The following is a 144,179-nucleotide window of genomic DNA, read 5'->3' as shown; positions in this document are numbered from 1 at the left end:
TTCTTTGCCTCAACATTCACAGGAGGACATGAAGGGCATATTGAGAATATGTTTTCCTGGGGGGAAAGTGAAAATGTGATAAGATTTTATGATTATACCAAAGTAGAAAGGCAATTAAACATAGTAAAAGGCGATAGACATCAGCTATCAATGATTTATGTCTCAGGATTATTCTGTAAAAAAAATCAGCAATTAGAAGTATGAAGAACTTTTGATGATTTTTTAAAAATAGTAACATACTATTAAGGATAAACTCATAGTAGGAAGAATATAATCTCAGAACCCACTTGCTTTGCTTATATTAATTGCTATTTATTTTCATTTTACTAGTTGATTAAAACAAATGCTACCTGACATAAGTAGGATTTGACTCATTTTTATTTTTGGAGAAGGTCTTTCTAATACACATATAAATAACCATAAATATGTACATTACACTTTTTAGATGCTTAACTTACATGTTTTCTGTAGCGTTTCATTAAAATTTGGTGGGAAGTGATGATGTCTTATTGAATGATAGGCCAGTGACTTTGAGTAGTCTGACCTTGGGGAGACCCCTGAAATTGCAGAACAGAATTTACAGGCCATGGGCTATAAGTTCCTGTTGTGGAAATATATTCATGTTATCTTTTACTCTGTTACATTTTGTTACATTTTAGGCTACTGTATCTTTTAGGGAAAATAGCTTGTTCTCATTTTCCCTTGTTTTACGCACGGCCATCTTGGGTTTTAGAAAAGGACAAGCCTACTATAGTTCCTCTAGTTACAATACCACTATGAAATATAGTTTAATTGTAGATTTCAGTGATTTTATATTTTGTGTTAGCTCTTAATTATTTTAAGTTATTTCATAGTTTCATATATGAAACTATGGAAACTAGTTTGGAATATAGATATATTTGGAATATATATATTCCAAACTATATATCGTAAATCTATATTGTACCCATTCTTGTCTTTTAATCTTACAGTTTTATATGATATCAGTGTCATGATTTTATAGTTTGCACTAGTAACAAATCTTAGTAATGCCTTAGAATATATAGACTAGATTACCATCATAATGGGGTGGCTGTAATGTTATCAATCAATCAATCAATCAATCAATCAATCAATCGAAGTTTATTGATTAGCCCTTAGGCCTTATCCAAATACAAAATTTAAACAGTGAATATTAATAAAACTGTGTAAAATTAATATAAAAAGACTAATTTAGTAAGGAGTAGATAAAAATACAGTGGATAAATATACATATAGGTGAAAATACAAATCATAGTTCCATGTCACCTCTGCAATTTACCCTGATCAACCCCACATATGCATATCTCAAGCGTATTGAATTACTTAAGTACAGAGCTGTGTTATATGTTGTTTTTGGATCTTGGCCGCACAGAAAAAATGTTGTTCTAATATGTGGTTCCCAATGGGTCATTCGTTTAATGTATGGGCCAAGGTGCAGATCTCTCACCTGCTTGTACAAATTACAATCAAATAATATATGTGCTATGTCCTCTGTTTCAGGTGCTCCACATACAGTATACAAATGGGTGGTGGCTGTAATGTTATCATTGAATGTTATTTTATGCTGATCCATGACTCAGATAAAGATGCCTTGATATTTTTCTTCCTTCTTGTTCCATTACCTTGAATATCCCTCTCTGCTTTTCCACTGTTGTTCTAATATGTCCTCAATTTTACTAGATCTTTCCCCTACCACTTAAGAGACACTGAAGTCTCTCAAATGGAACTCCACAAAGATTGACTTTTGCCTGACCACAGCTATGCATCATTTGAATTTCTTCCTGTTTACATCCCTCAAGGCTTTTGTTAAATGTCTATGACTCAGTGAGTATGGTGGATTGTTGTGTCTAGAACTGCCCTTGATTGATGCTGCTGACTCAATCTCCTGATCACTGAAACCCATCAGTAGGTTTCCTCTTCCATTATTTTTCATTGTTTCCTCTCGTTTGTATCATTCTATTGATTTTAAGGCTTACCTGTGTTTAAGAAATGTTTTTAGAACTTGTCTCAAAATGCTATAAAGGGCTGTGTAACACCTCCCAATTCTGGAATTTAAAACAAAAGTGTCATTGCCTCTTGCCCTGTCCTCATGTACTATTAATTTTATTAACATCATTGACATACAGGGAAATAAACTTAATTCTGTTGCCCAACATAGATATAACCTATTCAGTTGCATAAGACTGAATAGCATAGCATAGCATAGCATAGCATAGCATAGCATAGCATAGCATAGCATAGCATAGCATAGCATAGCATAGCATAACATGCCATACCATACCATACCATACCATACCGACATAAACAAGGCTTACCTTTTTTTTCCCCAGTTACCTGGAAGACTGTACCACTATACTGACTAAAAACCATCAGCATATCCACTAAGCTACTGGTAAGCGTCTTCAGCAAAGGATTGTTACCTTGTCGTGGTGCTGGAGCTTGAGCACCTCAATGATGCCATGAGCTAAACCGTGAAGGGCCACCCAAGACGGGAAGGTCGTGACAGAGAGGTCAGACTAAATGCGATCCCTGGGGAAGGTAATGGCAACCCACCCCAGTATTCTTGCCGTGAAAACTAAATGGATCAGTACAACCAGAGATATGTCGGTATACCATTGGAAGATGAGACCCCCAGGTCGGAAGATGGTCAAAATGCTACTGGGGAGGAACAGAGGATGAGTTCAACCAGCCCCAGACGTGATGATGCTCAAAGCCGAAAGGATGGCTAGCAGCCGACGGTGCTGGTGGTGAACAGCGAATCCGATGTTCTAAGGATCAACATACCATTGGAACCTGGAATACAAGATCTATGAGCCAGGGCAAATTGGATGTGGTTATTGGTGAGATGTCAAGATTAAAGATAGACATTTTGGGCATCAGTGAACTGAAATGGACTGGAATGGGCCACTTCACATCAAATGACCACCAGATCTACTACTGTGGACAAGAGGACCACAGAAGAAATGGAGTAGCCTTCATAATTAATCGTAAAGTGGCTAAAGAAATACTTGGATACAATCCAAAAAATGACAGAATGATCGCAATTCGAATTCAGGGCAAGCCATCTATCATCACAGTGATCCAAATATACGCCCCAACCACAGATGCTGAAGAAGCTGAAGTAGAGCAGTTCTATGAGGATCTGCAGCACCTACTGGACAACACACCTAAAAGAGACGTTATTTTCATCACAGGAGACTGGAATGCTAAGGTGGGCAGTCAAATGACACCTGGAATTACAGGTAAGCATGGCCTGGGAGAACAAAACGAAGCAGGACATAGGCTGATAGAATTTTGCCAAGACAATTCACTCTGCATAACAAACACTCTCTTCCAACAACCTAAGAGACGGCTTTATACATGGACTTCCCCAGATGGACAACACTGAAATCAGATTGACTACATCCTTTGCAGCCAAAGGTGGCAGATACCTGTACAGTAGGTAAAAACAAGACCTGGAGCTGACTGTAGTTCAGATCATGAACTTCTTTTTGCACAATTTAGGATCAGACTCAAGAGATTAGGGAAGACCCACAGATCAGCTAGATATGAGCTCACTAATATTCCTAAGGAATATGCAGTGGAGGTGAACCATAGATTTAAGGGACTGGACTTAGTAGATAGGGTCCCGGAAGAACTCTGGACAGAAGTCCGCAACATTGTTCAAGAGGCAGCAACAAAATACATCCCAAAGAAAGAGAAAACCAAGAAGGCAAAATGGCTGTCTGCTGAGACACTAGAAGTAGCCCAAGAAAGAAGGAAAGCAAAAGGCAACAGTGATAGGGGGAGATATGCCCAATTCAATGCAAAATTCCAGAGGTTAGCCAGAAGAGATAAGGAATTATTTTTAAACAAGCAATGCGTGCAAGTGGAAGAAGACAATAGAATAGGAAGGACAAGAGACCTCTTCCAGAAAATTAGAAACATCGGAGGTAAATTCCAGGCCAAAATGGGTATGATCAAAAACAAAGATGGCAAGGACCTAACAGAAGAAGAAGAGATCAAGAAAAGGTGGCAAGAATATATGGAAGACCTGTATAGGAAGGATAACAATATCGGGGATAGCTTTGACGGTGTGGTCAGTGAGCTAGAGCCAGACATCCTGAAGAGTGAGGTTGAATGGGCCTTAAGCATTGCTAATAACAAGGCAACAGGAGACGACGGCATCCCAGCTGAACTGTTCAAAATCTTGCGAGATGATGCTGTCAAGGTAATGCATGCTATATGCCAGCAAATTTGGAAAACACAAGAATGGCCATCAGATTGGAAAAAAATCAACCTATATCCCTATACCAAAAAAGGGAAACACTAAAGAATGTTCAAACTATCGAACAGTGGCACTCATTTCACATGCCAGTAAGGTAATGCTCAAGATCCTGCAAGGTAGACTTCAGCAATTCATGGAGCGAGAATTGCCAGATGTACAAGCTGGGTTTAGAAAAGGCAGAGGAACTCGGGACCAAATTGCCAATATCCGCTGGATAATGGAAAAAGCCAGGGAGTTTCAGAAAAACATCTATTTCTGTTTTATTGACTATTCTAAAGCCTTTGACTCTGTGGACCATAACAAACTGTGGCAAGTTCTTAGTGGTATGGGGATACCAAGTCATCTTGTCTGCCTCCTGAAGAATCTGTATAACGACCAAGTAGCAACAGTAAAAACAGACCATGGAACAACGGACTGGTTTAAGATTGGGAAAGGAGTATGGCAGGGCTGTATCCGCTCGCCCTACCTATTCAACTTGTACACAGAACACATCATGTGACATGCTGGGCTTGAGGAATCCAAGGCTGGAGTTAAAATCGCTGGAAGAAACATTAAAAATCTCAGATATGTAGATGATACCACTTTGATGGCTGAAAGCGAAGAGGAACTGAGGAGCCTTATGATGAAGGTGAAAGAAGAAAGTGCAAAAGCTGGCTTGCAGCTAAACCTCAAAAAAACCAAGATTATGGCAACCAGCTTGATTGACAACTGCCAAATAGAGGGAGAAAATGTAGAAGCAGTGAAAGACTTTGTATTCCTAGGTGCAAAGATTACTGCAGATGCTGACTGCAGTCAGGAAATCAGAAGAGGCTTAATCCTTGGGAGAAGAGCAATGACCAATCTCGATAAAATAGTTAAGAGCAGAGACATCACACTGACAACAAAGGTCCGCATCGTTAAAGCAATGGTGTTCCCCGTAGTAACATATGGCTGCGAGAGCTGGACCATAAGGAAGGCTGAGAGAAGGAAGATCGATGCTTTTGAACTGTGGTGTTGGAGGAAAATTCTGAGAGTGCCTTGGACTGCAAGAAGATCAAACCAGTCCATCCTCCAGGAAATAAAGCCAGACTGCTCCCTTGAGGGAATGATATTAAAGGCAAAACTGAAATACTCTGGCCACATAATGAGAAGACAGGACACCCTGGAGAAGATGCTGATGCTTGGGAGAGTGGAGGGCAAAAGGAAGAGGGGCCGACCAAGGGCAAGATGGATGGATGATATTCTAGAATTGTCAGACTCGTCCCTGGGGGAGCTGGGGGTGTTGATGACCGACAGGAAGCTCTGGCGTGGGCTGGTCCATGAAGTCACGAAGAGTCAGAAGTGACTGAATGAATAAACAACAACTGGTAAGGGTGGTTCTTTTTCAAAACTCCCCCAAGATTCTAGGGAGTCATAAAATCAGGCAGGGAGGAATCCCATCCCAGAGATGCATATCCTGTTTGATACTCCATGGGACATTGTCCCAGTATATATTTCTGACTGACTACAAAGGCGTGAATCTCACTATTACTGTTTTTTACCAGATTATATGACTAAACTTTAGCTGCATTGTCCTGGGTGGGTCAGAAGTAAGCACTCACAAGTAAGCTTTTTTGTTTTTCTTTGTGTTTCTGAAACATACTTGTCATGTCATGTTAATATCTTTATGATTGATACATTATAGATAAGTCATGTATGCATATGTATCAGGGATATATTTTAATATGTGATATATATGACTATTGTATGAATAGATTGATGTGATGCATCTGCTGTATTTATTAATTAGCAGTAACTTCCTTCTATATGAATGCATGGACAGAGGGAACAGAACCCATTGTAAGGATTGCCTATTCTAAAACACCATCAGACTCATAAACAGGTTCATAAAGATATCTGATTTATTAAAGAATAGTATGCAGGATCACAAAGAAAGCTGAGAATGGAAAAAGTGTGCCAAATGCAAACTAAAAAACCCTCGGTACAAATGAGATCCCTCCCCCCGGAGAATCTTCCCAGGCTCACAATCCCAGGTGCTCCTAACGGCTTCTGATGGTCTGCGGGAAAAGTCCTTGAACAGAGAACATAACCCAAACGCATTCCATTGTAATGAATTCAGATACAGAGCTTGGCACAAGGTTTCACAGCAGCTCCCTCCCAAACAGAAACGCGCATCAGCGCCATGGCATGTGAAACGTTACGATGTACACTGCACATTGAAACAGTGAACATGACATCCATCTGCTGTACCAACTTTGGACTTCTTCATGGAATCAATCACATAGTTGGAAGGGATCTCAATCACCTCTAATCCAATTCCATGTCTTTGCAGGAAAACAGAACCTCTGGTACATAGCTAGAAATCTCTGCTTAAAATCTTCCAGCAAAGAATATTTCATTAATTTCTAATTGATTTGTTTATATGATGATGCAATCCTTCCTAAAGTTTAGTTGTAATCCTGTATTTTAAACCTGTTCAGGTCATGTCTGACTTTTGCAGAAAGAGAAAACAAATTTGATTCATCATTTATGTGACTTCACCTAGCTGGCCCTGGCTGATCTCAAGAAACTGAGTAGCATCAGACCTGATTAGTACTTATAAGAGAGATCAACAGAAAAATCATACTGCTGTAGGCCATACTGAGAAGTCAAAAAGATATCCTGAAAGAAGGCAGCAGCAAATCACATACATATTGTTGCCAAGAAAGCTACATGGACATGAGGAGTTGAGCTCAACTTATGGAACACTTTTTTTTAATTGTTATTTATCAAATTTGTCACCACCCATCTTCTCTCACTAGAGGGACTCTGGACTGTTTACAACAAAATACTCAATAAAACAATAAATATATAAAACCCCTTATCAATTATATATCATTAATAATATAAATAGAAAGTTTCCTTGAATATGGCTCTTAATCATTTTTCATTAATCATTTTTCCTCCAGGCTAGATTTGTCCAACTCCTTTAACCTTAGGGCCTGGTTTTGAGACTATTCATTAGAACAGTGTTTCTCAGCCTTAGCTAATTTAAGATATATGGACTTCAACTCCCAGAATTCAACTCCCAGATTTTTGGGAGTTGAAGTCCACAAATCTTAAGTTGCTAATATTGAGAAACACTGCATTAGAATCTCCAACTGAAAGCTACCAACATATAAATCTCTCTTTATGCAATGAATAACTGGAGGTTAGAAGAAGGAAATATTCACAGATCTGAGGATCTGTTGAGTGGAAGCAAACTGGCATCCAATGCAGCTGCCACAGCAAAGGTGTTATGTGTGCCATCCTTGGGGCACCCAAGACTGCTCACGCGGCCACATTCTGAACTGTAGCTTCTGGATACTCTTCAAGGGTAGCCCCATGTAGAGCACATTGCAATAGTCTATACAGGAGATGACTAGGGCATGAGTGACTGACCAGAGGGCTTCCTGATCCAGGAAGGGGCGTAACTGGCATACAACATGAAGTTGAGCAAAGGCCCTCCCAGCCATGACTGCCACCAGCTCTTCAAGCAGGAGTCGTGAGTCCAGGAGGACCCCCAGATTCCATACTGGGTCTGTCTGAGGCAGTGTAACCCCATCCAGAATCAGAGATGGTAAATTCCCATATACAGAGGACCCCCCAACCGACATCTTCTCCATCTTACCACAGTTCAGTTGAAGCCTGTTGTTCCCCATCCCTACAGCCTCCAGGCACAGAGAGAGGGTGGTCATAGCATCACTTAAATCACCCAGGATGGAGATGTATAATTGAGTATCATCAGCATATTGATGATACCTCATCCCATGGTGACAGATGATCTCACCCATGGTTTCATATAGATGTTAAAAAGGAGAAGGGAGAGTACCGAACATTGTGGCACCCCACAAAGGAGGGGCCATGGGCCAGATCTCTCACTCCCTATCAACACTGATTGGAACTGGTCTCAGAGGAAGGAGGTGAACCAGCACAAAACTGTGCCACTCACCCCCAACTCCCTAAGCTGTCCTAAAAGGATACCATGGTCTATGGTATCGAAAGCTGCTGAGAGGTCAAGAAGAGCAAGGGTGGATGCGCTGCCCCATCCTGCTCCTGACAGAGATCATCCAAAAGTGCAACCAATGTTGTTTCCATCCCTTATCTGGGCCTGAAACCCAACTGAAAAAGATCCAGATAATCGGTTTCATCCAGGATCCTCTGGAGCTGCAATGCCACCACTTTCTCAACCACCTTCCCTAAAAAGGGGAGGTGGGAGACTGGATGAAAATTGTCCAGCGCGGTGGGAACCAGTGATGGTTTGTTGAGGAGTGGGTGCACCAGCACCTCTTTAAAGGCAGCCAGAAACACTCCCTCCCTCAAGGATGAACTCACCATTGCTTATTGTACAACAAAAGAGTTTTATTCAATATTGACCAGTGAAGTTAAGGAAAAGAGTTGTATTATTGTTCCCTGATAAATTAATTTTATAGATTATGGATTTTGTTTATGGAAATGATTGATTCTGCAATCTCATGGGTATTTTTGTTTTTTTGGGAGGGGGATTTTTGCAACTCAAAGAGGCCTAAGGATACATTATCCATTTAAGCTCCTGTTCTCCTTTTACTACATCCTCAAAGTAAATTGTTTCTTTATTATGTTTTATCCTTTGAAACCAACATCCAGTAAATGGGAATGTGTTGGAAAATGGAAAATACTTAGTTTAATTTACTGCCTGGAATGAAAAGTATTGATCCATCTGATCATTTCAAATATTAAACATATTTTGAATTGGTTTTGCTCTTGTTTGGGATGTGGGCAATTTCTCTTTCAAAAAAGGCCCTACCCATTACTTCTGTCAGAAATTATGCAATCCAGAAATGGCTTAATCACTCTTCATGACAGCTTGTGTGAACTAAGACTTCCTGGGACTAGCAACAAGGATGAAGCCAACTTCTTAATTCCAATAATATGTATAGCCTGATAATCTGATGATAATGAAAACCTTCCTTGGTTATATCTGCATGGATATATTCAAAGAATTAATTCAGTCTTTCTATTGAATTCATATACCAATACATATGATATTCCCAGTGGTTTGCTACCCCAGGATATGTTAATCTTCACCTCAGTACATAATCACATTTTTTTTCATTTTAGATTTTCAATTACATTCAACTGTATCACTGAAAGATCATGACACTTACCAGCACCATACAGAAACATACATCTGGCAGTCAAAGGAGTATGTGTAGCCCTAACATACATATAATGTAACTCTCTAACAAGAGTCAGGATGGTGGTGGTGGTAGTGGTGGAGGCGGTGGTACAGATTTCCTAGTGATAATCCCCTACACTTCTTCTTCACTATTCTTTCAACAAAAATGGAGTGCATTTTTATTTTGAAATATGTAATTTTGATGTGCTTTACATTAGTTAACTTTAACTTCTGCCTTTAAATCTCACTGAATATATATAGAACCAGGCCTCACAACTAGTTATCTACAGAAATTCAAGAACAAGACCTCACATCTAGTTACCCATAGGGTTACCTGCATGACAATAGTCATCCCAACTCCCTCACTCTGGGCTTATGCTAGATACCAGGTCTAAAACCCATATGGGCTTATTGCCAAGAGAGTATGCCCTCTCTGCACCCATTCAGCTCTTGGCTGGTTATTTCCTTATTTATACATTTTTATAGCCACCCACCTCATAATACAGTGACTCTAGGCAGTGAACAGGGATCAAAACCAAAACAAACTACACTACAATAAATATAAACATATGCATAGAGTCTAAAATGTCTAGGATGGCACATGTTACACCTCTTTTCCATGAGCTGCATTGACTGCCAGTTTTCTTCCAAATGCAATTCGAGATGCTGGTTTTGATCTTTAAAGCCCTACAAAGCATGAGACCAGGTTATTTGAGGGACCGCCTCTTCCTGATCACATCTACCTGTCCCAGCAGGTCCAGCAGGAGGGGTATGTTGCGGGTCCCATCTAAAAAGCTTCATCTGATGGGACTCAGATGACGTGCTTTTTCTGCTGTGGCTCCTGCCCTCTGGAACACCATCCCTCCTGAGGTGAGGTTAGCCCCATCCATGCTAGTCTTTCAGAAGGCTCTGAAAACATGGTTCTTCAGCAACCTTGGGGAAAGAATTTTGAGTCCAGTGCAGAAATGTAATTTGAGAGAGCATCTCAGTCTAGAGACCCTAGTTCTCATGAAGAAAAAGGGAGGGAGGGGGGATCGCATTCAGACTTGCAAGATTCTGTTACTATGACCTTATAATAAAAGTAGTATGAGCTTGCATGTCTTTGGTTTCCAAGTTTGGTCTACCTTGGAGAGCTGACATCAATAAACCAACAGATAAATGAAAAACACCCTGTATCTAAGTAATTAAACTAACTGGTGACTTTCTACAAATGCTCTATATCTATCTATTTGTCTGTCTGTCTGTCTGTCTGTCTGTCTGTCTGTCTGTCTGTCTATCTATCTATCTATCTATCTATCTATCTATCTATCTATCTATCTATCTATCTATCTATCTATCTATCTATTTTAAATGGCAGCCATCACTTTCGGGTAGTAGAGATTGGAAACCTGAGACCATTCTCACTTCCGTCCCCCTGGCCTGAAACCAGAAGTCAGATTATCTGTCTCAGTGATGGCTCCTAGATTAGGGAATAGTCTCTTATTAGCATTCCAGAAACAGGTTAAAATGGATCTCTTCCGAAGGGCTTTTAACTAGTTGGATAATGTCACTGGTATTTTAAATTTATATGAACTTGATAATGATTGTTTTATTTATTTATCTATTTATTTATTTATCTATTTATCTATCTATCTATTTATTTATTTATTTTTCAAATTTCTATTACTGCCCATCTCCCCCCAGAAAGGGGGGGCTAAGAAATAAACCAACAAAAGAAACTCCTTGAGCCTCAGGGAGACATCAGATATGACTGGCTGAGATTTAGATAGAGAGACAAGAACTATGCAAGCCTATTGGTCTTTCTCAAAAGGAACAATTTTAGTAATTTGGCAAGACTCAAATTTGCTTTCATTTTGTGGCCAATACCTTGTTCTGTGGTGTTCTAAATCCTGGCTTCTTTTTTTCTTTTTTTTATAAAAGTACCGACATGGACTGGGAAATAGAAAATCAGCACAAGAAAAGATCAAACCTGACAGGGTATCCCACAATGACCAGGTTGCCAAAGGATTGTAAAATTGTGCTCATGAGCATAATACCATCCAGCCATCCTGCTAAGGTGCATCTCCATTAGTTCGTGGTGAGTGATGGAGAGCACTTTGCTGCACGTTGTAATGACTTGCCTTCCCAAGTCTCCTGTTTCCTTTGGCCAGGAGCTGTGCATCAAATTGTGGGGGGGAAAAATCAGCAGAGACATGCTTAAAATGAATAGAAATCAAATAGGAGACCTCTGTGTTTCAGTCTGCAGCAGCATATTACAGCTTCAAAGAGAAGAAACAAAAGGCTAAAATACAAATGTCATGCCTGTATCAATTGCATTTTCTTAATCTCTCATGTTTGGCAAGATGCAAAGGCATCTTTAGTGAGGGTATGTCAGGTTTGTTTTGTATGTTCTGAGTATTCATTGTAATAAATTATGGCACCAACCTTACTTTTTCTTTCTTTTTTTTCTGTGTTTGTGTGAAGAAAGTAAAAGAGAAGAAAATCCAGCCTTTTTCTATAGCCTTCTCATCTCATGAAAGTGATTCAGGAGATGATACTTGACATCCAAGGAAACACTGCAGCTCAGTTATCTTATGTGATAACAGGCCCCAGTCTTTAAACATTTAAAGGCTACATTCCAAGAGCTGTCACCGGGTTTTTATGTTAGTACAATTCCATTGGGTTTAGTAGTGTTAGCAACAATCCAATCCAAATGTTGAGTAGAATCTTAGATTCTGCCTCATGCCTGTGCAATCAGGTTTCATTGTGACAAGCTTGCCATACAAGTGGGCATCTCCATAGAAGAGCAAGGAACCCAGACCTGGCCTTAAGTGATCTGGAGGCAGAATGCGGAACTAAATGCATCTTTGATTGACTTTGCAGAAACTTTTCTTATTCTCCTTCTGCACTTCTAATGCTACATCCATAGGCATCTGCCAGAAGGGTGGATGAATACATACACACAAACAAACAATTTATATGGCCACCAGTCTCCCAAAAGTGACTCTGGATGGCATTCAAGAGTTACAATCAACAACAGTAATTTAACAACAACCATAATGCCCAAGGCCACAAACACAATCCAATTCATAAAAAACAACATTAACCAATATTAGCCAGCGCAGCTTGCCATCTGGCACAGATACCCACAGGAACAACCAGCTCTTCAATGCCTTATGAAAGGTTAACAGAGTCAGAGGCATCCTGATCTCTGGAGGGCTGCTGTTCTATGAGGCAAGCACTGCCACAGATAAGGCACAACTCAGGGGCCCCACAAGTTGACATTGTTTAATGGAAGGGGCCTGGAGCATTTGCTCCCTGCTACATCTGGTAGGGTGAGCAGAGACCATGGGAGACAGGTGGTCCTGCAAATAGCGTGGTCGTTTGCCTTGTAAGGTATTATAGCACCTTGAATTGCAACCAAAAGCCCACTGGGAGCCAGTGCAGGTCATGTTCCTTAATGAGAAACACCAAAAACTGCCTGTGCCACAGCATTCTGGACCAACTGTAGCTTCAAAATGCTCTTCAAGGCAGCCCCATGTAGAATACATTACAGTCATCCAAATAGAAGGTGACTAAGGCATGAGTCACCATGGGCAAGACCTCCTGATCCAGGAATGAGCAGAGTTGTTGCACAAGATGAACCTGTTCAAAGGTCCTCCTAGTCTTCAAGTAGGAGTCATGAGTCTAGGAGGACCCCCAAGTTTTGTGCCAACTCTGATTGGGGAAATGCCCTTCCCAGACAGAGTCAAAGATGGAAAATCTCTGGACCAGGGACCTTAAAATCTACAGCCACTCAGTCTTGCTAGGGTTGGGCCAAAGCCTGTTCTCTCCCATCCAAACCTCTACTGTCTCCAGGCTCTGGGAAAGAACCTTGATGACATTATCTGGTCAGCTTATGGCGGAGATGTATAAATAGTGCTGATGGATGACCTCACCCACAGGCCTCATTTAGATGTTAAATAAAAGTGGGAGAGAGTAGAATTCTAAGGCACCCCACAAAGCAGGAGCCTCAGGCTTGATCTGCAGTAACTGACTGAAAGTGGCCCTGGAGAAAGGAGGAAAACTAGAAGGCATGAGTCATCTTCTATTTGGATGACTACTCAGTCTTGCTAGGGTTGGGCCAAAGCCTGTCTCCCACTCCCAATCCCCTAAACTGGTCCAGAAGGATACCATAATCAATGGCACTGAAGGGATTAAGGAGGACCAGGATGGATGCAGTACCCCCAACCTGAGCCCACCAAAGGTGGAAACAGTGCCATCTCAGTACTATAGCCAGGCCTGAATCCTGACTGGAAGGGGTCCAGATAATCCTCTTCCAGGGCCTTCTGGAACTGCAGGCTGATCACTTTCTCAACAACCTTCCCTAAAAAGTCTCACAATCAGAAGAAGTTCTGATGTGTCATAACCAAAGGGACCTGTAGGCATCTTGTGCAGTAGAATAGGCATTCTAAATCATGATGATCTCAGCAAAGCAGATCAAGATAATGCTTTCAATTCAAACTGCTAAGAGTCACTGGGAGTCAAGCAGCATATAAATTTAATAAACAACAACAACAACAACATTGGCATAATGTCATTAAACCTGAATTAAAACCCATCAGAACAACCTAAAGGCAAATCATTCCCCCCCCCCCCACAATTTAACAGCATTTAACAGCAACCCCAAGTTTCCTTCTTGGTGATGTATGAGATTATCTTTTTTTAATTTATTCATTTATTTAGCAAATTTATATAGCTGCCCATTCTCACAAACATGTCTTGGTGGCAGACAACAAAAAACAGATAGTTAAAAACAAATATAAGCAACTATTAAAAACAATTAAACATAAATCAAAACCAAGACTCCGGAAGAAGGGACAACATCCTAAACACAATACAACCATTTTGCAGGCTCCCTGTTCCCATGGGATCCCCAGGGTTTCTGGAAAAACCATGTTTAAAGACTTTCTGGAAGGCTGGTAGGGAGAGGGCTAACCACACATTGGGGAGAATAATGTTCCAGAGGGTGGGAGCCATCCTGGAACTCCTTTGCGGTTGGGACCACAACATACCCCTCCTGCCGGACCTGATGGGACAGGTGGATATAACTGGGGAGAGGCAGTCCCTCAGACAACCTGGCCCCAGGGCTTTAAAGGTCAAACCAGCACCTTGAATTGAACCCAGAAGCAAACTGGCAGCCAATGCAGCCCACAGAGCAGAGGTATAATGTGTACCATCTCAGGGGCACACATAACTGCCTGTGCTGCCACATTTTGCACCAGCTGAAGCTTCCAGATGCTCTACATGGGACAGCCCCATGTAGAGCATATTACAGTAGCCTGTTCTAGAGGAGACCAGGGCATGAGTAACTGTGAGTAGAGCCTCATGATCCAGGAAAGGGCACAATTGGTGCACAGCTTAGTAAGCTGTTACATACATACAACTCTGAAAGATTCTGTTGATTCAAGCAACAGGTTTCTTGGATTTTTTATAAAAGCCCTTTGTTTTCTCATCTTGCACTTCCACTGAAAATTCATTTTCTTTTCTGCCTGTTGCAACAGATATAACTGACCCATAGTCTATACATCTGATCATTGTGATCTCATGCTTGTTTTGCAAAAATAATTGTGATATGCTCCATCTCCCCAGCCACCCAAATTTTCCTGGCCAAACTGCCCATAATACAAACTTTACGTCTCTATCATGTAACATTTGGCAGCCAAGATAAGTGTGCTCATTAAATTGAATGTCACAAAATGTGAAAGTTCAAAGGTTATCCACTCTCCTGGCTTGATTCTTTACAATGAGTTTTCCCTTTATGTTTAGAAGGCTTCGGTCAGATGGAAATCCCAACAAATAACTTCATCTTCCATTTCCCAATTCAGCCTAGTTTTTTAAACATGGTTATTTAGAGAATAAATAGTGAATGGCTGATTTCTGAAAGCTTGCCAGATAGTTTATACCAAATTATTGTCAAGTGAAGTAGAAAAGCAAGAGGGCACCATTCTTTTCGGACTGAGCAGAATGTTTATGTGTCAAAAAAAGGCAATATGACAGCCACAACTGTGTGATTGAAGCCCTGACCCAACACATGTAAAAAAGGAACAGGACTTTGTGTGCCTCTGACCACTATATTGACTTCTTTGACACTTTTGTGGATACCCCTGGGCTGAGATAGGCCTCCCACTGGTCTTTGAGTGACATGCCGGGGGATACATTCCAAGTTGGGAAATTTTGATTTAAATTAAATTAATTATACACAGGATATGTCTCATTCATTTAACAATTTTCTTTGTTGCCCATTAAAATTTGCAGTATGGTGGCAACATTTGGGAGGATTCTCCAAATGTATGTGGCAACCAGAAGGGCCTCAGTTTACACACCCCTATAGAAAAAGATAGGAATCCTTGCTTTAAAAAAAAAAAAGTCACTATACTCCCTGTCTTTAAAGAAATGGGTTTAAGGAGCCTTATCAATGAAAACATCAAAGAATAGATAACATGTTGTTCTTTCTTCTCTATTTATATTTATTTTTCTCCCTAGGTCTCTTTGAGATTTTACATTTCTTGGACAGAAACAGCTCTGGATGATGGTAAGTACTCTAATTGCTCTAATTGAGGAAAAAAGATATAAAATAGCATGTTTAAGCAAGCTGACTTAATTTGCATTTCCCAGACCAACATGCTAATTAGCATGCAGTTATTCTTTCGATGACACATACTTCCAATTTTGGCAATATATTTCTTGCTTCCAAGTATGGCATAAAAATTTTCATATATTAGGGGAAGTTGTGTGCAAAATTGCATACCATATCAAAAACTGCATACAAACATGTGTACATATATTCTGTTCAACAAGAAGCAGAGAGATTTAGCTTCAAACTTACCTTCAGCCACAGAAGCTCACTAAGTCACTTTTGGCCAGTCCATTAATTTTTGGCTTAACCTACAGTATATCACTGAGTTGTGATCGTGAATACCAAATGGAGGTGAGTAGTTAGGTACACTGCCATTTGTTTGTTTGTTTGTTTGTCATATTTCTTTACTGCCCATCTCGTATTACAAGGACTCTTTTGCTCCTTGATGAATGGTGAGATATACATCTAATGAAGAAATAAATGAAAATATCAAGTTGTGTCCAAAACTGAGTATGTTAGTGAAAATTGCATATAAAAATCAGTGTGAAATTTTCATGGGTTCATTTTATGCAAAGAAATTTAAAGGCTGATGCAAAAATCAGGCTGAACAGCCTTGCAACTGAACACATGTAAAACTGACATAGATTTGAAATACAGACCCATCTGTCTCTCCTCTACCTTTACTTACAGTATCAACAGCAATGAACACCAAGCAAGTCATTTAAAGAGCAACAAACCTAGAGACTCCAATTTGAATTAAACATTTCCCTTCCCCATTACATAACTCATTAACCATTACTCACAAGCTGGGAAAACAATGGAAGACAGGAGAAAAGGCTTTTAAAAATGTCACTCATGGAAGCTCATTTTGTTGCATGTGAGACTATTTTTAAAGCCCTGAAAAGCACAGAGACATAAAACCTGCATACTGTCTGCATCTGGATGCAGAGAGATTTATTGTTGTTGGAGATACTGGGGAGGGGGGAGAGTGGTAGAATGGGCTGAGTGATGTTTGATGTACTTACCAGTCCCTCTCTACAATATGTTCTGGTTACCAAATAGTACAGTGTGGCTATTGATGGCTACAAGGAAAAGAAGATAAAAAAAGCAGGAAGACTGATTGGGATTCCACCAATGATATTACACAAGTTGCAAAGGACAAAGACAACCCAGAAGCAGGGACATAGATAATTCTCGTCTTTGAAAATATGGGGGGTGGGGGGGGAGAGAGAGAGACATATGCTCAGTAAATCATGCAAATAAGGTCTCAGCTACAGAGCATTTAACAGGAAAATAGAAGCCCATAGCCAGAGGCTCTTACATATTTGTTTTAAACTGGTCACTTCTTTAATAAACTCAGACCCATTTGCAGACAGAAGAAGATCACCTTGTTCTGATGCCTTAGCACCAGAGCCTTCTTGAGTTGACCATTTGATGTTTGCTGACATCTTTTAAATAAATACTTTAGGGCTCCCACAATTCTAGAGCCTTCCACAAAACACCTTTTTATTAGAAGATAAACTGCTGAGGTTGTCCCCTGCTATCTCCATTGACTTCACAGGAGGCTCGGCACCTGGGTTATGTTTTCTGCTTTGTCCTTCTGACCAGGCAGCCACATTCTTAAACAAAACACTGAGTTGCATCCATCCCACCATTTTTAGTGCCTTATAATGCCCATGGTGTCCTTGTGGAGATCAGATGCATTCTTTATTTCTAATAAAGTTGTGATAGAGACTGGCACTTTGCTTTTTAGCCGGCCATTTTCCCAATTTGGAGCTCCAAAGGAGTGTCCAGAGAAGGTTATTGTGGATATCATGCTAGGATCCCAGGAATATTGAATCACCTAATTATTTTGGCAGCCTAAGATGGTAGAATGCAGAAGCAGATGTATGACTGCATCTGCTCTTAGTGAATCCTAGAATTTAGTAACATGTTGATTAGTTTTTAATCTATTCCTGCAACAGAAGAAATCACTACAGTCCAGATATATTGCTATATTTATTCTTAGCAAAAATGTCTATGGTTGCTACCATACCTGGATAGTAAACATTAGAGCAGAGCTGCAAAGACTATCTCATTATCTTGGGCCTGTTTGGATGCTGAAAAAGGGAAGCACTGGGGGTGATTTTCTTGTGGTGTGATTGAAAATGAGTTTATTTTTAGACAGGTTTTTTTTTAAAGATACAAGAAGATTGCTGCTTCCACCATTTTCCTTCCTTAATAAAAAGTTTTCCCACTGTTTCAAATAGAGTTGAATTCATCAGCCCAAGTTGCATATTCTAATTTTTCACAGAATGTCCCTATAGAGCAACATAGGATCATTTCAGGGGCAATATGGGAGAACAACAATGGCTCTCCAGATTTAGCTTTGTTCCCATTAGGCCCTTCTATGAGAAACGTAGATCCCGCCAGACCGGCTAGAAATGGGGAAGAATTTTGTTCATCTAGAAAAGTGAAAGGAGATTTTAAAACCCTCCCTTACGTTGGCCAGCCCTCTGTTTCTGCAAACAGATTTTACTGTTGAAAATAATTGCTCCTTTCTACACTTCTTTTTTTTGCCTTATCCCTCAAATGTGCTAGAAAGACCTCTAATTTTTCATCAAACAATTCATTAAAAAGTGTGTTCCTAGTTTGTAAGGAGGTTGCCCATTTTTGAACTAGAATGACTGGAGATGAAGCAAACAAACTATCACTCTGATCAAACTTTGCATGGTTAGAACAGTCTCATTTCAACTGGAAAGGAGGACTCTGCATTGAAAAGGTCAATCTCTTGTCCTTGCCACACTGAGCTTCCACCTACCACTTTTCCTGAGCGCTTTCACTCATTTTATTTCCAGTTAGGGGTGGGGTGGGGTGAAGAATGGAAACAAACTCAGTTTGCAATCTGTATTATTTTTCCATCCAAACAGTCAAGCACACCCTTTTTGTCTCCCGTCTTTTTTCATAGAGCCCATTAAGAAGAGGAAGCCCAGCCTTTTCCCGTCATGCCGTTTGTGTTCTGTTGTGTATAAAATTACAGGTGCTGCTGGAGAAAGGGGTGTCGTCGTAGGAATGGGTCAAACCCCTGCCCTGGAGGGACTGTGAAGGGAGGGTGAAATAAATGACTCCCATGGTGCATCTGGATCACCACTACTTCAGGAGTGATAGGGAGAGAGGAAAAGCAAAGAGATCATCAAGGTTTTGCTTGTCTCTCATTAACTCTTGAAGTGTTAAGCAAATGGTACAATTAGCTGTATGTTGTGCCTGTCGCTGGCTTTGCTTTTTGTTCAGTCCAAGGAAACTATACAAGTGCCTCATTTCATTAGCACATTTAACCCAGAAGGTAAATGGTGCCAATTCTTACCCCAAAGCACAATAATTACAATTGATTCACTCTTTCTTTGGGGAAATAATATCTGCCTCAAATAATAAAATCACTTTTTTCTTTTGTCTGTATTTGTTTGCTTAATTGCATAATAATATTGTATTTAGCTGTATTTTTCAACATGCAGAAGTTTACCATAACAAATTTTTCAATGCTGACTCGAGGGCTGGCCCAGTTACCAGGAAGGTTGCCCTGGTAGGTGGATTTTGTTGTTGTTGTTTATTCGTTCAGTCGCTTCCGACTCTTCGTGACTTCATGGACCAGCCCACGCCAGAGCTTCCTGTTGGTCGTCAACACCCCCAGCTCCCCCAGGGACGAGTCCGACAACTCTAGAATATCATCCACCTTGCCCTTGGTCGGCCCCTCTTCCTTTTGCCCTCCACTCTCCCTAGCATCAGCATCTTCTCCAGGGTGTCCTGTCTTCTCATTATGTGGCCAAAGTATTTCAGTTTTGCCTTTAATATCATTCCCTCAAGTGAGCAGTCTGGCTTTATTTCCTGGAGGATGGACTGGTTTGATCTTGCAGTCCAAGGCACTCTCAGAATTTTCCTCCAACACCACAGTTCAAAAGCATCGATCTTCCTTCGCTCAGCCTTCCTTATGGTTCAGCTCTTGGACCCATATGTTACTACAGGGAACACCATTGCTTTAACTATGCAGACCTTTGTTGTCAGTGTGATGTCTCTGCTCTTCACTATTTTATCGAGATTTGTCATTGCTCTTCTCCCAGGGATTAAGCGTCTTCTGATTTCCTGACTGCAGTCAGCATCTGCAGTAATCTTCGCACCTAGGAATACAAAGTCTTTCACTGCTTCTACATTTCCTCCCTCTATTTGCCAGTTATCAATCAAGCTGGTTGCCATAATCTTGGTTTTTTTGAGGTTTAGCTGCAAGCCAGCTTTTGCACTTTCTTCTTTCACCTTCATCATAAGGCTCCTCAGTTCCTCTTCACTTTCAGCCATCAAAGTGGTATCATCTGCATATCTGAGATTGTTAATGTTTCTTCCAGCGATTTTAACTCCAGCCTTGGATTCCTCAAGCCTAGAATGTCGCAGGTGGAATTTTAGTTACCATTAAAAGGCAAGCAATTGTGAATAATTTCACTTATCATAGTCTTATCTCTCATTATAGTTGTCACCTTAGCATTCCTGCATTAGACACTGAAGTGCCTTTGGCCGTCTCTGAATTTAGTATCCTCAGAAAAACTCTCTTTTATTGGTCCACTCAGTAGAGGATAAATAAATGAGACTGGGACAAAAGCCACATTCTTTCCTCCCATGCTGTCCCCCAAGGACTCAAAAACAGACTTTGAAAATAACTGGTAATTTATTAATTATATGAGGAAACTCAAGACTGCCTTCTTAGGTTCTGGCTGAGCACCTGCATTCAAGAAACTTCTTTTATATACAGAATTTTGTACATAAAATGTATATATAATTATATTCTGGCTATCTAGGCCTATGTACAACTGTTATATACAGTACCTATATAATGAATAAAGACTATCTTAATCAAAGAAGAAAACAAGCACAAGAATTTGAAAGAAAGATTACTGTATCAGTAGCTTAATTGATACCATCAGTGTGGACAGGATTCAAATCTTTCTGAAAGTTGTTTACCTAATGCTAGTTGAGTGGAGACTAACTATAAAATCTGTACGTATAAAAGAAAGGCAACTCATCCATTTTTACACTATTGACCAATAATAAAAAACAGAAGGGACATATCATTTCTTACACTCATTTTGGAACTCACCTCCCTATGTTCAGTATAAAAATCAATTATTAATTTCAAGGATTTTAGGTCATCATTCTAGACAATGTTCTCTCCAGGTAGAACACAGTGATATAACCAGTGAAACTAAAACTTCCCATACCATTTAGGAGCATTAGAAGCTGCCTTTGCTGACATCACAATAAATGTGCTGCTTCAAAACAGCATGTTTAAATTGGCCAGAAGTTCCATCCAGAACATCATATTGATGTTCTGATGTATCTTATCTATTCAATTTTCATAATGTTTCCAATATCAAAAGGCATTTCTTGAAGCTGTGTACAACAATAAGTTTAAAAACAACTATTAAAAGACAAAATGTAGAAGATAACTAGTCCAACCATTCAATAACTGAAAACGTTTAACATTTTACGTCCCTTCTCTAAATGTTGAATGACATTAGAACTTTGTTTTTTCAGGCCTTCCATCTTTACAGTTCCGCTGATTGGCAGCAGTGCTTGGGTTTCAGTTCCAGAAACTGAGCCTGAGACTTTCATGGTGCAAAGTGTGTATTAACCTCTGATTTATAGCCTTTCTTCTTACCTTCCTCTGAGATGAACTCTGAAAAACTGTTTTGCTTCTGGCACAGATCAGTTGGAACTAAGGAAATGCCAGCAATGGAAAATTGCAACTGGTTAGGAAAAAAAAGCAAAACCCACAAACATAGAAATGAATAAGGGAGGAAGTAATGGCTGAGCCAGCACTCAGTTTGTCTGTGTTCAAATTTTCATTACAAGTGTCTTGTATATGATGTTGTTTATTCATTCAGTCACTTCCGACTCTTCGTGACTTCATGGACCAGCCCATGCCAGAGCTTCCTGTTGGTCATCACCACCCACAGCTCCCCCAAGGACAAGTCTTTCACCTCTAGAATATAATCTATCCATCTTGCCCTTGGTCGGCCCCTCTTCCTTTTGCCCTCCACTCTCCCTAGCATCAGCACCTTCTCCAGGGTGTCCTGTCTTCTCATTATGTGGCCAAAGTATTTCAGTTTTGCCTTTAATATCATTCCCTCAAGTGAGCAGTCTGGCTTTATTTCCTGGAGGATGGACTAGTTTGATCTTCTTGCAGTCCAAGGCACTCTCAGAATTTTCCTCCAACACCACAGTTCAAAAGCATTAATCTTCCTTCTCTCAGCCTTCCTTATGGTCCAGCTCTCGCAGCCATATGTTACTACGGGGGACACCATTGCTTTAACTATGCGGACCTTTGTTGTCCATGTGATGTCTCCACTCTTAACTATTTTATCGAGATTTGTCATTGCTCTCCTCCCAAGAACTAAATGTCTTCTGATTTCCTGTCTGCAGTCAGCATCTGCAGTAATCTTTGCTCCTAGAAATACAAAGTCTTTCACTGCCTCTATTTGCAGTTATGAATCAAGCTGGTTGCCATAATCTTGGTTTTTTGAGGTTTAACTGCAACTGCTTTTGCACTTTCTTCTTTCATCTTCACCATAAGGCTCCTCAGTTCCTCTTCGCTTTCAGCCATCAAAGTGGTATCATCTGCATATCTGAGATTGTTAATGATTCTTCCAGCAATCTTAACCCCAGCCTTGGATTCATCCAGCCCAGCACATTGCAATATGTGTTCTGCATACAAGTTGAATAGGCAGTGTGAGAGTATACAGCCCTGCCGTACTCCTTTCCCAATCTTAAACCAGTCCGTTGTTCCATGGTCTGTTCTTACTGTTGCTACTTGGTCGTTATACAGATTCCTCAGGAGGCAGACAAGATGATTTGGTATCCCCATACCACCAAGAACTTGCCAGAATTTGTTCTGGTCCACACAGTCAAAGGCTTTAGAATAGTCAATAAAACAGAAATAGATGTTTTTCTGAAACTCCCTGGCTTTTTTCATTATCCAGCGGATATTGGCAATTTGGTCCCGAGTTCCTCTGCCTTTTCTAAACCCAGCTTGTACATCTGGCAATTCGCGCTCCATGAATTGCTGAAGTCTACCTTGCAGGATCTTATTTCACCTTACTGGCTTGTGAAATAAATGCCACTGTTCGATAGTTTGAGTATTCTTTAGTGTTTCCCCTTTTTGGTATGGGGATATAAGTTGATTTTTTCCAATCTGATGGCCATTCTTGTGTTTTCCAAATTTGCTGGCATATGGCATGCATTATTGTATGTGATGTTCCCAGCAAAATGCCATTTGGTAGACCTCAATACCACTGTGTCCCTCTGACTGCTGGTGCCAGACATCCTGAGTGCCATGATATGCAATGAGCAACTTTGAAGCACTTACTATTAGAATTATCTACAATACTCTAGTAAGTTGAATTCTGTGCTGTTATAGACAAATAATTATTGTAGCTTCTTGGTTTGCTTGTCTGCTGGTGGGAGAGCTCTCTCTCTCCATGATATTTGGGATGCTGCTATTACTGCCATGAAAGCAAAAGGCTCCTTCATTCAGATAACACTCCCATGTTCAAATTTCAGCAACATCATTAGCAGATCTATTGACCCAGCCCCAAAACTGTTTCTCTATTCCCATATGTAGACAGCTCAGGAAAGAGATGTGGTAAGAGATGTTTCAGTAGATAAAATGCATGTGTGCACACATTGAGGAAGTCAATCTTTAGGAGTAGCTTGGGCACAAAAATGTATGTTGCTCTATATCATTGTAGAAATCTTGGAAATCTACTAACATGGCATGGGATCTGATGCCATGCAGAACGTGAGCCAATTCCATTTCTAATTCTCCATAAGGATTTTAATGCAAACTTACCTACAATATAATTGCCAAATGGTAAACACAGAGATTCACACTGTGATGTGGCTTGCGACTAAACAAACAACAACAAAAAACTGTACGTGCACATGAGAAATATGCTTCATATTGAGGATAGTGGCTTGGAAAAATATGTAGGAAAAAGGCATTTTAAAAAATTGCATCTATTTTTTAAAAATGTGAACATTTTTTTGTACTGATTGTTTTAAAAAGAAAATGCAAACAGATGCAAAAAAATAGAATTGAAATGAGCAAAACTGAACTTGACATATTTCCTGTTCCTCATTTTAAGGCTTTTTCCCCAGAGACCATGAGCTATGAATCTGAGGAATCTTACTGAGTTGCAGGGTGACACCAAAAAAGTGTTGCAAACCAATGGCAGGCCTGTTTTTCCCCACCAGGCAATTTCAAGGAAGATGTGTAGTACGTTCGGTCTGCTCCAGTCTTGTCCTCCATGTTACCCTGCAAAGACCAAGGACCTAAATCATTTGTGCTGGCCGAGAGAGCCTGCTCCATTCTAGAGTCAATATCATCTAGAAGTGCCCACAGAAGGGAAAATAAAACGAAACACAGGCATTAGGAATATTTTAAATGCTGTTTCTCCCTCCCATTATGTGAATTTGCCACTTGGCTACATTAATGGTGGGTACCCAGTTGGTAGGATTACATGATAGAACAATCTCTACTGAATGTGAGCTATCACTCCAGAGGGGAAACATGACTTCCCTACATTATGTTAGTCTATGACTGTAATAAAGATTTGATTTGATTTGATTTGACTTCCCAACAGAAGACAGGGCTAATATCCGGCAAATGCTGTTTTTGCAAAGGCTTTGCATAGAACTTGAGACAGAAACGAGCAATAAGAGCAGCATCCTCACAATGGATGGTGACTAAAAGATAAATAGCTAGCAGGACTTCAAAGCGGTCTGGACTCCCCATTACCTCCCTAACCATCTGACAGTGCCTCAGGCAAGTCAAAATCTGGCAGGCCGAGTGCCTGTCTCACAGGCTAGATGGCACCCAAACAACACATTCTAATCTGTTGGAGCTGGATGGTTTGTTCGCTGCTTTAGAAATTACGTTTCTGAAAGAAACACTGGAGAGAATGGGAGGGTGAGAGGGTGATGGGAGAGAGAGAGAGAGAGAGAGAGAGAGAAGCTTGTAAAACAAAATGGAGTCGTGAATTTCATTGTTATTTTAGCTTTTGAAAGTCTTTGATCCTTTCCTTTAACTCTTGCAGGGAGACACCAAAGTGAGAAGAATCTGTTTTGATCTGGCACGCATTGCAGCAAGGAGTACGTGATTGTGTGTTAGTGGCAGCTTTCACATGCTTTGAGGAAGTGTGAAATAACACTTACCTCATCTTTAGCAATGAGTCTTGTTCCAGCCGTATCATTAAACCTGCTGCTTCTCGCTTTGCCAACAAAGGTGGCTGTGCAGACTTTGCTATGGATGACTGGAGGTTTTCTTCTTCTCTTTTTTCATTAACCTTTTGTTTCTTGTGTGGTGGTTTTAATTTTTGTTTTACAATGTGGCCATTTTTAGCAATATATATTTTCTCTTAGCTGCTTTGGAAAGGCAAGCTGCAAATACAACATCCATTGGACAGACTTCCCCAATCTGGTCCCCAGAGATATTGATTGATTGATTGATCAAACGCCAATCTTAAGCTGCCCATCTTACTGTGCCAGACTACATCTCCTAGAATTCCCAGCCAGCAGTACCAATGACCATTCTGCTTGGAATACTAAGGGAAGGCTGCAATATGAATGGGGATGAATGGGAGTTCAAAACATACAAGCTCCATGTTCTCTGGTGAATTTTTTTTGCAAACATGAGCCTCAGTTACAGCCAACAGAAGCCTTGACTGTCCCCAGTATTCACCTTGGTTTTAAGACTCATTGCTCAGAAGGCTACAGGAAAGTTCTACTCACATCCCCAATAGATGTACAGGTAGGAAGGATGATAGAAGTCTTGTCAGTCATCCATCTCCTTTTACATGCATTCAGCTGTAACTGTCAAAGTTCTGCATCATTCTGTGAAGAAAAAAAATCTACATTTGCTTTCACATTTCATACCAATTTCTAAGTATGAGTTTTAGTGACCATGGGTATTCTATGCTCTCTTACATCAAAGAAATACAGCCTACTATCGTCTAGATACCTTCCCACTGATCTCAGCCAACATGCCCAATAGCAAAGGATGATGGGAGTTGTAGCTCAAAACTTGTAAATAACACCAAGTTGTTATCCCCTATTCTATGTATTTGGCAGCTCTGAAACCAAAAAGTCTAAAAATTCTGATGGACCTCATCCTTCATCCACTTGTACTTCTAGGCCAAACCTGTCTGCATTTTGAGCAACTAGGAGACCTGCTCCTGCTGTGTCAGAGACCCTCAGATACCACATCTGACACCTTCCTAGGCAAATGTTTCAAAACCCCATTTTGTTATTACAAATTTTCCCAGTTTCTTGGCAATAGTTCAGACTCCTGGGATTCAGTAATACATGTTCAGCATGACAGAACAATGAATTCCATTGCCCCAAGAATTACCATGTAATAATGTTGAATTCAGAAATGGTGAGAGATCCAAGATTGCATTCAATACTGCTTCTATGTGGTCATTTTTAGGAACTAATAAAGAAATACTGTATATCCTGAAAATCTGTGATCCTTTCTCTCCCTGCCACCCGTTCCTTTTAAAGGATGAACATGTGCTTGTATGTGTGGGGGAGGGGAGGGGGAAGTGTAAGACTAAGTGTGACCTCACCATCTGGTGACTCCTAGCATAATAAAGATGTACTGTTTTGTGTGTTAAATAGATGGTGTGTGAGTGACAGAAAGGCACCCTGGCAGTTAAGCTAGAGGCTGGAATGATTTTTTTTTCTTCCATCATAGACTGGTTGTAAATTAAAAGTTCTCTTCCAAAGTCAACAGAGTTGTTGTGCCAGGATAAATGAGAGGACATGCTACTCCCCTCTCCCTCAGCCATCTCTTGCAGTCTCTATAATTGAAATGTACTCTATATTGGTCTAGTGGTTAATGTGCCAGGCTAGAAACCAGGAGGCTGTGAGTCCCACCTTAGGCATGAAAGGCAGCTGGGTGACCTTGGGCCAGTCATTCTCAGCCCACAATGTCAGGCTTGGGCAACAAGCTGGTCAATCAATTCCTGTTGAAACCAATGGAACAACATTTGATCCAAAAAAGTGGACCCTGCACCTGTGGGAAAAATACTAGGAAGAAAAAAAACCCCTCTATATTGCTCAAGAAGAATTAGATACTAGATATACAGTAAATATACCTGCTGAGCCATTTGTGTTGCCTGCAAGACTTGCCATAGTCCTCACACTGTGTTTTCTGACTCTTAGTCCATATATGTAGAAATGCCAATTATTTGCTCAGCCCTGCATGCTGTTGCACTACCTGGTGGTGTAACCAAATGAAGAGAAGAAATAGTAATTGAGAGCATTCATACAATATTGCCTGTGGATGAAGATCATTAGAGGAACATGGTTTTTGCCAAATAGACAAAGGAGGGGCAAGCTCCAAGAACATCGAATGAACAATTCAACATGGTCAGTATCCTATTCAAGAACAAGGTCACGAACCCTGCAAGTAGGTTTTCATTTGAATCTGTCCTTCTCAGTCACAGCTAAACTTCTAATTTATTTTCTATTGATGGATATCAAGCATGCCTGATGTCAGCATTTAGCATGCTCAAGCAATGTAATTTCTGCCCCAGACAATTTCCCTTCCCCGTGCTCCAATCTGTATTGGTTAGCTAGATGTGAGCAATGACACTTTAATCTCCCCTAATGTCCCCAAGGGATTTTTTTGTTTTTGCATTGCAGCCTCAAGCTGCTTGCTATCCATACATAAACTGGCTAGAAAGGAAGCCAGTTTAAGAAATCCCTTTCTGGATTTCAATCCTGTCCTCTGTTTTGGCCATGGAGATGTCTCAATGTTTTTTCCTGACTGGTGGATATCCCTGCTTCTTCATCCCTTCTTCCCATGCCAGGAAAGCAAGCACTAATTACCTTTTTTTCCAAAAGCAAGTTTTTGAGAACACGTGGCTTCCACTGATAGACATTTTGTATGATACCCACTCCACTGTCTTTGCTGCTTCTTACTTAGGGATTGGGAGTAATCTTGCTTTTCCTCCTCACTGTTATTGGAAGGTTCTTTAAATGTAAAAGTATGTTCTAATTGATTGTTAGTAGCCCATAGGTTAACTTCATTGATTCTATTTACTTTATCCTTCTGTGACAGGCAACCATATAAAGGTTCAGCAGTCTTTCGAAGTACATACATATATTCCTCCCACTCATGGTGTCAACTGGAAAGAATTAAGCAGATTATGTTCAAATGTACCCAAGCAAGGCTCCCTTCAATTGCTAGACTGACCAGCTGGGCATTGCTCCAACAAGGTCATAGATGAAGTGGAGGAGCCCTAATGGCTTCCCGTATCTATCACTTGAAGCTATGGTGAGTAATTCTGGCTAACATTCAAAGTTGGAACTCTTCTGTTAGCTTGGAATGATGACTTAGTATTTTCTTCTTTAAATACACATGTGGGGCAGATATCAAAGGTTGCCAGAAAGGCACTCATCTTCTGCAACATAGATGGAATTGTTGTATGTTCAAATATTAGCAGAACCCCTTTTTTTTTTTGCCTTCCCAGCTAGGCAGCCACTATATTTCCTTAAGATCAATTGAGTATATTCTACAGTGCAGGAGTTGGCTTAAGGAGTGCACAATAGAACCCTTGGATGACCATCTCCCCCTGTTAACCCTATTACAAACAGTATTCAGTATAATGATTTGATTGATAAATATAACAATTCCACCTGTTTTCTTCAGGAGTATGTTGACTTCTACTCATGGTGTTCAGGGCTTGTTTGTTAGCAGTTTGTGTTTGGGATTTTTATCTTTTCGGGGAGGGTTCAAATCTTCCCTATGGGGCTTGCCCAAGCTATTAAATACATCTTTCAGATCATCCACTTTCTTGCTGAATATTGCCATCTGCTCAATTATTGCTACCACTGTTTCAGCAGTCAAAAGGCATTGCCTAACAACAAAGTCTTTTACAGAGTTCTTATATATTGGGTAATTTTGTCTCTTTTGGAATATTTTGTCTAGCTCTGCAGTTTGCTCCTTTGAGAACACAGAGCCTGGAGGAGGAGTCAATGATTCATACCACAAATCATCATCCCCCAAATATTCTTGATTTAGGGAGGGGGAAGAAGAATACAAATCATAATGTGAATCAGGGAGGGAGAGAGATCCTTGTTGAATTACCCTTTGTCTGCTATCAGACTTCCAAGCATTTGAGTCACTTATTTCATTTGGATTACTCACTTGCTGCTTTGCTGGAAGCAGCTTGTCGGTCTTCAGTTGTATAGATGCTTTGAGACATTTTGGAGAGCTGGAGATAATCCTGGTTCTCTTTTTTCTTCTCACGCTGTGGAGCTATTAGAAGCTATTAACATTCTAGCTTTTTTTTTCAAGCTCAGCTCTTCATCTGTTAAAAAAATAAAAAATAAAATAAAATCCCAGCTGTTCATATTCTACTGGCAAACTGGTTAAACAAACAAACAAGTCTAGCGTTTCACTAATCCAGTGGTCCAGGATGAAATGGCTATGGAGAGCAATCATCAATGACCAGAGGGGAGGGGCACACAGCAGCCAAAAGGACTGTGTAAGGGTTGAGTCTGACTCTGAGGCTGAGGAAGGGGAAATGGAAACCCATGCTAGGCAAAACAGGGAAATCAAAACTCTGAGTGACTCAGCAGAGTGGGAAAGTCTTGAGCAGCTGATTGGGTGAAATCAGGAGCTGGATTCAAAGTTGCCAATCAGCACAAAGGAAAGGCAAGCCAAAAGGTGCACCATGCAGAAGGAAGCTGGATTGGCTCCGGAGGAAAAACAGCATGAAGGGAACAGCTTAAAAAGGACCTAGCACAAGGACCAGGCCACTGGAGACAAAAGTTCTACTGAGCTAACAGCTTCTCACAGAGAAGGAAAGCTGGAACCATTCTGAGAGGCCTGCCCTGTAGCCACTATGGAACCAGAGCCTTTTCAGCCTCCCGATCCTTGCCTTGGTACCTTGCAATGAGCCCCAGCCAAGCCTAGCCTTGTCACCTCACCAGGAGATCCAGTCGAGTCTTGCCTTGCCACCATGTCAAGAGGTCCAGCCGAGTCGAGTCCTGCCACCTTGCCCCGAAGCTCAGTCAAATCGAGTCTTGCTGCCTTGCCACAAAGTCCAGACAAGTCAAGTCCTGCCGTCTTGTCATGAAACCCAGTCAAGTCAAGCCTTGCCACCCTGCCATGAGGTCCAGCTGAGTCCAGTCTTGTCACCTTGCCATGAAGTCCAGTCGAGCCTAGCCTTGTCGCTTCATTGCGATCCATTTTGCCTTGCAGTCTTGCTGCGTTCTCCACCGAGGCTGGTCCAGTCGCCTTGTTGCCATCTCCCACCAAGTCCCGTTGTGCCACCTGTCCACGAACTCCAGTAGAACCTAGCCCAGTAGCCTTGTTGCCAGTTCCTGCTGAGTCCTGCCTTGCCATGGTCTCCCATTGAGTCCTGTCCAGTTGCCGTGCTGCAGCTTGCAGTTGAGCCCTGCCTTGCAGCCTTGCCATGTTTCCTAGTCAAGTCCAGTCCAGCCACCTTGCTGTGCCCTACAGCAGAACCTGATGTCGCTGTCTTGCCAAAAACTTTGCCATTGCCCGGTTGGATTTGAATTGAACTGAACCATTATTCCAGAGACATTCACCAATTGTATATAGTTGTATTGTAAATAAAGAATCCCATTCTACTCTCCTCTGGTTGTCTCATAGTCTAACCAGAACAGACTGAGAGGGTTTGTCTACAATGAAGATGAAGGACAGTAGGCAAAATAAGAGAGCATTGCTTGAGCCAGTGCAAGTTGGAAAACACTACTTTTGAGGCGTAATATGAAAAGAGTGGACACTGGCTTTCCAGTAGGCTGGAGATGAATAAAAGACAACTTCAGATGGTTATTTTTCCATACTCATACTTGGCCAAGCCCTTATATGGCAGTACCACGGGGAGGTCTTAGGACAGCCTTCCCCAACTTGGTACTCTCGAAATGTGTTGGGAGTACAACTGCTGGAATACTGCACACAGAGATCAATTTGACTTCTTTTGGTGTGATCCTAGAACATCTAAGCACCAGGTGGCTAGTGGTATCATTTGAGTCTCAAAGTGCTCTCAGTATAGTGTGATGAGTGTGGCTGATAAGAAAGGTTGGTGACTATAACAGTGCCCTCACTGAGTGGTTCCATTAGCAATGAAGGTTGGTGAGATGCAGGAGAGGAGATGTTAAATGCTGGTAGGCCCACTGAGGACAGCTTGCCCATAGCCCACCAAAATGTATATGTCATACCTGAAAAAGGTAAGCAATGAAGAAAAAGGTTAAAACTCCCTCCCCTCGTGCCACTACCCTCATCAAATTCTTTACCAGCTGACTCCCCCTGGTTTGGATAGAAGATTAAGCATATTTCAGTCACATATAAAATATAACCATGGGTTATTTCAATTTTTCTTCTTTTTTCTATTGTTCATCAATATTATTGATTTAAAATGCACTGTAAATTTTGAAATGAATAGAAATATTGCTCCATTATATATTTAAAAGTGGAAACAGGATTGATTGAGGAGAGGGGGCAAATGCTTTATGAAGCCTCCATCAGCAGAAAAAACTCTCAAATACTTCGTATTCATCTCAGAAATATAGAAACCCAGGTGACTACAAAGTGCATGTCGAAAATCCCCTCCTATCAAGGGGAGGAGGCTCAAAGGTGGTGGCTCCTCTTCTTTTGGACAGTCTGCCATCCTCCTCTGAAATGAGTGTGAACTTTACTCTTATGGACTTTTGGTGACTGGTTTGCTTTACATGGTTTTCCTGAAGACTTTCAGATTAAGTAGCTTGAATGGGGTCAGCATCAGAATATGAAGATGCTGTTGTTAACTGGTTTTATGTTATGTATCATCATCAACATCATCATCATCATCATCCCATATTCTTATACACCATTGGAACCCCATAGAATGATGTGGTTCATAAATCATATAATTGGATAAAATAAATAAAAGAGTGGGTGAATGGGTCTCATTTATAATTAGTAAAAGCAAAGATGAAAATAAGCACATGTAAACACTGCTAACCAAACAGTATGAGTGTTATGCTTTCACCCCTTGTTTTCTTTTTCATCTTCTACTTCTACTTTGGGAAGGGGAATTTTGAGTCAGACATTTGGGATGGGACAGCATGAGACCACCTAGGTTTTTGAGGCAGAAATTCAGGACCTCACTAAGGAGGGACACCCCCAAACAAGCAACTGAAGTAAGTTAAATAATCATAATATTGTCTGAAAATGACCTCCCTCTTTCTCTCTCTAGACCAGTGTTTCTCAACCTTAGCAACAAGATGTGTGGACTTCAACTCCCAGAGTTCTCCAGCCAGCTGTCCATTTGTTTCACTAAGCACTGCTCAAGTCAGATTCCTGCTCACCCACAGAATACTTCAACCTCCAACAGCAATCACATGAATCCTTTGCAATAGGATTTCTTTTCATTTGAAAAGAAGTTTAAATACAGTACAATGTTTAATTTTATGTCCATGTTGGATCTAAGAGTGCTTCAGATTGCACTAAAATATTTGCAAGTAAAGTCCAAGCAGATCCCCTTTGTGTCGGCTTCCCTTTGCCCAGCCCTGTTTCGGCTAGTCTCCAAAATATACCAGCTAGATAGTACGAGACCGTTAATATGTATGCGAGCAAGAGAAAATATTTACTTTATTTCCTAGGCCTGTATGTTTCTTTCTGAGACCTTTGCAACTTCCAAGTCATCAATCTAGCTCTTTTTAAAGGAGCTTTAAAGTCACCCATGAGAAGGAGCAGAACAACCTTTCATGTCTTTGCTTTATACTTCTAGTCTTCTGCAGTCATTCAAGCAGGAACCAAAAAACCCTTGAAAGCCTCTCATATACCACAGCAACCTTTAGATCAGTATTATTTTCCCCCTCTTTTCACAAACAGTTTTATAGGCCTCAGTGGGTGCTTGGGTCTTTGTTTTCTGCCTGTCTTCTCCTGCTGAGGCTATATTACTCTCTATAAAGGGACTTGACCCAGATGTTGGCATGCCAGCAACAAAATAATAATTGTAATCGAGACCATTTTTTTTTTAAAGAAGTCCCCAAAGAACTATTCCATCTCAAGACAAACATCCATTTCTAAATCAAAAGCTGATAAGAAAGCATGTTGTTGGACTTTCAGTGAGGACACGGTGAGCTAGATGTCCCTGAAGGAGCAGAGATGGCATTTATGGCAGAGATTGGTGGCCAGATGCCAGATAGTGGCTGGTGAAATCTCTCCAGAGAAAGGAGAGATTGTGAGATTGCCCAGATGTACTCTGGAAAGCTCCTCCTCATGAGTAGACTGAAGGAACTGAGATTTTTGTGGTCAGCTTATGAGTTGAGCAGCTTCCATCTTATGAGTTGAGGGATTCCATCTAAGTTCACAGTCTTTATGTTGTCTATATGGTCATAAAGCTCAACCGAGCTTCATTTCTTAATCACTTTTGGAATTACTTTTTCACCACTTTTTAAATATTAAGAACCTTCAGAATGGCAGGTTTTTATCCCATTCACTGGGCGAGTCTCCTTCTCCTTCACCAAGGAAGTTTTAAGTATCAGTTTAAGGACTTAGAAAAATTTTACTTTTTGGAATAAACAGCAAAAGGGTTTTTAGAGTACTGATTTTAGAAAGTTAAAAACAGACTAAAGGTCCAGATGGATTTGAAATAAGACTTTGAAATTAATTATAAAAATCCTTCCCATGTGCAATTGCTGTTGTTTGGATTCCTCTGGGGAAAAAACATGATAAAATGGGACTTTGAAGATTGGATACTAGAGGGAACTAGAAGAAGCTAAAGATTAAAATTAAAGGAGAATACTTAAAGTTGACTGGTTAACACAGAATGGAGCAAAGTACTTTAACATTGGATGTTTTGAAGTGTCAGAACCAAGCCTGCCTCTGACTCGGAAAGTGAAACTTCTTCAGAGTCAGAGGAAGAATTGGAAACTTATCAGCCCAAAATCTGGAAAACAAGCAGCATGGGAAGAATCCACGGCGGAAGAGGAGGAGGATTCGAATACGCCAATCAGCGCACACCAACAATGAGCTGAAAAGCACGCGCAGTAGGAAGCAGCCTGATCGGCTTCAGGAGACTCCAAGTGCACCAAAGAATGATATAAAAGGCAGCCACACAGAGAACGGGCTGCCGGAGACAACTGATCCTCTTCAGAAGAAGAGTCCTTACCAGCATCGGAGACAGCATCTGTGGCTGAAGAGGAATCAGCACGTGAGCTCCACTCCAAAGAGGAATTGAATCTTGCATCTGCTGAAACCGAGGAACCAGCATCAGCCGTGCCCAGCAGCTTTCATCTGGCATCCAGCCTTGAAACTCCGCAATCTCCTCAGCAACATAGTCAAGCCGAGAGGTTCCCGCATTGCTGCTTGTCCTCAGTCCTGTGCAACCACGCTTCGCAGACTCAGCCGTGTTTTGGATTTTCACAACTATCTTGTTCAGAATCTGGGTCCCTGGTCACTTTGGGGGTTCCAGCCAAGTCCAGCCTTGATCCGGGTTCCAAGCCTTGCTCCAAGACTCCAGTTCAGAGAATCCAGCCTAGTCCAGGGCTTCCAGCCGAGTCCAGCCTTGCTTCTAACTCCCAGTCTTGTTCCAAGTTTCCAGCTGAGAGAATTCAGCCTAGTCCAGGGTTTCCAGCTGTCTAGCCTTGCATCCAGTTCCCAGCCTTGCTCCAAGTACTGAGTCCTGCTCCAAGATCCAGTTGTTGTGTCTAGTTCCAGTCCAGTCCCAGATTGCCAGTGATTAGCTCTAGCACCCCATTCCAGTTCGAGATCTGTTGTTTCTAGAGCACCGCATTCCAGTTGTATCCAGCCTTCCTGTCCCGTGAGAGAGTCCTGTTTCACTATCTGTTGTGCCAGTTGGGTTTTTTGATTTGAGTCTTCATACCCAAGAGACTTAATTACTGCAAATAGTTACTTAATAAAATGTGTTTTAAGAACTTGCTTGATTGCATAGTCTGAACAGGACATGAAGGGTATTTGTGAACAATGGACTCAGAAGTTAATTTTAAGAATGTCTATCATCATAGATGGTGTGTAAATGATGTCACATAAGAGGAACAAGCTCAACTGGACGAGACTGAAATTGACTTGAATGTGGATTTAAAATTGACAAGCTAAAAGAATGATGTGGAAAAAGATGACATATTGGATATACAAATGAAACCAGTTGATGTTTTAATAATTAAAAGGGACATATAAATAACAAACCAGAAAAGTGATCTGGATAACTTTTCTGTACTGGATTTACAAAAGAAACTTGTCAAAGTTTTGAAGGATTTTTTGAGAAAGGTCAGAGAGAGAGAGAGAGAGAGATCAAGTTCTAGGACATTATTTGAAGGGATTAAAAACCGAGATTTTTAAAAGTACAGGGATGGAATATAACATTGATTTATTTGATCAAGGTTAAAATAGATATGTTGTTATCTCTGGTAACTCTTAATGGACTTTTGCTGACCAGGATTGAACAATGAGGCTTTAAAGATTTATTAATAGATAGGAGATGAGATATGGGAAGAAGAGAGCATTTGTTGTATTTTAAGAGAAGGTGATAAGTTACTAAAATTGTTTATATTTGTTGTGATGAAGGCGGAGGTTACTTCTTTATATTTTTCTTTTCCCCCCTTCTTTTTCTATTTTTCTTTCCCCCCCTTCTTTTTCTTTTTATGTAATCTTTAATAAAATTATTATAAATACAAAAGAAAGCATGTTGTTTGTGTTAAAGGGTTATAAGTTTGAGCACCTTCTTAACAGACTAAAAGGCTTACACTGGCTGACATGGTCTGTAAAGCAGTGGGGCCATTAAGATGGAGAAATGACTTACACCAACAGGTGGAGGCTGGACTGTGAGTTTTCACTAATGCTACTGTCAACAATAAAATATACTGTACATATATTCTTAAAACTAGAATAATAAACCAGCACTTATATTAGAAAAATTGTCTCCTTTTGTGGGCAGAGAAATGAGAGGGAAGGTTCATTTTACTATATTTCTCCAAGGGGGTTAGAGGAATTTCATAATAGCCTCTTGGATGAAACTCACCATTAACAATGGCAGGATCACAGCTTTCTCTACTTAACCAAGGCTGCTCTTTTTTTTTCTGCCACTACAAATGGCAATAGAAGCCACAATTATATTTGTAGCTTGGCCACCATTTTAAACCATCTACAATAAGCCAGAACTGGTATCATTGGATGGCATTGTGGGATTGTGGAAGGCTGGAAAACAAGGTGGCTACTTATATGTTTTTGCAGCAATGCCTTTGGATGCTGAAAGCTTTAATAGCTCTTTGTCTATTCCCTACTAGACAAAGTAGTATGAATTGCAAAGTGATCACCATGGACAGCAGTGGTTCCTCTTTGAAGGCACATTTTGTTCTGTGAATCCATCAAGAGAAACAACACTTTTCTTTGCTTGAGGTAGAACAGCTGCTTTGACAAAGATAGCTTGTATGCATGGGCATAAACCACATGGGAATTGGTTATTCATTAAAACCTACTATCACTGAAGTGAAATGGTTGAGCTAGGTGGATCAGCCACACCTCAACTCTCCACTGTAGTGGCACAACATGTCTCTCTGAGGAGAAACTTCCCATTGAAGCTGATCTCAGATGTTCTTCATAATCCTAACACATAACAGATCTGAAAAAGCTTGAAAGGAGAACTAAGAAGATAGAGGAATTCCATGTCATCCAAACGACCTGGAAAAGATGTGTGAGCAATGGACGGTGATTCCAGAGAAAATACATAGTACTGAAATAATTTGTATTGTTCATGTATGATGTTCTTTGGGTATTTTTCCAGCCACGGGGAATAATTATTCATTAATTGCTTTCAATTGGTGGGAAAAGGTTTAGATGACCCAGTTACATGGATGGACCAATGATGTGAAGAATTAGCATGTATCTGTCTTATTTATATATCCTCCCAGGCCCATGGAAACTGTTCAGGGATAAGGAACTCCATTCAACTGGGAGAGAACTGAATGAGCACATCTGTTTTACTTTTATTATGTCTCTCTTGTGGGAGGTCGCAAAACTACTTTCCAATTGAAGGTTTCTGTGGTGCAGATTGCAACTTAACAGTACCTTACAAATCAGTGAATGAAAGAATGAAAATATACACCTACACAGTCACGTATCTGAAAGTGCAATATTGCAGATCATGGAAAAATCCCGTGGAATGTTTATCAATGCAGCATCTTGGCTTTCTGCCCACAAAAGCAAGTATAGTCTATGAAGGGCAAAGCAACTGGGATGTGCAGGTCAGAAATGGGACCCTAGAATAAGTAGTGGACATGTCTGTTGCACTATCTCTTTTTCTTTCAAGCCAAGAATGGACGAAATGCTTAGAAAAGATATGGCCAGCTAATTTTGGGAGCCAGTGGGCACAATCTCCATAGCAAAATGATATAATCTTACTAGAAATAGGGCTTTCCATTCCTGGAACATTCTGCATGTTGCTTTGCAAAGTAATGTTATGTCTCTAGTTGGCACCAAAGGAGCATAAGACCCATTCATGTGCTGTTTTGTGCAGAACCATCCAGGTAACATTATACTACAGCCATAAATACACAAACAAAGCAATTAACCTCTCATCATTCAGCGGTGTGCATCAGTTATATGACCTCAGAGTGCCGTTATATAATGCCACATGCCATTACCCATTTAAAGGTGTGTGTATTTTTTAAAATGTCATATAGATAGCCAAGACAGCATAACTAGTAATCAGAGGAGGGGGGAAATACTACACAATTTAACAGCATCACTTATTGAGAAATTGCAGTTACACTTTGCCTTGGGAACTCATTACATGCCTCTTTTATTGTGTGCCAATACTAGGTCTTCCCAATCTGATAATCACTTTAATAACTTTCTCAACTGCTGATCATCAGATACATTTATGAATCATCCATAAAGAAGGCCGGGGACCATCGGAGAATATTCTATTCCACTAGGAATTATCTTGTGACCTCTTTCCAAGACTTTGCTGATCCAGTGAGGAAATAAAAGCCCAATCATTACTTCATTTGTCTTTATTCAATTATGTATTCATCTAAAATCCTTATATCCTGCCATATTGGACAAGTACATCTCAGAAGAGGTTGCAATAAACTTAGGAAATAAAGAATATACAGTAAAGCAATAACACAGCAATAAAAGAGATATGAGTTAACAGCAGAAATACACAATCGTATTATTACCAACAGCAGTTTCCTTTCAGTGACACTGGCAGCTTTTTGAGGAGGGAAAATGTTATTGGGACTCTGGTATGGGAATAAGGGGTTATCCCTCTTCCTTATGCATTGCAGTCCTGGTCTCTGAACTCCAGCCCCCTTGATTGTCTCCAAACAGTACATAGGAGAATTTTGTGTCTCTTATAAAGTTACTAAATAAACAAACAAACAAATAATCATTCTACTGCTCCAAATGATAAGCAGAGTTATTAAAAAAAGATTAATAGAGTATAGAAGAGAAAATATTGAAGTGCACGATTTAAGAAGGAAAGAAACCCTATATCAGAAAGTTTGTCTATTTAGATTCATAAATCAGGATAAGCTACTCTGCTCAATGACTTGCCCAGAGTTATTGATTCAATAACATCTCACACACTGGTCTTGCTTTGCCCACAAAGTCATCCAAAAAATCAGACTACCCAGGAAGCAACTGGGATGATTTTCATTCTTGCGTATTTTCAAAGAGCACCGGCTGGGTCATGCCTAAACAGAGAGGGGAAATAGTGCAGTAATCTAGCGAATATGACAGTGCAGACAGGACCAGCCTTCACCTATTATATTCTTTCCTCCCTTAACTCAGCTGCAGTGACAATACTTGGCCTATACCCCGGGAGGATAGAAAGAAACATCCTGTAACTACTTATGTTGTAGCTTAATGGCAACATGTGAGGGTGAATGCAGCTTGTACTGTATGATACAACACTATTAGGCGAAAAGAGTTGGCACCAGGACATGCTTTGTTCTAGCTCCTATCATTTGTCTTCCTCTGTTCTCTGAGGAACACGTTAAATTGTTAAATACTTAAAGCAGGCATTCACAACAAGCTTGGACTTTTATGGGTATGAAGCTCAGCCAGTCCCCTAAATTCAGGATCCTGAGTCTGCAAAGCCTGTGGCAGTCCAGCATCTCATAGGTTTACTGGTCCATACAAATCACCAAGAGCTGCCACCAGTAAATGCTTAGCAGCAGCTCCCCCACATCAGCCAATTCCTTATTTATGCATTCACGGATGGTTTTGACTAGCAATCCGGAAACAACGTTTTGCATTTCTCCATTGAACGAGTCCACTATACCAAACACTTAATGTTTCTGCCCTTCTTTTCCAATGTGCTTCAACCCTGACATCTGTGGGAAACCTCCTGCCCTCTTCTGATGCTGGCAATTATCCCTAGTTGTGGGGGAAGGTGTGTAATACGAACTTTTGTGTCTGCCAGGACATGATAGTAAACCAGCTCATTTTCCCAAAGGGTATCAAGCAGCTCTCTGAGAATAATGACTTTTGGGAACTACTGACCTAGGCTGGACTCAGCAGGATGACCTAGATTTCACGGCTTATCCATAGGCGTGAAAATTGTTCTTTGCAGGAATGTCCCTCCTAACATGACAGAATTCTCCCATCTTTTAAAAATTGCACAGTGAGGATCCTTAGGTTCTACTTGCCCAAACATCAGGCTGGTTAACATGGAACATCAAACTGAACAATCTAAGGTATATTTTGTTTGGGCCTGGTTTGAATTATTTAAATCTGTCCTCTTAGTGGATTTTTCATCCATTTATATTTATTTTATTTGCATGTTTAAACACTCACTTTTTAATGGAAGTTTCTGGGATGCTCAGGATTGTATGAGCAGGCCATCCAGAGGTAACAGTATAAATAGTATTTCTAATACAGTCTATTAGCCTTCTGACCCTTCTAGCATAGCTAAACTATTTAATTTGCTGCCCAAGGCTTTGATACTTAGATGGTGTTTAAAACAGAGGCATATTCATGGACAATAAGGTTATCAGTGTCTGCTAGTAATTAACCAGTGTTCATCTCATGAAGGTGATTACAAGCAGATTTAAAATAGACCTCCCCCCCCAAAAAAAACCCCCCACTTCTTCATGCAGTGCATAATTATCATTACCACAAAACATGGTGATGGCCACTACCTTGGATGGCTTTAAAAGGAGATTGGATAAATTCATGGAGGACAGGTCTATCAAGAGCTATTGGTCTTGAAGACTCCGTGTTAACAACAGGGAATGTTAACACCCTATCTTCAGATCTCAGTTGCAGGGAAACAACAGCAGGAATGGGTATGTCTCCACTTAGCACCACAGAAGCATCTGGCTGGCCATGGTGAGAAATAAAATTTTGGGCTAAGATGGCCTAATCCAGCAGGACAGTTCATATATTATGTAGTCATAATGTCTCTATATTATATCCAGTACCTTGTGGGGGGAAAAAGTACATGGTGCTATTATACTTAAGTTTATGGACCTGTGGAAAATATGATGCTAGACTGACCCAGCTAGACTTCTCATGTGTTTTTCTTACATGAAGAACTCTATTGTGACTTTGATGACAGGTGTTATAATAATTAAAGGACATCACTTGGCCTACGTCTGCTATTAGATTCTCCTCAGGATACAAAATAAATGGTCTCCTTTTCTACAGAATCAGTTAATCCAAACATTAAGTCTCTTAGAGCTCTGACTGGCGATGTTTATATAAAAGGTGGTTACGGATATTACGCAAGAATTCCAGTGAGTACTCTTATTTTCAAATGAGAAGTGTGTATATAGGCAATTAAAGGCAGCAATTCTGTCATGATTTTGTAGAATAAAGGGGAGGAAACCTGTTTCTTTTGTGAAAGCAGAACAGTTGGTATATGTGGATTTTTTTGAAAATAGCTACTAAGTTTCTTATTAATGTAAGAAACCAGCTCTCACAGTTGTCTGCAAAGCTCTCTGAAGCACTGTCATTGCTTCACTGCCATCCTTATGAAAAGGCCAAGGAAGCAACTGAGCTTAAATACAGCTTTACAACTAACACATCGTTAGTTTATATATTGCCATCTAGTAATATCTATCACATTTGGCTGCAGAATGAAATCACAGCAAGTCAATCAAGGGGACTAAAAATGAAGGCATGCCATAGCAATTCATATTCTCAAAATATTTGTCTCTGCAAAGGGGATATCTTTTTCCCCTTCCAAAGCAGAGATCTTCCTAACAAAATATTAGGAAAAGCATGGTACTAGTTTCAAGCTAAAATGGGAGCTTGAGCACAATGTGAGAGAAGATAACCCATCAAACTATGATATAAACTCCCATCACAGACAATTGAGTAGAGCCTCCAATCTGTGTACCCAATAAAATCAATATTGTAATGAACCAATTTGCTAAAATAAGGGAATCCATCTTGCTTTGGGGAGCCTACCCTTAACACACTCACTATTCAGATTGTCCCCTGGAAGGCTGCAGCCCTTTGTTTGCTTAGCTGCCTCTTGGGATCCTAATCACCTACTGGTTCAATATTGTTGCAACCCAGTAAGCAACCCATTGAAAGGTGCATACAAACAGACCAATTTTTCAGCTGGGATCAGCACAATAGCACCTTTCTAATTGTATTTGTCGACACCGGTAATGGTCTTGCGGGCTTATGCATAACATGCTTGTTAATTGTACCTGTACAGTCTTGATAACACCACAGAATGGTAATTCTTCTGTATTCAGAGCACGTGAGAGCTCATTCATTCCTGGCTTTTCAATGCAGTTTATTAAGTGGGCAAAATTGGGTAGCTGGAACCTTCTTTACTAAAGTTATTGGCTTCTTTGTAGCAAGTGGAATAAATTGTGATAATAGCCAGAACAAGTTAGCTTGCATGTGAATTAGCACTTTTAGAAAAAGAGTGAGAATAAGAACCTTAAGGCTGCATGTAAAATATTAAGCCTTCCCAAAATTAGAAAGCATGAAATTAGTGCACATATAACTTAATTTCCAAAAGTCACTTGTTGAGTGAGAGAGATTAACTTTGCCTTACACTGATATCCCTATCACAGTATATTGTATTTATTTTATTTTTATCTATACTGGCTGTTGTTATTACAATGATATTTTTATGGTTTTAATTATGGATTTTATCGTGAACCGCCCAGAGTCCGGTTTTTGGGGAATATGGGGGTTGATATAAATTTGAATAATAAAGAAATAAATAAAATAACCTAGTATCTCCTGTAGATGCATATACCCTAGCTTCGCCCAGCTTGATGCCCTTAAAATGGGTTGGACTGTAACTCCTACAATTTCTAGCCAGAATGACTTCAGGCATTGCTGAAGAGGAATGATGGGAACTGTAGTCCAAAATATCTAGGAAACAGCAGATTGGAAAAAGCTAATGTATGATCTGATGAACAAAAGAATATGTAAAACCAAAACCCAAAAAACCCAAAACAAAAAGCTTTCTGCTGTATTTGCTTTTCTTGTTTATAACAGTAGGGTTAGCTTCTATTTTTTTTCTCCATATTTTATCATTTGGTATAGCAACCCCTTTACCATGTTGTTGGTTAGGAATGGGGTTGCCAGGTTAACAGGAAGAAAATCTATGCTAATTACACTGAGTGTTAGTTTGTTTTAACCAGGTTTTGTTGACCGAACAAGTTGACCAGGTTCACATATATCCCTATCCTGTAAACCATGCAAACTGCAGTGGCTGGGTTCACATACCATACAAAGCCAAAACAAAACATACCTCAGTATGGCTTGGAACATTATAAGTGCCCAAACTATACTTTTGTGTAGCCTGAAACTTTGGGAGATGAGGCTGATCTAGCTTCTCTTGGCTGTCTTTTGCTGGTCCATCACTTATTCACTGCAGGAGGCAGATTCCATCACTGAGGAAGAAGAAGTGGGAGGGCTGCAACTGCATTTCTGAGTTGGAAAGTGTACATTGGTTTTAGCTCACCAACTAGCAACCCAAGTAGTGAATCTGCTTTGTTTCATAACAGAGAGCTTGGATGTATGAAAGCTTTAGCAACAGCTTCTGAACTGCAGCTGCTTCCTGGAATGACCATTTCACCACCTTGAATCTTTTTGAGAAGTCATCAAATTTGGGGTTGGGGGATAAGGTTTTTACTTACCACTGGGTAGGCTCCTTCCAACCAGGATAGCCTGGAGTGATGCAACCCATTGTTAGTTGAAAGCAATTTTCACTGCTACCATCTTTTTTCCTCCATGTCCTCCCCCTGTCTAGGGATATAGGAACAAGTTTAAAAGAAGGAAAATGTCTTCTTGCTTCTAATACACAAAGAGAGAGGTAGTTTAAACTCCGTAATTTGTTATCAAACTGCAGAGGCCTAGGTCTTCTGAGGTGTATTACCAAATTATTACCACCAAGATACAAACTGGCACCAAAAGTAGGTGTTTAAAAGTTCTGAAACTGCTTAAAAGTTTATTAAGCAAAGAGAAACATGATCATATCCTGCTAATCATGCCATGAAGATGCCACATGGTTTTTAGAAGACACCTTTGTCTCATCCCCATTACACAGTTTCCTTGTATACATGGGTCTAGCATTCTTCTGGAAGATTGTTACATCTGTTTTTTAAACATGTATTTGGCAGTCTACTGAAAAAGCAATAGATCAAAGCTTAGAAAACAGGGCCAGCACTCTCTGTATGATTGGTTTCAACCAGGAAAGAGCCAGGTTCTGCCAAATATGTGCTATTAGTTGACCTCCAAATGAATGCATTATAGGTCTTTTGCTGACAAGGGGTTTGCAAGACCAGACTTTCTTTTATTAGTTTCAGGGAAAATGCTATTTTGCATGTTCCATGGGAACTTCTGGATGCTGGTGGCTGCAGCCACTAACTGCCAACAGAGCTGATCCTTTGCACTTACTAATTTGGGAGTTGGGATGAAACTAGCAAGAGTTTGCCTGCTTCTCTTTCTAGCCCAGGTACCTGGTCACAGGTGCAGTCAAGCAATCTGAGGTAAGGTAGAAAGGAGTCCTCCTAATGCCCTTTGCCATGCCTGCAACCTGTCACTCAGGCTGTTTCTCAGCACAGGTTTACCACTGGGAAAATTGGTAAACCTATGCCCAAAATAGCCTGGCTGATAGATCAGTGGAGCAAAGGATGGGTCCAGGATGAAATGGGAGGAATCTTCTTGATGCATTGTATGAGCTCCCTTCCACTTCACTTGTACTCTTCTTCCCACCAAACTTTTAGACTAAATTTGGATATGAGTTTACCAATTTATAGGGGGGGGGCAGTTTCCCTTTCCTGATGGTAACACAGGAAAGGAGGGGAAATAAGCCAGGAAATAAACCACTGCCCTTAAATTGTTCTGCAGTAAAAGTTACAACACAAAACCAGTTCTGAATCTCTTTACAGACAGATTAGAGTTTGGCTGTTGGGGGAACAAAAATCATGCCGGTTTATGTATTTGCCAGTTCAAGGACTGAAAGAATGCAGATTAACATGGTCTTAAAGAACAGCCCTTAGAAAAGTATTAGGATTCCCAGAGCAAGAGTAAGAAAAGGATCAATGGATAGACACATCCAAAATGGAGGCTGAAGCTCAGGGAAAAAGCTGTGTAAGCAATTGGGCAAGGCTTCGAGCACTTGCAAATAAAATATCTAATCACACTCTCTCTGTGTGATTATTTACTACAGCTAGAAGCCTGGGTAAGTTGTTGTTTGTTTTTTCCTTCCTGAATTCAGGAAGATTTATACTTCACTAGAGAGGGATTAAAATTCCTTCCTCACACCATGTTGCTGTTTCCCCAGGAAGAATTAAAAAAAAAAACCTGAGAAAACTCCTCTCTAGCTACTGTATTTTATCACAAGGTAGGGAGAAGTTATGTCTGTCCAGGAATATAGTCATCTGCCCCTCCTGGGCTTCTGTACTAGATGTAGAAGGGATTAGGATACAAGTCAATTGTGCGTGCATTCTGATTCAATGAGACCTCAGGAGTGCCTGATAAAAGAGGGAATAAGAAATGGTGATTTTTGCTGATGTGAATTTTGCCTTGGGTCTAGTAGAAGTGAGGAAACAAAAACCTCATCCAACAAAATTTGTGTTAAATAAATATATAAAAATATCCCTAACACACAGTATATGTTGAATATGTTAATAGTGAATGGCTGGAAGAAGAAATTCTTGGGACCCACCACCTAAGAGCTTGGAAACTGGGGCATAGAAAGAAACTTCCTTTGTAGCCTGAATGGGTTATGCACTTAGTGCTTTGGAACTCAGAAAACTATGGCCCTTCAGTGTTTAAATCTATGGCTTGAGGACAAGGACAGCCATGAATATTTTCAAGGCCTGGGTCAGACTCATCCTTATTTGCTACCCTTTATCCTGTCTGTAGAAAGTATGCTGTTTTAGATTTTTCACTGCTAATTTAATAAAGCTGTGGCCCTAACTCACCCAACTCACTTTATTTATTTATTTATTCATCGTATTTTTATCACCGCCCATCCCCCACACAGGGGACCCTGGGCGGTTCACAATAAAAACAGTTAAAATTCAATACAATCATAAATAATATCAATAAGCAATGAATACCAATATAAAATACAATAAAATCCAAGTGATGGCAGATCTAATTCAACCCATAAGGGGATAAGACCGGTCTCGGCAGGACTAGGGAACCAACCAACCCCAGGAATGGCTCTTCCTCTCCCCACTCCAAGCATGGTGACAGAACCAGGTCTTCAGCTGTTTTCTGAAGTCCAGGAGGGAGGGGGCTAACCGCACTTCCGGGGGAAGGATGTTCCAAAGGGCGGGAGCCGCTGCAGAGAAGGCCCGCCTCCTGGACCCCGCCAGATGGAATTCTCTTGCAGACGGTGTCCGCAGCATGCCCTCTCTGCATGACCAGGCGTAAATCTATGGGCTGAGGACAAGGACAGCCATGAATATTTTCAAGGCCTGGGTCAGACTCATCCTTATTTGCTACCCTTTATCCTGTCTGTAGAATGTATGCTGTTTTAGATTTTTCACTGTTAATTTAATAAAGCTGTGGCCCTAACTCACTCAACTCACTTGCCTCATCTCTGCTTTTGTGGTCACAATTGGATCTTATTGTGATCATGCATTTTCTTTAAAGTAAACAACAGTCTCCCTGTTCTTTCTCTAACAATCAGCCTAATTCTACAGGGGTTTCTAAAGAGAGAGAGAAAAACCTCTCATGACTCTGTCATGAATCTTCTCTGCACTCTTCACGTAGATGGATTTGCATTTACTTGTAATGCCAAACACATGGCTGGTCATCATTTCAGAAAAATCAAAAGGGATTACAGAAACCACAGACTCCGACTTAAAAAAGCCATTCAACCTCTATGTTGTATCACTTAGCTTCACAGCAGAGCAGATGCCTAATCTAACATCCAGCAGGCCATCTATAATCAACACCATTTTCCTGTTCCTTTTTTTTTTTTGTGCTTTTCTCATTCTGGAAAGGTGGTATGCTAGGGTGTCCAGATGCAAAGAAGCAATGGGCTCTTATACTTCTAATCCTGCAGAAGAGCCAATTTCTGCAGGACTAGATGGCATGACCAACTGCACATGCTAAAATTCTCTCTTTCTGCCAGCAGGTTTCCCTGCAAAATAGAAATGCAGGTCGCTAACCTTTAAAGCTCAACATGGCTTGGGTTCAATGTAGATGAGAAAATGAATTCTTCTATGTGATTCTCCTCCCACCCACCAGTCACTGAGGTCACTGGAGAGGCTTGCCCACAGTTATTGTGGATTCATCTCATGGGGAGTCAGGGCCAAGCTTTTTCTATAGCTGCACCAATCTCTGAAATGTATACCTTGCTGAGTTGAGAGGATTAACCTCTTTGGCTCGACAGACATTTTTAAAGGGGAAAAAAACATTTTTAATGATTGATTATTAAAAGTTAATTTTTAATTTTGATCATACTGTTTTTACTTTGATTTTATGTTACTGTAAACTGCCAGCAAACTTTGTTAGTCAGCAGCATTAGAAGTATAGTAAATAAATAAGCAACCAAATAAATAAGGTGCATGAACTCTCTCTGCCTTGCATTCTGCCTCTTGGATTCTCTCTTTCTGCCTGGGATTACCCAGATAAAATCTGTGCATTTCTGTGGGTGTATCTAGACTGTGGGAGATTCAGTGACCTAACCTAACTGTAAAATGAATTTTAAATTACTGTGAATAGGCTTATCTAAGAAGAGTACCATTTCAACACAGGTGTTGGATAATAGACCTGTACAAAGCTTGGAATGTGTGTTTTGTTTTGACTATGCTACGAGTGATTTACCCCTTTAAATCTGCTTTCTTGCTTCTAACTAGCAAAGTGATGCTGTGACATGTCTTTACTCTGTGCTGTTCCTGGCATCTCCTCCAGCATACTGTGTACAGTAGCTGGAAGAACAGACACCCCATTTAAAAGGGATGGAAAATATTTGGAGTAAATTCTATCCATTCTTTTTCTAGTAGAAAAGGAGAGAAACACTCAGAAATTTTCTCTGGAAAATGTTATTTGAGAATTTTGTCCTAGCTCTATTGAATATCTATGTGGTGAAGTCAAAAATGACTTGATGGCACATAATCAATCAATCATTCAATCTATTGAATCTTGAAATCATAGTTAGTTGATGCCAAAACTTGCTGATGAGACATTTGTGGAGAACACATGGCTATATAGAAAAGAAACATTCCTTTGTTCCACTTCTTGACTGGGATAATTCCTTAATTACTCGAATTGATGATTAAGGTGAAATACCAAACTTTGAGCTGTAGAAATGAGGGCTACCATATATAGACTGCAAAATTCCCATCAATCACTAGATGGAAGCAAAGAGTAAGAGTTTTGTTAATTGGCATCTGCGCGTCAGCACTTATCTTCATACTTGGATGCTTAGTTTGGTAGATCAAAGTGCTTTTGATATTAATTTTCAAAGCTCTGGAGAAAAAGACTTGTTTTAGCAGGAGCACAGTAGTGGTTTTTTTTAATGGTTGTTTCTAGGAAAAAATGCAGGGGGGAAGTTCGCTTTTCCTATTTTGTCCACATGTCCAGGTTTCTGAATGAAACCAAATATCCATCTGTTTCTAAAACTGGCCAATCAGATATTCCATCAAGACTCCAAGTAGAGTGAGATAGTAACTTTTCTCTTTGCCATATTTTTAAGTGAATTAAGTGGGTGCTTTTACTCTATTTAGTAAAGCTCAGTTTTCAGACCGCTCTGTCCAACTTTTGGACTAGGACCTTTTGATGGTGATGAGCTACACTTAATTTGGGAGGAAGGGGTACACTGATTGAAGCAATGAGGAAAATATGCAGGATAATATCATACACAAGAGAGGAGCTGGGATTTTTCATTTTCTCCTGGTTGGTTATTTGTTTTTGTTTGTCAATTCAACAAAAGTTTTAAGCCAGTTTTAGAGCTTATGTTACAGTTCTGATGTATTTCCCATCTCAAAATGGGGGAGGGACCCCACATTTCCATCAGTAGCTCTAACAATCCAAAGCCAAGAAGAGATCCTGGGGCTACACATAGAAGGTTACCATATTTGGGCTGCAAGAATCTGGCCAATCACTAAATGACAGCAAAGAAACACTGAAAACCCTGACTCCTTGCTGCCACCCTGTGGCTACCTAAATATTGCAACTTTCTGCACTTAGCTGTGGGGCCAAATGCTGCTCACTGTCATGAGTGCCGTTGAGCTGAAGACATCAGCGCAATGGCACACATGACAATAACGAGGAAACAGGGGAAGGGGCTCAAGATAAGCAGCCATCAACTCACAAAGAAGAAAGAAGAAGATACAATGGCTAAGCGGATTGCGAGGCACACCCAAGCTGTTAGCACTAGCGCAACGGAGATCGCCCAGCTGACAGCAATCACCGGATGAATAAGGAAACCGATGATGGGCGATCCCGGAGCGCCAGCGGGGCCTCGCAACCCCTCACCTACCGGCAAGACAGCATGTTGGACAAAGGGGGGGTGACGTAACCTCGAGTGAGGGGGCGCTGACCGGCGCGGGGTATTTAAACCCCGCACCGGCGCGCTCCTGTCACTCTCAGCTTTTTTCTACAACTGGCACTACGCTATGAATAAACCAGAGCCTGCTTCAACTGAACCAGTGTCTGTGTATTACTCGGCGGTAGGCAGTGCATGACATAAAGCTGAGAGTCACAAACTCAGCCTCGCCGAGCCCCACCGGACGACAACGAGCCGCGGGAGGAGTAGACGGCGAGAAGACCAGGAACGATGAGGCCGGCGCGATGCGGACAAGGGGGGCGAGCCGCACGGCAAGAAGCAGAGGAGGACCGATCGAGGCCAGAGGCACCGCGGACTCCCGGAGCCATGGACACCCACCCGGCCCAACCCGAGCCTCAGCTCCAACCCCAAGGGGAGATGGCGATGGAGGCAACCCGGCCACGGGAGCAACATACCTCCCGAGACCAGCGGAGAACCCCGCGCCCCACAGCGCACCCCAGCCACGGGCGTGGAGTGGCAGCCCAACGGCGGTAAGCACGGGGGAGGACGAAGAAGCAACCCAGCCGACGGCAGAGGAAGCGGGCCAACGGACGGGAGTGCCTGAACCCCACCGGCGACCCACCCCCGCCGACACACCGATGGAACCGGCCCCAGCGGCGGCGCGGATCGCGGACGGGGACGCACAAGCTAGACTCGCGGCCATGGAGACCCAACTGAAGGAACTCCGGACCATGCTTCAATCGTTGATGTCCCCTGCGCCGCCCAACGACGTCCCCGCACAGGTCCACACCCCGAGTGAGGCGCCGCACTCCCACGGGCCAGATGATGGTCAACAAACGGCCCAGGCGGACGACGCCACAGGCCGGGAAGTGAGAGGAGGGGGCTCACAAAACGCCCGGGCCCCAAAGGACTTCCCCATCTTCTTTGATGGGAACCCCGCGAAACTGTCGTTCTTCATTACGAACGCCAGGGAGTTCATGGGGAGGCACGGACACTCCTATGACTCCGAAGCGGACAAGATCGCAGCCGTGGCGATCAAACTACAAGACCGGGCGGCGGACTGGTACGTCCAACTGTACGAGTCCAGCTCCCCCGCCCTCGCCAACTTCCACGCCTTCATCACCGAGATGAAGAGCTACTTTGAGGACCCACTAGCCAAAGTGAGGGCGAAAAGCGCACTCCAAAGACACAAACAGGGCGCACGCACTGTCCCGGACTACGCCCTCGAGTTCAAAGCCCTCGCAGGGAAGATCAACGACTGGTCCGAGACCACCCTGCTGGAAATGTTCAAAAGGGGGCTCAACCGCAACGTACTCCAATGGGCCCTCTACCAGGACGACCCGGAGACTCTACACAGTTGGATCCACCTCACGGGGAAAGCAGAACACGCGCACCGCACATTCCTCATGGCAACGACGGAAGACACGACCAACATCTACCCAAAGGTAGCCGCGCCACACGTGGGGACGGCCGGTCCCACATACCCAAGGAAGAAATTTAATTGCGGGCCCTGCGGGAGGTGTGGAAAACTGGGGCACAAGACGGCAGATTGCTTCGCCAACCGACCGCCGGCTAGTGTGCCCAAACCCGCCCCAAAAACTAGCCTCAAACCACCTAACCCGCCGCCGCCCCCCCACCACCGAATGACCGGAGCCACAGCGACACCAGACGAAGGCTGGGACGCCTACTGGGGGGGAGAGGATGCCGTAGACCCAGACCAGCTGGCGGGAAACGCTCCCCGCCTGCCCTGAAACGCGTTGCGAGGCAGGCGGTGGGACAGCAGCACGGACCACCTCGACAGAACGGCGAAAGCTCCATTATAATGGCGGCAAACAAACTCTCTGCTGGCAACGGAGTCACCACGGCCGCGGCACTAGTGGACTCGGGGTGCTCGAAAAACCTGATCCACCCCAACTTAGTCGCCAAACTCGACCTCCGCTGCTCCCCCCTCCCCACGCCTCTGGCATTCCACCAGCTGGACAGCTCAACAGCGGGAGGGAAACCAGCCACGATGCAGACCGAGCCGGTCACCCTGCAAATGGGCACTCACACCGAACGCACATCGTTCGTAGTCACCCACATCGGACGACCCATTGCAGTCTTGGGAATGCTATGGCTCGCGACAAACAACCCGCGCATCGACTGGGAGACCCGCACCTTCCTATTCGGCGACGGCGAGTACCGGGCGCCAGTTCCGGCGGGCAGAACCAACCCCACTGTGGGACGAGCAGAGGCAGCTACACAGGACAACGCAGCTACCACAGCAGACCTACCGGAACAATACGCTGACCTCTCCGAGGTCTTCGGAGAGGCAGAAGCTGATCAACTACCCCCCCACCGCAAGACGGACTGTCGGATTGACCTGCTGCCCGACGTCCCCTTACCTAGACCGAAGATCTAATCGATGACCCCGAAGGAGATGGCAACCCTCCGGGAGTTCATCAATAAAAACCTAGAGAGGGGATTCATAGAGCCAGCATGCTCACCGGTCGGAGCCCCCGTCTTATTCCGGGAGAAGAAAGACGGCACCCTACGGCTCTGCACCGACTACCGGGGCCTAAACGCGGCTTCCCTGTCCAATAAATACCCCTTACCCCTGGTAAAAGATATGCTCGCCCACCTGTCCACGGGCAAGGTCTTCTCCAAGCTGGACCTTCGCGAGGCGTACTACCGCATCCGAATCAGGGAGGGGGACGAATGGAAAACTGCGTTCAACTGCCCCCTAGGTGCCTTCCAGTACAAAGTGCTGCCGTTCGGACTCGCGGGGGCCCCGGGGGTGTTTATGCAGCTCATCAATGAGGTCCTGCATGAACACCTGTTCAAAGGGGTCCTCATCTACATAGACGACGTCCTTATCTACACCAAAACGCACGAGGAACATGTGACCCTAGTCAGACAAGTCCTCGATAAGCTCAGAAGGGCGCAGCTCTATGCCAAACCCGCAAAGTGCGAATTCCATAAAGCGCGCCTAGACTACCCGGGGTACCGAATCTCCGGAGACGGCATAGAAATGGACCCCGCAAAAGTCGAGGCGGTGATGAACTGGGAACGCCCCCGCAACAGACGCCAACTACAGAGCTTCCTCGGATTCGCGAATTTTTACAGGTCATTCGCCCGGGGGTTCGCGGAGATAGCCCTCCCCCTAACGGACCTCCTCAAAACCAAAGGGGTGGGGGACACCTGACGCGCGAAGAACCCGGGCACAGTATTGAATTGGACTCCCGCGTGCCAGACCGCATTCAATAAGTTGAAAGCGCTGTTCACCACAGAGCCAATCCTCGCACACCCGGACCCAGAACGGCCGTTCGTGGTCCAAGCCGACGCCTCAGACTTCTCCCTGGGGACCATCCTACTCCAAAAGGACCCCACAGGACTCCTGAAACCATGCGCCTACCTGTCGAGGAAATTCTCCGAGACAGAAAGGCGATGGCACGTCTGGGAGAAGGAAGCCTTCGCGGTAAAATCGGCGCTGGAAACATGGAGACACCTACTCGAAGGAGCCGCCCAACCATTCGAGGTCTGGACCGACCACCGGAACCTCGAGGCCCTCCGAACGCCCAGACGCCTCAGCCCAAAACAGGTCCGATGGGCCCAATTCTTCAGCCGCTTCAACTTCCAGCTGAAGTTCATGCCGGGAAAAAAGAACTTCCTGGCTGACGCCCTTTCCCGACTGCCCCAAGACGAAGAGCCCGCCCCAGACACGATTGGGACGGTCCTATCCGCTTCCCAACTGGGGATGGCTGTGACCACCCGGAGCGGCGCTCGGAGGCAGCACGACTCTACGGCGCAACCGACGGCGGGACAACCAGTGACCAGCCAGTGTGGACGGCATTGCCGACCAGCCACGCCTCTCTCCTCGCCGAACTGAGCCAAACAAGCAGGGTGCATGCGCACTGGGAACACACCCTAGATGGACACGTGGTAGAGGGCGGAACAAAGGGAGGGGCGAAAACACTCCGGCGGGAAATTCAAAAAAAAAAAAAAAACCATTTTGACAGCTCTCCTGGTAAAAAACCGGAAAGCCGGGGGGGGCACTATTCGGACAGGGGGCAGTATGTCATGAGTGCCGTTGAGCTGAAGACATCAGCGCAATGGCACACATGACAATAACGAGGAAACAGGGGAAGGGGCTCAAGATAAGCAGCCATCAACTCACAAAGAAGAAAGAAGAAGATACAATGGCTAAGCGGATCGCAAGGCACACCCAAGCTGTTAGCACTAGCGCAACGGAGATTGCCCAGCTGACAGCAATCACCGGATGAATAAGGAAACCGATGATGGGCGATCCCGGAGCGCCAGCGGGGCCTCGCAACCCCTCACCTACCGGCAAGACAGCATGTTGGACAAAGGGGGGGTGACGTAACCTCGAGTGAGGGGGCGCTGACCGGCGCAGGGTATTTAAACCCCACACCGGCGCGCTCCTGTCACTCTCAGCTTTTTTCTACTACTGGCACTACGCTATGAATAAACCAGAGCCTGCTTCAACTGAACCAGTGTCTGTGCATTACTCGGCGGTAGGCAGTGCATGACACTCACCCTGGACTAGGGGAAAAAAAAATCTGTTGCAGCTCTTGTTTTAGATTCATGCAAATGAGATATATATAGTAAACCAGATTCTGGCTTAATAAATAAGGTTTCACTAACTGCCCCCCTCCCCACCATTCAGAAATAATTTCACATGCAAAATAATGGCTGATTACATCCCATATAATTGGATAACTTGTCACAGTATGGAATGCTCTACCGTTCCAGTCCATTAGACAGCCCAGATATATCTTCTTCCAAAAAAGCCTTTCTACACCTCTACTCTTTCAACTTTTCCAGTCTTTCACAAACATGTTTGGGAGATTCTATGTCCAACAAAGTTATTGCTTATTGTGTTTTATCTCCTCAAACCTTGGATATTTGTTTACACTTCTGTAAAACATTGGATTTCCTTGAGCCTCCCAACAATTTTCTCTGCTTCTAACTTTAGAAATTTTGCAGCTGTGGGCTGAGATCACCCAGGTGGATGGGGAAATCTTTCTGAATCACAGATTCTTGAAAGACTATAGAAGCTGAATAAGAAAATCACAATTAAATGATTAGAACAAAGCAAGGGAGATGGTGGCCTCCCTGCCTCAGATGTGCTTAGGCAGAGGCTAGGTAGCTATCTATCTGAAATGCTTTCATTTAGATTCCTGCACTGTCACCCTTCCCAGATAGACCAGACAGGAAACACAACCAGATGAGCTAATTCTACTTTATTGTAAGGCTACGTTAACAGAATCTTGCAAGTCTGAAAGTACAAATCTCCCGCAGTGTCCTTTACAGCCTGGGAAGCTAGGGAGGGTCTCTTCTGAGCTTCTTTCTCTGCCCATTATGCAGCTGCAGGCTATGCCCTCTCTTATCTGATTGTTCCCTAGGCAGCATCTCTTTGCCTGCCTTTCAAGGTCTTTCTCACATACCATTACTGTAAGGGTAGAGTCTGACTCTGAGGCTGAGGAAGGGGAGATGGAAACTTATGCTAGGCAAATTGGGGAAATTGAAACTTGGAATGACTCAGCAGAGTGGGAAAGTCCTGAGCAGCTGATTGGACAAAACCAGGAGCTGGATTCAAAGCAGCCAATCAGCACAAGGGAAAGATGAGCTGAAAAGTGCGCCAAGCAAAAAAGAAGCTCAATCAGCTCTGGAGGAAAAACGGCACAAAGGGAACAAAATAAAAGGGAGCCAGCACAAGTACTGGGCTGCCAGAGACAAACATTCCACTGAGCCAACAGTTTCCAATGGAGAAGAAAAGCTGGAACCATTCTTGGAGCCCTGCCCTGTAGCCACTATGGAACCAGAGCCTTCCTGGCCTCCTGAAAATACCTTGCAGTTACCCCCAGCCGAGCCTTGCCTTGTCATCTCGCCATGAGATCCAGTTGAGTCTTGCCTTGCCACCTTGCCAAGAAGTCCAGCCGAGTCGAGTCCTGCCACCTTGCCCTGAAGCTCAATCAAATTGAGTCTCACCACCTTGCCACAAAGTCCAGATGAGTCAAGTCCTGCTGTCTCGTCATGAAACCCAGTCGAGTCAAGTCTTGCCACCGTGTCACAAGGTCCAGCTGTCCAGTCTTGTTGCCTTACCACGAAGTCCAGTCGAGCCTAGCCTTGTCGTCTCATTGCGATCCATAGCTGAGTTTTGCCTTGCTGCCTTGCCACAATTACTCCTCTGCCTTGCCACAATTACTGCCTTACTGTGTTCTCCAGCTGAGGATGGTTCAGTCGCCTTGCCACCAGTTCCTGCTGAGTCCGGTATTGCCTCCTTGCCATGGTCCTCAGTTGAGTCCTGCCTTGCTGCCTTGCCACAATTCCCAGTTGAGCCCAGTCCAGCTGCATCGCTGTGTTCTCCAGCTGAACCTGGCTTTGCTGTCTTGCCAAGCACTCTGCCATTGCCCGGTTGGGCTTGAATTGAACTGAACTGTTATTCAAAGGACAATGACCAATTGTATATAGCTGTATTGTAAATAAAGAATTCCATTTTACTTTCCTCTGGTCGCCTCATAGTCTAACCAGAGCAATTACAGGCACTGAGTGGTGGGCTGGACCTGATTGCATAAATAACTTCTTCCAACTCTCTGTTTCTATGATTACTTGCTTTGTTACTTACTCAAGCTACTCAAGAGCCCTAGAATTCCCAAAGGTTCCTCATCAAGACTCTTCAACACTAGAGGTTGCCTTTGGCTAATGGCATGGTTTTCTTACAACCATAGAATTGAAAGGACATCCACCACCCCTCTGAGTAATTAGTTCACTGTCAAGTTGGTCTTACTGTTAAAACTTTTTTTCCCTAACAATCAGCTGGAACCTAAGTTCCTGTAATTGAAATCTGTTATACTTTGTCCTATCCCTAATTGGCTAATCATGTTTAAATACACACACATAACTTTTTGGCTATACCAGATTCATATAGGAGTATTTCTTATTAGCAAAAGGACCCCTTTTTAATAGAACTTCCAGCAGATTTACGCTTGGACTTGTAGGTCAAAGCACAATCAGTTTGTCTCTTGTAATATAACTTTTTTCCAATAAAATTTTTGGCATATTTATATTAGCCTCTTGTGCTTATCTATAAGATGACTTTATATGCCCTGAAGCCGGGATAGTTGCTTAATCCCATGTTATTACAATTTGTTTGTTTTTTATCTCTTTCTAGGAAGATTTATACCCTGAAACTTCTTTGGTGACACCACAAAGATTTGATAATGCTGGCGATAAACTGTGTGGCTGCTAAGTTTCTTATAAAACTTCATTACAGATGAAATTAATCATGGCAGGTTTTAACGTGTGAAGAAGGTGGCCACAGCTGTTTGATAGGATGTGTTCAAAGACCCTAGACAAATGTTATATCACTCTAGTTCGATGATGATGATGATGATGATGATGATGATGATGATGATGATGGTGGTGGTGGTGGTGGTGGTGGTGGTGATAAAATAGTAAAAGTCCAAGGTCATATAACTTGCATGCATAGCTTTCAGGGAATATTTATCCTCCCAGAATGCCTAGTTAAACCATATTATAAAATGGTTTTGAAAATTTGCAGAATGATAGATTGCCACCAAACAGCTGATTATGAAGTTGTACCTCTGAACATCTCTGTAGTTTAACTTAAGATGAGAAAAATACCTTGTTAAATCAAATTGGCCATCTTTTGTCTTTGGAGCTGAAGAGTAGATAGCATGGAATGAATGAATGAATGAATGAATGAATGAACGAACAAACAAACAAACGAACATACATACGTACATACATACATATAAAGATATTCCCTTCTCACCCCCAGTGGGTGGTATGTGTCTTCCTCAACCTTGGGTCCTCTACAGAGGCCTGGGAGTTTGAGGGTCCTGCACAGTATCTTGGCTGTTCCTAGCACTGCACACTTCTGGACAGAGAGCTCTGATGTTGTTCCTGGGATCTGTTGGAGCCACTCTCCCAGCTTGGGGGGTCACAGCCCCAAGTGCCCCTACCACCGCTGGAACTACTTTGGCCTTCACTTTCCACATCCTCTCTAGTTCCTCCTTCAGGCCCTGGTACTTCTCCAGCTTCTCATACTCCTTCTTCCTGATGTTGTTGTCACTTGACACTGCTATGTCTATGACCACTGCTGTCTTCTGGTCCTTGTCTATTACCACAATGTCCGGTTGATTGGCCGGTACCTGCCTGTCTGTCTGGATATGGAAGTCCCACAGGATCTTAGCCCTGTCATTCTCCATGGCCTTCTGTGGAATCTCCCATCTAGACTAGCCCGTACACTGTGCAGATGTTCCTGTACACAATGCCAGCTACTTGGTTGTGCCGTTCAGTGTATGCTGTTCCTGCCTGCATCTTACACCCTGCCACTATGTGTTGGACCATCTCTGAGGCCTCTCTGCACAGTCTGCACCTTGGAGCCTGTCTAGTGTGGTAGACCCCTGCTTCTATGGATCTGGTGCTTAGTGCCTGTTCTTGTGCTGCTATGATCAGTGCCTCAATGCTGTCTTTTAGTCCAACCCTTTCCAGCCACTGGTAGGATTTCCCAAGGTCAGCCACCTCAGCTATCTGTTAATGGTACATCCCATGCAGGGTCTAGTTTTGCCATGGCACTTCCTCTGCTTGATCTTCCTTCCATGGCTGCTGCTGCCTCAGGCATTCTCTCAGCAGCTCATCTTTAGGGGCCATTTTACTGATGTACTCCTGGATGCTTTGGGTGTCATCCAGGACAGTTGCTTGGATGCTCACCAGACCCCACCCTCCCTCTTTCTGCCTGGTATACAGTCTCTGGATGTTGGACTTAGGGTGGAAACCTCCGTACATTGTGAGGAGCTTCTGGGTCTTCACATTGGCAGCCTCCATGTCCTCCTTTGGCCAGCTCACTATACTGGCATGGTATCTGATGACTGGCAGGGCATACATGTTGATGGCATGGATCTTGTTCATCCCATTGAGCTGGCTCTTTAGGACCTGTCTTATCCTTTGGTGGTACTTGGTTGTTGCTGTCTTCCTTGCCTCCTCTTCGTGGTTCCCATGTGACTGTGGGATACCAAGGTACTTGTAGCTGGTCTGTATGTCTGCTATGTGGCCTGCTGGTAGTTCCACCCCATCAGTCTCTGCTACCTTCCCTCTCTTTACTACCATTTGGCCACATTTCTCCAGTCTGAATGACATCCCAATGTCCTCACTGTAGATCCGTGTCAGGTGGATCAGTGAGTCGATGTCTTGTTCACTCTTAGCATACAGCTTGATGTCATCCATGTAGAGGAGGTGGCTGATGGTAGTTCCACTCTTGAACTTGTATCCATATCCAGTTCTTGTGATTATCTGGCTGAGGGAGTTCAAGCCTATGCAGAACAGCAGTGGGGTATATGCCACACTTGATGGCCACTTCTATGAGCTGTCTTGAGTTGACTTCCAGTGTTGTCTTCCACAGTCCATTGAGTTCTTGAGGAAGATCCTGAGTGTCCTGTTGACTTTGTATAGTGCCAGGCATTCACAGATGCATATATGTGGCATTGAGTCATAGGCTTTCCTGTAGTCAATCTAGGCTGTGCTCAGATTGGTCTGTCTAGACCTTGAGTCTTGGCCGACTGCTCTATCTATGAGCAGCTGGTGTTTGGAGCCTCTGGTGTTGTTCCCAATGCCCTTCTGAGCTGTGCTTATGTACTGGCCTATATGGTCCTGCAGCTTGGCGGCTGTGATGTCTGATAGGACTTTCCACGTTGTGGGGAGGCATGTTATTGGCCAGTAGTTTGATGGTGTTGTTTCCTTGTTGGGATCTTTCATGATCAGCACTGTCCTACCTTGTATTAGCCAGTCTGGGTGGGAACCTGCTGCTAGCGGCTGGTTCATCTGTGTTGCTAGGCGTTCATGCACTTAGTTTCTTTAGCCAGTAAGTGTGGATCTTGTCTGGGCCAGGTGCACATGAATTGGCAGTTCCACCTGGCCACTGCCAAAAGCTCTCTGCTGCAGAATGATTGCATGTGGGGGACACAAAATGGTGGGCTGCGTGGCACCAAGGATGCTGCTGCTGCCCACTGCCCACTGCCCACTGCAGTGATAATGACCCTCCTCAATTTAGAAAAAAAGTTGAGCTAGTGGTATTGCTTGTAGTGACCCTCACTCCTGGGAAACTGTTGAATAAATGTAATTCTGCCTAGAGATATGTTATCAAATTGCCTCCCTCCTTCCCAGTTTTACAGCTTCCAGTTAGGATGGAGAATGGCAAGAGGCTACATTTCACATGCTACCATCCTAAACTAATACAAAAATTAGAACATACATGTAATTCATAATATTGCATTTATTGTTGTTTATACACTACCCTGAGCTCACATTAACTTTATATTTAAATATAAATTCAGGTATAAAATAAATAATACAAGTAAATAAATATATAAATGAAGAGCATGCAAACAAAACAACTTTTCAAACACTGCTGACTGACAGTTCACCCAGCAGATAAATAGATTTCTGGAGAAGTCTCCTTTAAAGTCTAAAAATGAGCATTTTTCCATTCGCTAAAATATTGACATAACAACCCCTCTAAGTATTTTGCTCAAACTTCTCTTCAAAATGTCACTTTGGGTGGAATTGTGCTGCATGTGAAATCCCCAAGGAATAGTTCATTGATCTTCTGCAACCACTTTTCATTTTTCCTCTAAACTCAGATGTCTCACCCAGATCACTTGGAGGCAAGTTGGTTTTCAATATTGATTTTGACTGTTATTATTGTTGCTTGCTAACTTGTTCCATTTCCAAGCATTATGTTTTCCTGTTATCCCTGCCTATCCTACAAAGACAGGAATCGCTAGCAGGAAAAAACAAAAACAAAAACCCCACAGTTCTATGGCACTTTTGGAGATGAGCAATAATTATGCCAGCTGTATGCATGATACATTGCCATAGATTATTGGTCTCTGTCCCAGAAGGCTCTCAGGAAGGAAATAAGGGCAGGAGTAAATAGATGAAGAATATGAGTACAGTATTTCGATTAAATGCACTTCATCTTGGCATACCCCCTAGAGAATCCATTAGGCAGTGCATGTGTGAATATATAAACACACATACAATACACTGTAGGATTTATTCTGACATACTGTACATCTTTGTGGACAACATCAGATGCATTCAATGCATCCTTAGTTGACAGATGGTGATGTGCTCACTACTCAAGCTATCAAAGGCATTTTATATGCTATCTTCTAAAAATATTTATCCCAGGGCTCTTTATAAAGCAATCTAAATCCTGTGCAGCAATAATGCAACTTACAGGAAAACGGCGAAAAAGACAGAACATAATGTTCTGCTATGCTACCACATCATGGTGAACAGGAGGGGTGGTAAAAGGGGCTAGCAAAGAACACTGAGAGTATATGCTGAGAGTATACTGTATATTCTCAGCAGGAGCACCTCTGGTTTGAAGGTCATTCCAGCTGCACAGCTAAAGCAAGCCATTTGGCGAAGGAGGGAGATAAGGCCGTATACCTTCTCGTAATCTATATGCTGAATAAATACTGAGGGAGGCTGGATTGGAAGAAGTTGAATGTGCTTTTAAAACTGTAGGAAGAAAACTCAATAACCTGCACTATGCTGATGACACTGATACTCTGATAGCTGAAAATGCAAACAATCTGGAAGTTCTAGTAACGAAAGTGAAGAAGCACGGTGAAAAAATGGGTCTAGGATTAAATATAAAGGAGACAAAACTGATGATAATAGGTACAGCAACCAGCCTTAGAAGTGACAATAAAGACATTGATGTGGTGGATAATTTCTGCCTTTTACGATCAACTGTCCCCAGTAAAAAAGCAAGCAGTCAAGAAATACACCTCAGACTAGCACTCAGTAGAGCAGCTGTGAAGGCCTTGGAAAAGATATTCAGATGCCATGGCATGGCTATACCTCCAAAGGTCAGAATCATGCAGGGACTGATCTTCCCTGTGACACTCTAGTGAACGTTGGACTTTAAAGAAGCAGGTGGGAAAGAGTATTGATGTTTTCGTACTTCAGTATGGGAGAATTCCTGAAAATACCATGATTAGCCAAGAAAAAAACAAATGGATCATAGAACAAATTAACCCTGAGTTCTCAATAACCAGGCTCAAATTATTGTGTTTTGGACACATTATGCAAAGACCCAGCTCCCTTGAGAAGTCCATAATGCTAGGAAAGGTGGAAGGAAAGAGAAGAGGGTGATCAGCAGTAGGGTGGATGGATTCAATTACAGTGGCAGTGGGTGCACACTAGAAGACCAGAGGATATCAGTAAAGAAGATCTAGAAAAAGAAAAGGAAAATTTGCTTATGACTTCCTTTGACCTATGTTGTGGTGATGAGAACACTAAAATGTCTTTATTTCTCCATGCTTATTGCATCCTTCAAGTATCAGTCACTGGCACTATTCAGAGAGACCCAATCCCTCCTGATCATGGGTGTTGTGAAGACTGTTCTCGATATTTGATAGAGAAAATCCCTCAGATTCACTCTGAGCTAGACTGTAGCTGGGCAAGCTCTATGAAGTTGATGGAGGTACAGTCCTTCAATGTTATCTGGGAGGCGTTTAATCCTATTGCTCCTGAGGAATTAGAGTGGTTGGGAATGGAGGCACTGTTTTGCGGTGGTTCTCCTTTTTCCTCTAGCGCCAGTTCCAGTCAGTGATGGAGTGGGGAGAGTGGTCAAGTCCTAGACCCCTGCATGCAAAGAGGTCTTCCCCGTCTCATTTTTAACACCTTCTGTACATGAAGCTTCTAGGGAGGTCATCTGTTGGCACAAGATGCAGTATTATCAGTATGCTGATGATACTCAATTGTATATTTGTACACGTGAAGTTTGTCAAGGTTCTTCCTAGAGAACTGGGAAGAACAAACTTTGGTTCAACCCTACCAAGATTGAGTTGCTGTGAATTTTGAACCCCATGAGTCCTGGAACTGGAGAGATCATCTTTGACTCTGGGTGGGTATACAGAATCAGGGAGATGACCTGTAGGAAAAAAGGCAAGAACTATTATATAAGCAAAGAGGGCTGAAACATTTCTTAAGTCCTGGGAAACAAGATAGTATTTTTAAGGGACTTAGGCAGGCTCATCCCTGATTCATTGGGGTATAAGAGGAAGGGGATGTAATACAAAATCAGACTTGCAAGATTCTGTTTTATAGCTTATATAAATAAAGTATAGTTCTAATCTTCCAGTGGAATCTGTTTCCTGATCTGGTTTACTTTGAAGTGGGTTGACAGTAGGTTGTGCTACCTCACTCAGATTCAGTGTACAGTTTGGGGGTCTTCCTGGACTCACAGTTCCTGCTTGAAGAACAGGTGGTGGCTGTGACCAAGTGGCAAGGCACTTCTGAAAATGCTACCAAGAAAATTGTGTGGACTTGTCCAGGCAGTTGCTGGGAGTCAAGACTGAATTGAAGGCACACATACACGTTAAAACACAAGTAAAACCCACATGACTGCCCAGTGCAAAACAATACTCCCCAACATGGAAGAAAAATCAATGGGGGCTCCACAGATAGTGTAAGGCCTGGGAACTGAGCCATGTTTTAAGAGACTTCCAGAACCCAAGGAGAGTAGAAGTCATGTGTATCTCCAGGGGAGATGCTGTTCCAGAGAGGGGCTGCAAGAGAGAAGGCACATTTCCTCAGTCTTTTAAGATGACAACATTTACATTATGGAACCTGGAGCATACCCACTCTGTCCAAATGCACCGGATGGGCAGAAACAACTGGAAACAGGCACTCTTTCAAATAGCCAGGCTTTATGTCATTAAGCACATTTTAAGGACATCAAAATGGGGAAGGCTGTTCTGTTGAAAAAAATTGTGTTCCTAGAAATTCAATAGGAAATTGAATTAGAACCTTGCTTCTCTATTTGTAGCCATAAGGGAAATTCTTTTCAAAGTACACAAAGTACAGCATATGGCATATGGGATGGAGGTTATAGAAATAAAACATGTTATACCCTCCTTTTTCAGTTTTTATCCAGCTTTCAACCAAGAGTTTTTTGTTACATGTGAAAAATTATCAAGACTTTCTTGCGCTTCATGTGTTAATTTCAGAATTTAATGTCAACACTGAACAAGTTGGCATTTATGGAAAAAGAAAGAAAGGTGCTTGTTAATGAATCTTCCTCTCAACTTAATTAACATTAAAAAGCCCTTAGGTGTTCCACCCAATACACATTTAAACAGCTGTCCTTTTGGGTGAAATGGAAGCAAGGGAGAAGTAAGCTTCGATAAAACCAATGGACTATGACTTTTCTGAGCAGAGCTATAATGAAATGTTACTGCTGTAATATTCAGCTAAATAAAGTCTGGTGGGATGTATAGGCCAGCTGCAACACCAGCTGTGGATGGGATCAGGAGCTTCACACAATGCTACTGCTGAGTAAATACTGAGTAGTAGATAACATTTGTGTACCTCTTCCAGTTCCCATGAAGTTAGGGTTGGGGTTAAGGGTTAAGGTTGCGGTTTTTGTTATTCCGAGAGCAAAAGCTGATAATCTTAGTGTAAAATGAGTGGCAGTAATTGGTTCATAACTGGCATCACAAAACACCATTAGTCATTAGCTAACTAGCTTTGGGATTATATGGTACCCTGATATGAACGTTGCTATCTGCACTAATGCATTTTTTTCAAACATGCTAATTTCAGTTAAGGAATCAAAGATGCCTCTTTGTATTAGCATGGAACTATTAGCTGATGCTTCCCAGAAGCTTGTAAAATACCTACTGTTCATTCTTATATTCATCTTTTATCATTGTTCTGTCTTTCGTTGGGAGTCCAATGCAACATTTTAATAATATGCAAGAAGTGTAAAGGAAAGGAGAATAGAAAGAAGTTATATTTAATGAGCAGATATCCACTTGCCTCACATTACAGTTAGCTTGTTTTATTTAAATGAATACATTTATTTATTTATCCAGTTTGTCCCCGCCCATCTCCTCCCATCGGGGGACTCTGGGTGGTTTACAATAATCAATTAAAACAACAATCACACAGTAAATAAAATATACAGTATAAAATTACAGCAATAAACAATATAAATAAGGATAAAAAATAAATAAATGCCTTTTATCCTAAAATAAGCACTTTAAAATTAATTTTATTGGTTTTTTTCTTGAATCAAGGAAACAACAACAACAACAACAACAGAAGAATGTTTCAGAAGTGAACAGCTTTTCAATCAATCCCTTCACCATGGTCAGGTCACTTCACCTCTGAATTTACATTGATGAAATTCCTCAAGCTTTCCTACCTTCTATCATTGCAAGCTTGTTGACTCTCACAATTTTGTTGTACTATAGTTAAGGATTTCTGAACATCCCCATGTGGATTTCTCCAGTCTTACTGCAATTCTTTTTTGATTCCTCTAGAAGTTACTCACATACATATTTTGCCTGAGAAAAACTGCCATATCAATGCCCTGTTTTACTTCCAGAGAAATTTCAGGGTGAATTCAATTCTGCAAATCCTTCAGGTTTTTTTTTTTTTTAAAATCTCTGGTTATAAATTCATTATTGGCTGAAGATAGAATAATGTAAGTATAATCAAAACAAATACTGAAAACTGTCCAGTTGTAAATTATAGGGGCAGGAGAGACTGCTTTCAATTTTCATTTGAATGTCATAAAGCAATGGATCGAGAATAAACTTATCAGAAAGATACTTAAAGGGTAAATTAACTTGATGGCATCTTGGATTAACATAAGAGTAGTTAATCTTTTAGGAACAAACTCTGGGGTCTGGTTTCAAAACTTCTGTAATATTCAATTAATAGCTCATATTTATTGTATATATCATCTAACAGTTAACCGTGCTTAAATTAACATTATGATTTTGTAATGAATTTATCCAGGGGAGTAATTGCACAAACAGCCCTTCAAGGTATTAGTACTATTTCAGAGAGTGAAATGATTCATCAATCAGACAGATGTAAAAGGATGCAAGTAATTTTAAAACAACACTTTTCTAATAAAAGGCAGGAACCCAACAGTGCAATTGGGTTCCTGATGGTTCAGATTTGTTAAATCTAGTATCTAAGTAAGGCATAAAATGATGGCCTTACATTATTGCTGGTCCCTATCATCTGGTATAATGCCAGTATATATGGAGATCCTACTTAGCCATCAGGGATACCTTCAATGATTCTGACTAATCCTTGTAAAATGTCATCTAAAGTAGTGTTCATTATAACATGACTGAACATGTATTTTGAAACATTTCTGTAGTGTTTCCATCTACAACAAATCAAATGCCAATTTTTTTTAAGTGCTCAATAGTGTAACATCTAAAGTATAACAACCTGGTGCATGGTTTATTCTGAGGGGGGGATTTGCAAGGGTCAAGTAGTCTTATAAAAGAAGAATTTCAATATGAGAATAAGGCAAAATGGTAGGAGGTAATGCAAATTACTGCTATGTTCTTGATAAAGACATGAATTTAAAACAAAAGCAATCTATATAATTCTCAAAAAGTCTAACCAAGATAGGGAAAAAGACTTTTTAAACACATTTGCATGACTTTGAAACACCCCTCCCTCTTTTCTGGCAATTTGTTTTCACTCCATTGAAAAATTGTTATAAAATAATTCATAAGTATTAGGAATTATTATATACAAATTCATCATAATTTGCAGAACCCCATGACAGGCATGACACACAGATGTCCTTTGAACCCCTTCCCTTTTTAGGTTGTAAAACTAGGCATTGTTTGATCTCCATGGACAACAGACCAATGTCCCTGTGTCCTAAACCATTCACATATTCTTTTGCAGTTGAGAAACTATGAGTGCATCTGCTTACTTGCAAGGAAATACACATCTCAATCCAAGCAGAATAAGGTGAGTAGGTGCCTGCACCTGAATCCATATCCCAAGGAAGTTGACATTCACTGGCACTTCTCTGCATTTCATAAAAGGTGCATCCAAATATGCAACTTGAATCCTGTTTTGCTGCTGCACATTACTGAGTTCAGCTGGTACAAAGAAAAAGTGCATAAAACAATGGAGGAACAGGATTTTTCATAATCTTATGTCTAGTCCCTATAATGAGATGACAGCTAAGATGCTGCCTATTGTGAAATCGTACCTTGCAATCTTAGGGATGTATCATCACAAAGCCAAGATGACTTAATATAAAAGAGTGTTAGTTTAAGCACTCAGCACCTTGAGTAAAAGAATAATGAAAATATAAGCCACATGTTGCATACTGGGAGCTCATCCTCACATATTGGAAGGCTTGGTAGTTGCTCTGAAGTGGAAGAAAAGCAGAATTGTGGTTAGAACCTGGGACTGGTGTTCATGAGGATTCAGCTTATTAAGGGATTTCCCTTAAAATGTATGACCCAATGAATTCAACATTTGCTTGATCCATGTAGATATATCCTGTTCACAGATTTTACCTTTTCTCTTAGGGAATTGAGAGGGTTAGGCTGGAAAATCCTTAAAATGATCAAATTAAAACCAATCAGGAAAAAAAAATCCCTCTTTTCAGGCATTACTATCTGAAAAGAAATACTGTAGAAAGTTTTTGCCTTGCTGATGAAGCATAGTTCCTACATTCTGCTGGAGGGTAGATCTCTAAATGCCTTGTCTTTTCTGAGTTCTGGCACTTTGTTCTATTGGTTCAAAGAACTGGGGAAACCCACAGGCATGGAAGTTTCCATCACTTGAGCAAAGGAAGATCATTTCAGTGATTTCTCCTCCAACCAGTTTTTGTTAAATTAATCTCCTGGAGTAATTGGGAATCAGAGAAGTAATGGAAAGATGTCCATTTTGCCATCAACTGGCAGCCTGAAACACAGCACTCTTCTTCCATGGGAAGCATTTCCCTGAAAAGGACAAATAATCTCTTTTTCCACCTCTCAGCATGGAAATACAGTAAGCTGCACAGTCAGGAAGGGAATTAGCTCAGCCTCAGGAAGGAAGCAAGGGAAGGAAGGAAAGAGTTGGAGGAGGTATCAAGACAGATAAAGGGAGAGAAAAGAAAGAGGGAGGCAGGATAAGAGCAAGAGAAGGAGAGACAGAGACAGAGAACAATACCACTAGCATGGGAGGCTGTCTTCTGCTCCTCAGGAGTCTCAAGCAAATAGAATTAAAGCAGCTGGAGGGGTTGTGCTGAAGTTCACAAAACACAGGACCAACATCCACTTTTTGCCTTGCAGAATTTGCTGCATTTATAGCAATAAACAGTGGCTTGATAGGGTCTTTGTCACTACATTGTCATTCAATGCTTGCTTGATTCCCCACCCTTTCAAATAATTATTCAATATTCCATGATTACTTTCAGCTTTGGCACTACTTTGGATTTGGGCTGTATTCACCCCTGGCATGCAGCTCATTGATATGCAGGAGTGAATGGGTCCCATAGGCAGAAAAGAGTTCCCTACTCATGATTTATCTTCTCCTGCTTAATATATAGATGGCCGAGGCTGGGGATAGCTATGCATCATTGAGGACAGGATTGGATGTGAAGCCCTGCAGGCCCTTTTTATCTGGCTTGTTCCTTTATATTTCCCATACAGCTCATTAGCATTTATCAGTTTCACAATGCATATCTCCAAGGTAGCCTCCTTGCCTGGCACATACGTCTCACTTCAACATATGCTCAGCTCTATATATGATGCAGGAAGCCATCTTTCCTAACCTAAGCACCCCAAGTCTGCTCAGGGCTCAGAAGGAATACATCTGAGAAGCCCACACCTTGTCAGCTGGAGCAAAGTTGTAATATAAAAATGTGAAATATATTTGGAATGAAAGGGACAAAGGCTTTTAATTATACACAATTTGATCAGGGGTGTTTTCGCCCTAGACCTGCAAATAACAGTGGATATTTTCTTTCTTTTGTCAGTCAAGCCATGCCTTCTGCATTCACTGCAACTCTTTCAGAGTCCCAAATGTGCATTATATCAATACCAAAGACTCCAATATGTATCTAAATCTCATAGTGGAGCAAGAGGATGTTGGAATCTTCCTGCAGCCAGCATACAAATGGACTTTGGTGGTGTTCAGGGAAACCCTGAATGGAACTGCGAACCTGAGCAACTCCAGTAAATCATAAGTTATCCACTTCCTTTCCGACTTACATCAAACTGTGCAGCTGCATTCCTGGTAATAAACTGCTCTGTATTCTGTTCTGGTTCTCAGTATGGCAACCAGAGATGATGATACATTCAATAACAATTTCCTAGGTATCCTCCAAATTCCCTGTTCTACCTAATGTTATTTTTTCCATTCTTTAATGTTTAATAAAGAAATCTCAGCTAGCACCTGATTGGCCTTACCTGCGCTTAGAATCTAAGGACAGTCAGGCCTGATTAGTATTGGATGAGAGACCTTCAGGGAATAACAGGATTATAGGCTAGAAGGAAAGTTTAAAAAAAAAAAAAGACCAGAAGGGGTAATGGCTAACCACACTTTTGCCAACGCTTCTTGTAAGTTTGCATCAATAAAGTCACCAGAAGTCAAGCTTGGTTTGAACAAGATTTGACCTTAACTTTTTTAAAAATAGGAAGATAGCATGTTGCAAAGCATAGATTATTCTTAGCATAACCTGCATTTCCAGCAGTGCCTTTGGATCTGATGGTGGGTGGTTTCACTCCAATGCTTTGTTTGCCTCCTGGTAAATGGGTGTTTTGTGGCTGGATACCAGACTCATTTACTTCCAGGACTGTGGGCAGTCATTCCAAGAAAAGAAAATTCAAGAGCTTTGGTTAACAGTATTATAAGGAAAGTAAAAAATGCAGTACAAGACTTCCAGCATGTATATGCAATTTTAGGATGGCAGAACTCTTGTCTACTTTTTCCCACTTTTTTTTTTATGAATTGGGTGGGATTTGTTATTTAAATTCATGCCTGCCTGCTTCTTTTGTGAAGGAGGGGCAGTTTGCAACTGTTCATTGTTTTGATAGCTATCAGACTTTCTATCAGTGTGAAATAAAATCACTGACTCTCTCATTTTGTGAGAGAATCCCTAAAAGTCCATATGGGCCTACTGGCCTAAAAGGTTTGGGATCCTTGACCTCAGCCTTAAAAGCATTACGTTTTTCTCCTGTCCTGTCTGAAGAATGCCGGGATCTGTCTTTCAAATTTTACAAACTAGGAATGGAGTGGTGAAAATCAAGTGGGATTTTCATCTCACCATTAGCAAAGGCTAGGAAACAACAGCAACTATAATAATTATATGAAGCAATATAGTCACTGTGGCTATATTACTGGCACTCTAGTTAATATAAAAATTTTGGAAACATATTTCAGAGATGGGGCAAATATCCCATCATCACTTTCATTTCTACAAAGGAAGGGCAAGGTAATCTTTTACAGTTTGGGAAAACTGAAATAATAAGATATTTTCTACAGAAGTAAGGGTCTCACCTGCCTCCCTTCTCACTGAAGCTTGGTGGTGTTCCTGAGAAAATGTGTGATAATGCTACATCATTGATAACAAGTGAACCCTCCCAGTAAACAGAAAATATAACCTTGCCACCTTGTATTTAAACCTTTGCCCTACTTCAAACTTTGCTCCCTCAAAGATTGACTTGATCATCTCATCCATAAAATACTAAACAACAACTTAGGCCAATAATTTAGCCCAGCACTAATTCCTAAATGTTTAAAGACAGATGCACACTTTATTTATTTATTTATCAAATTTGTCACCGCCCATCTCCTCTGACCAGAGGGACTCTGGGCGGTTTACAATACAGAATAAATATACAATAAAATTCAATAAAATCCCATTAAAACTAAGACTAAAACAAATTCTTAACTACCCGAGCTCATAAAATCCAGATGGCTGTGATCTCTTCAATCATTATGTAGGAGGGGCACTTTAATGCACTAGCCAACCCCAAGTATGTCGATTCTCCTCCCTACCCCAAGCCCATTAACTTTAAGCACAACGCTTCCACCATCTTGCCCTTTTTTACACCTCTCCCCACCCCACCCGACGCTGCTGTGTGGAACTGTTTTACCATTCCATTCCATTCCATTATGTTTTTGTTTTTGTTTTAGATCCCTTGGTTGAAACAGAGATACTATTAAATTCAGTTGGTGGTGGAATTCAGCACTGATCGATGGAACACACTTGGCACTTACTGCCAGACAAAGCAGTGTCTTTAAGGGATTGCAAGCAGAAGAAGAATCTAAGATACCTGCTGCTGTTGCTGATGAGTCAGGCCTCCTGCTGACTCTGATATCTCTTAGAAAGCCTGGTCATGACTCACTGTGATGTGAGTAACCCAAATATAGTGTTTTTGTGCAACAGATCACCACTCACACGCACATCACTGGGAATAAAAATGTGGCTGTAGTTCACAGACATTTGTTAGCAAAGCAATTCTGAAATCTTTTTTCTCTTACCTCTTACTTTTAAATGAAATTACTATTGCTATTGTTATTAATCACCCCACTCCAAATGTTTTTATTTATTCATTCATTCATTCATTCATTTGATTTCTATAGTCGCCCATCTCAGCGAGTGACTCTGGGCGGCTTACAAATGTTACCAAACTTATACTTAGAAACATCTCATCATGGCACAAAGCAATCTAACTGAAATGCAAGCCATTACTCTATCATACAATCATCCTTTAAATCCATAGAAGTCAAAGGATGCTAGTGAACATTTTTTGGTACTGCTTCTGCATGTCTGTCTCTATTTCCAGTTTTATGGCCTTAAAATTTCCTAGGTATTGTTTTATGATTTTGTGATAGTGATCATCTACATTTTATAGGATACAATATCTCAGACAAAGAAAAAGGAGAGAGAGAGAGACAGAGATGAGAGAGAGTGATGGATAGATAGCTTGATTGATTGATTGATTGATTGATTGATTGATTGATTGATTTGTGGACAGAGTTTGGAACTGTTTGGCAAACATGGAAACACTGAAAAATATCATGGCAACATCTTTCTTTTCTACTATATTTCCATGATGTTGCTTTCATCTCATTCCCAGCCCATGAGTGAATAGATTTAAGTTTTCCTTAGCTGTAATGGCATTAGACTTTTATTTTCCCTCTTACTCTGACATCAAGGAAAGTCTTAAGGTAACTAAAGTGTTTTAGACTTTGTCATCCATTACTAGGAAGGATGTCAGGTGACCAACAGAGATTGGGAACAGAAGCAATAGGGGAAAATAGCAATTGGTGAGGCAGGGTAGGAGTTGGCAATGGAGGCAGCATATCTCATACCAATAGTTTTCTGCTATCAAGGATAGATTGAAAATAGCTATCGTTGAATAATGAGGAACTCCTTAAGACTTTGGGGTTGTTGGGTAATGTTTCCAGGATATGTTTGTGGTATGGGGACATGGTTTTAGGAACTTGCTGGTAGCACAGTGAGGAATACCAAAAGTACTTTGACTGAGCCAGTATTTTCACTTCCAGAAATGCTTCCAACATTAATAGAACTTAAAATGGATCTCACATCAGTGCAATAGTTAAAGGAAGTCAGCCGCTCCTGAGCATTGTGTCAAAGGCAAATTTGTTTAAATGTGCATGTAAGGGGTAGAGCTATGCACCAATGCAGCTACTCCAGTAGTAATTTATTGGTCAATATGTGTCCAGATGTTTAGACAAGGATCTTTCTTAGCAAATGCTGGGAACTGCTGAGGATGAAAGTAGGACACATTCTCTCTTCCCCTCTCCTTCTCCCCCTCTTTCACAAACACACACATAACCATTAAGTTGCTGCCATATGATGACATTGGATTGTACCTACAATGAAATGTTGAAGCAATGTTGAAGTTTCTATTTGAGCAAAAAGATCAGAAGAATTTAATAGAATCTCTGTCTCTTTCTGTCTACTATATCTTGTCTTGTCCATGTAGATATCGACAGATAGCTGAGGTGGCTGACCTTGGGAAATCCTACCAGTGGCTGGAAAGGGCTGGACTAAAAGACAGCACTGAGGCACTGATCATAGCAGCACAAGAACAGGCACTAAGCATCAGATCCATAGAAGCAGGGGTCTACCACACTAGACAGGATCCAAGGTGCAGACTGTGCAGAGAGACCTCAGAGACAGTTCAACACATAGTGGCAGGGTGTAAGATGCAGGCAGGAACAATATACACAACCAAGTAGCTGGCATTGTGTACAGGAACATCTGCACAGTGTATGGACTAGACACTCCCAAGTCCAGGTGGGAGATTCCACAGAAGGTCATGGAGAATAACAGGGCTAAGATCCTGTGGGACTTCCAGATCCAGATGGATGGGCAGGTACTGGCCAATCAACCAGACATCATGGTAGTAGACAAGGACCAGAAGATGTGATATCTGATAAATGTAGCAGTGCCAAGTGATAGCAACATCAGGAAGAAGGAATGTGAGAAACTAGAGAAGTACCAGGGCCTGACGGAAGAACTAGAGAGGATGTGGAAAGTGAAGGCCAAAGTGGTCCCAGGGGTGGTAGGGGCACTTGGGGTTGTGACTCCCAGGCTGGGAGAGTGGCTCAGGAACAACATCAGAGCTCTCTGTCCAGAAGAGTGCAGTGCTAGGAACAGCTAAGATATTGTGCAGAACCCTCAAACTCTCAGGCCTCTGACAGAGGACCTGAGATTGAGGAAGACACACACCACCCATAGGGGTGAGAAGAGAATTTGTATATGTATATGTATAGTCTACATTTGGTCTCAGACTGGCATAAAGCAAGTTATTCTTTTTAAAAATTGTGTGCCAGTAGTTGTAAGCTTTCTGTCATCTGCTTCTGGGAGGGGAACAAAAATTAGTGTGCCTCTGAAAGCAGGAATGTCTCCAACTGATCTCCACTAAGGAAAGATTTACCTGAAGATTTATTACTACTTTCTGCTTTGGCCTCCCTTGGGAATGCTCACAAATGATGCAGCAATCATGTTGCAGGAACACCGTACTTAAACATACTTCACTGGCTATTGGTATGCAGCTATTTTTTATTATTATTATTTGCTAAAGGAAGGAAGAGAGAGAGAGAGAGAGAGAGAGAGATTACCCACCGGGTAAAAAGCCCACCATACTGTTTCTGAGAAATGGTGAATGTTTAATAAAAACATACCTCTTCATTTCTTTTCTGTTCCGAGAGAGGAAGGAGCTTTATTTGGTTTCTAAAAATGCATCAAATGTCACAGAAACATACATTCCTGGAATGACTTCAACATACAGTGAGTGTGCACACCAAATTCCAAGTAAGCCATTTGGAAGACGTATAAATTTTGATTCAGTGCGGTTAAGAAACTTACTCAGTTGACTGGATGAGGCACTTAGATGGTCACTGATATTGCCCTGGAGGCCCATTCCCTTTAGATATGATACTGTTTAGTTACTGGAATAACACCATTAATTACTTATGGGAAACTCAGCCCCATTACAACCCTCACAAGATTAAAAGAGAGAGAGAGAGAGAGAGAGAAAGAGAGAGAGAAAGAGAGAGAGACACCCCAAGTTGTAAAGCCTGAACCAATTGCTGATAACAGTAGTTTGGAAAGCAACTAAGGAACTGGGAAGGATCATAACTGAAGGCAACACAAGGTCAGCTACATAAACCATACAGCTTTTATTTTCCTTCGAGCTATAGCAGGCCACCTCCATGTGTTTCCAGTATTCAGATATATTACAATTACTCTGTATAGAAGTAACTATCCTCCCACTTTGGAGGATAGCAAATTTAATTCCAAAAAGTGGTTTGGGAGTGAACAAGGGCACAAACATAGTCCTGTTTTCAGTGTCATTTCCAGGGATTAGACTGCAGCTGCAGAGAGCTTTCTAGGTCAACACTAGCACTTTAAATTGTACTAGAAAGACAACGGGTAGCCAGCACAGATCTTTCAGTGCAGGTGTCATATGATTCTTGAACTTGAGTTTGGCTGGCTCAGGAAGGTCACAGTTGGAAAATTGTCCAAACATGCTCCTTGCCATAATTATCACCTGCAAATCTAGCAATGCTAGAGCTCAAGGAGCACTCCCAAACTGTGAACTTGTTCCTTCTTGGGGAATGCAACTGCCATCCAGAACAAGTTTCACCGCAGTGCCAGATTTTTCTTAGCATTTGTCTTGCCTGGATTTAATTTCAGCTTGTTTTCCCTCATCCAGCCAGTTGAGACGAGGTGACATTCAAGGTACTGAATTTCCTTCTTAGAATTATAAGACAGGGAACAGTGGAGATGTGTGTCATCAATGTACTGATGGTACTCACTCCAAAACTCCAAATGATCTCCCACAGGAGTTTCATGGAGAGAAAACAGAATCCTGTTTTCTATGTTTGTGCCCTTGTTCACTCCCAAACCGCTTTTTGGAATTAAATTTGCTATCCTCCAAAGTGGGAGGATAGTTACTTCTATACAGAGTAATTGTAATATATCTGAATACTGGAAACACATGGAGGTGGCCTGCTATAGCTCGAAGGAAAATAAAAGCTGTATGGTTTATGTAGCTGACCTTGTGTTGCCTTCAGTTATGATCCTTCCCAGTTCCTTAGTTGCTTTCCAAACTACTGTTATCAGCAATTGGTTCATGCTTTACAACTTGGGGTGCCTCTCTAGAATTCTCTCTCTCTCTCTCTTTTAATCTTGTGAGGGTTGTAATGTGTGCAAAGAGGCACACCCTACTAGATGGTCCAGGAGGATACCATGGTTGATGGAACTGAAAACTGCTAAAAGGATCAAGAATCCTCAAACAGGGTTGCACAGGAACATCTGGGGGAGGGGGGAGGAAGGGGGAGTGGATTGCCCCTTGTCTAAATGCGTCATGATATTCCATGTATGCCCCAAAGGGAAAAGCTTGAAGTGTTTTGAGTTATTATTGAGTTCCTGTGGATGCTGCTGGAGCTGCACTTCTTCCAATTAGTTTCTGGTATACAGCCTCTACCAAGGAGATCAAAGCAGTCTCAGTATCATATCCTAGACAAAATTGTGATAGAAATGGAAACTTCTCTGGAAGAATCTCTATTTACTGTAGTAGGATTCTGAGAAATGTGTGCTAATTTAGCCACCCAACATTGCTTGAAGCATTAGGCTAGGGAAAAATTATAAGGGGAATCTAAGGAAGACATGAGGCATAAGCCTTTCCCAGCCACTGGTGATCTAGCAAATATTCCAGGATTCCAGCTGCTGTTGACATTTGCCCTGCTTATTCAGCTAGTTTGTAATGCTCACTGTTATGCTAAAATCAAACATTACAAGCACCCATGGATTTTGCACCAAGAAAGATTATTATCACCTGTGCATTATAGAAAAGCACTTCTATCCTACTATTTATTCCATGTGGACCTTCAGCCATTCCACTTTGAGCATCTTTTATTTCCAGGGACTCAGTACACCAACATTTCGATTTTCTGTATTCATATCCTGATTCTTAATGCCTTTTGAACTAATCCTTATTGTATTCCCTCTGTTCTTGTTGCCAGGGCACCACTAAAAAAGTAATTTGATATTATCTGGTTTAGTGGAGTTAATAAAATAGTTTAAATCTCCAGAAAAACTTGACCTCAGACAAATCCAGCATGCATTTAAACTCTACCTTTCAATGAAATAGACCCAGAACTTTTAAAATAATCAGTTAGGAAAAAAATAACAAACAATATCATCTTGAACTCAACTAACACAAATTGTCTCTCTCTGTCTCTCATTCTCTCTCTCTCACACACACACAAAATTAAATGAAAGTACAACCTGACACACAGAGCAGCCAAAAAGACAAATAACCCAGTATCATTATAAATTAAAATCCAACCATGGGTCTCCATGAAGCAGATCTGGTATTGTGGAAGGTAACTCCTTGTAGATCAGGGGCAGCTCAAGAGGACCCATCACCTGAGGCTTGTCCTTATCACACCTGACCTGCTCCCTCTGGGCCGCCTTTCTCCTCACCTCCTTGGGCTACTTTTGATGATGGTATTCCATGCCATAGTAAAAACTGCCTCTCTGGGGACTCCAGAAAGTCAGGAAGAAGCTTAAAGACTAAAGAAGATGACCTTGATGGAAATAGGCCATGGCTTAAGCAAAACAAGCAGAAGTATGCAGAAGCAGTTTGGGCAGATACCTCCCTAGTTCACATGGAGATAAGAAGGTATCAGATTAGCAGGTATCAGCAGTATCAGATTAGCAAGATTCTGTTATAATAGTCACTCTCAGTAAAAGTAGTCTTAGCCTTCCTGGTCTGGTTCATTTGGTGGTGCTGACAGAAGCCTACAGAAAGCTTCTTTTATAATTTAATTCAATTTATTCATTTAGATTCTACTTGACTCTAGTTAGTTAAAGTTCTGACACAGTTGACTCAATAAAATTCTGACTCATGCATCCAGATGAAATGCAGATTTCAGATTTATTGATGATGTGTACAGATGTTAAGCAAAAAGCCATGACTAAAAAAGTTCTCACACAGCTACCTGATAAAAGACACATAGGCACGTCAAAACCTCCTCCACACTCCCCCGCTTTTCCCTTAACAGTCCAGCATTCCACTCCTGGCTGGCTGGTACGACCTTGGATTTCTTCTCACTCTCAACAACTCCCCCCCGCCATCTGGAGCTTGATATTTGTTGCTTCAATGGCAGAGAACACAATCAACAGATCTAACAACTCTTTGATTGTGGGTTCTGACATGTACAATAAAACCAACAGAATACAATAAAAATAATTTTATAATGACTTTTAGCTGAGGAAGGATTGCTACAAGATACAATGTAATTCAAAGATGAGGATGATGATTTTCTGACTCAGCAAACTTTACTGATTATAGTTCTTCAAGGCTGGATCACCTAAGAAACATTCCTTGGGTCCTTTCCTAACTGCAAACCCAGTTAGGCCCATGAACAAGGGCCATTTCCCCAAACAACAAAGCAGTTGTTATCACTGATAAATTTTGGAAGAAGGAGGACAGATGACAGCTTTTCTGTTCCTATATTAAATTACTGCTGTACTGACCTATTCTCCAGAGAGCTGAGCCTCTTCCTAAGAGTGGTTTAATTTGTCTGCACAAACATTTTATAGAGCGTCTGAGGATTAACAACTCCACTCTTAAATTCACTGACTGACACAATTGCTCCTTACCCTATGGTACTAAAATCCTTACAGGAGATTGTCACCTATGGGGAGACTCAGTAGCTTCTGACCTTGAGAACAATGTTGGTGGGAGCATGAGTTCTTGGTACAGCTTGCTAGTAAAGTCAATGCAGGAGAAATGTATCTTGGAGTAATCTATGGTGGAGATGACAGCAGAGGCTCTACAGGTGTGAAGAAGGATAGCCAATCTAGGAGAAGGAAATCCAAAATCACACCTTGAAAAAGACAATGGCAAACCATTTCTGTATTGTTACCAAGGAAATCATCTGGACAGAGCTAGACAGAGTTTAGACAGGTTTGGGTACCAGATGATGAGAACCCCAGGTCAAAAGATACTTTGCTACTAACAGGGGAAGAAAGTTGAGAAAAACTGAAAGTGATGATCTGGCTAGACTAAAGTAACAAGAAAATCTGCTGCTGGTATTGAAGAAGCGTTCCACAACTGGAAACTGGAATAAGAAAAGCATCAAGCGATGAAAACTTAAAATTGTCAAATTGGAAATGAAGCATACAAAATGGGATGTTGTAGAAAGACGTGAACTTAGGTGGATTGGACAGGGCCACTTTCAATTAGATAATTACACAATTCAAGGCATGAGCTCATACAAAGGAACGGTGTGGCAATATTCAAGAAGAATATATTAATCATATGCTCAGCTATAACTCAAAAACATTAGGATCATGTATATTAGAATTAATGTATATCCAGTGAACACTGATGTTGCATATGCATGTGCACTTGTTATAGATACAGTGCTGATAGACAAGATGTTAAATACAACAAGAAAGATAACAGCATTACTAATATGTGGTAAGAATGCAAAGGTAGAAGAAATGGAGGAACCTAAAATTACAGGAAGATTTGGACTGAGTAAACACAATAATGCAGGAGATTTGTTAATAGACTTTGTAAAGATAATTTCATCTTTACTGCAATCACCTGCTTCAAGCAATACAAATACAGATTCTACAGATGAACATCACCAGATGCACAACATCAGAATCAAATCAACTACCTAATATACAGAAGATGAACTGCAATCCAGGTGCAAATTGTTTAACAGACTATGAATTATTGGTGTCAAATATAGGGGTTAAACTTAGAAAATTAAAAAGAGTAGGTATGTCAGCAAGATTTATCTTGGATGGTGTACAATCGAAGTATAAGCTCAGGTAAGGAATAGATTTAGTACACTCAGCTGATGTGAAAGAGAACCTGAGAAATTATGGAACAGTATAAAAGAGTTTGTGAAAATATAGAAAAAAAAATCCCAAAATTTTGAAAAGGAAAAGGTCTGAAAACAACTACCACGATAGTCAAAAGAAGATGGAATATAAAAGTCTTAGGTACCAAGAAGAGCATATAACAACTGAGTGCAGCTTTCCAGTATCAGGTAAAGAAGAACAAGGAAAGATATCTTAACCAAGAATGTCGACAAATAACAGAAAATAACAAGAAGCAGAAAGATTTTTTAAAAGATAAATCAGAAGAAAATTTACAGTAAAGAAGGCACAGTCAAAAGAATTGAAGAGATCTAATAGAAACAAATGAATTTAAAGGAAGATGAATAGCTGTACTCAGATCCTTTACCAATGGAGTTATAAAATGACAAAAATGATTGCAGAATGAACATATATTTGGAAACTGACTACTCTAGTAAGTGAAGCATAACAGTGGACATCTTTGCACTTGAGGACAGCATAAGATACAGGACAGGCTGCATGGCAAACACATAGCTTTGCCTTTCTACTTCATGTTTGTCCCTTCAGACAGCTTCTACACTCTGCCTAATGGTAGCGTTGATCTGTCTTCAAATGCCTAAAGAACAGATTCTCTCTCCCTCTCTCTCCACCCCCACACATATCACTGTGCAATGGGCATCTGTTAATCTGGGGTCTTTGGGATATTTATGTGAATTCTACTTACTGTAGAGAAAGCTGCATAAGAAATGTATTACAGATCATTGCATTAAAAAACGTGTCTGTTCAGGAAAGTTGCCAACAAAACTCTCTATGTTAAGAAAAACAAATGCATCTTGTTTTATTTTTGCTTTTATATTGAAAGTGCGCAGAATAGATTTATGATTTAATCTATTCAAAACTGACACAGTCTAGATATAGAACAATTTATTTGTACTGGATCCTGGATAGTTATAAATAGGATCATGATGGTGAAGTGATGGACACAGCCATTCATGCTGAAGGAAAGCTGATCCAAGAGCTTTGGGTTTAAAAGGATTTCAAACCATGGTGTTCTTTCTGAGTAACATACCTTCTTCCCATTGAGGCAATATTTTCTGAAATGTTTCACAAAACCTGGATTGTGCTTCTGCAATCTGAATTTATTGTGCATATCTCTGGTCTCAGCTTCTTGAAAGAGTACAATAAAAGATAAAGCGGAACTATAATTTTTTGATTTAATGAACCTAGCTTTTTATAGGAGATTTTGAGTCAATAATATAGAGCATCTGCTTCGAGATGAATGTCGTGAGATCTTGCAGTAGAAATTGTGAGGCATCAAGCCCTCCAGATTTACTCTCCTGGAACAGTATAGGATTCAAAGCAACCCTATTATGCAGTATGTTCATAATTATATAAATAACGCAAATAACATCCCTGTCTTTCAGAAGAGAAGAGAATTAAAGGGTGCAGCAAAATGTCAGAGGAAAAGATGAATTTATAAATGAGCCAAAATGGAGACATTCTAGATAGGGGAAGCCATTTCTAAGAGCAAAATAGGAGCCACCCATGATCCACCTTGACAAGGTCCTTAGCCTTGCCTTAGAAAGACACGTTGCTACACTGTAAGTGTCACTCCACTAACTGTGGTTTTTGAGCATGTGCTGCACATGCATGGCAGCCACTGTTACTGAGCAAAGTAAAGATTTAATTTTTTATATTTGGCTTTTGTTTTTAAATTTTGTTAGTTGCCTTGAGCATACGCTAGAGCAGAAATGCAAGGTATAAATCAAATTATAGTATTACAGTGGATCATTAAAGAACAATTACACCTACCATTGTGGAAAAGCTATGCTAGAAAATGCCTACTGCACCCATTCAGATTTTCCCACTTAAAATAATTATTGTCATTCTTGTACTTAGACCTGACTTTTGAACAAGTAATAGGCATGTGTGTTTTAGGAGTCAAAACGAATTTCTGAAGCCTATTGTTTTGATGTTTCAGCTGTATCTTGGGCTCTAATTACTACCTTTTATCATGTAAACATTTTTTCATGAGAAGTTGGCAGGCAAAATATTTGAGTAAATTCACTTTAAAAAAAGGGTTTTCTCTGTTGATTTAGCAAGGAGAAAGCTGTGTCTTTTGCTGTTGTTTCTCATACTTTCTTCCCCAATAAGGTATAATGGGATTCAGGTTTAAACCAAGCTTTCATTTATTTCATTCCACCTGGCCAAGTTAGAGAAACCCGGTTGATTGTTCTGGATTGTTGTGGGTGAATTGAAAGCCATGTAGTCTATGAAAACCATTCAACCTCCATAAATCCTTATCAAATTGCTATTTTTAGTATGGCAGAAGATAGAAATTTATTTATTTGTTTGTTGAATTGATTTATATGATTGCCCAACTTAGAAATTACAACTCTGGGTGACTAACATAAGATTAAAACCAAAAAACAAAAACCAACAAGATAAAAACAACATGAAAGAAGGCATAATATAACTCAGGTCAAACCACGGTTATTCAAGTTCCAACCATTATAGAGGGGCACATCCAGAACCCTGGCCCAACACCTGAGGAAAAAGCCAGGTCTTTAAGGCCTTGTGGAAAGCCAACAGAGTCGGGGCCACCTGGGTCTCAAGGCATGCTGTTCCAAAGGACAGATACTGTGGTGTTACATGGTAGTACTGTGGTATACCCATGACAATCTAAGCCACTGAATTCTGGACCATTTGCTATTTCTGGATGGTCTTCAAGGGCAGCCCCATGTAGAGCAAGTTGCAATAGTCCAAATAGAGATGACCAAGACATGAGTGATTGTCCTAACAGCCAGGACACACGCTGAGACAAGGAACTGGTCTCTAATGTTTATTGCTAGTACATAACAGGAATCCTAACAAACTGAAGAAGCATGGGAAAAACCCAGACATATAAACCCCAAAGGTTAAGGCGGTCCCAATCTGTGTCTCTTTGAATGGCTGACCAATTCCTCAGTGCTACGCATGTGCTTAACAGTCTGGATGGGAGCCCCCTGCTCGCCATCCTTACTCATGACAGTGATTGTGAGTTGGACTTCTGGATCCAGGAATGGACACAATTGCTGCACAAGATGAATTTGTGCAAAGGACCTCCTGGCAGAGCTGCCACCTACTCGTAAAGCAATACCCCAAAGTCCAAGAGAAATTGCATAGAAGTTCTGTCTGGGGGACTGCTACCATATCCAGAACTAAAGATGCAAGTCCCAGGTGTGTGTGTGTGTGTGTGTGTCTTAAAACCCACAGCAACCTGGTTTTTCTAGGATTAAATCAAAGCCTGTTCTTCCCCATCCAGATGCCCACAACTTCCAGACAATGCGAAGGACTCTTGAAAACATCTCTTGGTTGTCAGGAGTAGTGATATATAACTAAGGATCATCAGCATACTGATGATGCTTAACCCTGAGCCAATGGATGACCTCACCCAGTGGCTTCACATAGATGTTAGATAGGAGTGGACAGAGCAGAGCCCTGGGGGACCCCACAAAGGGGTGGTGGTTCTTGGATTAGATTTCTCCACTCCTACCAACAGAGACTAGACTAGAAGAAGGAGCATAATCACCACAACACCGTATCTCCCATTCCCAACCTCCAAAGTTGATCCAAAAGGATACCATGATTGATGGTATTGATGACTGCTTGAGAGGTCAAGGAGGGCCAGGATAGATGCATCACTCCCATTTCAATTCCCCCAGAAATATCTACAAGCACAATCAATGCTGTCTCAGTACTATATCCTGGTCAGAAACCTGAATGAAAAAGATCCAGATAATCTGTTTCTTCCAGAAGTCTCTGAAACTGCAAATGGACAACCTTTTCCACAACATTCCCTAAAATTGTCCAAATCCATTATAAAATATAAGTTCAGAGAGAAATTTGCATCCCCATATCTAATTTTTATTTAAAGTCAAATTTCATTTTGGTCCTGATCTACCCATAATGGATGTGTATGGCCCTAAACACACCATTCAAAGGCCACATTTTGTTTCTATTCCATGCCTCAAGTGGTGGATTTTTTCCCATTAGAGTGACTGGACTTAGATTTGCTTAGCTTCAAAAAGGCTGCTACTTGTATGGCTTCAGGCCATTTTTCAGGATTTCTAAATGCCCATGAGGCAGCAGCTTTTGCTGCTCCACTCCACTTACTTCATTTGTGTATCAGTGCAGGTTCATCAGAATGACTCTCAGTGATAATCCCAAATCTTCTGAAAACATGTAGATGCAGTCCCAGAGCTACATATAAAGATTTCCAAAGGCCATTCTGTTTGACTCTGGCAAGAGGCTTTCTCATTATGATCTGGTAAATATATTCAGGCAAAGGTAGCAATCTGTCACTTCCTTCATTTTTTCTTGCCAGGGTGGCACTGGTGTGTGTTAATTCAACTTGAAACACTCACGGGGAGCAGCCTGGCTGGGAGAAGAGGCAAGCACTTGCCAAGGTATAATTGGGAACTGGGGAGAGTGCACAGCTTGGAGCTTATTTGCAAGCATTGCCTCCCTCACCCATCCTGGTTTCTGTCCATCTCTCTCCACTTAGCTTGGCACCATCAAGAAGCAGCTTGTCCTTGTTACAGGGCAGCCATTATCAGTGTTGACCTTTCTTCTGAATAGACTTTCCCAGTGGCAAATCAGACATCTGTGCTTTTCTGGAGCCTGTGCCTCAAACGGCTGTCAGTGAAGCTCAGTGGATCAGGACCATGCATCTGCCACCACCATTGAGCTACTCTGCTTGATTATACAGTCCTGCCTCACTTGCAGTTCATTTCCTTGCACACAGTGAAACAAAAGTGGCAAACGGAGGAATTATAATTTTCTCATGCTCATAAGCAGCCGTAGAGGATTACCGCTAGAAGGTCTGCCTCCTTCTCTCCCTCCCTCCCTCCCTCCCTCTCTCTCTCTCTCTCTCTCACACTTATCTGAAGCACATCCAGAATAATGAATTTGGAATGTGCAGAACTATCATGATTACTATGATTTTTTTTTTTGGTTGGTGATGGTCCTAATATGGCCCCAGTCCCTGTGGTAAGTTTATCACATTAGTGTCACATCTTCAGCATCCCTTCACTGGCAACAGGAAGAGGAGGAGGATAAAAAAAATTGTGGCTCCTGGCCACAATATTGTCGCCTGCCTTAGGCAAAACCTGATGACACTCAAGATGAGTCATTGCTCCTAAAAACGGTTGAGAGTGCCATTTTCAAGACCCTCAATTTAACTTCTCACAATCAACCTCAACACTGTTAATAACGCAGCTCACATCGCAATCCATCTAATCCACTACCTTCAACTATCCAAAATTCCAAGCAGAGATCTTTGGTTTATTCTGTCTTCTGGTTTTTCTAACCAAAGATGCCAGGAATTGTATTTGGCACTTTCTGCATATGCTTTTCTGATGACTCATGGTCCTCTTGTTTCTGATAGGTCCAGGAATACTATATTTAGTACACTAATCCTAAACTTCAGGATTGCTGCAGATCCACACCTTTTCTTCCTAGCAAAGATTACAGATTGATGCTGGTAGCAATGTTCATCCTATCATTAGGGAAAGAGTAGTAGATGCCAGATGCAAACCTGACAATCTTTATGACTGTTATTCTTCTTAACAACTCAGCTTTTCCCCATTTCTGGAAGGCAAAGCTATGAATAAACTTGGCATTGCAGTCAGGTATGGTAAAGGATGCCATTCTAGCTCCAGAATTAAAAACTGCCAGTCTAATTCAGAATTAGGGGCTTTATATTAATGTTCTTGGGGAAAACTAAAAGCAGAAAAACCACACACACACCTGAAAATCTGTGTATAGCATAATCCCCATTCTTCCTCAAAATATTAAGTTTATTATAAAATCCTTGTGAATATTCATAAACATTCAATGAGCTAATTTGTACTTCTATCTACTCATAGTGAAGAATGTCAAAAAAAGTGGGCAGCAGTATTTGAAGCAAGGAGACAACGTCTTGAAGGAAAATAAAAGGAAATAATTGGGAAAATGAAGAAAAAGAGGAGCTGATAAAAAAGAGAGATGGGAAAAAAGAGAACTCAGAAAGGCCCTTGGGATCCCTTGTTGCTATCAGCAGGAAATGGATGGCAAGGACTGAAAAACTGAGATACTACGTAACAAAGTAGGAGATCTTAGTTTCAAACAACAATTTATTACATTCTTCTAAGAAGGATGCAATTTGAACAGGCAATTGATGATGGAATATAACTATCACATTCCCTGTTCCTTTGATACTGTAAATCACATGAGTCCATAAAGTAGGTTTGAGGGAGCCCATATTTGTAAGGGTCTTCTGCAAAGTACTTTAGGCTGGGCTCTACTCCTCCTTTTTGGACCTCAGGATATCTGTTGAAGAGGAAGAGCTGCAGAGTAGTACCATTGGATCAGTAATATTTCAAACAGCCAAAGGTCTTGATCTGATCCTACTTGTTTCCCTGTGTGCTTTGTGTATCTGCATCTGCTGGAAGCTGGAACTTGCTAGCAATTGAAGACTGGAAAGTGGAGAAACTGGAGTTGTAGTGAGTAAATTTCAGAACTTTATTTGAATGGACCACCTAAATCTGTCTGAGGCTATCTGGTAGAGTCAGTGATTCAGTGATTATGCTAATAATCAATTCAGTCAAACCAAAATCTTCTGGTAAAAAGACCACCATCAAAGTTTGTTTTTCAATTTCCACAAATAGAAATAATTTTTCCCACAGATTTTATTCTTTCTTCCCCTTTCTTTTAGGCCTCTTTCTTATATCTATCAGTTCACTTTCAATACTCCAATAAGCATTTGTCACACCACCTGCATACCATATGCACATACCAGAGTGGAGGACAAGTGATAAGTTGACAACAGGGGCCATGTATGTCATGCTATCAGGAGAATGTTCATTAAAACAATTGCAGATTAATTATGTGAAGGATCTGTTTGAATTGATGTTTCATTCTCTAATTAGGCAAAGAATGCCAGAAGTCAGAAAGAGTTTTAGGCCCAGATTCAAAGGCTTGTTGATTCTGTGGTGACTGGGTGACATTTGCATCTTCAAACAATCAAGCCAGCTGCTGGTGGGAATGTGTCTCACTTGAAATGGAAGAAGTAGTAAGCCAACTGATTTTTTCATGTTGTCAGTCATACCCTCTCTGTCTCTCTTTCTCTCCTTCTCTCTCACCCACCACCCTGTTAGCAGAGCAAATTTAGCCATAGTAAATGATTGGAATGACAGTCCTCTGCAATTGCCATGCAGGGAACTCAGTGTTATATTGCTAATCTGTGAGAATCAAATACTCAATTCTATCTTTCTAATATTGGGAATCTTTTAAATCTGTAGTTTGACAAAGTCTGGATAGGCACATTATCCAGATAAACTGTAATGTGCTTTGTTTGATTTAAAGAGCCATGTGAACTCAGTCTGTAAGCCATAGTTTATAGTGAATCCCATCAATGGTTTATTGTTTATTCCACAACCACAGTTATACAACTCATGGCTTAGTATAATGTAATAATGCAGTCTTAGTTACTCTGCTTGAGTCTTCAGTTATTCCAATAGGTCAGAGGAAACACAGACAGAACTGATTATTTAGCTTCCTGTGATCCTTAATTCTGCACTGAGAATTCTACATCATTTCCAAGGAGATGGACTTTTTCGGAGGGTATGAGCCATACACAAGATTATCTTCTCAAGTTCAATTATCCATTTCAGGAGTTGCCTTTTGAATCTTCATCAGGAAGACAGGTTCAGTAAAAATTGGTTGGGTAGTTTCAGTTAATCATTTTTTTGTCCTCATGGAGTATCCCATGGCCTCTAAGGCTTTCTTTGAATTTTTGTGATTCCCAGATAGGTTGTGTTTATATATTCATAGGCACTGTTTGATTTCATTCTATTTATTGCTACAATTGTCAGAGTAATACTTATGTATATGTACATACTTTAGTTTCTTGTTGCTTCATTATTATACATTTATTTGTTTATAATTCATTTTCTAAAACTGCCCAATTCATCCATAACTCTGGGCAATGTACAGAATTAAAAACAAAAATATATAGCAACAAGCATAAACAAAAATGGTTATACCAGCAGACCAACATACCCTAAAATCTATCCAACTCCTCACATTGGTTAACCCTAACCATAGAGTATACCAGTTCTGTTCAATCTTATGGGATGGGTGGAAATGATGGGACAGAGACAGTCCCTCATTAACTAGACCCTATACTATGTAGGGCTTTGCAGGTGACAACTGTTAAGGTTTCCCTACTAACAGATTAAGCTACTTTTATACCTAATCATTTGGCTGGGTGAAAAGGTTGCAAGTGATTGTCTCCTCTCACGTGCTTCATGCAAAATAGCCTGGGGGGAGGACCTGCCCGGACTTGTCTTCTCACTTCTTTTTTTCTCTCTGCTGGAAATGTAGCTCAGCAAGGCTTGCTCCAAAAAAGGAGCTAGGTTCTTTAAATGTTTTGCTTTTGTTTTTGTTTTCTGTAAATAAATTATTTTTATAGAAATGCTTGGTGTGTGACTTTTTTGACCTCTCCTGGGCTAAAGGCTTTCCCAGCATTCTGCAACAACAACCAGCACCTTAAATTATACTCAGAAGCCTATTACTCAACAGTACAGTTTGTATAGCAGAAATGTTACATGGGCATTCTGTGGCACAGCCATATTTGCATGCACTATCACATAATGGACCAGCTGACTGCTTCAAGGGCAATCCATGCAGAGTGGGGCTGATAGACAAACAAATGCAAAAAGTGACTATCAGGCCCAGCCCAAGAATGACAAAGGATCAGTCCAGCCAAACTTCAGCTCTTTATTTACTAACGCTGTACAGACAGAATCTTGCCAGGCTAAGCAACTCTACCCTTACGTAAGGGGAAATTTCCTGGCAAAGCTCTAGGGCAGGGCTATCCTGAATCTCTTGGTTTCCCCACAACTGCCTCCTGGACTATGTCTCCTCTTATCTCTTTCCCCTTCTTGGAAAGCGCTCCCTCCTTCCTGAGAACCAGCGGCACTGCTGAAATCCACCACAGTGACCGTGTAGGAAAGCATCATATATGAAGAGACTTCAAACAATATGAAAGTCAGATTTGTGGTGTTATATCTGTTTTGACCTACTTGTCTATGCAAATCATAGTACAATATTACTATAATCAGATCTGATCAGGTAATGATATCACTTATAAGAAGTAAAACTCTTGGATGAAATGAATGCCTATTCCAAAATAATTCTCAGACTCACAAGCCAAAGCTTCATAAAATCTGGTTTTATTGTAGAATAGAGTGCAAACACGAAGAAAGCTGAGAATGAGAAAAGCGCGCCTAAATTCAATCTAAATAACCCCGTTCAAATGAAGTCCCCCCCCTTACAATCGTCTCAAATTCACAATCCCAGGTGCTCCTAACGAGTTCTGCTGATCAACGGGAAAAAGACCTTGAGCAGAGAAGATAACCCAAACACATTCCATCTTAACGAGCACAGATAGAGAGCTTGGTACAAAGTCTCTCAGCAGCTCCCTCCCAGCTAGATACGCGCGTCAGCGCCTTGGCATGCGAAACGTTACGATGTACAATGCACATTGAAACGATGAACATGACAGTCACGTGATCGCAATTTGGGCAATTGGCAACCATCACACATTTACAATGGTCACAGCATCCTCCGGTCACGTGATCACCATTTGCGACTTTCCCAGATGGCTTCTGACATGCAGGCAAGAGGTTGATAGTCATGGTCACATGATGTCTTGTTTAATGACCACAACTAGGACTGCTGGAATTGCTGTTGTAAGTTGGCGCTGTCACATGATGTTTCACTTAACAACTGTTTCACTTAGCGATGGAATTGCTGGTCCCAGTTAGGGTTGTTAAGCAAGGACTACCCATATTTGCACTCACTATCCTTGCCTTTTTTAAAATGTCATCTCCCAGCATGATGAATTTATTACTTTTAGCAAGGAATGACCAAGTACTGGAAAATCTGAAGTTTTTGTGTCTTCTAGCTATTGGAACTATCACAGGCTAACTCTAGTTGATCTATTTTATGATCATGTCTATTGATTTCATGTAGATATTGGAAAGCAGAATGGAACCTTTAAAGGACATGATATTATGAGATCCATTTTGAGAGGCAGCGATCTCCATGTGACACCATCTGGAATCTACCCTGAGAGATAGGAATGGAACTACTGGAGAGCAGGTTCTTCTATGCTTAGAGCTCTCAGGTGATCCAGAAGGACATCATAGTTGATGGAACTAAAAGCTACTCTTGAGAAGAACGGACAGAATCTGACTTTGTCCATCCCCAAAATCATCCATCGTGCTGACCAAGGCAGTTTCAGCCCTGTGAACATTCTGAAGCCACTTTGATCAAGATGATTTGCTTCTTACAGGATAAGCGAAAATGTTTTACTAGTCCCAGATTTGATACTGATAAGATCTGGTAATTCATTTTACGGTGTATCTGGAAGGATGAGAAAGACTCCATATAACAAAACATTGATGGATTTTTTCTTCCGCTTTGGACTGCAATCCCCAAGTTCACAGCTTTGCTGAAGACACACTTCACCATGGTTAGATTGCTGCCTCAGCCCTTCTCCCCCAATAAAATAACAAAGACAACCAATGACACTCCTTTTCAACTCAGTTCTAATGAGAAGGGAAAATACACAAGAGTCAGGATAGATTATGTTTTAACTTCACATAGGATTTCTTGATCAGGATTATTTTACCAATGGATATTAAAAATGGTGCAGTTGTGTCCACAGCAGCAAAATTGGCATGGGCTTTCATTGACACGTGGATATTTTGAGAGAGGTGTCAATAGTTTAGAGGTCATCCAAAGCTGCTGAAGTGAGGGAGAGGTGAGTTGATTAACAGCTATATTGCAATGCCTGCTCTTCTGATCTGCCTCCAGAAAGCATCCTTCTATTTTTCACTCCCAGACTGGGGGGGGGGGGGGGGGAGAAGGAAGGAGGATTAAATTATGTAAATCAGGCTGGAGTTATTTAACCTTTTTACAATAGCACAGTCTCAGGAAAAGAGGGAACTAAGTCCATTATCAGCAATAGAACAGCAAGACCATTTGGGGGAGCTTAAGGCTGATCCTTCTTACCCTCTTCTGGGTTGTTATACAAAGAACTGTTTGTATAAACAGTTCCTCTTCTGGTTTTGGCAAAAGAGCTTTGGAGAATTATTTATGTATTGCATTTGTAACCCATTCTCCTTCCAAAGAGCTCAGACTGGCTTACATATGGTTCACAGACAGTCTTCTCAACCAAGTGATGCTCTGAGCCAGACATGCTTAGCTTCAAAAAGAGAAAAGAATCATCTGCCATCAGGCCATTCTTTTGCCTTTCACATTGCAGCATCATGTCCTTCTGCCTTTCACAGATTGAAAGCAGGAACATCTCTTAAAGTTCTCGCAATATTCTCCATTCTCATGCTGAGAAAGTCTAGTTCTTGTGCTCTATGAACCACTTGTATTCTGGCAGCAATTGCCCAGGCTGCAACGAATGTATTAGTAAAATAGTCATTGGAATAAACCCCTCCTTCTCAGTACACAGAAGATGCACTAAATCCGTTTTAAGCTACTGTTTGTTTGCTTCATTTGTGATTTAAAAAACACTACTGAAGTATATTGGTTGGAGAAGAAAACATAGGGGCAAAACAGATTTGTAAGTGTTATCTAGAATAACAAATATTTTGCTAGTGATTATTCAAAGTAAAATAAACAGCTTGCTCTGATCGTAGCCTTGTGCATTGACATTTGAAATATTTATAAGTACAGCCATACCACCATATGGATCCTCAGGGTGCTGGGCGGGGGGTGCGGGGTTGAGCTGCTTGATCCCATTTGCTGCTTCTGCAGCCTCTAATACATTTCAATTCCATCCCAACTTACCACTCTGAAAACAGAGTGACAAATACTCTTCCCATTCTGTCAATATGTACTTAACAAAACTACCACACAAAGCACATTTTTGCTGAAGAATTCTGCTCCACTTATTCAATCCCTTTGTATTTTTGTGGAATGCAATTCATATTGCATAGAAACTGGTTCCGTAGAAGGGTGATTTCAGAATGGGAACACCCACTGGGGTTTTTAAAAGTGGTTATCACCGTACGTGTGGCCAGAATACTATGCTCTGTACTTTGATGACATGGATTGAAATCCACAGAAGCATATGAGATAATAAAATTGTTAGCTTTTCAGATGCCACAAGATTTTTGTTGTTTTGCTGCAAAAAGTTAATACTCTGGAAGTTGCTGATATCTGTTATTATTTTTATAGTCTACTCCCCTTAAATTATTAAAGCATGTTTCGCACATATTATTTTTACTATTAGCCCTTGATTTGAATGATGGATGATGCAGAGTTGGAATAAGTCTGAATCCTTTCCTAGTTTCTTCTCTCTTAATACTCATCAGCTGTAGCCCCAGGCATGTTTTTTACTGCTGAAGCCTCTTTTCCATGGAATTAAAAGGTCTTATTCCTAAATGAGCACTTATTTGGACAGTAGCTTTAGAAGCCCAATAATAGAGGTGGAATCAAACAAATTGGTTTCAATTGGTGGTTATTGTTTTTCATATTCTATTTATTTTCCAGTGGCTGCAACTGCAGTTGTTTGGAGTGAGGGATTTGTTCATATCAGGGGTGAGGTGGTTTTCCAACCAAGTGTGTCCACTTCTGATCCTTACCCTCTTTGGAAGAAATCATTGGGACTGAATTTAAGCTAATGTTCCAAGGATGTGGAGACAGGGAGCAGCTTTGTTCTTGGTCTTGACAGCACTTTAGAAAGTGAGTCTCTCATGCAGAATAACACTAAACCCATCCTGAAAAGGAGCCTGGCTATTAGCTGTTATCAGCTGGCTTAAACGCAATACCAGAGCAAGCCTTGACAATGGTGAAACCCACCATTCTAGCCAACTGTTAAAACTTACCAGCTCCTTAGTCCCAGCTGCAGTCTGGGCAATTGGTAGATTTTTCCTACCAGCTTGTCACATTTTGTGGGAGGGAAAATTAAGCCAAGGGAATCCACCAATCACTTCTCTTAACTTTCCCCACCTTAAAACTGGGACAGCTCTACTTCTTGACCTCATAACTGAGACAAAAAGGGCTCAGCAATGAGGATGGTCTAAAGTATGCTGGCAAATTTTCCTGCTGTCTCAAGGACTGGAGGAAAGCAATTTAAGGCATGCTTGAGGAATTGTCAAATTCAATTCCTAGACATGCTGCAAGGAAACAGGTACTAGTGAGCCAATTGAAACATACTCTTATGTTAAATGAAGCAATTTCTCCTGAGATACTCCACTTGCAGTAAAATAATGAAACATATTGCAGTTTGGTAAGCAAGTTTGTGATAGTTAAAATTGGGACAGAGGCCAGATCTGGCCTGCAGGCTGCCCATTGAAGATACTGTTAGAGAACAGAACTCTGTAATATGTAACCCACTGAGTAGAACAGAGAAATCATCTCTGCACATGCTTGGCATGTTTCCCCTCTACTTTTTTATTCTATCCAGAGCAATCCACCAAAGTGCCATAGATTCCTTTTCAGGGTGCTGCAGATAATTCAGTTGTTTGCAAGGAGCCATCTGAATTAGTTATTCTGTGACAAACCTGTCAGCATCAGTTCAAGACATTTTGCTGTCTAAATTGCAATCCAAATGACCCTTCCTTTCTGCTTACAAAGGCCAATATATTAAACAATTTCGTTGCTCCTCCCAGGCTCTGGTTCCACCTTGATTGATCATCGGCTTACCCAACCAAATGGAACAGCTTGAAGCAGTCATTTTAACCTGCTATAAGGAAGGCTGGCTCTGAAGAGTATTCATGCCCTTTTTTCACACATGGAATCCAAGTTCAGTTTAGCTAAAAGTAGAGGAAGGAGCAAAGGATGGGGTCTGTGGATTTCATGAAAGCCCTTACTCCCAATAATTTGAGCTCTACTAACAAGGTGGTCATAGAAGGATGAACTACAGAAGGTGGTTTAGACCAGTGTTTCTTCAGCCTCAACAACATTAAGATGTGTGGGTGCTGGTTCAGGGAATTCTGGGAGTTGAAGTCCACACATCTTAAAGTTGCTGAGGTTGAGAAACACTGGTTTAGACTATCACTATAGAAGGAAGAACTATAGAAGATTCTCTTCTCAGAGTAATAAGATCTTCTTGACCCTGGCAGGTATCTAAAGCTTCAGTCCTGATATTTTCTCTGTGTTACTGTCTTCTAAAATTAGGCAACTCTCTTTATTCTCACTCTGCTATCTCAGATTTTGGTGGACCTTGTTTTTATGAAGCAGGACAATGGGTTCATAACAGTTTTCTTCCTCCTGCCACCCCAGATGTGTTAGACTACAATTCCTATAATCCCCAGACAATATTCAGACTGGAAATCTACATAAAAGTTTGTCATTAGCTAAGAAACATGTATTTTAAGGGAACTGGTTGCTCTTTAAATTTAACACTGCTACAAGCTGGAGGGATATTCTATTGAGGCAATTATTCTGGTATATAACCATTATCCTTATATAACCATTCATTCTGAGGTTTGGAAGTTAGTGAACAGGCCTTACGGATATCTCTCAGCTATGGGATCAAATATTAAATAGGCAGAATTATTTATTTCTATAGCAGCAATCCTTCTGTATGGGGCAAGAAGCTGATGCCCATGTTGCAGAGAGCTAACAAACTAAATAATAAATACCTATCAATCTAGGGTAATAAATAATAGATTGCACAGTTCTATTGGCTCTTGCTCCTTTCCCTAGCCACTGTGGGTGGGTGAGGGTATTGTTTATAGAGATTGGATTGGGAATTAGTTGCTTTGATGGTCTCTAGGCTGCTATAGACAATTTCCCAAGTACCACTAAGCTGCAGGTAGAGGGGTGGAAATATGTGTTTGTATGTTACTTAGATTTGATATTAAATTGATTAATCCATCTGACCTGCCAAGAACTGTAGTGGAATTGTGTGTGCATAAGTAAAGGGGGATTAAATGGCATCAGAGTATATATGGAAGGGTGATTTTTTTTTTTCCATCTTATTATGTCTGTTCTAGAAAAGGTCAGGAAACCTAGTTTCAGGGCTGAAAGGCAGACTGTCTCCTAATGATCATGATATTAATAGGGATTAGTTTGCGTTTACATGCAGAAAATATTTATTTTGCTGTTCCAGAACCTGTTTGAAAAAAGAAATGCAATTACCCTTTAATATTTGCATTTGTCTAGATTTTGTTAGCTCTTTACAAAAATACATGCAAAAATTCATTTATTATTAGAGAGAAATGCATACAAAATTGCATAGAGAGAAAATGTGCAGAAGTCTATTATTTTAGAGGAAAGTGTAAGATTTGTGTACATTAAAAATGATTCTAGTAGATGAAATGCCCACAAAATGTGTGGTGGCATCCACCGCAAACCATACCAATGCCAAAATGACATGTGCAGAGTCATCATGCAAATACCACCATCATGTTCCAATGTCTGATGCAAGCCTCTGCATAGCAGCATTTGTGTGATGATATTGTAATGCACGTTTTGTCGTTTGTTCTCTTTTACTCCCCTTGCGTGTACATATGTTCTTGCAAACATTTTTTTCCGCATGAGAACTACTGGAGAAATTAGATGGAACAAACTTATATTGAAAAAAAAAGGAGAAATGAGTATGATTGTATTGTGATAAGGCTGTCATTAGCAGGTTTCTCTTCACTGTATGATAATATTTAGGGATCATTCTTAACAATGAAGAATGGGTAAAAAAATGATGAAATAATACCACCAGAAAAGTCACAATGTAAGTGGAGGTAGAACACTTGCTCTGATCAATCCTTGTCACCAATTTACACTGTTTGGCAGTTTCCCAGAGATGAAAGGTTAATGCTTTTGCTCCAGACACCAATTATCCTTCAGAATGCTATGATTACCAGTGATGAATTGTCTACTTTTACAGACCTCAAGATTACATTGGTCTCTTTTTTTAACAGGGGCAATCCCCTATTTTTAATAGTGCACTATTTACAACATTTGCCTAAATTAAGACTGCACAACCTGAGAGCTCGTGGCTACCTGCTGTCACCCAATTTTACATTTTAGTAAGCTAAGAGCAGAGGATTACATGATCAGAGAGCCATCATATTTATTGTATTTAAAAGTAAGCAAAATTAATTCAAGCATAGTTGTTGATCTGGATCTACACACTACTTTTTGGAATGCATCCTTTGGGCCAGAAAAGGTTGCACAATACTGACAGTGGGAGTAGAAAGACAGGAGAGCTACTGTTGAAGTAGCCTGACACCCACCGATAAAAGCCTGGTTTGGCTCAGATACACCAAGTGTTGCGGTCTGACTGGCTAAGTATACCTTTTTCTAAACTAGCTAGAGTTCTTCTGCACATACTGTTGTTTCCCAGGTCGCAGTAAGCCAGCATATGATTTGTGGCTTGTCACAGCATAACTGATGGTACTTTTACAACTGGGAGATCACTTTAAGTTATTTTATGTAAACAATAACTCTGCCTCTTCACAGAGACAGAGACTGGGGAGGCCTTTTTGTTTCTTTTATTATGTACAAGAATATCGGTAGGAATTAGGGAAAATAGCAAAACTATTTATAGCAGTGTGTACAAACTTCCCGGTAGAAAATTTCTTCTTCCCTCTTGTATCTCGACAGGCTCTAACTTCCTCTCTCTCAAAACTGTTTGCTAGCAACCACCCACTCTGTTGTTAGATACCGTCCCCCCTTTCTCCTCCCCACTTCAGCTTTTTGCTAAGACAGAGGGATAAGGGAATTGGCTGATTTACTTTGGAGGCTGCTTTTTTGGACCTCTATGGTGGTGTTATGTGATGCACCTCCCTCTGGGTCTTCTGCCCAGCTTGTCCCAGTCTAGGGCTTCCCCAAGATCTCCAGGCATTCCTCTGGGTTTTGGATGAAGCATGCCCCTCTGTTCTTGGTCCTCACTTCTCTTCTCCCAGGGAAGCCTGCAGCCAACATCTTTACCCCTCCTTTCCCTCTGGGGCCAAGAAACAACCAAGGCCCAGCCCAATGGGCCCAGCACAGTGATCTCTTTCTCCAGCTGCCAACTTCCCACATAGTTACTCCAAAAGCAGTTTTTGCCTCAATGTCTCAGAGCAGCACAGGCTCAAATGTGGCAGTGTGTTTCTCCATCTTTCTTCTCCCTCCCTCTCTCCCTCCCTCTCTCTCTCTCTCTTTATGGCTCAAACCAGCAGCATTTCCCCAAATAACTGAGAAGGTGGGTTTCCTCCCACCCCAGTGTTTTAGAACCCCAACACCTATATACTAGGCTTGTCAATCAGAATGCTGCTCCATCTGCCCCACACAGTCTTGTCTAGCAGCCAGGGCAGCACATCTGCCTTTGTGATAGCACAGCCCCACTTCAAGGCCATAGCTGAGCTTCTTCCCATGTTTTTTTCCTTCTCCTGATTCACACCAGTTCAGCAGCAGCCAGCCTGGCCACAAAACCCATATGCCACAGTGTGTTTGTGGCTTAGCTCAAAGTACTAACTCAGCTGTGTGGCATAAACAAATTATGGCTTATAGTAACTTTTCAAGTCAGCTAGTGTTTTCTTAGATACATGTATTTTATTTATTTATTTATTTATTTAATTTTATTTTTTATCCTGCCTTTATTACTTTATAAGTAACTCAAGGCAACGAACATACCTAATACTCCTTCCTCCTCCTATTTTCCCCACAACAGGAACCCTGTGAGGTGAGTTGGGCTGAGAGAGAGTGACTGGCCCAAGGTCACCCAGCCGGCTTTCAAGGCTAAGGCGGGACTAGAACTCTCAGTCTCCCAGTTCTAGCCCAGTGCCTTAACCTTAATATATTCTGAGAAGTCCTGGTATGGGTAGTTAAGGATGCAGTTACTCCTTGCTAGGTGACAGAGGGAACCTTTTAATATTTATGTAATATTTATTTATACAACTAATTCATATTTATGTAGAGATAAGCGCTTAGATCAAGGTGAACAAATCTCATGCATCAAAAAGCTAGTATTATCTGCTAGGTTGGTTAAGGAAATAATTAATCTTTGCATCCTTAACATTTAAGAACTTGCCTTTGGGAAAAGTTGCCTCCTTCTAAGGTATTGATGAAGTTAGACAATGCCAGACTTGATGGATAATTTGTCTGATCTGTCATGGCAAATCCTATGGGCATTTGCAAGAGGAAAAGTCAATCTCCTCTTGGGCAAACAGCCCTCTGAATGTTACTTTGCTCTTACAAAATAGCCTAGTAAATGGTAGAGCACACAAACTGCAGTATGGCGGCCTAAAAGATACCGGCGTTGCTAGAAGAACTGGATATTTAAGCATAACTCTTGCTTATTATATTTTTGGAATACCTTATTGATATTTTCTTCTTTACATGGATATTAATTTATCATGTTTAAAACACATACTGTAGTTAGTTACTAATCAAATAACAGAAAAGAGCAACTAAGCTTTTGAGTTCTCCAAAAGACCCAATTTGCTTAGATATTATGCAAAAATTAGGGAATGGGAGTAGAAGCACAGACGTTCCCCAAATTAGGTGTTGGGGTTGTGAGGTCTGCTGCTTATTAGTAGAGTGGCAAGTATCAAATCACGCCTAGAATCCTGAGATAAAGAAGTGTGTGTGTGTGTGTGGGGGTGCATATACGTGCACGTGTATATGTATATGTATCGCTCTCCTTCACAAGCAGATGCTATATGGTGTTAACCTGATCTTTTTCTAAGAGCAAGAACAGTAAGGAATATTGCTTGGATATTCTTCGCACAACATTGTGATTTGTATGAAGTGTCTCTTTTACAATCAAGGCCAGGAACCTGTGGCCCATGGCCTGCATCTGGCACAGATCTTTTAATTCTTTATAAAATTTCTGTCTGTAAAGGGTGTTATTATTGAAGATTTTATGGTGTGTTTTTTTTAATATAATTGCGTGTGTAACACTCTGCTATCCAGAATTAATAAATGATCAAGGGCACTTCCCAGTGAAAAACAGGCAGAGCAACATAGAACTGGCCAGGCTGAATTGTTCCAAGTTTCTTGACTTCCTATGTCCTTTGCTGTGGTGAAGGAAAGGCACATGTTCACAGCCTAGAGAGAAGGTAGGAGCTATTACATGAGACAGTAACTAGAGACATGGCTTGATCAATTTATGGGGAAATATTAAAGAATCTCTTGCTTAAAGATCCATCTGGTGTCTGCTGACAATATAGTTTTGCAGAGAAGCAAAATATACTCCACTGCCGCAGGACATATATAAAAAAGTAGCAAGTCTTGAATCACCTAAAAAAAATAGCTTCTCTTGTGGATTAGAGGCCAAAACTAAAGGAAAAAGTTTTGTCTTTCATTGTAAAACTGGTGGCTTGGCATCCAAGTAAAGCTAATAATAGATTTAACCCACCCTATTTGAGAATCTCATGCTTCCTCAAGCCAAGTCTTTCTTTCATGTACAATTTGTTTAATTGATAATCTCCTACAGTAATGAATCCTTCTATCTTGGCAAATATCCCAGGTGGAGGTAGATAATCTCTTTGTCATCCCCATTTCTGTTTTCTTTGGCTCTGGGCCTTTCCCACAGTAAAAACCAAGATTTTCTCTTATTGTATAGTCCTATTGTATAAGATTTTGGGAGGTTAGAATCAGCTGAAAGAGGTTTGATTAGGTCACTCAGTTTGCTTGACAAAGATATTCTAGTAGTTTGCCATCTTCTTCTGGAATGAATGGAACACTTCCTCCTTTGAGAGCTGCTTAAATGCAGTACGTAGGTAGTGGATGTGAGATCTGAAGCTGTCAAGGCAGGAAATAAAGAGCCTAAGATCAAACATGACTATTATGTAAGGGCTATTCAGGTGCCCAGCACATCCAATCTGTTGGGGGGGGGGGGGAAATGTCTGTTATCCTGAAAATACAGGAGAAAGAGATAAGACAAGAAGAGAAGATGATCAACCCAGATACAAGCTCAAGTTCAAGCCCACCCTGTGAAGATATGGGCAGTGAAGAGACATTCCATCTCCATTCTTGTATTTGTAGAAAGCTGCACTGTTAAGTTGACCCACCCCCTTCTTGGGAAAGATGGTCTAGAAAAACAGATCAGTGAAAGTTGTGGTCATCTGGCTGATTATTCTGTGGAAAAAACCATTAATATCCACTCTGAGTTGGAAGTCAAGCGGACATAAAGCAAAGGTAGTGTCTTGCAAAATTACCTGGGAGGAATTTGAGCCCATGACTCCTCTTCGTTTTGCCACTTGCAGATTTGCCCTTTGCCCTTCCTGGCTAGTTAAAGTAGTCAGGAAGAGAGCAGGGAGGTGGATCCAAGTAATTGCCAATGCCTCTTTGTGAGAGGGGCTAGCAGTTGTCAGAACCAAGCTTACCTCTGACTCAGAATTAGTTTCACTTTCTGAGTCAGAGGAGGAATTGGAAACTTACCGGGCTGAAATCGGAGAAACGAAACTCCAGCATGACTCAGCAGAGCAGGAAGGACTTACAATGCTGATTGGGCGAGATCCAGAGGAGGATTTGAATAAGCCAATCAGCGCATGCCAGAGACGGGCTGCAAAGCACACGAAGGAGAAGGAAGCTCGATTGGCTGCAGGAGACTCCAAGCATGCCAGAAATCTGGATAAAAGGCAGCCGCACAGACAACGAGCTGCCGGAGACAACTGATACTCTAACCCTGCAGCTTTGGGAGAAGAGTCTTTACCGGTATCGGAGTCAGCGTCTGTGGCTGAAGAGGAACCAGCACTTGAGCTCCACCCCGAAGACGAATCGAATCCTGCATCTGCTGCCAGCGAGGAAACAGAGTCAGCCATGCCCAGCATCCTTTGCTTTGCTTCCAGGCATGAGTCTCCATGATCCCGTCAGCAGTGTGAGTGAGCCTCGGCTTTCCAGCACCGCCGCTTGTCCGCAGTTCTATGAAACCATACTTCGCAGACTCCAGCGTGTTTTGAAGTTCAACACCTATCTTGTTCAGGATCTGAGTTTGTGGCACACACAGTCCTTCCAGCCAAGTCCAGCCTAGTTCCAAGTTCCAAGCCTTGTTCTAAGTCTCCAGTCCAGAGAATCCAGCCTAGTCCAGGGCTTCCACCTGAGTCCAGTCTAGTTCCAAGTTTCAAGCCTTGTCCTAAGTCTTCAGTCAAGAGAGTCCAGCCTAGTCCGGGGCTTCCAGCCAAGTCCAGTCCTGCTCCAGTTTCAAGCCTTGTCTTCAAGTCTTCAGTTCAGAGTACCCACCCTAATCCAGAACCCCCAGCCAAGTCTAACCTTGCTCTGAGTTTGAGTCCTGCTCCAAGTCTCCCATTCATCCCTGTCTGTTGTTTGTAGTCCTGTTCCAGGTCCGGTGAGTCAGAGATTTAACATCAGTACCATTCCAGTCGAGAACTGTTGCCTCCAGTTGGCTCAGTTGGGCATGTTTAACCAAGTCTTACATATCAAAGACTTCATTACTGTAAATAGTTATTTAATAAAGATTGTCTCTAAGAACCTGTCTGGTGCTTAGTTTGAACAGGACAGCAGTCCTGAAAGAGACATTGGTCCATGCCCTCCTCAAGAGACTTGCCCTGGATCTACCATTCTTAGACAACTATTGTCTTATATCCAATCTTCCCATTCTGGGAAAATGATGGTACAATAACTAAAGAGAGTCTTGGAAGAAATGGATCATATTAGGCTCACAGCACTCAGGATTCAGACCTAGGCACAGGACTGAAACTGCATTGATGGCTCTCATAGAAGACTTGGATGATGAAACCAACAACCATTCTAGACCTGCTGGACCTCTTGGTGGACTGCCTACTGGGGTTGGGATTTGACTCCACCCCCTTCCTGTGTGAGAGATCATGGAGGGGAGAGGTCAGGCCCTTGGGCCCTCCATTATGGGATGCCTCAGGTCTCAGTCCTCTCCTCTACCCTGCTTAATGCAAAAGCATTGGGAGAAGTACCCCACTGGTTTAAGGTGAGGTATCATGATAATATATATCTTCATGATATATTATTATCTTTACCTAGTAATATATCTTCACCTAATAATATACTGTACCTTCTTCCCATGCCAAATGGGAAATGTAATGGAAGACCTGACCCAGAGTTTGGAGGCTGTGAGGATCTGGATGGGAAAGAACAGGCTTAAACTCAATCCAAGCAAGTCAAAATGGTTCCTCATTCAGAAGTCCACTCATTCTGGGATTATACCATTTTTGACTCTTGACAGGGTGCTGCTTCCTCATGGAGATCAGGTCTGCAATCTTCATTCCTCCTGGACTTGTGGATCCTGCTGAACAGCAAGTAGAAGCTCTTGCCAGGACAGCCTTTAAGACGTTAAGCATCAGCTGCAACCTCACCAAAGTTTGTAACTCACACCCTTGTCATTTCCTGTGGATTACTGTAATTCACTTTATTCAGGGCTGCCTTGAAGATCACCTGGAAATTTCAATAGGTGCAAAATGCAGGGGCACTTATGCTTACTGGACAGTCTTGTTGCTGCCATGTAACACCACTCCTGTAGGAGCTGCACTGGCTACAGATATGTTTCCAACTGAAATTCATGGTGCTGGTTTTCACTAACAAAGCACTATATGGCTCAAGATCTGGATATCTCGCCATATAGATTCTACCTGTCCCATATGAGAGCACACAAATTGCCTGCTAAAGGCCCACCTATTGAGAGCTGCATTGGGAGGGAACCTGAAAGTGGGCTTTCTCTGTGGGAGTTCTCTTCTGGAACAATTATGCCCTGAAGCAACAGCAACTCTCAATTTCATGGTCTTCCAGGAGCTTGTAAAAACTTAGCTGTTCTGGAAGGCCTTTGGGACCTGAATGCTGTAGAGCTCCAAGTGCCAGGAATGTTATCTTAATTGTAAATTTTAACTGTAATTATATATTGTATTTCTTCTACTGCATATTATTGTTATCATTACATGTTGTAGCTATTGCATTTATAAACTGCTTAGAGTTGTCTTGTCAGATGTGGTAAACAAACAAACGCAAACAAGCTAGATTCCTCTATTCTGCAGTAGCTGATTTTCTGCATAGATATGACTTCTAGTTTCCAATAAGGCTTTTCTCTAACTGTGCTCAATACTACTATGAGCAAGTTACTGAGTGTGTGTGAGGTGGGTGGGTAGGGGTTAAGTATCTGAACAGTTGTGAATCAAGCTGTGTCTGCATGAAGTCTGACAGAGGAGCTGGGATTACTATACATTCAGCATTAATTTAGGACTTCCCCAAAGGCAATTTTCCAAAGAAAGAACAGATGACCTTATTCATCTTGAGTGAACTAGGATAACAAAAAAGCTGCAGCAAATTACTTCTTGAAGGCATCAATATACTTCATTTCAGTAAGCCCTATTAACATACTCTGGTTTGCATTCTGTCTCCTACTTCGGGCAGCTACTATTGTAGTTTCCTACAATACCCTAGATGCTGAGTCTTTCTAGGACATTTTGGAATTATTCCCATTAGTTGTCACCTTTTTATTAATCTACAATGCTTCAAAATGACACAAGATCTGGCCTTGTTAAATGGTAGTTCATGTACTGCACCTCAAAACAGGTAGGTTCTCCATTTCCAAAATACCAGAAATAAAATGAGATAGGGAAGGCAGGCACATTAAGGGTCAGGGAATGCGTTCCAGCTGCTTAATGACAGCTCTTCTCTATTGTTAGCTATTTTAAGTGATGGCAAAGCTACAAACACCACTTGTATTGTACCAGCCTTTCTCTTGGTTCAGTCGCTGTGCCAGACTGTTCTGCTGCTTCTATTAATTAGCTATGTCACCCAATAAAAGCTGGAGAGGAGGGTTCCATGGTTTTAAGGGGTGAATAGGTATTTTAAACAGCTGCAAAGTTTAAGATACTGTACCCATTTTGCCTCTTTGAGCTCTCTAACCCCCAAACCCAAAGAAAGTGCTCCATGTTTGGAGCCCATCCTTTCTGAGGCTTTGGGGGCCACAACAAAGATGATGTGGCTTCTGGGGTACATCTTTTGCTCCCCTGATTTCTTTAAGGGAGCAAAAAAAGGCAGCCCAGGAGCCAAACGATTCTGCCTGAAGATGCTCCTAAGAGGCTCTCCAAGTGCCTTTTAACTTCTAAATTCAAGCAGATGGCTCTTTGGGGACCTTTTCACTGGTAGTGTGCAAATTATTGAACTCTTTGCAAAGATTTGTTTGCCTCTTGTGCTTCATACAGTCATGAAAACTACACCCTTGCTTTCTGTCTGTGGACTGTAATTTTGGTGGGTGTGCTTTTTAAAAATGTCATCCTACACATTTTATCTGCTGATTTTTAATCTACCAACAATAATCATGTTGCTTGGGTTGTTGCATTTAATATTTGTCCAGCTTGTTTAAAAGCAATCTTGGAGTATCTTTGCAAAGTAAGTTATTCAGATAGCATTAAAAATGAATAAAGGCAAGAGGATGATCAGTATGATTGAACTAAAATGTCTTCAGAAAACATTCAAAAATGGCAAGTTTCAACTCAGTTGTAGCTCATATACATATATTTCCTTCAACTAGTTGAGACTAACAAACTTTAAAAGTAGTCTCACAGTGCCACAGGGCAGGCGGCTCATATTGTTCTGAAGAATTCTAAAATGGTTGATGATAATGTTCTCTGAACCCAAATTAAAAGTAAAAACACAAGGAGGGGAGTCATCTCACCTCACTATAGCTCAGACCTTCCCTTCTTTATAAAGAAATATATAAGCTTAGGCATGCACTAATTCAATGATCTCCTGTTCCCTTCTCTTCTGCTTGGGGGAAGGTTAGCATGACTCACATTCTGCTTACAAGGGGGAGTTAATGCTGTTTCCTGCTTCTAAATCAATGTAAATCCTTCAGTTGGGTCCTTCAACCCTTTTTGTAGCCAGAATAGTTACAACAGGTGAGTGGCTAAGCTGTTGAATTTTGGGTCCAAAATATGGTTGTGAGTGAATATAAAAGAAATACGTTCTGACTAAGGGCAAAATTTTATTAGCGAGTCTCCAGCCAAGCAACTAATCCATGAAGGGCTAGCCTTAAATAAACTAGACATTAAGCCGCCTGATCCCCAGAGGCCATTAAAATGTTTCAAGTGGAATTGTAGACAGCATTCTGACCTGTCTGTTTAGGCCTTCTTCAATACACTCCTCAGGACTCTATAATGACAATACATAAAAATCTATGACAATTTTGTACTATGTGTTTACCACTTCTACTTCAGAATAATGTCTGGAGATGGACAAATTTTAGGAGCTATGTTTTGACCACACAGAAATGTGATTTTAATTTGTATACTTTTAATTTATTATTAATTTATTTTAATTAATGTACTTTTCTGTTTTAGTATCAGTGACTACATTAAGTATTAGTCCTTTCTCCTAAGAGCTTACATTTCTATCAATAATTAACAGCTGCACTTCCAATCAAATTTGATGTCTACTCAAAGGCAAGCCCCACTGGATTTATTAAAAAGTGTTTCTGGGTTTGCAGTCTGAATAAGAACAAGCATCTTAGTGTGGTGGTGGAAAAAAATCCTCATTATCCAAACCCCCAACTACAGTACTTGAAAGTTAAGTAATTCACATTGACAATACGTCTACTATATGATCAATAGTATGCCCACATGTAGAGTCCTCTAATTATCTGAGGTTTGGAGTGCCCTCTACAACAGTGATCAATGAGACCTGAAACAAAATACCATGGTGTGGGATCCTGCTGTTTAGGATTCTAGCCACTCCATCCCATTCTCTTACCAAACTTTCCCATTTTTTCTCCAGGGGCCAATCAGAACTGTATGATTACTAAGTATGTTCCTTCCTCCCGCAGTTTTTGCCCAAAGTCAATCTCTACAAACCTTGGAGTTTCCTTAAGCCTCATCATACTTCCTCTTGTATTTGAGTGGTGTCATTCATTTTGGTTCGCATAAATAACTGGGCAATAATAGTAGAACATTTAATATACTGGATATGCAACAGGCTTACCACAATTCACAGAGTACTAGTTTGTTGTTTGTTATCGCAGTAATGCTTTTCATCTTGGAGAAGGTCTATCTGTATGGCTGCTAAGAGTCAATTATGGGTCACCAACTTGATGGCACATCATCCATCCATCCATCCTGCTTTAAACGATAGGTGCTTAACACCATGAATACCATATACAATAGGTTAAGTTAAAATGACAATGTGAGACTTTGCCTTTGATAGCAGTCTGGATGCCAATCTAGAAAGGAGATCACCAATTTGGATGGACTGCATCATCAAATTTTGTTGGAAAGGAGAATCTGTAGCCCATCATGGGAGTAGCCTGAGGAATCAATTCAACAACTAGAAAAGATGATACACTATCCTGTGGAAGAGCTGTCAGAATCTTAGTTAAGTTTTAAAGAGTCAATTGAACTGCATTCAGTGCAAAATTATTATAGTATCTCTACAATATCTCTACAGATAAGCAAACAGAAGTCTGCTCACCTAGAAAATGAATCAGTTTTCTTGGAGTGAGGTAAATTCAATGAGTTGTTGGGAGGAAATATGGGTTCAAAATCTAAAGAATGAAACAGTTTAGCTTGGGAGACCAAGCAATGCTGGCTTGAGACATTCTGCTGCCTGAAGCAAAGTCCCATGTAGGGTAAAACTTTAAATAATTGTGCTTGTACCTTCATATAACTCCTTTAATCTTTCCCACAACTGCTACTTCTGCCTGAAGATGACTGCTTCTCCTTGCTGCACAGAAAAGCTAGTTCTAAGGCTAGGACCAAGTATCAGATGGCAACAATTCCATCAACAACTTTTGGATGACACTCAGATTCTTCTCCTTCCCCTGCACTCTTTTGAAAATGGCACTTCTTTGTTACTTACCTTGTGACTAGTAACAGGGGCGTGTAATAAAATGAGCCAATGTGTTCCACTAAAGACGCCTATTCTCCAGTCACCTCAGAGGGAGAAACTAGTGCTGGATGCTGCTGAATGATCTTCAGGCAACACAACAGGACCACAGGTGTCACTGAAGATAGCCAGGACCCAGGCCAGGAACAGCTTTAAGAGTGGCTGAATTGTAACTTGTTGGGTGTACGCCGGTTTTCTTCCTAAGCATTTTGGAGTACTAAGAGTGGAAAAACAGGATATAAATATTGTAAAGAAAGATATAAAAGTTCACAAAAGAAGGTTCTACCATTTCCTTATTGATCTTGTGAGTAGCAATTAACTTATTTGATCCACTAGGGCAAATATGCACAGTCCCTCAAAAGTGGGTTACACACAGCTTCCCAAATATCATGGTATGGTCCAGACTGATTGATTATGTGCCATCAAGTAGGTGTTGAATCTTAGAAACCACATAGATAAATTGTCTCCAGGGTGAACTGACCCCAACCTGGTCCTTCAGATCTTCCAGTGGTATACCCATTGTTACTATAACTGAGTCCATCCATCTTGATTCTGGTCACCTTTTTTTGTCTTCCTTTCCACTTTTCCCAGCATTATAGCTTTCTCCAGAGAGCTAGGTCTTCACATAGTGTATCCAAAATATGATAATTTGAGCCTGGTCATTTGTGCCCTGAGTGAGTTTTTCTATGGTATTGAGATTTCTATGGGCTATTTGTTTTCTTGGCTATCCATGGTGTTCTCAGGAGTCTCCTCCAACAACAAAATCAATGCTGTTTCTATCCTGCTTCTTCAAAGTCCAACTTTCACTTCCATAGTCACAGGGAAAACCATTGCCATCATGATTCTGATCTTTGTAGATATACTGTAGATGCATCACAGCATTTGGATATCTTTTACAAGGCCTTCATTGCCGTTCTTCTAAATACTAGTCTGCAGTGTATTTCTTGATTGCTCATTTCTTCACTGGTGATAGTCAATCCTAAAAGTAGAAGCTATCCACAACTTTGGTATCTTCATTATTCAGTTCTAAGCTGGTGGTTGTACCTGTTGTCAATAGTTTGGTCTTTATATATTTTATATTTAATATATTTATATACTTTATATTTAATCTTAGTCCCATTCTTTCACTGTGCTCCTTGACTTTGATTACTAGAGTTTGCAGATCATTTGCATTTTCAGCTATCATTATCAGCATAGTGCGGGTTATTGAGTATTCTTCCTTTAGTTTTAAAACTACACTCATCTTCTTCTAAAGCAGCTTCCATGATATATATTCTGCATATAGGTTGAATAAATAAAAGGAGAGTATACAGCCTTGTTTCACCCCTTTGCCAACTAGAGGCACTCTGTTTTGCCATGCTCCATCTGGACTGTAGAGAGAGCCAGTTTGGTGTAGTGGTTAAGGCACCAAGCTAGAAACTGAGAGACTGTGAGTTCTAGTCCCTTCTTAGGCAAGAAGCCAGCTGGGTGACTTTGGGCCAGTCACTCTTTCTTATCCCTAGAAAGAAGGCAATGGCAACCCATTCCCAAAATCTTGCTAGGAAAACTGCAGGGACTAGCCCAGGCAGTCACCAGGAGTCAACTCTGACTCAAAGGCACAAAAACAAACAAACAAACAAAAATATTTTAAGAGACTAAAATGACAGGACTGTGGCTACAGGTTTCTCATTATTATTCTCATTATTCCCATTATTGGTATTCTTAGGCTTTTTCAGTCATCCAGAGTTTATCAACAATAATGTTTCTTGTTCTTCTGCCTTTGCTGAAAACAGCTTGAATATTCGGCATCTCCCTGTTATGGAGATTGCTGGTGAAGAAGAGGGGGGCCCTCTACAGCAGGAAAAGCACACGTGCAGCATTGAATCTCTTGGGCTTCTAGCCAAGAAGGTCAAAAAAGACCTGCCTTAGGTCTCTGGGTTTTTTTCTAGTAGAGTTTGCTAGTGCCTTTCAGTTCAGCAGGATTCTGACTAGTAGAGTAGAACAAAAGACATTAGAGCTTCAGCTTCCTGTCTCAGCATGGTTCTTCGCTCTAAATCCTGACACTCCCTTCCCATGCAGGATTCCCATCTATTGGATTATCCTAAGCATTATTTTGCTAGCATATGAAAATGAGGATACTGAATGGTAGTTTGCACAGACTATTATTACATCTCCTTTCTTTGGTGTTACTACATAGACTGACCCCTTCCAATCTATTGACCACTGTATCATTCTCCAGATTCACTGACAGAGTTGGTTAGAACCATTACGGATTCTTCTTCTGTCACTTGCCATATTTCTGTAGGTACTCCATCAATTTACGTAGACAGAAGTGGGACACTTTCATTTAGAATCTTTAGAATAAGGTAATTGCATGACAAAAGTGTACAGGTAGTCCTCACTTAGCAATTGCCTTGTACAGCAACCGTTCGCAGTTACAACAGTGATAAAAAAATAACTTTGTGACCAGTCCTTGTATTTATGACCTTTGCAGGTCTGTAAAGCAAAGGAAAGCTGAAGTAAGATCATAAGCACAGTCACAGTTTCACTTAGCAACAACTTCGCTTAACGACTGGGTTGCTGGTCCCAGTTGTGGTTGCTAAACAAGAACTACCAGTATGGAGGGCATCACAAAGATGTTAATTTAGCTGGTTTAACAACAGCCACACTTTTCACCATCTTAGAGAAACTTCAGCAATTTTCAGTTGCGTGGAAATAAGATGCTAACAAATTTCAAGGGACTTAGCATAAGGGACTCTTTTTTTCTTTTTTAATTGTTGTTTTCAAGAATACATTCTTAATTGTTTGTTTGACCACAAATCTGTGGTTTGGTGAATACATGCTGAATCTCAGCTCAAGTTTATTTCAAGTAATTGTTTCTGCTTATGAATCTTAAAGCAAATGTTCTCTTATTCAGGTATATAAATATTGCCAACATTAATATCCAACAAAGCCAAAATTAGACAATTCAAATTTATAATAAGGGAATTGTTGATCTGGAGCCAGAAAGAGAAGAGAAAATTGGATACATTTCTGCCTTGACTCTTCTTTCCTGTCTGATCAATTCAGCCTTGTGCTGGCAATGCAACCTTTAGGCACAAATAGAAAAGGTTTCCCAATTGTTTGGCATAATGGAAAGCCACGTGCTCTTTACCATCCATTTCCAATCGGTTACCAGCTGGTTATTACAGACAGCAGGATTTCAGGATGGAAAAGATGTTTCCCATATTGTCATTGTTATTGCTATTGATCTTATTATTATCACTATTGTAAACACTACCTGGAGTATTCAGAAGCTGTGCTGAAGATGAAACATAATGCTATACATAATCAAATGACTTGAAATATTAAAAAAAATCCTTCTTGTAGAAGACAAGTCATTAGCCTGTCAAACATTTATTATATAGTTTACATAATTTATAATGTAGACTCTGGGTAACTTACACCTAAAATCCATAAAAGGGACAAATCATAAAAACATAACAACAACACAAGTAAAAACTGCCCCTCTGCCAATAATGCAGTCCTCAAATGCTGTATTGAAGAGAATTGTTTCACTTTCTTTCCTAAAGGTTAGAAGGGTAGGAACCATCCTGATCTCAGGGACAAGTTGTTTCATAGAGCTGTGGCCATGACCTACCTCTCTCTCTCTCTCTCTCTCTCCCTCTTCCTTTCCCTCTCTCTCCCCCTACTTCCCCCTGGTTCCCCTTATTTATCAGTAGGGAATTTGTAGCTACCCCCCCTTCACCTGCACACAGATGGGCAGATCCTAGTGAGAGCAGACAGACCCTCAGGTACCTAGGACCCAGGCCACATGGACTTTATAGGACATACCTGGTACTTTGAATTCTACCTCAAGATCTGAGTGGCTCCTACCCTACTTGGCATTTTGCAGGGTCTTGAAGACCTGATTCTTCACCCAGCCTTTTGTCTAGAGTGGTTGAAGCCCCTTCTGAATAGCATATGTAGGAGTTGCCATTGTTTGCTTCTTTGCCAATTTTGCCATCTTTTCGTTATGGTGTTCAAACTTAATAAATAAATGAATACCTGGAAATGTATTGGCAACAATAATGTATTGATTTCTTAGCAATTATGTGTATGCTATCTACTTATGTAAGAATAGAGCATATTAAATATCCATAAAATCCAAATATTTAAAAACTTTTAAAATAATATTTGCCCATTGAGAGGCAGGCAGCCACATTCTGTACCAATTGCAGTTTCTGGACAGTTTTGACAGGCAGCTTCAGGTAATCCAAATGTGCATCTTGCTCCAGAAATAGTGAGGTAGAAGTGTTACATGGGCAATATGAGATAAACCCATAACCACTTGTGTTGTTACATTCTAGACCAATTGAAGCTTCCAAGTGATCTTATCTGAGGAAATAAAACTCTTTTGATGAGCTACTCTTTCTCAGAATGAACAGTGCTAATTAGATGGCTTAGTGATTTGCTTTCATACAAGGGAGCTTCATGTGGTGTTCATAATTTCCTTTGCTTCTGTGACATAAATGTGATACTTGGTATTGTGCACCAAGGAATTTAATAAAATGTTTCAGTCCCATTTTGATTTCATTTTAGATGCTGTGGAAATTTAGCACATGTACATGAAGGAAACTTATATTTGAGCCTTTCAAATATACTGTACAAAGCTAAGAATTATACTGTTTCATTTTTTAATATTAATGTTAAGGTAGCTTTATTTATACCATCTAGAGATCTTGCTCAAATTCCATTTTCTTTCTTATCTTTTCAATGTGCTGTTGCCCTTCTTTTTTCCTTGCCCTGTCTGGGTATGAAAACCAAAGGCAGTGATCCATCATAAGCCATCTGACATTAAAAAAAACAACCCACAACCTTTCTACTTCTGGTTTGCATAGAAATGAGTTGAACAGTGACTTAGCATTTCAGAAGCAATTCACTGTTGATGATTATGAAGGACAAAAATGCCCTTTTGAACATTCATCATTAATTCCTCCCACCCACCTGCCCTCCTTCTCAATTGTATGTTCACAGTTGGAGTACCTTAAATAAAGTTTACCCCTGCCAATTAATCTGGTTGATAATGCAAAGTTAAAATGACATACCATAAAAATATTAAGCATTTTACAAAGCAGAAACTCATAAATGGTGGCTTAATAATTTGAGAAGAGAAATACAAACAGTGTCAGAACTACCCAGTGAGCAATTTAATATAGCTTCTGCACAATTTTGCAAATAATTATTTATCCAGTTAATCTGCATGAAAATTTCATAAATTATCTTCTGCAATATTGCTTTCGGTGTATTTAGCAGCATAGGCAATTATGACAGCAATGTACAGAAAAATTCCACAGGGGAAAAGCACCGTTTGCTTGCCAGATATAAGAACCTTGAATAAAGAGATGTGTAAGGTTGTAAAGAAGTTCTTCAAGGATGTATCTTTAGCAGACTTAAGTTATACTGAAGTCAATATGTTAAGAAACAATTCCGGTCTTTAGGTAAGGTAATCTTCAGCAAAGGATCGTTACCTTGCCGTGGTGCTGGAGCTTGAGCACCTCAATGATGCCATGAGCTAAACCGTGAAGGGCCACCCAAGACGGGAAGGTCATGACAGAGAGGTCAGACTAAAGGTGATCCCTGGGGAAGGTAATGGCAACCCACCCCAGTATTCTTGCCATGAAAACTCAATGGATCAGTACAACCAGAGATATGTCGGTATACCATCGGAAGATGAGACCCCCAGGTCAGAAGATGGTCAAAATGCTACTGGGGAGGAACAGAGGATGAGTTCAACTAGCCCCAGACATGATGACGCAGCTAGCTCAAAGCCGAAAGGACGGCTAGCGGCCGACGGTGCTGGTGGTGAACGGCAAATCCGATGTTCTAAGGATCAACACGCCATTGGAACCTGGAATGTAAGATCTATGAGCCAGGGCAAATTGGATGTGGTTATTGGTGAGATGTCAAGATTAAAGATAGATATTTTGGGTGTCAGTGAACTGAAATGGACCGGAATGGGCCACTTCACGTCAAATGACCACCAGATCTACTACTGTGGACAAGAGGACCACAGAAGAAATGGAGTAGCCTTCATAATTAATAGTAAAGTGGCTAAAGCAGTGCTTGGATACAATCCAAAAAACGACAGAATGATCTCAATTCGAATTCAGGGCAAGCCATCTAACATCACAGTGATCCAAATATATGCCCCAACCACAGATGCTGAAGAAGCTGAAGTAGAGCAGTTCTATGAGGATCTGCAGCACCTACTGGACAACACGCCTAAAAGAAATGTTATTTTCATCACGGGAGACTGGAATGCTAAGGTGGGCAGTCAAATGACACCTGGAATTACAGGTAAGCGTGGCCTGGAAGAACAAAATGAAGCAGGACATAGGCTGATAGAATTTTGCCAAGACAACTCACTCTGCATAACAAACACTCTCTTCCAACAACCTAAGAGATGGCTTTATACATGGACTTCACCAGATGGACAACACCAAAATCAGATTGACTACATCCTTTGCAGCCAAAGGTGGAGGTCAACTATACAGTCGGTAAAAACAAGACCTGGAGCTGACTGTAGTTCTGATCACGAACTTCTTCTTGCACAATTTAGGATCAGACTAAAGAGATTAGGGAAGACCCACAGATCAGCTAGATATGAGCTCACTAATATCCCTCAGGAATATGCAGTGGAGGTAAAAAATCGATTTAAGGGACTGGACTTAGTAGATAGGGTCCCGGAAGAACTCTGGACAGAAGTTCGCAACATTGTTTAGGAGGCGGCAACAAAATACATCCCAAAGAAAGAGAAAACCAAGAAGGCAAAGTGGCTGTCTGCTGAGACACTAGAAGTAGCCCAAGAAAGAAGGAAAGCAAAAGGCAACAGTGATAGGGGGAGATATGCCCAATTAAATGCAAAATTCCAGAGGTTAGCCAGAAGAGATAAGGAATTATCTTTAAACAAGCAATGCGCGGAAGTGGAAGAAGACAATAGAATAGGAAGGACAAGAGACCTCTTCCAGAAAATTAGAACCATTGGAGGTAAATTCCAGGCAAAAATGGGTATGATCAAAAACAAAGATGGCAAGGACCTAACAGAAGAAGAAGAGATCAAGAAAAGGTGGCAAGAATATACGGAAGATCTGTATAGGAAGGATAACAATATCAGGGATAGCTTTGACGGTGTGGTCAGTGAGCTAGAGCCAGACATCCTGAAGAGTGAGGTTGAATGGGCCTTAAGAAGCATTGCTAATAACAAGGCAGCAGGAGACGACGGCATCCCAGCTGAACTGTTCAAAATCTTGCAAGATGATGCTGTCAAGGTAATGCATGCTATATGCCAGCAAATTTGGAAAACACAGGAATGGCCATCAGATTGGAAAAAATCAACTTATATCCCCATACCAAAAAAGGGAAACACTAAAGAATGTTCAAACTATCCAACAGTGGCACTCATTTCACATGCCAGTAAGGTAATGCTCAAGGTCCTGCAAGGTAGACTTCAGCAATTCATGGAGCGAGAATTGCCAGATGTACAAGCTGGCTTTAGAAAAGGCAGAGGAACTAGGGACCAAATTGCCAATATCCACTGGATAATGGAAAAAGCCAGGGAGTTTCAGAAAAACATCTATTTCTGTTTTATTGACTATTCTAAAGCCTTTGACTGTGTGGACCATAACAAATTGTGGCAAGTTCTTAGTGGTATGGGGATACCAAGTCATCTTGTCTGCCTCCTGAAGAATCTGTATAATGACCAAGTAGCAACAGTAAGAACAGACCACGGAACAATGGACTGGTTTAAGATTGGGAAAGGAGTACGGCAGGGCTGTATACTCTCACCCTACCTATTCAACTTGTACGCAGAACACATCATGCGACAAGCTGGGCTTGAGGAATCCAAGGCTGGAGTTAAAATCGTTGGAAGAAACATTAACAATCTCAGATATGCAGATGATACCACTTTGATGGCTGAAAGCGAAGAGGAACTGAGGAGCCTTATGATGAAGGTGAAAGAAGAAAGTGGAAAAGCTGGCTTGCAACTAAACCTCAAAAAAACCAAGATTATGGCAACCAGCTTGATCGATAACTGGCAAATAGAGGGAGAAAATGTAGAAGCAGTGAAAGACTTTGTATTTCTAGGTGCGAAGATTACTGCAGATGCTGACTGCAGTCAGGAAATTAGAAGACGCTTAATCCTTGGGAGAAGAGCAATGACAAATCTCAATAAAATAGTTAAGAGCAGAGACATCACACTGACAACAAAGGTCCGCATTGTTAAAGCAATGGTGTTCCCCGTAGTAACATATGGCTGTGAGAGCTGGACCATAAGGAAGGCTGAGAGAAGGAAGATGGATGCTTTTGAACTGTGGTGTTGGAGGAAAATTCTGAGAGTGCCTTGGACTGCCAGAAGATCAAACCAGTCCATTCTCCAGGAAATAAAGCCAGACTGCTCATTTGAGGGAATGATATTCAAGGCCAAACTGAAATACTTTGGCCACGCAATGAGAAGACAGGACACCCTGGAGAAGATGCTGATGCTAGGAAGAGTGGAGGGCAAAAGGAAGAGGGGGCGACCAAGGGCAAGATGGATGGATGATATTCTAGAGGTGACGGACTCGTCCCTGGGGGAGCTGGGGGTGTTGACAACCGACAGGAAGCTCTGGCGTGGGCTGGTCCATGAAGTCACGAAGAGTCGGAAGCGACTGAATGAATAAACAACAACAACAAGGTAAGGTAATATTTAACAATACTTCCTTTGCAAATGTTTTCAGTTGGTGAATATTATTTGTGTCTTGAAAGTTGGAATAATGTCCTGAATTCTCAGAATTGTTACAGATTTTTCTCAATTTCTTTTCTTCAGTGCAAGTTACAGAACAATGTCACCTGTCATAGGATAAGTTATTCTCTGGGGCTCCCTCACATACTTCTGATTTCTCCACCTACTGGTAGGAAAAGTCTGCAGGGAAATCTGATACATCAGAATTTCACAGGACTTACAGGCATGCTGCACACAAGTACTGTAGATACCATAGATGCTGCAGATTTCTCTATGCAGCACATGGAGGATGATAAAGACAACCAAACTAATGACAACACAGACAGCAATCAGCCTTACCAATGACAATGAAGATACTGAAGTGGTAGATGGCTTCTGCCTTTTAGGAGCAACCATCAACTGTAAAGGAACCAGCAATTAAGAAATATCCTGCAGATTAGCATTTGGTAGAGTAGCAATGAAGGCCTTGAAAACGATATTCAGGTACCCATGTCTACAAAGATCAAAATCATGCAAGCAATGGCATTCCCTGTGACACTCTATGGAAGTGAGAGTTGGACGTTGAAGAAGCAAGAGAGGAATATTAATATTTTGAATTTTGGTGTGGGAGAAGATTCCTGAGATTACCATGGAGAGCAAAACCAGACTCCCCAAACAAATGGATCATAGAACAAATTAATCTAGAGTTCTCATTTGAAACACAACTCAATGAGTACAAATTATCATATTCTAGACACATTATGTGAATACCCAGCTCCAGTGAAATGATGCTGAGAAATATGGAAAGAAAGGACAACCAGCAGCAAGGTGAATAGACTTGATTACAATGGTGGTGGGTACACCATTGCAAGACCTGAAGGCCAGGTTGGGGACAGAACATCCTGGAGAAGGTCCATGTGGTTGCTAAAAGTCAACACCAATTTTATGGTAATCAATCAATCAATCAATCAATCAATCAATCTTTATAGCAAAAGTAGTAGAAATAAAATTTCAACATATTTTCACAATATAGTGTACAAGGTAACTATAATCAATCCAATTAAAGTTGTTATGCAACAGTATTTTTATACTACATAGACACATAAACAGTGTCAACTTTTAAGTGTCAGGTTTAAAAGGCAAACTCTCTTTCAAGCTGAGCTCTTTTCCTGGTGACTTTTTTTGGACATCTGTCTGTTCTCATAATTCTACTCTCATGGGCCAACTGCATGGGGCTACCAGGAATAACACCAAATTCTCCCTTTCTCTCTCAATTGAATTATTTAGCAGATAGACTAGATATGTCAGGCTAGAGGGATATGCTTGAACTGACCAGAATCCGTTCTATATTCAGAATTGTTGCTTTTTTAATGGGTTGTGCCAATGAGATACCGCATAATTGTGCAATGCTCAAGGGGTCAGTTCCTCCCTTTTTTGTTTTTTAGAATAGCTGATGCTTCCCAAGGTGTTCGGAAAAGTAATTTATACACAGCTTGTCCTCTTTGCCAGCTGAACTGCAGCCAATGACAGCGATCCTTCTTTACATGGCTAACATTATTAGTACAGGCTGGGAGAACCGTGTGATGATTTAGTGACTTTCTCAGATGCCAAGAGGCTGTATCTCTTTCGCTTTCCCTTTTTCTCTCTTCTTTTAGATTTCATAAAGTCTTTTATCATCCTGATATGTCACATTGTTATATAACACTTCATAATGACCTGCCATGTTGTAGTAAAAAAGGTGTTCTTTTTCACAATTTTGGTTTTCCACTGAATAATATGTTTAGTCACAAACATAGGCTTGTACCCCTACCTGGTCTTTTCTGCTCCTTGCCTTTTGACAGCATTGATTTAGTAATCTGATTGGGTGCTTGCTTAACCAGTGCCCCTGGATTAATATCCTAGGAGAGGCCACTTGGGTGCAACCCTTCTGAGCACCCTAGCTGCTACTGTAATCTGGAATTTGGCCATGTGCCCCATGTAACTGCTTGCTGAGCTTCTGGGTTGGAAGCCAAGTTCCATTTGGAAGCCAAGAAATGTTGTAATGGGTCCATCCACCCAACAGAGGTTGGTGGTAGGTGAAAATGTTAGGGTTAGGTAATAACCCAGATAATGATCTGGCCACCATAATAGACCAGAGTACATACTTGCTCTGAGGCAAAATCCAAATCCACTGTGTGGACTTGAGTAGAGTTGGAGCAATGATGACTTGGGACAAGCCTACAAGCCTTGTCATATGATAGCCATGAACTCTGACCCAACCCCAGGATGCAGAAGCTGAAATCCCCCAGCACACAAACCCTGGGGGAATTCATCACCAGCCCAGTGATAAGGAGTTCAGGGATACTAATAGGTCACATCCAAAGAAGTTAAGAGACGGTTGTGATGGCCAATGCTACTATGATGGTAAATAAATAAATAAGGTTAAATGGATCTCTGAAGCCTCTGCAAAGCTTAAGCTTTCAGTTTTTGTCCCTCAGTGTCATGCACTGCCTACCGCTGAGTAAAACACAGACGCTGATTCGGAGAAGAGCAGGTTCAGGTTTATTCAAACGTAGTGCTAGACGCGAAAAAAGCTGAGAGTGAAGGGAGCGCGCCGGTGCGGGGTTTAAATACCCCGCGCCAGTCAGCGCCCCCTCACCTTGGGTTGCGTCATCCCCCCTTTGTCCTGCATGCTTTCGTGCCGGTAGGTGAAGGGTTGCGGGGCCCCTGCTGGTGCCCCGGGATTGCCCATAATCTGTTTCTTCCTTCAGCCGGTGATTGCTGTCAGCTGGGCGATCTCCGTTGCGCTTTGCTGACAGCTTAGGTGTGCCTCGTGATCCGCCCTGTCTTTGTCTTTCCTTCTTCCTCTTTTGTGTCCTGATGGCTGAATCATCCGGCCGGGGTCTGTGTCTGTTGTTGTGCGTGCTATGCTTATCTTAAGTCCCTTCCTCTGCTTCCTCGGTATTGTCATGTGTGCCGTTGTGCTGATGTCTTCAGCTCAACGGCACTCATGCGTATCCCCCCTGGCAGTTGCGGGTGGCGCCATCTGGTCACTGGTTGCCCCACCATCGGTTGCGCCGTGGGGTTGGGCTGCCTCCGAGTGCCGCTCCGGGTGGTCACAGCCATCCCCAGCTGGGAAGCGGATAGGACCGTCCCGATCATATCTGGGGTGGGCTCTTCATCTTGGGGCAGTCGGGAGAGGGCGTCAGCCAGGAAGTTCTTTTTGCCCGGCATGAACTTCAGCTGAAAGTTAAAGCGGCTGAAGAATTGGGCCCATCTGACCTGTTTTGGGCTGAGGCGTCTGGGTGTCTGGAGGGCCTCGAGGTTCCGGTGGTCTGTCCAGACCTCGAATGGTTGGGTGGCTCCTTCCAGTAGGTGCCTCCATGTTTCTAGCGCCGATTTTACTGCGAAGGCTTCCTTCTCCCACACGTGCCAACGCCTTTCTGTCTCTGAGAATTTCCTCGACAGGTAGGCGGATGGTTTCAGGACTCCTGTGGGGTCCTTTTGGATTAGGATGGCCCCCAGGGAGAAGTCTGAGGCGTCGGCTTGGACCACGAACGGCCGTTCTGGGTCCGGGTGCGCGAGGATTGGCTCCGTGGTGAACAGCGCTTTCAGCCTGTTGAATGCGGTTTGGCACACGGGAGTCCAATTTAGTACTGTCCCTGGGTTCTTGGCGCGTCGTGTGTCCCCCACCCCTTTAGTTTTGAGGAGGTCTGTTAGGGGGAGGGCTATCTCCGCGAACCCCCGTGCGAATGACCTGTAGAAATTCGCGAAGCCGAGGAAGCTCTGGAGTTGGCGCCTGTTACGGGGGCGTTCCCAATTCACCACCGCCTCGACTTTTGCGGGGTCCATCTCTATGCCTTCCCCGGAGATTCGGTACCCCAGGTAGTCTAGGCGTGCTTTATGGAATTCGCACTTTGAGGGTTTGGCATAGAGTTTTGCCCTTTTTAGCTTCTCGAGGACTTGTCTGACTAGGGTCACGTGTTCCTTGTGCGTCTTGGAGTAGATGAGGACGTCGTCTATGTAGACCAGGACCCCTTTGAACAGGTGTTCATGCAGAACCTCATTGATGAGCTGCATGAACACCCCCGGGGCCCCTGCTAGTCCGAATGGCAGCACTTTGTACTGAAAGGCACCTAGGGGGCAGTTGAACGCAGTTTTCCATTCGTCCCCCTCCCTGATTCAGATTCGGTAGTATGCCTCGCGAAGGTCCAGCTTGGAGAATACTCTGCCCGTGGATAGGTGGGCGAGCATGTCTTTCACGAGGGGTAAGGGGTATTTATTGGATAGGGAAGCTGCGTTGAGGCCCCGGTAGTCGGTGCAGAGCCGTAGGGTGCCGTCTTTTTTCTCCCGGAATAAGACGGGCGCTCCGACCAGTGAGCATGCCGACTCTATGAAGCCCCTCTCCAGGTTTTTGTCCATGAACTCCCGGAGGGTTGTCATCTCCTTTGGGGTCATCGAGTAAATCTTCGGCCTAGGTAAGGGGACATCGGGCAGCAGGTCAATCCTACAGTCCGTCTTGCGGTGGGGGGGTAGTTGATCAGCTTCCGCCTCTCCGAAGACCTCTGAGAAGTCAGCGTATTGCTCAGGTAGGTCTTCTGGGGTAGCTATGCTGTCCTGGGTTGCCGCCTCTGCCCGTCCCACAGTGGGGTTGGTCCTGCCCGCCGGAACTGGTGCCTGGTACGCGCCGTCATCAAATTGGAAGGTGCGGGTCTTCCAGTTGATGCGCGGGTTGTTTGTCGCGAGCCATGGTATTCCCAAGACTACGATGGGCCGCCCTATGTGGGTTACCACGAACAATGTTCGTTCGGTGTGGGTGCCCATTTGTAGGGTGACCGGCTCGGTCTGCATCGTGGCTGGTTTCCCTCCCACTGTTGAGCCGTCCAGCTGGTGGAATGCCAGCGGCGTGGGGAGGGGGAGGCAGCGTAGGTCGAGCTTGGCGACTATGTCGGGGTGGATCAGGTTTTTCGAGCACCCCGAGTCCACTAGTGCCGCGGCCGTGGTGACTCTGTTGCCCACGGAGAGCTTGATTGCCGCCATTATTATGGAGCTTTCGTCGCTCTGTCGAAGTGATTCGCGCCTCTGTCCCACCACCTGCCTCGCGGCGTGTTTTAGGGCAGGCGGGGAGCGTTTCCCGCCGGCTGGTCTGGGTCTTCGGTGTCTTCTCCCCCCAAGTAAGCGTCCCAGCCTTCGTCCAGTGTCGCTGTGGCTCCGGTCATCCGGTGGTGGGGGGGCGGCGGTGGGTTCGTTGGTTTGAGGCTAGGTTTCAGTGCGGGTTTGGGAGCGCTAGCTAGGGTTCGGTTGGAGAAGCAATCTGCCGTTTTGTGCCCCATTTTTCCGCACCTCCCGCAGGGCCCGCGAGTAAATTTCTTCCTTTGATATGTGGGACTGGCCGGCCCCAAGTGTGGCGCGAGTACCTTTGGGCTGGTGTTGGTTTTGTCTTCTGTCGTCGCCATTAGGAAGGTGCGGTGCGCGTGTTCCGCTCTCCCCGCAAGGTGGATCCAGCCTTGCAGAGTCTCCGGGTCGTCCCGGTAGAGAGCCCATTGGAGTACCTTGCGGTTGAGGCCCCTGTTGAACATTTCTAGCAGGGTGGTCTCGGACCAGTCGTTGATCTTCCCTGCGAGGGCTTTAAATTCGAGGGCGTAGTCCGGGACAGTTCGTGCGCCCTGTTTGAGGCTTTAGAGTGCGCTTTTAGCCCTCTCTTTGGCTAGCGGGTCCTCAAAGTAGTGCTTCATCTCGGTGATGAAGGCATGGAAGTCAGAGAGGGCGGGGGAGTTGGACTCGTACATTTGGACATACCAGTCCACCGCCCTGTCTTGTAGTTTGATCGCCACAGCTGCGATCTTGTCCGCTTCTGAGTTAAAGGAGTGTCCGTGCCGCCCCATGAACTCCCTGGCGTTCGTGATGAAGAACGACAGTTTCGTGGGGTTCCCGTTGAAGAAAATGGGGAAGTCCTTTGGGGCCCGGGCGTTCGGTGAGTCCCCTCTTCTCACTTCCCGACCCATGGCTTTGTCCGCCTGGGACCCTTGTTGGTTAGCATTTGGCCTATGGGGGTGCGACGACCCGCTCGGGGTGTGGATCAGGGTGTGTACCTGCACGGGAACGTAGTTGTGAGGCGTGGGGGACATCAGCGATTGCAGCATGGTCCTGAGGTCCCTTAGCTGGGCCTCCATGGCCGCGAGTCTGGCTTGTGTTTCCCCGTCCGAGATCCGCGCCGCAGCTGGGGTCGGATCTGTCAGCGTTTCCGCAGGGTTGAGCCGCCGGTGGGGTTCAGGCGTTCCCGTCCGCTGGTCAGCTTCCTCCATTTGGAAGTGAATCGGCTGGGTTGCCTCTCCGTCCTCCACCGTGCTTGCTGCAGTTGGGCTGACGCTCCACACCTGTGGCTGGGGTGCGATGTGGGGCGGGGGGGTCTCGGGAGGTATGTTTCTCCCTCCCGTGGCCGGGTCGCCTCTGCCTCCGCCTCCCTCTGGGGTTGGAGCTGAGGCTCGGGGTGGGCCGGGAGGGTGTCCGTGGCTCCTGGGGTCCGCGGTGCCTCTGGCCTCGATTGGTCCTCCTCCGCTTCTCGCTGTGCAGTTCGCCCGCCTTGGCCGTGACGCGTCGGCCCCATCGCTCGTGTTCTTCTCGCCGTCTATTCCTCCCGCGGCTCGTTGTTGTCCGGTGGGGCTCGGCGAGGCTGAGTTTGTGACTCTCAGCTTTATGTCATGCGCTGCCTACTGCTGAGTAAAACACAGACGCTGATTCGGAGAAGAGCAGGTTCAGGTTTATTCAAACGTAGTGCTAGACGCGAAAAAAGCTGAGAGTGAAGGGAGCGCGCCGGTGCGGGGTTTAAATACCCCGCGCCGGTCAGCGCCCCCTCACCTTGGGTTGCGTCATCCCCCCTTTGTCCTGCATGCTTTCGTGCCGGTAGGTGAAGGGTTGCGGGGCCCCTGCTGGTGCCCCGGGATTGCCCATAATCTGTTTCTTCCTTCAGCCGGTGATTGCTGTCAGCTGGGCGATCTCCGTTGCGCTTTGCTGACAGCTTAGGTGTGCCTCGTGATCCGCCCTGTCTTTGTCTTTCCTTCTTCCTCTTTTGTGTCCTGATGGCTGAATCATCCGGCCGGGGTCTGTGTCTGTTGTTGTGCGTGCTATGCTTATCTTAAGTCCCTTCCTCTGCTTCCTCGGTATTGTCATGTGTGCCGTTGTGCTGATGTCTTCAGCTCAACGGCACTCATGACACTCAGTTCCCCAAAACACAAAAACTGGCCACAGGATTCTCAGTCCTGCTCTACTATATGACTGAGATTACTCTATATGAAAAAAAGACTAATAGATGAGGAAGCAGGTATACCCTTGAGAAACACTTCAGAGCCCAGCCAGAGGAATCTAACTGACCACAAACACAATGTTAGATGAAAAAGGATTTTGATCAGAGGATTCTAACAGAGAAGTGTTGCTTTGTTCCAAATTATTAGGATCTTTAGATGTGGGAGGTACTATAATAAACCAAGATTACAAGAGACTAAGAACCACAGGTATAATTTTATGCAAAAATTCTACATCAAATCATCATTGCTTTGTAAGAAATCTTAAACCAAACACTACCAAGAGTCCTTGAGGGTTATGGTGATATACACATTTAATAAATAAAGATTCCCTCAAAGATTTCAGATTACATTCATGCGAAGTGGCCAGCTTTGTCTGATGATGTACTGGTATGAGAGACCAGAATTTTATCATTTTCTAGGTAGTTGAGATGATGGTTTTCCAATTTAGTCTGATTTCCTTTTGCATCTAAGGAACCTCCAAACCTCATGATTTTTTGCAAAGTACTGACTCAAGTTCTATCTACTATCCACGTGGGCATTTTGCACATTTTACAAACTTGTAGACAGGTCTTATCTACTTTTTATAAGTACCTTGCCCATAATCTTCACTTTTCTGCTATCCTGGTAGTCTTAGCAAATTTTGAGATAGACCTTGACTATTGTGCCAGCTTTTGCCAGATACCTACAGAGAGTCCATTTCCACATTCTGGTTTTAAAAACTGAACACAGAACTTTTGAGTTTACCTTCAGCAATATCAGCTAACTCTTCCTGCTTGATTCAAAGTCAGATTGCTGTTATAGTCCTTCCTTTTGTCCTTAGTCCCCCCTCCGCCAATTTGTTGCTGGTTCTGGCTTCCTTTTGGTCTCTCAGCCTCCTAACTCTCTTCATTTTACTGACCCCCAAACAGCTTTGCATCCTTCTTTTAGCATCCTTTAGTTCTGTAAGTGCTGGAACCTGACAGTGAAACAGAATGAAGTGCACTATCATGGCTGTTTCTTTCAACTTTAAGAAGCAAGGGGGGTGTATTGGTTTGCAAAGCAACTTCTCTTACATCTTTATTAAAGCAAAGAACTCTCTTGAAAATTTGCTCAGTCCTAATATATACATTCTGCTCATTAGAGAAAGTTGAGAATTACAAATGGATGTAAATTTTCTGTTAAATGCTTCTTTTTTCTATTAATCCATTTAAAAACAGAAAACATGGAAAAGATTACAGATAGTTCTTGCTTAATGACCATTCATTTAGTGATGGTTTGGACTTACGCTGGTGCTAAGAAAACAGCTTGTGGCCTGTCCTCGCACTTACATCCATTGCAGTGTCCTGCAGTCACGTGATCACCTTTTTCAACCTTCCCAGCCAGCTTCAAAGAAACTAAATCAATGAGGAACTGCATGAGTCGCTTAATGAACACATGGTTCACTTAATGACTGCAGTGACTCCCTTAATGGCTGCCACAAAAAAGGTTGTAAAATTGGGTCAGATTTGCTTAATGCCCACTCCACTTAGCAACCAAACTTCTAGTCCCAACTGTAGTCATTAAGTGAAAACTACCTATAATATATAAAAACCCGTGAACATAACACAGAGTAGATTTATACAAATTTACACAACCTAATCACAGATGCCACCTTCAACTATATACATTGTTGTTGTTGATGTTGTTAGTTGCCTTAACTATATACATTAGATAGACTGTAATAGGCATCTGCAGGCATGCAATATACATATATGCCCAGGGAGATGTCAGTGTGAATGGGATTATGATGCATGCAATATGTACCTCTGTTCAAATATCTTACATAGTATAGTAAGGGTCTTTTCATAAAAATGCACTGATACATTGTGTGAAAGGTGAAAGGTCCCCCATGCAAGCACTGAGTCATGTCTGACCCTTTGGGGGGACATCGCTTTCACGATGTTTTCTTGGCAGATTTTAGCAGGGTGGTTTGCCTTCCCCTGTTGACTGATACATTATGTTATAATTTAAAAGAGAAATTTTATAAAATATTGTACCATTGGTACATGACTCCAGAAAAATTATCTGAAATGTATAAAGGTACTTCAAATCTATGTTGGAAATGTGGAAAACACAAAGAGTCATTTTATCATGCCTGTGAACTTGTGAAAAAGCCAGAGAATTTTGGGTTCAAATAGACACAGTGATACAAAGAATTTTAAAGATTAATATTCAGTTGAAACCAGAACTTTTCTTGTTGGGACTGATGGATAGACGATTAGAAAAGAGTTATGGAAGATTGTTTTTATATATGATAACTGCTGCGAGATTATTATATGCACAAAAATGGAAAGACTCAGAAATGCCCACAATGGAGGAATGGCTGGAAAAGATGACAAAATTAGCAGTGATGGCAAAATTGACTTGTCTGGTTAGAAAAGGACAATAACCACATTTATTAGTGACTGGAAACCCCTTATGGACTTTTTGCTAAAAAAAAATGACCTTGTGATTTATGGGTTTGATGATTAGAAAGGGTAGACTATGGAAAGAAGGAAATTATGTTGTAACCTTAGAGAGAAAGGGTGAAATATAAATGTACTTGTAACTGCTGTTAAGAAGATCGGGAGCCACTTCTTTATAACTTTTTCTTTTCTTTCCTTTTCTTCTCTATTTCTTTGTTTGCACCTTTTTTTCACTTGATCTTAGCCAAAAGGCAGAGGTCAACGTTGCTATTCTTTAACATTGTACACAGAGAAAACACTTTATAGAACTCATTGGGGTTGCATGCAATTCACCTAAACATATATTGTCTTTGAGCCTGATATTCATCTTATTATACATCTCTGTACTCCATTTCATCGTATACTATTTTATCTTACCTTTTATCCTTATTTTACCCTACCTTACTATATTCTATCTATTTTATCTCACTGTAGCCCATTTTATCTCACTATATTGTATCTTACCTTATTTTGTCTTATTGTATTTTACTGCGGCTGATGCTTTGATATGGTCAGATAGACTAATCAATAAAGTATAATAATAATAACAACCTTTTTTTCACTTATAACTTTTCTTTACTTCCTTTACTTTTTTTCTTTAAAATTTGTATTGTTCTATTCTCTTAAAAATTTCTTCAACAAAAATTACATACACACACACACACACACACAGACTTAGGACATATTGATTTGGGGATATAACCTATAAGAACACACACACACACACACTCCTTGCATATCAATTCCTCATCACTTTGTTGTCAACTCTAGCAAACCTTAATGAACCTTCTATGAGCTATTACGATTTTTCTATAAACTAGAAAGACAAATATTTCCTCATTTGCCTCAATGCTTTTTATGGCACTAAATCTTGCAGCTGAGCCAGAACTGTACTTTTCAGAGCAAAATCTCAGTCCATATATCAATTTATTTACCTCCTACTTGTTAATATGTAAAATAAGTTGAGAAGTTTCTAAAACCGTCATCTAATGCTCTTCTTTTGTAAAGCATCCTTAGATTTAAATTTTAAAGATTATTTCATACAGATTTACAGGATTAAGGGCCTATAGTATCACAGTAAATCAAACAGAACAATAATAAACTATGTATATTTTGGCTCTGAAATAGCAGCACACATCAATGATTCTCTTTTTATCATTTTCAAAATAGTCAAGGATGGCTGGTAAGATCAAAAACATGGAGGCAGGTAAAGCTTTCCAGGTGAATGAACGCTTCAATCTGCCCAGTACAATGCCAGAAGGATTCATTATTCATCCAGTCAGCGTCCTTATTCAGGTCTGAGATAGCTCATTTATTGTTTTATGAGGATATGTCCTCATAATGGAGCCTTCATCTGAGTGTCATCTTGCTTCTGAAGCAGGCTGAAGCCAGATCAAGGTCATCCAATGAGAAAGGGGTGCTTTCCTATATGAATATTCTATGTTGCACAAATGCAGGGACGCGGTGGCGCTGCGGGTTAAACCGCTGAGCTGTCAATCGGAAGGTCGGCGGTTCGAAACCGCGCGGCGGGGTGAGCTCCCGTTGTTAATCCCAGCTCCTGCACACCAAGCAGTTCGAAAACATGCAAATGTGAGTAGATTAATTGGTACCGCTTCGGCGGGAAGGTGATGGCGTTCCGTGAGTCATGACCCGGAAGTGTCCTATGGACAACGCCGGCTCCAAGGCTTAGGAACGGAGATGAGCACCGCCCCCTAGAGTCGGACTCGACTGGACTTTACGTCAAGGGAAACCTTTACCTTTACTTATGTTGCACAAAAGAGGAGTCTTTGGTGGGGTGGTGTCTGCTGTGCTTAAATTGACCTGCTGTAGGACCACCCCCTCCCATTCAACCGTAGGATTCCGTCTCTGTGGTCATTTGCTGTGGTGGTTGGAGAGAACAGAGCCTTGTGCAGGAACTATTTTTCTTTTTTGGTGGCAGGGGAATATTAACCTTCCATGAGGTTGATAGTCACATTGGAGAAATTTGTTATGAGCAGAATTTGAGCTGCATTTGATCATTGCCACTGTTTGTACTGTTTTTATTCTGTTTTTAGAACTCTAGAATGCTTTTATGGTGCTTAGAAACCAGATTAGGATGTTTAATGAAGAAGCACCATGATTCTCCAGTCACCATGTTCTCTTGCTCCAAAACAGAGTGCAGTCCACCAGCCCTTTCCACCAGAAACAGAACTGATGATTTCATACAAGGTATAAATTCTGCTGGGGAATGACAATTGGAACGCTGGAGAGCTGTAACTACTGCCTCTGCAACGCCTAGCAGACCCAAAGACCTTGCACGGTGGAATGGAGGGGTGTGTGTGTGCGTGTGTGTTGGTGAGTATGAAAGGAGGGACAAATGGCTGGTGTTTTGTCTTTTTACCCTGCTTCCCTTTCTTGCTTCTCTCAAACTCCTCACTTGCACTCTTTGCCCCTAACTCCACTCCACAAAGTCTCCAGTAAGACTCCACAGACCGGTTCCTGATGTTTAGTAAAAGGAGTACTTCGGGGGGACTGTTTTTTGCAAATGGCGTGCATTCTTCCCACCTCAAGCACATCCTTGGGGCTGTGAGGAAAAGCCCAGCATTTTATGAAGTGGATATATGCAAGTGGGGGGAATCACTGTCTTGTTGTTAGGGATGAAAGCAATTGTTGTGCATTACTTTAAGGGCTGGTTTGGCCCCAGATAGGGCTGGTAAATGTCCACATAAATAAATAGATATTTGTGGAAAATATACATACGTCCTGCAAATGAAGGAGGCCTCTTTGGGCAGAAGAGGGCCTCTCAGAAGCTCGGGATTTTTAAAATTTTCTCCTTCAAGATGAAACGTTTCTTTGGTTTTAATAAGGGAAAACTGAATATGGATTTCCCACCTCAGTTCTCAAAGAGTCAACCACAGATACATTCTTTTCTTCTCTAACATTAGAGCTCTGCTGCTAGGATAGGAAAACTTGAGAGTTATTGCTGTGGCTCTTACACCACTTCAATCTTGCAGATACTAAAAAGCTTACAAAAGTCACAACAATCCACAACATAAGAACTTAATGACAAAGAAATATAGTCCTCTTGCCAAGAATTGCCATTTTTCTTTTTTGTTTTATGCACCACAGCCAGTTTTCAAAACACTCACAACACATTTGCACATTCTCCCTGAAGATATAACTCCCATGGAGGCTTCCCCAACCCCCCCCAAAAGGATTCATGAATACACACATATATACTACTCTGAAAATATTGCTTTTGGTTTCAAAACTCATTCATCTTCCTTTAATATTCTAATGATTTTATCCTTGTAGTACCTGCAAAACTCACACTAAATTTTGTTTTGAGACCCAAGTTGGCAGTCTCAAGTATAAACATCTCTGCCTGCCTGGTGTGTTTCTTCATGCATTCCAAAGTGCCCCCAAGATATCTGGTGGGTGGTGTCAGGTGATATAAGACAGCTCAACAGTAAACTTGCCTAACTTGTGGTGGGGGGGGAGGGATTTGCCTCTTAGATTGCACACTCTTTGGAGCCTCAGACCTCAAGGCTGCTTCTCCCAAATCTATTCAAGAGGTAGAATCAGAAGACCAGTAAGCAATGAGACTGCTTCAAAACTGAATACCGTATTGAGTGGCTTATGATTGTGGTTCTCTCTCTCTCTCTCTCTTCCTTTTTTTTTTTTTTACAAATAAGGTCTGCAATCAAGCACCATTTCTCTGGCCTCAGCTCTCTATTCTGAGGCCTTTAAGCATGCCTTTGTCAATGAACTTGGCAATGGGAGCAGATTTGTGATAAATTGCCTCCAAAGTGACAGCATGGGGCCAATCACTCAGTCTTGTCTATGTGATGATAACTACCAAGGAATATCAAAAGAGGTACTTAGAAACAGCTTTTTGAATTCTGATGCTAATGAAATAATCAGACTTGTTTTCTGGTGAGATACATGCTGCCTGTGAGCTTCAGTATATGTCAAATACAGTGGCATGTGTGGGTGTGGGTATGGGTATTGCATGTATCTATATCCATAGTAACAAGAAGCCTGCCTTTAAAATATGCCATTTGTATGTGGAGAACATTTTCATATTGCAGTGAAGGTTTTCATATTGCAATGTTTCTTTTTACCTCTGAAGTTCATGGCCTCTTTATATAGAGAGAACATTGCATCTCTCTAACCTCCCTAACCAGATTAATCTGTTTTATCCTAAGTGGGACCATTAGTCCATTTAATTCAGTACTATCCACTCTGATTATATCCTTGGGCAGATCTCCCCTCTCCCCCCTCCCTCCTCCCTGAATCAGTTATTTCTTCCAACCACAAAGACTTTCTGCATGAAAAGCAATGAGCTGGTTCTCCCTCCTTCCCCCCTCCCCGTTCCACTGTTGTGGAATTCTCTCCTTTCCAGGTACATGTGGAACCAATCTCTTAGGGTTTTAGGGGTAGCTCAACATGGGCTATTTCACTCCGATTCTTGGTAAAACTGGCCTTCCTGTGCTTTCCTGGTCTGTTCTGGTCTTCTGTCCTATGTTTTATAGCTTTTGAACTATATTGTTCGATTTTTATATTATAACCAAAGTTTTAGCCCACTTTATCATACATTCTTTGACCTGTTCTTCTGTTTCAAACTTCAGTAAAAGTTTATACATTTTAGCAATTACATGTTCATCATTTGTACACAATTCCATTTCAAATTCTGTCTTACATTGTTCAATACCATGAACAGTATTTCAAAAAATACTATTTATTTTTTTCAAGCTGCTTTTTTTTAGAGAGAGAATTTGCTGCTGTAATACTCCTCCCCTTCTGCCCCATTCCATTCCAGCAATGGATCAGGAGAAAGGGGAGCCTTTGAATAATAATACCTTTATTGAATTTGCTTCCAGCACACCTTTTTACCATCATGGCTCCAGTGGTAGAACACCAAGCACACTGAAGATTTCTGTTCCTGCTATGTGAAGGTTTACTAGGATGGTCCTCCTTCTCTGCAGGGTGAGTAGAAGATCCACTCAGCCTTATTTTCCCACTAATTCTCTCTAGTCCACTTTTAAACAACCTGTTAAAATACTCTTGACAATATCTTAAAGCTACTTTCATTCATTCATTCATTCATTCATTCATTCATTCATTCATTCATTCATTCATGTAAACTGCCCAGAGTCCCTCCTTAGGGGGGGATGGGTGGTGATAAAGATTTGACAAATAAATAAAAATAAAAAATAAAATGATGTAGCTTTCATGGAAATGGAGCCAAGCAGAAATGTATAGGTCAGCTTTCCTGTATAAGAATCAAAGTTTGATATTTGTTGCCTTCTTTTTTCCATAATAAGCATCTTTATTTGCTGACAGAGAACAACTGTCCAAAATAAAGAGGTACCATTGTGACCTTCAGTGCCAAACAGATAAAGGTCAACTTGCAGGAAAGGTTAACTTTGTGGCAAGGATAATCCAGCCTGAGAACTTAGAGCCCTTTAAGAGCATCTCTAAATATTATGTTACATTTACTACCAGTAATATTTATACTTATGAAACATCTGGTCCATCTGTTCTTTTAACTGCATAACTGTTTCCAGTATGCTAAAAGGTAATTAGAGCTATTATGATCTTTTTTTTTTCCAGTCAGAAATTTAGAACCAAGAGGTGACATTTTGTTTTATATCATTTTTAAAACCTTTTTTTAAAAGAAGAAGGTTGATATTTTGGAATGTGCCAGCATTCTTTTTTCACTGCTGCAAGCCATCCTTTTTCCATGTGAAAATTATACTTTGAATAATTATAATTATTCACATTATAATTATTCAAATTATAATTTGAAGTATAATTTTGGCATGGCCAAAATTATACTTCAAATTATTAAAAGTCATCATAACAGATTTCAGCAGACATCAGATGTTCTGCTGATGTGAATGCCATTACAGAAGTATTTCCCAATACATGAACAACCTGTTGAATTATCTGGATGTTAGTAAAGTTTCTGATAAGCAGTGTGGCAGAGTTCTGGAAAGCATTTGAGAGAGATCAGAAAGAGATCAGAAAAATCACACACCAGGCATTTCTATAAAAATAAATGTATTTAGAGAAAGCATAAAACATAAACAGCTTCATATCCATATCCCTGAATAGGCACAAAAGCTTTACAGGCTTATACACACACACGTGCAGAGCAGGACTGGAAAGAGAGGCAGCAAAAAGGAAACTGAACAAGTCCAGGCAAGTTCCCTTCCAGGCAATCATCAGCTTTATCTTATACGGTCATCGTTTTCACACCCAAACCTGAGGATACTTAAGTTTGACCTTCTGACTCTGCCAAAGTGATTTGTTACCATAGTAGCTTAGTGGCTTGCTCCATGCAAACAACCAAATTCCAACAAGCAGAGCATGGGGTCATCCAATTAAATCAATTGGCAGTAGTTTCAAGAAACCTGAATTGGACCCTATCCCCACTGACACAATTGCACAAGGAAATAAATCTACAGAACCTCTCATCCAAGATGTATTTATAGTCACTGCTTCCATAAACACTAAGGAGATATTTCAAAAGACTGTGAACATTTAACTTTGACAGAATTTCCCAGACAAGATTCCTAAGCAAATTTTGCTATTATGGGATAAAAGGCAAAATCGTCCTACAGTATACTTCCTAAAGTCCTGGGATAAGGCAGTATATAAAAGCTTATAATAAGCAAACAATAAAATAATATGATTTGTTAACCAATTCACAGAAAGCAGAGAATGGTAATAAATTTAGAGTGCTTAAAATGGTGTACAGTAGGATGGATTCAGTCAGCTGTACTGTGAGGTACTCAATTCCTTAACTTGGAAGCAGCATTTTAAACATCTTAAATTAAGTGGGTTAAAGACAAGCATATAAGTGATCCAATATGCTGATGGCAGCACATTATTTAACATGCTTAAGCAAAAGAGGACAGTGATGAGCTCTGAAAGGATTTTATTGGATCCTGAACATACAGGATGGGCAGACTCTATGAAAGACAGGCCTGATACCATGAAGGGCTTTAGCAGTAATAATGAGCACCTTAAATTGCCCTGGAAACCTTACTAGTGCAGCTCATGAAGCAGAGGTATTACCTGAACATAGCATGACCCGCCCATACCTGCCCATGCCTCCACAGTCTGGACCAGCTACAGCTGCCAAGGCCTCAGTTGAGCCACCCATCAGATCCATGGGAACCTTCCAGTGCCCATTTGTCACCTGGGGTGAACTGATCTAATAGGAGGCAGCATCAGCAAGCTGAAAAGCAATCAGAGAGTGATTTGACCATGGCAAAGGAGTGATGACAGTATAATTCACTCTCAGATCTTGTTACAGCTGCCTGCAGACAAAACGCAGGTCTCATGTGTGACCCCTGTTGTGTGGTCAGGCTCTTGATGATTTGGGTCAGGTCTATGATTGCCATGGTGATCATGAACTCTTGAGGTGTCTGAGACTCTTTGCCACTTGGGGGAAGTTGAATTGCCTGTAACTTGGTAATTCAATTCAGCCTTGGACACTCCACTGCCAATCTGATGATGGAATTTAGCAGTTCAGGCAGGAATGTCACTGTACAGCATGGAGGATGATACAGCAACAAAAAACCCAACTACTCCATAAAGCCCAGCCAAAGGGTATTTAGGGAGGAGAGCTTCTGAAAGACATCAATCGGAACCTCTCCCAGGTGATAACTGCCATGCCCCCTCCTCCTGGTATGGATTCACACCTAGTGCCAAACTTGAAACCCAGATAGGCATATATCTAAAAGGAGAACTCACCCACTCTGGGCCCACCCAAGTCTCAGTTATATTTGCTAGGTCAATCAAATCATGGATGAGGATGGTCTTATTACATATCAGCTTGGCATTCAGTAAGCTGGAGCCCAGGGCCACCAAAGATTTGATGATCTGCCCTCTGTGTTGAATACTGAAGTCTAGAAGGTGGGACAGGTCTCAACTACCATCCCTATCATTCCCATGAGTGGCCCTCTTGATCTTCATTGTCTTCTGATTTTTCCTCTTCATGTCATTCTCTTCTTCATCCCTTCTTCCTCCTTCTTGCTCATCTTCTTTTTTCTTTTTTCTTCTCTCTTCTTCCTTTTCCTCACTTCTCTTAAACTACTTTTTCCCTATATTTCCCAATTAATCTACTTATCTTTGTTCTTCCTCTTCATCATCATCTTCAACATCCTGTTTTTTGGTTTCACTCCTCAACTTTTTCACCTTTCTATGTTGTGTTCTTCTTTTTCCCATCTTCTACTTCCCCCTTTTCCTTTCTTCTTACTTCCTGCTACATTTATTTTCCCTACTTTTTTCTTCTTCCTTTTTTACACCCAATACTCATCTTTACTGTTTTCTTTTCCTCCTTTTCCTCTTTCTCTTCAAACTCTTGCTGTTCCTCCTCCTCTTCTTTTACAGTCTTCTTCCCCATATCTGTTCTTTATTATCCTCATGTTCTTTATGCTGCTTTTCTTTCTCCTCCTCTCCCACACCTATTTTTACTTTCTTTTGTTCTATGCCTTTCTGCTCTTTTTTAACAACATTTTTACTTTTTCTTCTTCCTACTTCTCCTTTTTTTGTCAGTGCCTGTTCATTTGTTTTGCTTACCTAAGTGATGCTATAAATGCAACAAAATTGGTGCAGTTATGTAGCATCTAACCTCATTCCATTTGCTGTGAATGGAATTGCCTAGGTGGACAGAGGATATGCAGCATTTAAAAGGACAATTAATCAGAGGCACTTTTGAGGAAACAAGATACAAAGCAGAGGCAGGAAAGAGCATATATTTACATAAGAACAAACATACTTGGGACATACCTCTACATCTCCAAATATTGCATTTTTGGCTTCATTATTAACACTGAAAAATCTTTGGTTTAATCCTGGAGTGGCAGTGTGTTAGCAGTATCCCAGAGAGGTATGTGTATCTCAAAAAACTGAGACCAGCCCCTGAGTAATTTGTAATGTGATAGAAGGAGCAAATATTAATTATTAATTAAGAGTAATTTTGATGATTCATTTGTTATGCCACTTAGTTTTGAGGCGAAAGCAGGACTGCTGTTTCCATCTGAGAATTAAGAGAGTTAAATTAAGCAAGGAAATATTCTCTTTATTGGTCTTTTGATTAGAGTATTAAAAGCTCCACAACAGAGCTCACTTCATTAGTGTGTGCTAATCCAAATACCTTTGTGGGACAGATACACTGATAAGGAGGTTTGGCGTCTAGAAACTGCTCTCAAGTCAGTTGTGTTGTCCCTAGCATGATTTGGGACAGTGGTCCAGGGCACCAATTAGCTGACTGGTAGAAAGGTCCTGGGAGGCCACAGTGCTGGCTTAGCACATTTTAAAGTAACCAAAGTAATGCATTCCGTGCTACTACCTAAAGAATGTTGGGGCGTAAATCCATGATGTCCACAATCTAAAATTACCCAATTGGCCCCCTGTTTAAAAGAACAATAAGCCCATTGGCCAAGAGCAAAGGCGTGTGGGAGTTGTCATCTAAAACAACGAGGGCACCTGACTGTTAAAACTAATTTACTGTATTCTCTGTGTTGCACATTCACAAAGTATGAATCTTGTACAGTGTGAATTAGAATTGACTTCCAAAGGACTACTATGTTTTATACATGCAGATTTTCTCAGTGCTGCTTGGGAATTGTAGGATGGGGTAAAAAAGTAGCATTTTTCTAGCAGCAAAGCCTCCTTGTTCCCCTCACATAGAGAAAAAGAATGACCAACCCCGGAAATAGGCAAAGCTACTTTAGAACAATATCTCCGAGCCTTTGTGAACTATCAGCAAGACAATTGGGTGGATCTGCTGCCCTTTGCTGAAGTGGCTTACAACAACGCTGTACATCAAAGCACAGGGCACACCCCTTTCCAGACTGTGTTTGGACGGGATTTCGTGCCCATTCCTGATTTGCCTCAACCCACTTCCCCACCTTCTTCACCTTCTGACTGGGCTACGCACCTGGCTGACTCCTGGCCGGTCATTCAAAGAGCATTGGCAGATGCCCAAGCTGCCTACAGACTGCATGCCGATAAGAGGCGGGCACTCCAGCCTGCCTTCAAAGTAGGTGATAAGGTCTACCTTTCCACCAAGTTCATTAAGTCTCCTCAGCCCTCTAAAAAGTTGACTCCCAAGTTTGTTGGTCCTTTTCCCGTGCTTGCAGTTATTAACCCTGTCACCTTTAAATTGGACTTGCCTCACAATCTCAGACGCTTACATCCTGTTTTCCATTGCAGCTTGCTCAAGCCTGCCAACCATTCCGATTGCTGGCATGTCCAACCTCCACCACAGATGTGTTAACATGTCTTTTATCAGGGGCAAAGGATATTTATTTAATATTGATGCTGCATTCAATCCGCGGTAATCTGTACACAGTCTCAATGTCCCGTCCTTTTTTGGCCGGAACAACACAGGGGCGCCCACTGGTGAATTTGCTGGTTCGATAAAACCCCTTGCCAAGTTCTTATCCACAAACTCCCCTAGGGCTGCCAGTTCTTTCTGGGTCATGGCATAGATTTTAGGCTTCGGTAGTTGAGCACCTGGGACCAACTCTATAGCGCAGTCGGTTTTCTGATGCGGTGGAAGTTGGTCCACCTTGTTCTCTCCAAGCACATCTGCAAAACCTTGGTATTGCTCCGGCAACCCCTCTAATGGGGTGGCGACGAAGTGCGGAGTGGCCGCTGCCGCCCTCCCCACTGCAGCCTCCGAGGCGTCGTCTTCCTCAGGAGCTTGATAGAAACCATCCCTAAAAGTCAAAGTCCTATGCACCCAATTTATGTGCGGGTTTTGCTGGACCAACCAAGGGATCCCCAAAATGACCATTGGGCCCCCCACTGGTGCCACTACAAACGGCAGCCCTTCCCGGTGGCTACCCAACTGTAACACTACCATGCCTGTGGAATGGGTGACTGGCTTTCCCCCCGCCATAGTCCCGTCCAGTTGGGTAAAGATCATGGGCCATTTTAGCGGAAACGTGGGTAGCTCCAAAGCAGCCACCACATCAGGGTGCATCAAGCAACGTGAGCACCCTGAATCGACCAACGCCCACACTTCCACCGTTTTTGTGTGGGAGCCCAACTTCACCTTCACTGTCAGCGTGGGGTAGTGGCCACTCACCGAGATGTGATCACACCCCTCCTCTACCACCTGCCCAGTGGCGCCCTTTAAAGCAGGTGGCGGGTGTTTCCCGCCGGCTGGAACAGATCGGGCTCCCCATCGTCTCCAAAGAAAGGGATGTCCTCAGTCTCGGTCTCAGCCACCGCTGCTTTCATCTTCCTGGGCAAGGAGGGAGATTTCCCTGACAACTTTCCCGGACACTCCTCGGTCCTTCCTTTAGGGCACACCGCTGCTCGGTGTCCTTCCTTCCCACATCGGAGGCATTGCCCCTTTGCAAAACGGCTCTCCTTCTCCTCCTGCCAGGCTGTGCGCCCCGTTCTGCCCGTGGTGCCCGGGGACTTTGTCGCTCTCATCATAGCTATTTTCTTAGGACCCTTTTTGCTTTGTGCAAACTTAGCGTGGGCTTGTTCAACGTTCCCCGCTAGCTGAATCCAGTCATATAGGGTAATGGGATCAGCTCTTCCCAACGACCACCTCAGCAACTCGGGTTTTAGTCCATCCTTAAACATTTCTATTAGGGTCGTTTGCGACCAGTCGTCCACCTTTGCAGCTAAGGCTTGGAATTCTAGGGCATAATCTGCAATGGACCTTGATCCTTGGATCAGTTCCCTCAGCGCCACCTTGGCTTTCTCTTTAGCCAACGGGTCAGCAAAATGCAATTTGAGTGCCCACAGGAAGTCTTCAAAATCTTCCAGTTCCACAGCATTTATCCTAGCCCTTTCAGAAGGAAACAACCTCCCAAACTCCTCCATATAGCTTTTAGCGTTGGTCAGGAAAAATGATAGCTTCGCAGGATCCCCGTCAAACTTGACAGTGAAATCCCTGTATCTTGCGCCCTGTGGGCTTCTCTTCCTCTCTTTCTGCCCAGCCCTTCTCCTGGACACCGGGGATCTTTCCTCTCGGGGAGGGGGGGGATTCGAAACCCTGACTTTGGGATTTCTCTTCCCATCTTTGTCTTTCCTCCTTCCTCTGTCTTCTAAACACCGTGGGGGCGATGGGGATGAACGTCTGGGACTGCGAGAAGGTGAGCCCGCCCGATGCCTCCTACGATCCTTCTTCCTCACACCGGGGGGGGGGGGGAAGAGATGGGGACGACTGCCTGTAGTGATGTTCCCTTCCCCCTCTGCCCTGGCCCCACAACGCCGATTACATTTTCACCATCATTTCTTCCAGGAATTGTATCCTAGCTTCCCACCCTTGTGATCTCTCAGGGATCTCGGAGTCCTCCGACCCTCTCTTGTCAATTCTGACCACATTCGGGGACAGCGGATACCTCTGCTTCCCAGACGTCTTAGACGTCCCTGGTAGGGTGCCCTGTTCCTCACCCCACGTCATCGGATCAGCCGGCGGTTTTTCTGCTTTTTTAACCACTTTAGATCTCACAGCTTTTCCTTTCGCTGGGCTGGAGCTCAAAGCCTCCGACAGGTCCTCCAACTCCGGAGTGGGGGCCTTTTCCCCTTTCTTTACCGTGGAATCCGGTTCCCCCGCACTCGAGTCTTCACTTTCCCCTGAGTAAGGAGTAGGCTCAGTCATTGCTAACTTAATTTCCTCACAGATTACTCTGGAAGGATGTTAACGGTAAAATTTTAGGATTCTCAGCTTTATGTAATGATTGCCTATCCTGATATACTCAGACTCACAAACAGGTACTTAAATGATATCTGATTTATTACAAGAATAGTATGCAAATACAGAGAAAGCTGAGAATGAATAAAAGTGTGCCAAATACAAACTAAAAACCCTTGGCTCGAAACGTAATCCCTCCCCTCGCCCAACTGCAGCAACCACCCCCCTCCCAGGTGCTGGTAACTGTTTTCACTGATCCTGGGAAAGCAACCTTGAACACATGAGATAACCCAAACACATTCCAAACCAGCAGCCAACAGATAACAACTCCCCGAAGTGGAATCCACCTCCCACCCGAGATCAAACACGTATCAGAGAAATGACATGCGAAACATTACGATGTACCATCAAACACGTATCAGGGAAATGACATGCGAAACGTTACGATGTACCAGGAACATTGAAATGGTGAACATGACAATTGTTCTGTTAACAAGACAGGCATCACAGAATTCCTCCTCTTTAACTTAATCAAGTCCATTAATGCTCCCAAGCCAAAGAATCTAGGTACTGTTCTGTGAAAGTACCCAAACACTCTAGTCAAGTTCAGCAATCAACAATAGCTTCATTTTGGAAGGAGTAAGTGGAGTAATCAACTTCCCAGTATGCACTAACTGTGGTTTTCTGCCTAGCAGTGCCATCTTGTACAAGTGTACTAAGAAGTCCAACTGAATTCAATAAAACTTTCTGCCAGTGAGTACTGGACTTTTCCCTTAGGCAGCTAGAGTGATGAACTTCAGGCAACATGTGTACATTCACTATTGGTGGCCAGAACAGGACTATTCTTTTTTTTAAAAAATCAAGCTTATTCTTTAAAACATGTCAAAGTTGTGTCAGAATTATGTCAGAAATCAGCATGTGGAATAAAAAGGGACCCACCCGCCTTCAACTCAGGCAACAAAATATCTCAGATTATCCTTCTTGTCAGAGTTGAAGGCAAGTCAGTCCCTCCTCATTCCACATGCTGAAACTGAAGACGGGCAACTGAAACTTTCTTCAGTGCCAGTGGATAGCACAGCATCCTCTATAATATCTGAAAACAGCAGACTAGGTTAGGTGATATAGAGCAGACCATATGTTTAAGCAGATAAGAACAGCCAGCGGATTTAGGAGGAAGTGTTATGAGGAGGGAATATAACTGCTACTCCCCACATTTTTTTTTCAATAGCGTCTGATTCCCGGCGACTGCCTGGATTAGTCCCTGCAGTTTTCTTGGCAAGATTTCAGAAGTGGTTTGCCATTGCCTTCTTCCTAGGGCTGAGAGAGAGTGACTGGCCCAAGGTCACCCAGCTGGCTTTGTGCCTAAGATGGGACTAGAGCTCATGGTCACCTGGTTTCTAGCCTGGTGCCTTAACCACTACACTAAACTGGCTCTCACTCTCCACAATACCCAGCTTTTACTCTTTGAGGTCACCAATTCATTCTTGCTAATGGTAGGACTGGTCTCAGCATGTGTAATGATTGCCTATTCTGACATACTCAGCCTCACAAGCAGGTTCTTAATGAAAACTGATTTATTGAAAGAATAGTGTGCAAATACAAAGAAAGCTGAGAATGACCAAAAGCGCCCCAAATACAAACTAAAAACCCTCGCTTCACTCCCGATCCCGCCCCTCGCCCCAGCATAGCAACCACCCCCTCCCAGGTGTTGGTAACCGTTACACATTGGCCTGGGAAAGTAACCTTGAACACATGCAATAACCCAAACATACATTCCACAGTAACAGTAAGGAGATTACAGCCCGGCAGGGCTGAAATTCCCCTCCCCGCAAATGACAGACACAGATCAGGAAAATTGACATGCGAAACGTTACGATGGACCCAGACCATTGGAACGATGAACATGACAGCATGCCAGTGTGCAGCTGCTCTTGTGTGAGTAAATTACACTGCAATTCCATCTCTCATTCAGGATAATTTATGTTCGATCTTTGAACAGGATCCTCTTGCTTTTTTCACTGGCTCTTACTATAATGTAATCCTCTCAAAAGTATTAAGCAAATATGTCGCAATCATCACGTTGCTTTGCACTTTGCTTGATGAGGGGTGATGAAGAGCAGTCTTTTACCAACTTGCTTCCAATCTACCCAAGGATTGCCTTCCCAGTCTAAGCAACTTTTTGCTCATTGAAGCCATACAAACTGTTTCAGTTCAGTTTACCTGTTCTTAGAACAGAGCTTCCTTTCTGCCTCAGGGCACAATGATCTACTTCAGATATTCATACCTAGTCTTGTAAGCCATGGTTTATAAATATAAACTGGAGTATAGCTACAGCTGCAAAACTCCAGATAACCACAAGATGGCAGCAAAGAGATGCAGAAACCTTTATCTCCATCCTGCCATCTAGTGGTTGTCTGGATTTGTGCAATCCTTCTCCCCTTCTCGTTTTGTCTGTTTTAAATCAGAGGGCTCTGTTCCATGTCAACTGGAGAACTCAGGTGGGCTGCTGATTAACTGAACAGAATAACACTGGGGGAAAAATATAAGCCAGAGAATTATATGCCTGCATGGCCAGGCCAGCTCATGACATTTGCCTCTGAACTTGCTGGACCCTACCACAAAGATTAACAGGATCAAATAAAATAGGCTGTGTCTTGAAGCCTGAAACTATTATCTCCATCCTATGATTTGATATTCACAAAGGCAATTTCATGCAAATAGAATCCATAAATGTCCTGGATTTTAAGGAAAGGTAAGTGGAAAAAGTTTACCAAAAAAAAAAAAAGGTTCCTAGCCATTCTTTCCCTTCACAGACTCTGAAAACTCTTCTGAAGGCTCAGGAGGTTCTCCTGAACAATGTGACTTGGAGTAATAAGGATTGCTAAAACAGGTGAGAAGTGCTCAGAACTGAGTTTGTTTTAGATTAAATTAAAAATAATTTAATACATTATAAATTAAATAATGAAGTAAATTAAAAAATAATTTAATCTAAGGAAAAGAAGCCTTCCACTCACAACAGTCTCCTACTGTTTATTCCATATTGTTCATTAAGACCATAAATTCCTGAGGTACTTGTCTATTTTTTTTTAACTCTTGACTTATTCTTATATTGTATTGCTGTTGACTTCCATGTAATTCCTATATATCTTCACCTAGATAGGAATACACATTCAAACGTATATTTAATTTCACTGCAGACAAATTTCAGGGATGGTTGTTAAAAGGTAGCTACCTGTAAAACCAGGTGCTTTTAAAATAAATAAATAAATCATTGCAGTAGTGAGAAGATGAGAATGTATGTATGGTTCTTCATGACCCCCTTTCCCAGCTGTTGCAACCAGCAGGCTTTCTGCTTGCAATTGCACACCAGGGGCCAGTAGATAGGAGTCCAAAAGGCGCGTGTCTCTTTTCACATACGTTCCTTCACTATTAGGTCTCATAAATCCATTAAAAAAAGTCCTAGGCAAAAGTGCTCTGAATACTAAAGACCTTTGTTTTGCAACTGGACAAGTCTTCCCAATAAAGGGAAGGGAAACCAATCCCCGACTTGAGCTTATGCATACAAATAATCAATAAAAACTTGAAAGTCCTTTGAATAAATTACTGCTACTGAAGAACAGCTGCACTAATGTCAAGGACACCTGCAGTTTGCTCCCCAATCATAGTTCCGTTGACTAGTGATTTATAGACACACAAGGGGGATATTGGTGCTTCCTGCAACTAAATAATATATTCACAGGTCAGAAGACCGATAATCTAACATTTGCTCTCACAGTTCCAAACATGCTTGAAGGAGAAGAACAATCTCTTTTCATTAACTACATGCTGATACATAAAACTTTTGTACCCACAGCTCTGATAGAATTATAGTGGTTATAAACAAAAGTAGGGCTCACACTGTCTGACAGTAGCTCTGAAGAATCACATCACTTTCCAAATCCAGAAGAATCTCTAGAGTTAGATTTCTCAGTGGAAGAAATAAAACAAGGGGATATTTTAGATATAAGCATGCTCAGAGGAAGAGGATATAGTAGCTAAAGATTGAACAAATGGAACCCAAAAGAAAATGTTGCAGTTGTATTATGTATAATGGTTATAAATATACTAGTGGCCTGCTACTCTGAACTAAGTAAGCCAAGTATGATAAATAAAACATAATGCAATGTTTCATAGACATAATCTGGGACACTATGAGTGGTGTATAAGCTTTAAACCATACATGACTGAAGCTTGACTAATGTATTCCAAAACACATATTGAGCAAAAATGTGCTCCCTCCACCACATGACCACATTTGAAAGTGAAAAAATGTGAACATTTGTGTGATGTTTTCAATTATTTGGAGGGTGAGCAAATGTCAAGGGTAGGGAACACAGATTCATGGATCCTCCTTTGTATTCCTGCAAGGATGGTTGCTTCCATGTTTATTTTCCAAGAGTATCTGCAGTGGTATTGCATCACATCAGTATCTTCTGAATGCCTTTCCAAAGAGCATGGGATGGGATTATAGAAGCTGTCAACAAATGTAAACATTAAGTATGGCCAGTACTTCCTAATTTCATAGAAAACAGTGGTGGGGGATTGATGCTGAATCCTTCCCCACATATTTATTCACTTTCCTGCAGCTCCCTTTCCCTTTTTTGGTGGTCCTGATCTGGGGTCATTTCTACCAAAAAAGACTTTTGGGAGAAAAAGGAAGTTTTGGGAGAAAACAAAGGAAGTGTTGCTTCAATTTTCTTTACTGTACAACTTTGCTTTACCCTACCTCATTTAGTTGAAAGATACATCCCATTTTGTAGCAGGTGAAATGCTTAAGAAATTATAGAGTTCATGTCCATTTGATTCTGCCCTGCCCACATGTGGCCATAGTTGTGTCATGAAACTGTTGTCTAATTTCAGCTACTGTCTTATACTCAGTGTTTACAGAGAGAGTGGGGAAGGGAAAAGAGGAGTAAAGAGAGGAAGGCACAGCTGAAAAAACAGCTAGCAGATACAGCTGGTGTTATAGGAGGATTACTATGTGGGTTGGTAAATAAGAACTGCAAGATCTAGGTAGGAATGTTGTTTCTTAATGTCAGAAGGCATGGCTGCCCTTCCAAAGTTCTGTGTGTGACTTAAATCAAACAAGCAAGTATTCTAGAATTTTTGCAATCAATATCTGTCCCTTCTGGGGAGGGCCATTGCTCTTAGACTGATGAGAGACCACTGATCAGCACCTTCACAAAAGGAAAAATTGCAGAAAGTATTTCAGAATACTTTAACAATCCAAGTAATCAATTTTGGGGAAGCAAGAGCATAGAAGTCCTAATCAACAAGTGATGATTGTTCAGGGATTATTCAGATTGCTTGGGGGGATATGGTTATTAAAATCTGTTTCTCATTGCTCCATAAAACCATCATGAAGAAAGAAATTCAAGAGATCACATCTGCTCTGATCCTAAGCAACTGGAATTATGGCCCATTTCTTTTCCCCTTGCTTTCCCAATACAAAAGTGGTAAAGAAGAAATTGTGCAAGTATTCCTTCATGTAATTTGCTCGCCTGCCACCATCTGCTCTCTTTGGCACCAAGTGCTTTCTTGAAATCCCCTTTATAAATATGCCCTCAGTCAGGAAACTGATTCAGATGAGAACCAATTAGCATTCCCACCTCCCAAAGCACATGCCAACATATATGTGAGTGCATGTCTTCCTTTTGTTTCTATTTCAAAAATGTATATTTATTTCAGAAACATGTATGTGTTGTGGAATTTGTTGGAATACAATCACATTGGGCAAAGCCCAAACTAACAGATATGGCAATTTCTGTATGAATAACTATCAGGAACTAAATCTGGAATTGTCAAGACCTAAAATCCAGTCACCCATGGGTAGTTGCTGTATAACTTTTTCTTCATGTACTTGATCTGTCTTCAAGGACATTAAAGGGGCTCCTTCTGATTTTATTCTTCAACTGATAACAAACCAATAGTCCAGTTTAGGATAATTAAATTTATAATTATATTATAATTAAATATAAATCATAATAATATTCATACTTCTAAGTTTGTTTTACTGGTACTACTTTTTACAGCTGAATGGATAAAAAGTGTAAATGAATTACAGCAGTTGAATTCATCTGGAAAGCAAGGAAAACCTTAGAATGTCCATCTGCTTATTGTTTTGTATAAGATAGTTAAAACAGAATGGTTATGACAAAGGCATAAGAATATACCTACTTTGCATGAAAGAGGCCTTCCTTTCTTCGTCAAATTTAGCTTACCATAAAATAAAACATAAGATATATAATAATACAAAAACTCTCCAAACTGAAGATATTTAAAATACCTAAACCCACTAGCAATAACTAAGTGGCATCATGACCCAAACACCCTCCAGAAGAATTCTATGTTCAATGTCTTCTGGAAGGCAGAAGTTAAGTGAACTCCAACAGGAGGCCATTTTAATGGCCCTGCAATGGAAAAACCTTTCTGGGTTTTGGCACCCTTGACCTCCCCAAAATGGGGAACAACCATCTATTGACTTCCATGGAGAGATGCAATCTTGCAAATAATTTTGGGGCCATAGATTAAAATCATCACTTTAAACTGCTCTCCAAAGCTAATAGGGAGCCAATTTAGCTCCTACAATACAGCTGTAATATGATCCCAGCTACTGTTGGTGAGGACCCAGACCACTGGATTTTGTACCAATTGAAGCTTTCAGCTGCTCTTTAAGGCAGTTCCATGTAGAGTGTCCCATGCAGTAATATAAGCAGGTTGTGATGAGGGCATGAGCCATTGAAACAAGGTTCTCATGACCCAGGTAAGACTGCAACTGGTATACCAGCAAAAGCATGGCTTCTGTCTGCTGATTCAGCAGGAGATGTGAGTCCAGGAGGACTCCCAAGTACAAATCTGCTCCTTTAGGGGTAGAGCACCCTCATCCAGAGTCATCACTGGCAGAGAAACAATGGCTCCATCTTGCTAGGGTTCAATTTTAACGTATTTTCTCTCACCCAGACCCACACAGCCTCCAGGAAATGATTACCACAACATCTCTAGGTAGTTAGAGGTAGCTGAGAACATCCCAGAGAGCATCCTATCCACTTCCTCAGTGTTCCACTTGAGTCTGGACTCCACTTGGGTGGAATGTTGTATTTTTCCTTCCCTCCCTCTTATGCCCCACTGAGTCAGAGGTGAGCCAGCCTGAGCTTCTTCCTAACACAATCTCCTTTCCCAGGGCTCAGAGCATACTTCTGCCCTTGTGGTTCTGTAATGACTTACAGAATATTCCCTTCAAGGCAATCTCCATGACTCTCTCTATGGTTTGCAAGTACCCTTGAACTGGAGGTTAATCCAGTTCAAGTCTGGTTTAACAAAGGGAAGAACAGGGCAAGCATCAGCTTGTCCAATGAACAGGGACCAACTGGACAGCAAACTGAACAGGTTCCAAGATCAGCTGCTTACAGTTTTCTCCATTACAGTAAATAGCACTGTATTTTTAAAATTAATCATGATTTCTAGATAATGGGTGGCTGGGAAATAATCACCAGAAAGTTGTATTTCTCTTGAATAATCTTTGTTTGAAATAAGCCTTTTAAATGCCACATGTTAATAAATGATTAATATTTCCTTCCAGTTTTTCTCCATCTTTTTTGGGTGATTGTGAAATCTTTTGAAATAGATGGAGGTCATTCTAAGCAACAAATTAATTTCATATTTTCAAAAACTAAGAATCAATAATTTCTGATGTCTTCATCAAACAGCTCTTAAGAAGGTTAAGATATCACCTGAAACTTTCCTACCATCTCCTAGAATCAATTCAGAATATCTTTAGCATTCTATCTTTTCATTTTAAGAATATAACTTATACAATTTATTTATTTGACTTAGATGCTGCCCAACTCCAATTGCCTCTGGGCAGTTCATAGCATTAAAAAAAC

This window comes from Candoia aspera, chromosome 1 (genome assembly GCF_035149785.1).
Source record: "Candoia aspera isolate rCanAsp1 chromosome 1, rCanAsp1.hap2, whole genome shotgun sequence".
Classification (NCBI taxonomy): Eukaryota; Metazoa; Chordata; class Lepidosauria; order Squamata; family Boidae; genus Candoia; species Candoia aspera.
The sequence above is the reverse complement of the archived record's forward strand: the minus strand, read 5'-3'. Positions refer to the sequence as shown.